Here is a 144,179-nt window from a genome sequence, read left to right as displayed (position 1 = left end):
GTGTGGGGCCATGCTACCCATGCCACAGCCCCTATTTTCAGGAAGGCGATCTAAAGAACTGAGCCACATTGAGATGACCGGAGATGAAATTCTAGATGTACTGGGGGGAATAAAAACTGATAAGTTTCCAGGTCCTGATGGCATACACTCGAGTCTTCTTAAGGAACTCAAATGTGAGATTGTTGATCTACTAACCTGTATATGTAACCTAGAACTAAATTTAGCTATTGTATCAGAAGACTAGACTGCAGCAATTGTGATGCCAATTTTCAAAAAAGGAATCCAGAGAGGAACCAGAAAATTACAGGCCAATCAACCTAACATCTCCCAGGTAAATTAATAGAAACTGTAATCAAAGATAGAATTGGCAGTTTGGCACATAGAGGAACAAAGCTTGCTGAGGGAAAATCAGCATGACTTCTGCAAAGGGAAGCCCTGCCTTATCAATCTTTTGGAGTTATTTGAGAAAATGAACAAGCATATAGACAATGGTGATCTAGTATCCATTATATTCCTGGACTTTCAAAAGACTTTTGACAAGGTACCTCACCAAAGGCTCCTAAATAAACTTAGCAGTCATGGGATAAGATAACAGGTTCTCTTATGAATTAAAAACGGGTCAAATGACAGAAAGCAAAGAATAGGAATCAATAGACAGTTCTCATAATGGAGGGAAGTAAGCAGTGGGTTCCCACAAGAATTGATATTGGGGCCAGTACTATTTAATTTATTAATCAGTGATCTGGAACTAGGAGCGAGTAGTGCCTTATCTGAAATAGATTCTCTGCCAGTGGACTTCTTCCCTCCATCCTCCTCCTCTGTCCACCCCAATGTGCACCTGACCACTGCCTTTAAGGCCTTCCTCAAAATCTGGACCTGCCCTTGAGCCCCCACCTTTCTAAACCTCAGCGTCTTCACAAGCCTAAGGGCATGCCATCTTCCTCAATAGCTGATGATGCTAATAACCAACTCTTACTGACTGAGTGGGTGTTGACACACCCTTACTACCAATGGAGTTACCGCCTGGCCCTCATACTCACATTCTGACACTGATTCTCCTCAGGCTCTGACCCACTGTTTTGGAGACCCTAGTACTGGCTTCTTTGTCTCTGGTTTTCACTGGAAGCGGGCCTTTCCTGGTCCTTCCCTGATACAAAGACATTAAAATGACATATGAAAAATAAGATTAAAAACAACTTCTGTTCCAACCAGCAAAGTATTCCTGCTTTGCTTAGGTTTGGGCTATCACAAAATCTCTCCAGAAATACTCTGTTTTTCATCTTTCCTGGAAAGCCAGGAGGAGAGCAGAAGTTCCCCTGACATTTTCTAGAAGCCTGTTCCAGAGGCATGAGGAGGCCACTGAAAAGGCTAGAGTCCAGGCTGTTCCTGAAGGTATCTTGACAAGGGGGTTACTGACAATAGAGCCAACTGAGAATGATGGAACTGCCATATGGTAACAAGCAGGGAAAAGTGGACCTTCAAGTATGCAGGACTCAGGCCATAAATGGCTTTAAAGATAAGTGCCAGCATCTTTGAACTGGACCCAGAAACTAATCAGCAGCAAGTAAAGAGCCAAAATTGAGGCAATCTTTGTTGGGAGTGGAGTATAATAACACTATAAGTTGTTACTACAAGCCTATAGTACCCTCTGGCTGTTCTAAATAGAGAAAAGCTGGGCTTGAGCCAAGAGACAGTACACATCTCTTCTCTACTGGTTGCCCTTGGGGATCTGTGGAACTGTGCTTGGCAGGATATTAAAATATACCACTGCCCCACTCCCCGCCTATTATCCTCCCCCGCTCTCCTACCTAGGAGCCTTGTGGCAGTTTCATTTGTTTATTGCATTTCCATTCTCCCTTTTTTCCATCAGAAAACTCAAAATGGCATACTGAGGGGGTCTGCATCTAAGCATTGACCAGCAAGATAGCTACATTGTGTGCCCTTAGACCATACCCAGTTTATCAACTTTTAAACTGGCTTTTTACTTGTATCTTAGCCATTTGAAATACAGGAGTTGGCAGGTGATAACAGTTTTCTCCATGGCATGAAAAACAACATGAGCAGTCAATTATTGAACCTCAAATTGCTGCTAGAGACAAGAGGAGACTAGATAAGGTTTTTTCCCCCTGGCCCACTGGCAACTTTATCTGTAGCATCTGTATAGAAGGCAAATGAAGGCTTTGCAGAATCCCTGTGCAATTTCTGGAAGCATCATGTGATGCCAAAATGCCATTCTGTGTCTGACTTTGGTTCCAAGCCTTTTTTCCCTGTGATACTGATGGCTTTTTATTAAATCCTGTGGGCTCAGGCACACACACTTGTGAGCAGTGGCCATCTCTGAGACCATCTCAGTGGCCATGTCAGAGAAGAATGTAAGTTATGTGCTTATGTTGTCACTGCGGTTTTAAGCCCCAAGGAACCACATACTGATTCCTCACTAGTAATCACTCTGCCCCCAGGTTTCTGCTTTCTTTGGAGCAAGTGACCAACTCCCCACTGGTCACTATGCAGCCACATTTGGACTTGTGGCTTCCTCCAATTTCCCTTGCAGCTTCCGGATCTCCAGAAAACAAGACCAAGTCCCAGCGGAGGGAATGTAAGGGAGCTGCAGGTCAAAACGTGACTGCACAGTGACTAGTGGGGAATTGGTCACTTGCTATAAGGAAAGTAGAAGCCTGGAGGCAGAGTGACTGCTAGTGAGGAATCAGTATCAGTCTTGTCAGGAAGCACAAACTATGGAAACTGTTGCTGCTCTGAGAGAATAAATGTGCACTGTCTAGTTTATAATACATGGTAATGGAGTAAATATTTCACAAAATGCCCAAGACTTTCAATGGTGTTGTCACCTTATGGCCTCCAGCATAAATAAAATGCATTTGATGTTGTTGCTGCAAGTCCCACTATGGGCACTCCCGTTTTGAAGCCATATTTGTGTTTCTAGTTCATGAAGTCTATTCACTGAGGAACAGGTCACCAAAGTGGTTTCTGCATGAAGAGACAGCATGCGCTCAGTCTGCACGTTTATAATGAATATTGCCAAGTCTAGTGGATTCTCTGATGGTTATTAAACTTGTTGACTTATATTGACCAGTCCTCTCAACTGGAAAAGAAATAGTCATCATCTTACTGCAGGTTTGTACATATGTAGTTTTGGGTCTGTGTGGGTAGGAGTTTGTCAGGCTTCTGCTAAAAACATTAATATTCCACAGGGACTCAATATATCTATCTTTGGAAGAACAGACAGATTTTAAGAAGGATTACATCAGATAATTACTTTACCCTTCTAATATGCTTTACAAGTTCTCATTTTTTTTTAAAAAAAACCCTTTTGTGGCTTTAGGTTCTCTTCCTTTGCATAAATCTGAATAGCTGTGATTAAATGCCAGTTCATGCAATCAGGAAAAACAGCCATGTAATTCTTTTGTGAATTCCCTCTTCCTAAATTTGTACGTGCAAGCTGTATATCAGAAGCTAGCAGAAGAAGGGTGATCCACAGATAATGACAACTATTTGTAATAATAAACGTAACAGTACCAATTACTCATAAATGGGAAAAACACAACAGTAGGGTACAAAAATAATTAAAATAGGAGTCAGTAGTAAAATGTCAATATTGTTTTTCATGCCTAATTTCTCCAAGTGATGGGATGTTTTAGGGCAACTTTATTACATCTGTGTTCTTGTTATAGACAATAGTGATGATCTGTGGTGTTTCTTGTAATGCCTGTTTAGCCTAAGAGGGAAAGGAATAAGTAGATACATATACAGGCTACACCACTCTAAAGCTTATGCCAAAATAAATTAATTAGTCTTTACAATGCCACAAGACACTTATTTTTGCCCTAAAGCAGGGCCTGTCCCTCAAATAACAGCTCTACATGTCAAGCATGCATATTTCTAAGTGCCATGATGGTTTCTTAGACAGAGAGCAGGCCACTAGTATCCACCGCCTCCCTCCTCTTTACAACGGTTGGGCAAGCAGTAAATCTATTTAGCCCAAGGATGTTTACGCTATAGCCTGGCTGGTAAAGCAGTGAGGTGCCTCTCCCCCAGATTCACACAGGCAGTTCTTATCAGGTCTCGGAAAAATGTGAGAAAGGGAGATGTTTTTAATAGCCTAAATTTCTTAGTAATAAAAGAGATACTGTGTAGTAATCTTTGAACCTGTGACTCAAATTGCATCTTTATACTATCCTTTGAAGTAATACTATATAGCAACTATGTACCCAAGTATACGTCATTACTTCCAAGGATTCTGTCCTTGGTAAAGCTTCTGAGTTTCTACAATAAAGCAATTTTTGATTTAACAACAAAAGACTGGTTATTGAGAAATATCGATGCTTAACACTATACTTGCATCTCTCAAGATCAGCTTCTTGCCAGCAATCTCTAAAACTGTTTCAGTTGCAGGTTTACTATTCCTAGTTGATTTGGTTGTCCATTAATTTGTGTTATTATGGGCCACTGGTAGTGACCAGGTCATGCTAAAGCTAAAAGGACACCTGGATTATGACTCCACAGCCTACAACAATACAAATTAAGTATAAGCAAAATAAAGTCCACTGTCAATGACCTGATGAGGTCATGCCTGAACAGGAGAGCTTAAACTGGAGCCAGAAGTGCAGAAAGCAGAACATGCTGTTGTATTGACCAATCAAAGACAAAATATGACTAGTTACCAGACCATTCATATTCTGTGCCCAATCATAAATGAATGGTCTCCCCTGTGGAGTCTTAAATGCCTCTGAAGGAGCAGGTTTGTAGCTTGTGGGGACTGGTTCACGGTCTATGATTGGAAACTCAGTCTCCTCTGTGGCATGTATCACCTTTTATCAGTTATGACTGGATGAAAACTGTTTGGAAACTTCAAGTAATCCAAAACTGTAATGGCCAGGCTACTGTCAGGAGCTGATAACAGCCCAGTACGGAAATATTTGTTTCTGGGCACTATTTAAAGTTCTGTTTCTGACCTTTAAGGCCATAAATGGTTTGGGGTCAGGTACCTAAAAGACTGTCTCATCCATAGTGTCCAGCCTGCCAGTTAAGATCTCCTCTCAACCCCTGAGTTCTGTGCCTTGCTTCACTTAGATGCCAGAGTTCCACCAAGTTGGAGCCAGAACCAAAAACGCCCTGACCCTTGTTGAGGACAGTCAGGCATCTTTGGAGCTGGGGATCACTAATAGATGGCTTTCTCGAGAGTGTAATACCTTTCTGGGAACATACCAGCAGAGACAGTCCCATAGACATGTTGGTCCCTGCCCACTTCTTATAGTCAATACCAGAACCTTGAACTTGACTCGGTTGTCTGCTGAGAGCTAGTGCAGCTGGCACAGCACAGGTCGTATATGTGCTGTTTGTGACATTCCTATCAAGACTTGCACCACTGCATTCTGAATCAGTTGAAGCTTCTGGGTCAGTCATAAGAATAGACCAGCATAGAGTGAGTTACAGTAGTCTAATATGGAGTGACTGTTGCATGGATATAAAGGGATCTCTCCAATTCTGTTATTTATAAGTAGTATGATTCTGTATTTTTAACGTTGAAATTTTTCTATGGTTGTGAATTTTTTTACTGTAACATATTGTTTTATATCTTTGTATATTTTATCTACCATTTTTGTACTATTCTTGCTGGTCTTGGACTATAGTAATAAAATTTTGAGTGGCAACTTGTCAGGGTATTAGGCAACCTTCTCTGAAATCACCAGTGCAATGAGCTATTGTGTGCGATTCAATTGGCCTTCTCATGGTATATTTTCATTTACCCATTGGGATTTATTACTTAAAGTTAGTTACAAAGACATTGTCAAGTGGCTGTTTAATCATAATTGAATTTATATTTGCATTTATTGAAGCCTATGCACATCCAGGAGGTCCTCAATATTATTATTATGGTTTGGGCCTCCACTGTGGCTGCGTCCACGGGAGGTTGCTGGTAGGCCTGTTCCAGATCCAGCTTCCCAAAAATTTTTGCTCCCACAAGGGAAGCCAACATGTGACTGATGACGGGAACTGAATATGTGTGGCCTCGCAGCACCTTATTAATTGTGCATTTGTAGTATGCACAAATGTGGACACTACCATTGGATTTGACCGGAGTTATGATGGGAGTCTCCCACTTAGCATTCACAACTGGCTCTAGAACCCCTTGGGCCATTAAGCAGTCCAGTTCCTCTTCAATTTTTGATCTCAGGGCCAAGGGCACTCATCTGGCCTTCAGTCTCATGGGCTGCACATTGGGATTCAGGTCTAAGGTTACCAGGGGTCTGGTGTTGGTCCCTAACATGCCATCGAATATGCCTAGGAACTCCCTGCACAAGCTCTGGAAGTTCCTCCTAGAAGAGGCTTGATGGATCCCCGTGACCCAGATCCCCAGGGCCCCAACCATGGCCAACCCAGTAGGCTACAAAGGTCTCCTTCCACCGCTCTTAAGGACAGTTTCCCTGAAAACCAGACCATTCCCACCCCCAGCATTGGAAACTTCCTCTTCTGGAAGTCGTGGACCGTAAAGGGAGCTGGCTTTAGCCTGGATTCCACTCCCCCAGGGTATAGCTGCCAGAAAATGCGAGCTGAGATGACCGTCCGGCCCACCCCAGAGACTACCTCTGTGAGGCAGGACTTGTCTTCAATGAGACCGTCATTTTGAATTTATCAGGGGTGTCCTGGGGCAGATGCAGTACCTGTAGTTGTTGAAGTGATGTGGTGTGGAGCTCCATCTTATGCATCAACTCTTGGTGCACGATGTTACCTGAATTGCCCTAAAATTAGGTTTGGGGAATTAGAGGGTGGGCAATTAGGCTTTAGCGAGATCTTTTGGATCTGTGTATAAAGAAGTTTCTTCTTTGGAAGTCACTCAATAATGAGAAGATGTCTAATAATCAAGGGTATTTATTATAAAATAAAGACAAGCATACAAGGGCATAAAATCATACAACACACATACAGACCTAAGAAAACAGATATGAAATTGATAGAGGGGTAACACAAGGGTAAAACATAGACAGGGTATACTACCTGATCCTGATGGGCTTATGGTCCAGTTACAACTAGAAGATATAGACATGCACTGCCATGTGCCACGCCTGATGCTCCTTACTTAGAGTGGGGAGAGGGGAACAATCTGGTTACATATTGCTCAGGCAGAGAGAGCGAGAGATGAAGTCTTCTCTCCTGTTATAGTCTCTTGGAAGGGAAAAGATCCTCCCAAAAAGGGGCTGGCTTGTAGTGGGCAGTGATTAGTCTATTCTGGGTACCTGATTGGATGCTCACCTCAAGCCAATGAGCAGAGCTGACTCTGGTCATATGGATGGATCTTCAGGTAAAACAATAGCAGGGCTGGTTTGGTAATGTCCGCACAATAGGTTACAAAAGGTCAGGATCTGTGTTAATTGTTTGGACGGTTTAGCAAAGATACCCTTGAGGAAAGGCAAGCATAGAGAACAAAGAATTTGTCTAGGTATCAGACACTGCCATAGCATTAAACAAAAGAGAAGCTGAGTTGCAGTAAGGAGGCAAGGAGATAGTCATTTAATCAGTGGCAGAGGATTAGGTCAGGAATAATACCTACCAGCAGTCCCCTTTGTCTTTATGCACTCTGTTTGGGTGGGGGAGAGGGCCATGTCCAGAGGGTGCCTTTAGGTGGGGACCAGAACAAGCTCTCTGTTGGGTCTACTCCATTTTGAATTGAATATTTTCTTGGCCTGTTTCTGATCAGACTCCATTTTGTTTCCAGGAATAGGAGCCCCACTTTCTCTCTCTAGTTACTGGGGTGCTCTGTATGAACAGGCAGCATCTCTCGGCTACAATGACTTGGCACCTTCAGGTCCCCTTGGAGTGGCAGACTCTGGCGATGGGACCGATCTTTTCACAGTTCCGGCATGGGGCATCGCGGAACCTGCAGGACCTTTGCTCATGAAGCTCTTCGCAGCTGGCGCAGGGAATCAAGATGGTGATGGTAGGGGGTGTGGTGGTTGGACATGTGACATGGCAAGTAGGTCAGGGCAGCTGCAGAACTTCTTCAGGCTCATTGGCTGATTCCACGTGGTGGGCGGTGTTGGCCGGCCTCTGGGAAACCGGTGGGCTTGGCGCCTGGCAGACCTCAATGGTGAACTGGTCTGCTGCTTCCGTGGCAAGGGCCCTCTCCACTGCAACCTGGAACATGGGGTCCTTCTTGGCAAGGAGCCTCTGTTGGATTCTTTTGTCCCTGAGGTCGCACACTAGCCGGCCTTGGAGGGCTTCCTCCAGGTTGCTGAAATTGCAATGACGGGCTGCCCTTTGGAGAGCCGTCACAAAATGATAATTGACTCACCGACTGCCTGGTTCCTTCCATAGAATGTGTGGCAGGCCACAATGATGGAGGGTTTGGGAGCAAAGTGCGCCTGAAGTCTGTTCATGATGTTTTGGTACAGTGTGTCTTTGAGGTTGGCTGGAGCCATCAGGGAATGAGCGATCTTGAACATCGAGCAACTGCAGACTTGGAAGAAGGTGGCTCGCTTCTTTGCATCCTCTGTAATGTCGGAGGATTCCAGGAAGAAGGCAAAACAGGAGGTGTAGGACTCCCAGTCCTTGGTGGTGGCGTTGAACTCATCGAAGTGTCCAGGAGCGGCAGCCATGTCCTCTGGCAGTAGCGATGTGATGCGTGGGGCTGGATGCAGAGTACAGCGATGCACAGTGTGGTGCCGATTACCAGGGCTTATCGCTTACCAGTATCCGACCTTCATTGCCACTATAATATAGTGGGTTCTATGCATGGATGAGGAGAGGTGGTAGCGATAACAAGCTCTTTAATAAGTACAGCATTGTAGATGGCTGCACCACGAGGCTGAAGAACGCGGCCCGCTGGGCCAACTATATACAACACTGGGTTCCTGTGCTAGCACATTATTGGGTCATTCAAACCAGCCGGGGGCCTGTGATTGGAGCATTGCCCATTGTTCCTAAGTCCCCAAGCTGTCCTTCAGACTTCAATGAGCCAGGCAGGAACACCATTGGTTGTTTACTCTCATACATAACACCTTCAAGAACCTGTGGAGTACTTGAGGGATTTCTTTGAAACCTTAGAAGGATCTTTAATTTCCATGTGACTGCTGTTCCAGGACTGGATGCACTAGTAGCCACCAAGTTAATGGATGGAGGGGAGAGACAGCATGTTAGGGAAACTGCTCTCAAAATAAAGTTGGGGAATTAGACTGAGAGACAGCTAGCCCAATAGGAATCTTTGTTATCAATTGTATACCAGGCTCAACCGTTCAGAGAGTCAATGCTCAATAAGAGACTCTAATTTAGTAAAAATCAATTGTAATTTATTTAGAATAATATTTCTTTCATACAAGGTAAAAATACAAAACACTCACACATTCACACAGGTCTAGGAAATATAGATAGATCAATAGGGGAACATATATGGATAAACAGACAGGGTAATATTTACCATCGTAGTCTTCCAGGAAGGTTTCCAATGGCGACTTAAGAGGACAGGGGAAATGGACCCAACACTGTGGCCAGAATTGGGGATGGATCTAGACAGCGGGTAATAGGGGTTGCTGAATAGAAAGCACACATGAGTGGAGTTGGGTCAGAGGTTAAATAGGCTTCCTCAGACCCTTAGGGACTGGGAGGTCCAAGGGAGGAGAGATGGGAGGTTCAAGAAGGCTGGACATTCCTTACTGACACCTAATTGGATGCCTGCTTTGGCCAATGAACTTCACCTTAGTCCAGTGAACCTGGAAATTTCCAAGCTGCAATGTTGCCTGGGTTGGCCCCAAGGTATTAGACTGGGGTAAGAATGGGAATGACTGGATACTTAAGTTTAAATGGGATTAACTAGGAGGGTGACAATAGGTAATCAAATGCTGGCCTAGGTACCACCCGGTGTAGACAAAAGACTTGATGGAGACAGGAGATGTCCTTCCTCTTATCTCATCTTCTGCTGGGCAAGATTTATTGTTCTGGTATTGCTGAGCAATTAGGATCAACAGTTGAGCTATTAATCCATTCTTAAAACAGATGGGTTGCTTGCAGGCTCAGGGTGTGTACGTGTGACTTTCCCACTAAGAAGGAATGAGTTCAGCCTGGCAGGGTAAGCTTGGGTCAGGAAAGCAAGCTGGATTCTGCTGTTGTTAGCTCTAGGTCCATGGAGCCAGGCTGGAAACATGGTGGCTTCTTCCACTGCAGTGGCCAAGACTGGGCACACAAGGAGCAGCTGGAGCATGTCTGTAGTGCTGGCTACCACTCTTCAGAGATGTAGAATGCAAAGCTGCCATATAAGCCTTAGAAAGTGTAAGCAAAGTCCACTTCTTAGAGCAGATGTGTGAGAGTCAAAACTCCAGGCACCCTGGCAACCATGCTGGTGATCATGATGTTCACATGTATGAAAAGTAGGGGGCTTTTCCTCACAAGCACTGCTGGTTCCAGTAGCTGGACATTTGCTGGTCATGCAATGTTTATTGTGACAGCCACCAACAGTGCACTGTCTGCTACTGTGCAGCCTCTACACCCACTGGATGTCAAATATCAATCCCACACTATCCCCAAACCTAAGGCTTGAAGTATATCACACAGGAATTAAGCCTGTGTGGTACCACTGAAGGAGGGAACTACAGGATAAATCCACATCAGCCAGATGCTCCAAGAAGCCTCTTGAATTGCAGTAGATCAGTGCATGTCATGGGATAGTACCTATACAAAAAACTTCCAAGACAGACAAATGTCTCTGTATTTGCTGTGGAAATGAATGGGTGCTTTCACATGGTGACTGTTTGCAAGTGCATTTTTTCTATTCTTACACAGTAAAAATCCAGTTGCAAAGCACATTATTTAGTGTGTGTGAATGCACCCAAAGAGGAATGGAGAATCGTTGCAGTCTGGGGTGAGCAACAATGGGTTTCAGACTGGGATTGTTTTCTCCAGAGTTTAAGATCAAATTTCTGACAGTGGCCCATATGTACTTGCTTCGTGGGTACCACTAAGTTTGCTTTCTTGTTTTAGCCAATTTTGATATCTGCATGTTCATGTGCAAGAACAATCACAATACTCACATGAAAATGAGAGAGGAGCTGTAAAAGGAAAGTAACAAGGGAGCTGGGAACAGATACAGCATATCTAAGGTTGAGTGAGAAGGCCTTTTTTCTAGACATTTCAGGTGTCCCCAAATATTCTTGCAGAGCAGCTCAAAGCTTGTTCAAGCCTCAATTCATATGGGATATGTACTTCTGAAAATAGGGCTGGAGGAAAAGGATATTCCAAACATCATTGGAAACCAACTTTTTTGTGAGAACTTGCAAAGTTCCAGTCATGAAAAAGGAGTGCAATATAATCCTATCTGTGGCATTTATGTGAAATTACAGTGCAGACATTGATTCCACAGGATTCATAGAACTAAGTGACTGATCAGAGGTAGTTATAAGAATCACCCTTCCCTAAAACTGAGATATATCTTGATGTCACAGGCTGCCTTCCTGGGTAAAGTTAAGCTGCATGGGTTTGTAGTAATGGCTTGTTCACAGCAAGTCTTACTTTAGAGTAGGGGGATGGAAAGAAGCAACAAGTGCCACCAATCTGAACTCTATAGCTATTATTATTTGATTCCATCACCAACTTATGCTAATTTATATTGACTAAAGTTCCTCGATAGAAAGTTTAGGGACAGCTTCTGCAGAATCCATTGTTTGTTCTGAGTAGAATGTTCTGGAGAGTCAATACTGTAATATTTGCAATATTGGTTTAATTACAAGTACAGAAGTTGAGCTTGGGAGGCAATCAAAATGATACTAACCTTTAGAGCACCCTTCTCAGCTAATAATATACCTTGGATACAGTGACCCATACCAACCAGCTTCAAAACCTAGGGCTACACGTTCTTTGTTGGCTGCATTCCAATCTCCCTAGCTGTTTCATTCCAGCTCTCATTGAAGCAATTGGGTGTGTTATAGTTAATACCCACCAGGCATCGGAAACCATTGCCCAAGCTAGTGTTCATTAAAGAAACACCATTAACTATTAAGAATGTAACATTTTCCCATATGCACATCAACACACACACATGAAGATGTGAGGGAAGGTGGTGTGATATAGCCTGATCTCATCAAATATCAGAAGCTAAGCAGGACTGGTATTTGGAAGGGAGACCACCAAGCAAGATCCTACAGAGGAAGGCAACAGGAAACCACCTCTATGTCTCGCTTGTCTTGAAAGCCCCTTGCTGAGGTTGCCAAAAGGCGGTTGAGTCTTGATAGCACTTTACACACACAGGTGCCATCTTTATAGTCCTCATATTAGAAAACAGGTCATCTTCATATCTGAAGAGAATGTGTGGTTTTAATTTAGCAGATATTGGTGTAATTCAACAGACAGACCATGCGGGAGTCCAATGCAAATATTAATCCAGTTTTTGAAGCATAGCTCATGTTTTTAACTTGTCACCTACTGGGTTGACACCCAGCTGTGATGCCCTTTACTGCCTTCTTTATGCTCCTGATACTTTCTTTCCAAGTTGAAATTATGCTAACGAATCTGACTCACTGCATGAGTGGACAATGTAACCTTGAATACAGAAGCCTGAATCTAAGGACCACCTGATGTCTAAATCTAGTTTTGGCTCTGACTCATCATGAGTCATTTCCCTGATGTAACCCTATCAGAATAATGCTTGTAGCATTTGTTTTACTCCACAGGGCAGTTGAGAAAAATAGCTAATTACTATATTTGTATTTAGTATGCTTCTGGGTTCAGTGTGTTTACAAGGGAAGTCTGCAGAATTGAACTAGGGAAGATGTGGAACTGACAGTGCAATTCTAAACAAAGTTACACCCTTCTAAATCAATTGGTGTGCAAGAGTGTAACTCTGCTTAATATTGTGCTATTAGTTTCTTGAGGCCCACAGAGTCCAGTGGGAGCATGACATTTCTTCTTCGTAAGTCTGGTCTGCTTGACAAAGCACACAAAGTCAGCTGATTCTCATCCCAGGATGCTGATTATTCTTACATAAAAATAATGCTTATGTAAGATAATTTTACAAGGGTCATCTGCCAGCATCTGTGGGCTACTGTGAATTCCACATTGAATACATAAGCCATGAAAATATATTAAGAATAAAAGGAGATTCAATTAAACCATGGTGTGTGCTTGAAATGAACATCACAAGAGAAAATAGTAACATGAACATCACAAGAGGTGGGAATCCAGTGGGCCCAGCCTGGGAGTCCATATCTGCCTCCCCCTACCCCTTACATGAACCTGGGCACTGCTTTGACAGTGCTGGGTCCTACACCTGAGACTAGTGGGGTGCATATGGGGAAACCTGAGCTAGGTCCATTTGGCACTATGCCCCATGGCCATGCAATGAATCATAATTCCAGAGAAGGGTACCAGGGAGTGCTGCCTATTATGATAATGAGGGATTCTGGCAGTCCTATACTGGGTTCTATGCACAGTCCTTTGCCAGGGTGCCTTACCCCCAGGCAGGGGACAGGGCACAACTGGGGATAGCTATGCTATCCAAGTGCCTTTCCACTGAGCCCTGCCTGTGTGTGCAATGGTCTCTGCTTGGCCCCATGTGGCTAATGGTGGTCTTAGGGCTGCAGTCAAGTGCCTACTACCTAGTGGCATGCCCCCCTTGAACCCACCCTCTTGGCCAAGTGGTCAGAATTCTGGTCTTGGGTGTGGGGGATGTGGGTTCCCACCTGGCCTGTCTTTTTTTGTGTGTTTTTACTTTTCCAAGGAAAGGGTGTGTTGTGGCTTGGAGCAGGGATGGCTATATGTGGGTAGCATTTTTGCTGGGAACAGGGTGGGCACCATTCCCCTATGATTGGGGGGTGCATGCTCAGGCCACAGTGTTGGGCTTAGACTGTTGCTGAGTCTTTCCTCCCTGTCCATTGGCTCTCTAGGAGGAGTGGTATCCAGGGTCAATGGCTGGGTCAGCAGGCAGTGATTGACTGAGCTCATGGGGATCATTGGCTGCTATTGTCTGATTGGTGGACATACTCCCTCTAAGCTGTGGAGTCTTATGAGCAAAAATTCTACTTTGTGAGCTACTGGCATTAAAGTTGTGAGCTACTACATAAATTAGCTTGTTCTGGGTCCATTTTTCCTGAGCTAAGACAAAAATGTGTGAGCTGGAGGCTAAAGAACTTTGAGCTAGCTCACACTAACTCAGTTTAGCGAGAACACTCTGGTGTGCTCACTATACAGTCTGTCCCTTGCAGAGGGGTGTGTGTTCTTATTTCCCCCAGCAGAAGGCACACAAGGAATGAAGTAGCACAGCTGCTTTTGTGTCACTGTCCCCACTGCAGCAGCCCTCAGAACTGCACTGCCCATTTATTAGTGCTGATCAGTTGCATTAAAATCTATCAGCAACTCTTTTACAATTTAAAAAACAATTCCTAGTTGGACAAATGCTGATAACTTTTGCAGTAGGCTAATCTGCATCTACCATTTACTTTTGCTTATACAAGATATTCACCTTTAGCTAGTTCAGGATCTAGTCTGTAAAATGTGCCGTAGAAGAACAGGCAGCAAGGCTCTCTGAATGAAGTCAGGAAGCTCTAAGTAAACAACTCCATGAATGTGGTAGATGCAAAGTATGAAAAAAACTTCTACCGTATGTGCCAACAAACCAGTCATGTCAGTCTACATGTTGGCAGTAAAATATGTCAACAAGAAGAGAGGCCTGTTATTTGAAGGTTATGCCAGGTTTCGGTTTAAGATTTGGAGTAAGCACTGATTGACATATTTTCATTGATTAAAACAGACCGGAGAGGAATTTCCATTTTTATTCCTTACTGCTATCAACAAGTATTTTAAAAGAAACATGCTGAAACAAATGTATGTGATAATTACCTAAGCAAACAGCACTGAGTGCTTTTAAGAGTTTCTGAAACTCATTTCAGAACAGCAATTATTCAAATACAGCTTATCAGTAAGATTTCTCCTCACTATTATATAGACTTCTACTCTTCCCTTCAAAGTGGCTCCTTACAGCCCAACTTTCCCTTTCAGACTATATGCTAGTGCCACAAATTCTGGGGGACGGAAGGTAGCTATGTCAGTTTGTTACAGCAATTCTTAAAAATAAAGAGTATTGTGGATTAAAATTAAGATTATGGCATGAACATTTGTAGATTAGAGTCCAATTAAACACATGAAATGTGTGTATATATCAGGGGTGGCCAAACTGCGGCTCAGGAGCCACACGTGGCTCTTTCACACATACTGTGTGACTCTCAAAGCCACCACCCCACACTGCTGGCTGATTTGGGAAAGGCATTTCTCTCTTTAAATCACTTCTCCAAGCCAAGCCAGCTGGCAGCTTGGAAAATTTGCCTTCCCTGCTTCCTGTCTTGCAGCTCTGACGTTTATTCTATGTGGTTCTTATGTTAAGCAAGTTTGGCCACCCCAAATGTGTATGTACACACACAAAAGTTGAGAATTTGTGAGGCTTTACTGGGGTTGGTAAATCCCATTTCCCCTTCCAACAGTAGCAGCTCTAGCTTTCTTCCTCACCTTCTCCCACTCTACATGAGTGTTCATGAGCTATTTTGGGTTATTATGACAATACAAAATGGCACATGAAATTTGGTATTTTTCATTGGGTGACATCTACATGTAACTGTGGCCCTCCCAATAAGAGTTTCCTACAACCTTGTATTCTTCATGGTTGGCCCCACTCTGTGGATCTAACCGTTTGTGGTTAAACTGATGGGTTTACAGCCTCTTCTGTAAACAGCAGAATAGCTGAAATACAGGAGGTGGATGGGCAAAACTTCTATACAAACCTCTATAGGATAGGAGGTGTAACCATTCACAGCAGCTGTAATGAGCGATTACACAATCTTTCTAGGCTAGTTAAGCTAATTTAACACTTCTCATGTAATAACTCCATTGTCTTGATTAAAGCCTCATGAGAGATTGTCAGGCTTGTCAATGAATTCTGGTTTAGCAGTTTCAGACTGGAGCCTCTCTTTGGCTAAACTGAGCCTTGTGAATTGCTGTTGTATTAATCCTGTCTACAGTTGAGTTTCGCACTAAAACATTTTTAAAATACTGTATCTACAGTGCTCTAACCACCAATTCATAACCACTGTTTAGGGTCTGGGAGTCTTTTGTTACCATTACTGAGATACCAAAGCTTTGCCCTGCTGAGTTTGCCATGGTCTGGTGAAACTCCACATTTGGCACACTTTAGCACATTCTTCAAAAAGAAAAAGCACCACCCACCCACCAGTCATTCTGCGTGTATGTGGGGAAGGGTTCCGACACACATCCTCTCCAATGCATGTATGAATTTTTGAACAAATGTGAGACGTGTGACTGAATGGCTATTAATTAAATCAACATTGTTTTTAAAATGTGGTTTTGAAATACATTGACTTTCTGGCTGAACCCTCCACCCTGGCATGGTTTATCACAATTTTTTAAAAAAAAAACCCTACAAAAGACACTCCCACAAAATTTGAAATTACTCTTTGAAACCACAACCAGCAGCTATATTTCAACATAAATCTATAAAACCTTTTTGAAACAATGTAGATTTTGTAGCCTTCTGTGGTTCTGAGACCATAACAGTGATTATATAATGGCATATAATCCTTGCAGAGTCTTAATCCAGGAGGGAGGTTTGTTTCAGGAGAAGTACTCCCTAAGGTATTTGTGACCTAGATCATTTAAAGGTTAACGTTAGAGCCTTAAAACAAGTGCAGGGCAGTTTATTTTAAAAAGGTCTTGCTACTTTGTGGCAGCTTGTGTCTTTGAAAAGTCAGACTGTGCTGTATTCTGCCACAGGTGCCATTTACAACTCCCTGCAAGAACCACCTGATTTAGGAGCCACTGCAGTAGCCAAACCCTTTGTCCTTAGACATGTGCAAGCAGTAGCAGCAGTAGTCCTCAATTATTTTATTGTTGTCTGGATTTAATTTCATCTTCTTAGACTGTTTTCGCACACAGCTTACCTCACAGTCACAATCCTGTTCCCTCTGCAGCATGTTGGATTTCCCACCATCTGCGCTGGAGTTACAGGAAGTGCTGTGGCTTTTGCGTAGCAAACGTAAACTGGGTTTTAGCGGTTTACGTTCGCTACACAAAAGCTGCGGCACTTCCTGTAACTTCGGCACAGATGGTGGGAAATCCGACCGGACACTGCAGAGGGAACAGGATTGTGCCTGCGAGGTGAGCTGTGTGCGAAAACGGTCTTAGTCTGCATCCAAATCTTCTGCTGCCAGCAGATACTGCTTTATAACTGACAATGTGGCTCCCAAATTAATTGAGAATGAGAAACAGAGTTGTGGAAATCTCTCCCAGCATCTTGGCACTTTATGTAACTATTACTGCAACAGCAAAAACAGAACAGAACTCTTTTAGAGCACCATTAGGTCCATTAAACAGAAAAGAAAAAAAGCAGGGAGTTAATATTTTTGGCAAAGATAGAGAGATATAAACAAGAGGCATAATTTCCACAGGTAATACTTCCACTGGCAGATCTTCCAAGCCACACCCAGTGATTTTTCTGCTAAAGAGCTGTTTTGTGTGTGCATGTGTGTGTATACACATACATATATTTAAAAATCCACCTAAAACAAAGGGTGTGCTGCTCCAGCAGATGAATAATCTCAGGAAGAGAGAACTGACCTTTATTCTTGGAAACTCAGCATCCCTGTGGGAAATAAAAGCTCACTGTTAACGTGTTTAAATAGGGTGGTACAAGTCCCATCTCTCCCTCCACCCCCTTTAGGCTTTGCTTGAGACTGGCTGGTTACAAAGAAATTTTAAAAATGCTTTTGCTTTCTTTTAACTCTGGCTGACACAGTTGATGAAAGAGAATCCTCCAAAGTTTTTGCTGATACTAGACTGCTTTAAGTTAGTGTAGCAGCAACATTAGCAGTTGGTGGTCAGGCAGAAACGAGGCCACAGGCGAAATCAGGAAGAAACAGCCGTTTATTTAATGTGTACACGGACCCCAGATCAGACTCATAGCTAAACGAATATGGGAGCCCCAATTTCATGAAAGTCCACAGTTTTATAGTCACAATCATTTCCAGTAAACAATCACACAATTACAGGAAAAGACCACCCCATATCCCATACATCATTACAAGTGTCATATTACTAAAGGAACAAGGAGGAGACAAGGAGGGTCTTTCCATACATGGCATTGATGTTGCTAACACTCTTGCAGCAATATCCTTCATCAAAAACACATCTGCATCTTTGACTTGCTCCCGAGACATTTTCCAAGGTACGTTTGCTCAATGCTTATTTTAGTGCTTATTCCAGCCAGTTTCTAGTTCCTCTTTTAGGCAGCTGCAGCAGAGCCGGTGGGTGAAGGATTAACTTCTTCTGCTGCTGCCTTATGCTTCTACAAATTGGACACACTGCTAACTCCCCTTTCTTCCCTTTTGCTATCTAGAAGGATTATTTCACAGAAGCATCTAGCAAGCATTTTAAAAATCTCTTTGACCTTTTGTTTTCTTGCCCTTATGTCTAATTGATGGCTTTCAATTTACCTTATTTAATATATTTTTATTTCAGCCCTGCTTCATTAGGAGCATATACTATCTCAGCAAATGAATAAAGGGTACTTCACAAGTGTACTTCTTAAAACAAATTATTCACCAATAAAAACAATCATAGGATTTAACTGAGGACAGGAAAACAGGCGAGGACATGCTAGATTCAGGTGTATATATTTGGATGGATACGCACACACAAAGTAGGGTCCCATGAGACTCTCCCCCTACTTTTTTGCTGGACCTGGTGTGGCCCCTGGGCTCTGCTGCTCTCTGCAGCTTACACAGAGCTGCTCTAAATGAGCTAGCTGTTGTTCCCTCCAGACTGCTCTTGGTAGCTTGCCCGGAGCTCTTCCAGGTGGACCTGCTGAGGCTTCCTTCTGCCGGTCTGCCCTGGGTGAATAAGCCAGCCACTTAGGCTTCCTCCCACCCCTGCTCTTGATGGTTCACCTGGAGCTGCTCCAGGTGGGCCAACCAAGGCTTCCCCCTGTTGCTTTTGGTGGTTTGCCTGAGGTGGCTCCAGGCGGGCTGGACCTGGTGATGGCTCCTGAGGTGCTAGGCCTGGCAGTGGCTCCCCAGTTCTGCCACCGCCACCAGGAGTGAGATAGGTGAGGTTTTATGTTGGGGTGACTGTGAAAGGTTTTATTTGAGGGGAATTTACCCCCCCCCATTTTTTAAAATATAATTTTTTTTCTGCAAACCCAGTCCCCCCGAGTTCAGTGTGAGTGTATCCCCAATGCAAGGGTACAAGTATCCACAGACAAGGGATGCACTTGGGCCCTGTTCACACAGCGTGTTGAGTCCGTGTTAAACTGACCCGGTTCTGTTCCGAATATCTTTGTTCTGGATATTATTGATCAGACTGCCATACTGCAATTCGAATCACTCCATGGTGAAACCATCTTCGCTGTCCACATGACGGCACCATGCAGTTCTTTTTTTTGTTTTCTTTACCATTAGGTGCATAAGAGCATTAAGTGCATATTGCTAAGTAGTAAAAAAAAAAATGGCAACCGTAAACCGGATACCTGAGGCTCCTTTTGCTCTGGGCCAGCCTTCAGACATCCGGAAGTTGGTTAATATCTCAGCAGAACTATCCAGATGGAGCAAACTATGAGGTGAAACCGGAGAACTAAAAAAACACCACAAAGGAGCAGGTAACAAAATAATCTGGTTTGGAGAAGGATTGGAGGGGGGCGACAATGATTGACTACCGGGAGGGAAATGCTGCTGTCTGATCAGCCACTTTTAATCCGGTAGGAAACAGCGACCACTGATTAAACTGTGTGTCTGAACAGGCCCTTGGTATACATACATAACTTTACACACACACACACTTCATTTTTATCCCACCTTTCTCCCCAATAGGGAACCAAAGCAACTTACATCGTTCCCTCCCTTCCATTTTATCCTCACAACAACCCAGAAGAAGAAGAAGAAGATATTGGATTTATATCCCGCCCTCCACTCCAAAGAGTCTCAGAGCGGCTCACAATCTCCTTTACCTTCCCCCCCCCACAACAAACACCCTGTGAGGTGGGTGGGGCTGAGAGGGCTCTCACAGCAGCTGCCCTTTCAAGGACAACCTCTGCCAGAGCTATGGCTGACCCAAGGCCATGCCAGCAGGTGCAAGTGGAGGAGTGGGGAATCAAACCCGGTTCTCCCAGATAAGAGTCCGCACACTTAACCACTACACCAAACTGGCTCCAGTGAGGTAGGTTAGACTGAACTTGTGTGACTGGTCCAAAGTCACCCAGCAAGCTTCCATGGCACATTGGGGATTCAAACCTGGATTTTCCAGATCCTACTCTGTAACAACTGGTCATATCATTTTTCTGTAGGGTTTTTTTTTAATAATTAGATGAATAACTGCCTCTTTGAGTAATTAAGGGAAAATCCCATGAGTTAGTAACATTTACAATGTACACTAAGGTCATTTTCGCACTCACCTCCAGCCGGCGCGACCCCCCTCTTCACCGCGCAGGATCTGCGCGGATTTCGCACTAAACTCCCGGAGCAAAAGCCGCTCAAACGTAAATCGCCAAAAAGCAGTTTGGCGTTTGCACGGCTTTTGTGACGGGAGTTTCCGGCGCAAAAGGCTGCTCCGCGGCATTTAGTGCGAAATCCGCGCAGATCCTGCGCGGTGAAGAGGGGGGTCGCGCCGGCTGGAGGTGAGTGCGAAAATGACCTAAGAGTTCATTTATGGGATCCTTCCTTACATAACTTTAGCAGCCTGGATGAGCAGGGACCCAGTGCACAAGTGATGGCCTTCACAGATCCCAAGATCCTGTGAATTACCATGGTAGCGGGGTCAAAATGGTAACAGATCGGATGACATGTTAGGCAATTCTTCTGCTTGATTTATGTTACATCTCGCATTGAAATAATAGCATATTTATTTTATTAGCAAAAAACTTTGCAAAGGTATCACTGCTAATTGTATGTTTCTGCGACAATAAAGGCTCAGATTTTGGAGTTTGCAGATGTTGAGATACCTTAAACTGTTAGGAGGGATATGAATTAGCTCATGCAATGATTGTAGAGAAATAACATTTGTCGCTATCAGTGCTGTCTCATAGGTCTTCCAGAGGACTCAATAGTGATTAATAATTTTTAATAACCAAACCTGCTGCAATGATATGCAGCCCCCCACAAGTTTACTCCTTGTCTTATACCTATGAGATGACCTCATTGCCCCTTCCTCCCCCACCCCTGCTCAGTATTTCTCTAGCAGTCCTTATAGCCCTCCCCCTCCCTCCTCTCCACCACCTTATCCCCAATCCCATCTCTTCCCCAGCAGTCTCTGTTTTCCCCCCATCTCTCCGATACACCCTTCCCTCCTCTACTTTTTTTTTTTTTGCCTTACCTGTTTCTCCCTCTTCAGTTTCACTCTCCTCATCCCATCCCATCCCATTTTATATCTTTCCGTTTATCTCCCCCTCCCTCATTATTGGTACTATCTGAGGCTGAGAATTCTCAGTAAAGTTGGAGAGTAATATCTGTGTTGTTTAAACTTTAAGCAAATATGCATTTACTCTACTTGTATGCATGTTTCAAGGAATATTAATATTTCCTTGTCTATTTTCACTGGTAGGCAATAATCAAACTAAGTAGGATGGTTTATTGGCTTAGGGAAGAAACAAAGATGTATTGACAGGATCATTTTTAGTCTATCCTTGATTTTATACTAAATTTAGATGTTTATAGTTCTAAATGGCATTTTCTTTTATAACAGAATTGTATTGCTTCCTACTTGTTATCTTATAGCTCGTTCCATCAGATTCAGTTTCTAAATGACTTCTGACCCTCTTTAGGTCACCCAGTTATACAGGAGTCTGGCTTCTGCCCCAAGGACAGGCGAGGTCTACAAGCATCAATCCTGTCAATAGCTTTGAGGACCTTCACAGCCCAAGCTCCTACTGCAGCCTCAACAGAGTATATGTTTCAAATCCTAAAACTCCCCAGTACATTTTGGAATCTATGAGGATCCATAAGCTTCTCTGTGTGGACCATTTTAACTTCTTTGCAGACTGTTGGAGTCATATTATATTAATGCTACAATGGCCCACTTGTGCACAATCCAGTTGCTGAGCTTCCTAAATAATTGTGGACTACTTCCAGCAATTTACTTTTTAGGAAATGACATTCAGATTTTTCTCTTTTTAAATTGTAACTTATTCAAACTGCACAAGACTTTGTGTGGCCAATGATGAATAACTGACTACCTAAGAGGCAAAGACTGCTCTCCCTTTAACAATTAGGTAGCTGTAAGAAGGGGGGAATTTATGATGATGATGATATTGGATTTATATCCCACCCTCCACTCCAAATCTCAGAGTGGCGCACAATCTCTTTTCTCTTCCTCTACCACAACAGACACCCTGTGAGGTAGGTGGAGCTGAGAGGACTCACAGCAGCTGCCCTTTCAAGGACAACCTTTGCCAGAGCTATGGCTGACCCAAGGCCATTCCAGCTGGTGCAAGTGGAGGAGTGGGGAATCCCAGACAAGAGTCCACAACGTGACCACTACACCAAACTGGTTGTTGAGGAAATCCTGGCAAAAGTCCTCCCACTATCTGTGGAACTATACTGAAACATGCCTGTTGATGCACAAATGGGTGTCAACTGCAGTTTTAGAAAAATCAATGTTTCAAGCTAGTGAATAAACTAAAGTGGTTAATCAAAATGGATGGTGTGACTTATAAATAGAAGATAATGTTATATACAAAGCAGGAAAACTACCCACATGCAAACAAATCACCTGCCTGAATCTGACAAAGAAATTAGGCATAATGAAGCATGTTACCTGGACTCTTGATTGCATCAGTCATGTTTAGATGGTATGGAAAAAAATAACTACCAGAATGCAAGGAAACTGGGTGAGGCCAGGATCATGTGTGGTCTCTTTGGAGCTGGTTGTTTTCACAGAGGGAGAGATCACCTTCTACTAAGAATAAAGGGGCGGAAATTAAAAGTATGGAAGTGAATGGATTACTGTTCTTTTATATGCATCAGCTTGAAATAAATATACCAAAATAAGTTTGAGAATTAAAAAAACCCACCCATATTACTATTCTATATAAAGGAGACAGCAGTGGAAAAATAAAGATGGGATAGCCATAGCCAAAATTCTAACCTCTTTACTATTGGAATTCAGCATTCAAATTAAGGTAATTAGCGGAGGAATGCTAAAGAGGAGAGGCATGAACTGGAACAGGGACTTGACTGATCCCTACACCAGCGTAACTTGGAATTATGCTGGCATAAAGACAGCTGACACTGGCATAGGACACAAGTAGTGCTGTGCCACTGAGTCCCATTGGCATAGTGGAGCTGCAGTTGCACACCAGCAGAGCAATGGCACAAATCCTGCTGTGGGTGTTTCGGGGGCATGGCACCAGTTGGGTGGCTTCCAAAGTGTTTTCAATGAGGGAACACCTCTCCCCCCTCCCAGAAGGCACAAAATTGTGCTGGCAGAAATGGCGTTGTAGCCCATCGACAGCCATGGTAACTTCAAATTCACCCCCCCCCCCTCACAGCTGTGGCCATTCCCATGGGACCCGAAGCAGCTCAGGATATCTACTAAATGCACACCCAATCAACACCCTCCCCCACTCTGGGCATGACCCTTTGGCTCAATCAAAGCCTCTCACCCTACAAATGGTTCCAGGAGGTCACCCCAGAATTCCAAAGGTAGGGCATGAGGTACAGAATGCTGTTTGATAGCTTCCTGCCATGCAGACATAGAGCATGTACAAATGTACTTTGGTGGTGGGCACAACATAAACAGGGCACCTAGCACCAATGGGCAAGTATCTAGGGGGAATATACCAGAGGGAGAGCAAAGTCCACACTTTGTGCGCTGACCTCTCCCAGATTTTGGCCTGCACAGGTACACAAAGCCCTCTGCTAGGATCCCAAGGGGCAGCTGCATGTGAACAGGTAAGCAATGCTCTCGGACCCTTACCGCCCCTCCCCCTTATCTCCCCTGGGCCCACAATGGTGGCACCAAGCTGAGTGGACATGGTGTCTCTCCATCCTGAACCTGGAAGTTGTTGGGGTGAGCAGCAGGACTCCAGATGCACATGGATGCCACATACCAGGTGGTTAGGTGCACTGGGGTGCACCCAAGGCACCTGTTGGGGGAGGGGGACCATGGGTGTGGACTAGGCTGCATGCCTAGTCAGCTGGCAACAACCCAGCAGCCTAAACCCTATAGCGGGCAGCAAGCATCACCAACCTATATGCCAGGCAGTGCTGCATGATGGCCACACCCTTTCCATCCAGGAGCAGTATGCTCTGAAGGTCCTAACATAATTCCTCTTCCATTACAGGCAGGTGCCAACAGGATGCCAGCACAGGTGAGGAGGGTGTGGAAACCACAACCTAGGGGGGCCCTTGTGGCATTGGAGTGCCAGATGGGGCACCCCTTTCACTGCACAGAGGGCTCTGCAAGACTGCTGATGTCTCTTTGTGTTGCCATGGCAGAGTGTTACTGGCTGCATTTATTTTGGCCCATATACAAATACTGATCCAATAGGGAAAGATGACACCCCAACCACACATCCCGAAACACCAGCAAGTCCTCATACCGCAGCAGAAGCTGCCTCTTGTAAGTGCCCAGACACATCCAGGATCCTGGTCATTCCTTTTCCTCTGCCATTGAGAAGGCACTCCTATGGCAAAAGACAAGGTGGCCTACCAGTTGGAGGGGCCGCAATCCCACCAGCACCATTCCATTGCCCCTAAATAAAGCTGAATCATGGCACATGCAACTGCCTTATATTGAATCAGACTCCTGGTCCATCAAGGTTAGTACTGTCTACTCAGACTGGTAGTGGCTCTCCAGGGCCTCTAGCAGAGGTCTTTCATATCACCTGCTACCTAATGATTTAAACTGGAGGTGCTGGGGATTGAACCCAGGACCTTTGGCATGATGAGCAGATGCTCTAACACTGAGCCGCAGCACCTCCTTTTGTGCCCGTTTGAGGTATCTGTAGGGCACCCTTGGGGGAGTGGCAGGATGGTGTCAAGGAAGCAACAAGCACCTGGTGGACACAACAGGGCCTCATCTTGACAAAACTGCAGCCAAAGAAATTGGCACAGATGGATGGGGAGGAAGTAAGGCAAGAGGACAGGTGGTCATTCCCTCAGCCACAGCCACATAGGCATGACTGGTAAGCTGCCCAACTCACCTCTTCTCCTGCTTCCTCAAGGTGAATTTTCTAATCTAGAACTCACATAGAATGGTTTTAAGTAGAGTTAGTTTTCGAGTTGTATGCATGCACTGAAGAAAGCCGACAGCTGGCCTGTTCTCTCCTCAGCGTAATTTGCTAAAAGCTCAAATAAATTGAGATAAGATTTCAGGTTTTCATGGCTGGTAACATCATTAGGGTTTGTAGAATCTTTCGGGCTCAAGTGCTGTGTTCTACTGAAGAAAGTTTTCCTTCCAGACGTTTCGTTCTCAGCTGCGGAGAACATCCTCAGTGGCGTTGCAGCCGGAGCAGGTGCTCTGACCTTCTTGGCTGCTGTGCATTGAGTGAAATAATATTTAAAGATGGGAAGAGGATGGTAGCTAGAAACCCCAAGGAGGCAGAAGAACTTTTCAGAAGATTGGGACTTGCCACACATGACTTGAGTGTACATAGAGAAGAGGAAACCATGGCGACACCTGACGATCCAGGAGAAGGAACATCAAGCAGGCTCGATAAAAGGCGAAGGACGGCTTCTCTTGAGGATATCTCATAAAGGGAAGTATACAAGAGTTTAATGAGCTAATTATATGGAATGATATGTAGGGGGAGATTAGGGATGCATACACTCTGGAAGGTGGGAGATGGGATGATGTCTTCGTCCACAATTTTGTCTCAACCACAGGGAAGGGGAGGGAAGGGAAGGCATCTTCTAATATACATAGATAAACACCCACAGCCAAGGAGGCCAATGAGGAAAAAAAATAAAGAAAATGGATAGGTCATTAAGAATACTTTCACTGAATGTAAATGGGTTAACATCAAATCCGAAGAGGTATAGGTTAACTAAATTAGCTAGAGAACAAAAGATAGATTTGATGTGTCTGCAAGAGACACATAAAAAAAAAAAAGATAGAACACCGTTAATAAAAGATCCATATTGGCAGGTCTTAGCAGAAGCTAGAGGGACTTCCAAGGCCAGGGGGGTGGCAACCTTGATCCATAAGAACTTAACAATAGAGGATATCGAAACATTAACGGATAAGGAAGGTGTCATGGGTGCTGGGGACCCTGCAGAGGAAGTTGAGCCTGCAGAAGAAACTGTGCCCCTGCCACCTGCACCAGTGCCCCTGCCTCCTGCTGGAGAAGATCCCAGCCCCCCTGCCTCGCCCTCTCGGGTGGCGCATGTGCGTGACCGCCTCCGTCAGGACCTCAGGGATCGGAGGAGGGCGGCACGCTCACAAGCAAGACGCTCCCTGAGCCCTGAGTTTTGAGAGGATTCTGGCCCTTCTAAGAACAAGGATGCTTGAGTTGTAACAGGATCCTGGCTGCCTCTCTGAGCCAGCAATTAGCCCAAATGGGCAACAGCCAGCAGAGGGCTATATAGCTGTAGGCTTTGGGAGGAGGCTTTGTGGAAGCAACTAGTCATCTCCCTGATGTTCTAGCATCCACTCCGGCTTGACTTTGGCTTGTGACTTCTGGACTCCCTGACCTCGGCTTCTGGACCTCGGACCTGTGATACTTGTACAGTGATTCGGATTTGGCGCCTCGGACCCTCCTGCTTACTGGCTTCAGACCTCGGACTGCCCCTGGACTTTGCCTGACCCGGCCCCAGCCGTGACAGAAGGTAGATACCTATTAGTTAAGTTTAAAATGGAAGGTAAACGAGTTACCCTAGTGAATTTTTACGCACCAAACAAAAAACAAAAGAATTTCCTAATTAAGGTCTTCAAAAAGATCCAACAATTCTCAGAGGGGGAATTAATAGTTGCAGGAGACTTTAACATGGACATAACAAAGAATAAAAATATTAAGTTGGAAGAATGGGGATTGAAAGAAGCACATGAATTTACAAGTTCTAGACCTAAACCCACACACATTTCTAGTAGGCATATAATGGCGTCATGCACAGATTATATAATTCTGGAAAAGAATAACAATATGTCTATAAAAGAAATTATAACCTTTCCAATTTGGATATCTGACCATGCTCCTATAAATATTGAGTTAGAGTTAAATTTACCAATAACAAATAGACCCTGGAGATATAATAATTTAATAATGGCAAGAGAAGATGATAGAAACTTTATGAAAACACAGATAAATTTATATTTTAAGGAAAATAGAGGAATGGTCCCCACTAATATATTATGGGATGCTGCCAAAGCGGTAATAAGGGGGCATTGTATAAAGAGTGAAAAGAGGATGAAAAGAGAATGGTACAACAAAAGACAGGCCAAATTTCAGGAATTGGAGAAGTTACAAAAGGAACAAATGATAAAATATTGCCCTGCAAAACAGAACAAAATAAAAGAGATCCAAAAACAGCTGGAGGCATTAGACATAGCTAAAATATGGAAAAAGGAAATTATGGTAAGGAATGATTTTCAGAGAAATAGTATTAATACGGCAAAATGATTGGCAAATTATTTGAAGATTAAAAAAGCAAAACAAAAGGTTAGAAGTATTAAAATTAACAAAAACTCAACACAAAGCTCCAAGGAAATTATTAAGGCCTTTGAGAATTTTTATAAAAATCTGTATAAGGGGAAGCCCATAAAGGAGTTCCAGGAATCAATTAGCCTTTCTTTGGAAAAAGAGAGGATTGAAGCATTAGAAGGCGATATTTCAGTCCAGGAAATAAAGGATGTAATTAAAGGTTTTTTTAAAAAGGCAAATCACCAGGACTAGACGGTTTTACAGGAGAATTCTATAAAGAAATGATTGAAATTATTGCACCTGAAATGCAAGCAGTTTTCAATGAAGTGTTGGGAGGAAAGAATGTCCCAGATACGTGAAGGGAAACAGAAATAATATTAATCCTAAAACCTCAAAAGGATCCGGAAGAGGTAGGTTCATACAGACCAATAAGTCTATTAAATCAAGACTATAAGATTTTTGCAAAAATATTGGCTAATAGACTTCAGAAGGTCATTTTGTCAATCATCAAAGAGGACCAATATGGGTTCATCATGGGTAGAAACATCACACACCCCATTAGAAATATACTTAATGTCCTATATCATGGTCAGAAGGAAAAAATAGGATTATTAAAACTAGACATTTACAAAGCTTTTGACACTCTAGCTCTTGAATTTCTATGGCAAATATTGAGGAAAATTGGGATAGGGAAAAAGTTTCTACAGGCACTTCAGGGGATCTATAAAGGAGGAAATGCGAAAGTAAGGGTGACAACAATCATACACAAGTATTTCCTATACAAGGAGGAGTAAAACAGGGTTGTCCTCTATCTCCTCTCTTATTCATAATAGCAATGGAACAACTAGCAGAAAGGATTAGAAATTTGGGTAGAACAGAGGGCTATAAAATAGGTAACAAAGAGATGAAGCTTAACCTTTTTGCAGATGATATTATTGTAATTATGTCTAATCCTAAAGAGGAGGTTAAAGAAATTAAGATTATCCTAGAAGACTTTGAAAAGTGTTCGGGGCTAGGAGTTAATTTGGCAAAATCAGAAATTATTTATTTCAATGTTAATAGAAAAGAAAGGCAAGAGATAAATAGATCTACAAAAATAGGACTGGGGGTTAAGAAATATAAATATTTAGGTATAGTTCTGCATAAAAATATCGATAAAATGACAAAGGATAACTATGATAAAATATGGAAAAAAATTGAGAGAGACATGAAAAGATGGAAAAATAAAACGTTAGAAATATCATCTAGAATAAGAAGCACTAAAACGTTTTGGGTACCAAAGTTAACATACCTATTTCAAACGCTGCCTCTGGGAACAAGGAAAAATAAAATTGAACAATGGAATAGAGCATTAAGAGAATGGATATTCAACAGTAAAAATTGCAGATTCCATAAGCGAATAATATATATAATCATAAATCAGAATTTGGATGGGGAATTCCGGACCTAAATATTTATTATGAAGCCTTTCAACTAAAATCATTATTGGAAATAGGTGAGGAAAAGACTCAGAAATGGGTCAACTTTGAGAATGAAATAAACAATAATATTGGGAGATCAGACATTTTTTCTAAAGTTACAAACAAAGACTTACAATTAACAATAGTCCCTAGAAAAGCTTCATTAGAAGTTTGGAAGAAATGGCAGCCACATTGGTTAGAAAGAATTTCTAGATGGGCACCCCTGGAAACTATCAATGAGGAAGTGCAAGAAACTAATTGGTGGGAAAGGTTAAATCTTAAAGGTTATTGCAGAGTGGAAGACATGTTTCAAAGTGGAATTCTTAAAACCTTACAGGAAATAACAGAAGAAATAGGAAAACAATACTGGTTAAAAGTAGCTGGGCTATACAAGACAGTAAAAAAGATTAGTGAAAATGAAGATTTTTGGATAGACACGCCAATGGAAGTATTATAGAAAGAAATGGCAAAGCAGAAAAAGGGTTTGGTAGGGAAGATATATAGAATGATAGTAAATATGGAAAAAATAGTAGAGTATTTACAGAGGAGATGGAGCCAGGAGGGCAGGATATCAGAGAGGTCGGTCGAAAAAATTAAGAAAGGAATAGAAGAAATCAAAGTAGCCAAATTTAAAGAACTTGAATATAAATTTCTTACAAAATGGTACAAGATCCCAGCACAATTAGCTAATATGATTCCAGGATTGAGTCCGCTATGCTGGCACCGTAAACTTTCTAAAGGGTGGTATGCTCATATGTGCTGGGAATGCCCGGAAGTAAAGATTTTTTGGAACAAAATTATCAAAATAATCAGAAAAGTATGCAATATAACATTAACTATAGAGTTTAATCTTATGTTGATAAGTACAATAGGTGGTCCAATAATAGACAGGAGTATGCAAAATTTAGTTAAGGCTATGGTATTGGCGGGTACAGCGGTCATTGCTTTGGGTTGGAAAGACAAAAGTAAATGGACAGTAGAAATCTGGCACAATTATTTGTTTGAATTTATAGTCAGACATCGTGGCGGTACTTAACAAGATGACAACATGGGATGAGAAAACCAAGGAAATTACGACCAGATGGAAGACCTACCTAGAATGGTCAGCGATAGATGGAAGGACGGACATTCAGTGGAAGATTAAGATTTTGTGCCCATGGCTGGGGGGAAGAGACTAGGAGTAAAGGCCGGGGGGGGGGGGGGAGAGGAAGGTTGCGTTGGAAATATAAAAAAATATTTGTTGTAATGGATTTAAAAGATTAACAAAGATTATTTATATAAAAAATAGAGTTAGTTTTCAAGCGTTTTGAAGAGAGCAATTTGCCAGCAAAATCCAGGTTTTTGCATCTGGTTAGAGAAGAGGTTCAGGACTGGCTTGCTCCTAATATAAATACTTAAGTGGTGCTGAGAGGTAAGTTCTTAATTTTTCTTTAAAAATTATTCACTTCCTTTTAGCTTTGTGTTGTATCTTGTTATAATTACCATGGTTTATTCCTGGATAATTGTAAAGAAAATAAAGAGGTTGCAGAAAGCATTTTGCCAGCCAAATTCAGAAGGCTTTTGCATCTGTTTAGAGAAGTGGTTGCTCCCAACAGACACACTGAATTGTGAAAAGAGGCTGATAATTTTGAAGTAAATAGGATAATAAATAGGGATATTCCTGAGGAAGACTTTGATATCACCCAATATCCAGATGCTCATTGGATGGACTTTTCTTTGCAATATTGTAAGGTTCTACTTCTTTATAATGTGACAAAAGATTTGTATGATTCCTGAAAAAATGTATCACACTGTATTTGTTTGTATTTTCTCTAATATGAACTGTGATCTCATGTTATCTCAGCACCAATACTGCCTGGGTTTGAATTACTGGGTTTTAGCTGCTTATAGTCTTTATATTTTGTTCCAAAACACAGCGCTTTTTTTTTTAGTAGGAACACAGTTCTGGCTGGCTTTGCATCAGGGGGTGTAGCCTACTATGCAAATGAATTCTTGCTGGGCTTTTTGTACAAAAAATCCGTGTGAAACAATGGCGATGTCAGGAGGTGTGGCCTAATATGCAAATGAGTTCTTTGCCAAAATGTATCACTTGTGCTCAGCGTAACAGTGAACTGTCTTGGGTAAATGGTAGTGTAAGGGCCAGATTAGACATTGCAGAATCCATGGGTCTGACCTCTGGACACTGACACCATTTTAGAGATGAATTTAGCCATTTAAAAATGCCACAAGGCTCTATAATCTCTAGTTTGGCCCTCTCTTGGGAATAAGCACACAGCAAGTCTGAGTTCTTAGTGAATATGCCTTGGGCTCTCTCCCCTCACAAAAGTTACTGACCGTAGAGAAGACTGCTCTAGAACGGGGATGTCAACCTCAATTGTTATGCGGGATGGATCTGACATAAATGAGGCCTTGTCAGGCTGGGCAATGCCAGGCCATATGTGTTCCTGTTTAAGATTATAAAGGACACAAACATAATTAAATATATTTTTAAAAACCTGTAAAACATGCTTAAAACATGCACTTGTTGGTCCTAAAGGGGCTTTCTTTGTATTTCTCCCATGAGATCTAGGGAACTGGGCAAAAGAAGCTCTGGCTCTTTGCTTCCTTCCCCAGGGGATGGGGGGGAGGAGCCTCAGCCAATAGAAGAATTGGCTCAGCAGCTCTGCTGTGTGCGTGAGAGTCTGGCAAAGCAAGCTCTGCCTTCCCCCTTCCTCCCCAAGGTAGGAGCCTCGGCCAATGGAGAAAATAGAGATTTTGCTCTAAAACTCCTGTGTGATTGAGCAAGCTTTGTAAAGCAAGCTGTGATGCAGAAGGAAGCAGATGACAGCCATTTGCTTGGGGTGGGGAGGCTGATTTGGCCCTCAGGCCATATGTTTGACACCCCTCCTCTAGAACATTTTCCTACCCAAGGATGCAGGGAGCCAAAAATTGCGCTGAAAAGTAGAGTTCTCTGTAATGATGTGTGGTGAACTGAGCAGTATTTCTCAGACTTCTTTCTGGTTTTTAGACTAACTTTCTTTCTCTAGCTGAATCCAGTGGTTGTGTCAATCACAATGGGGCAACCAACAGACAACACAGGAGTTCCTACATATTTGAACAGACTATCCAAGTATACATAAAAGTGACTTTGTATGTTAAAAGATCACCCACACTCTCACACACTGATTAGATCTGAATATGCTCCAAGAGGTATGGAATGCTGAGAGTGAAGAAAAACGGGGAGCAGAGGGTGAAGAAAAAGGGGGAGCAGAGGGTGACCAGCCTGCTTAAACCTGTAATAAGTGGATGAGATTCAGTTATTTCCAAATTGTTTCTCACTGGCTTGATTCCTCAGAGACCTTTCTTCAATTTGTTGAGCTATTAGTGAAGTAGATTCAGGTGGGTAGCCATGTTGGTCTGAAGCAATAAAACGAAGTCTGAATCCAGTGGCACCTTTAAGATCAACAAAGTTTAATTCTGAGTATAAGCTTTCATGTGCATGCACACAACAACTTATACCCAGACTTAAGCTTTATTGGTCTTAAAGGTGCCCCTGCACCCAGACTTTGTTCTATTAGTGGAGTAGTCAAGGATTTGCAGTTCCAGTCAGGATGCAGTTTAGGCATAATTCTCGGGCAAGGAAGCAGTCCTGCACCTAAATACTCCTTGGTACAAAACCAAAATTCCTTGTTTGCAGAACACTGACATACAATTATTTGGATGGCTTAACAAATAATTTCAGCTTCCACCTACAGTATGAGGTTGTACAGAATCTCTCCCCATAAAAATTCAACTGTTATAAATTCCCATTGCTTCTTCATAAAAGCATTTTTAAACCCTCCAGTTTTTATGCTGCCCTCAAGCGCCTCGCCCCCCCCCCAAAAAAAATTATTTTTACAGGCGGCCATCAATTCCAATAGTAAGTAACTGGGCCATAATCTGTGCTTCTGTTTGGATAGCGGGAGTGGACGAGGCTGAAATAACTCACTATTAAAAAACAAAACAAAACCCCTGTCCTGTTCCCCATCCCTCACCCAAACCGAACATTTCAAGAACTTTCGTGATTGCTAAAAAGAAAACAACCCCACTTCTGATCCCTGGATAGTTTGAAATTACACGGCTCCTCTCCACCCCCTTTCCAAAATCGGCAGATGTGCGCATTTGGCTACCACCCAACCCCAAGTCTGAAAAGAGCATTGGGGCTGGCGTGGGCGGCGGCGCCCGCCTGTTCAGGGCTGGGCTCTCTTGCCTTTCAGAAGTTCTGCTCCAGCAGCCGGAAGGCAGTGAAAAGCGAGCACCCTGAGCCCAGTTCCCGGCGCTTCTCTCTCCTGCAGGGGGCACCGCGGCTGCGAAATCTCGAGCAACCGAAAGATACCAGAGAGACGCGCCAAGAGAAAACCCAAAGGCGGCTAGGGCAGATTTCCCAGCAGGAGCTCCAAGCACGTGGAGGAGGAGCCACAGGCGGGCTCAGGCCAAGGAGGCGGAGCGGGGCTGCCGGGGAGGGTGGGAGCTTTGGTGTCTGCCTGCCACGATGGGAATCTGAAAGGGGGATAGTAGTCTCTGGGCAAAGAGACAAGAGCGAGCAGAAGCGGGGCTGGGTTGCCTTCTGGATTTGGGAGCTTCGGGGCGCAGAGTTCAGAGCCCTGGATCGAGGAGTATGGAGCCTGTTACCAAGTGGAGCCCTAAGCAAGTAGTGGAGTGGACTAAGGGTAAGAAATAGAACTCTGGCTCGCTCCTCTTTACTGGATCTGGGAGAGTTTCCTGCTCCAGCCCCCCCGCTCACGGTCTGCTCTTGATGTCTTCTCTTTCCAAACTTTCCCTTATAACTTCAGGGTTCAGTTCGGCTCTTCTCTCCCCCTGCTTTCATCTTGTCCCGTTTCCACTAAGGGCATGTTTAGCTGCCTCATCAAAAAGGATCATGTCTTCAATTAGCTATCGCTCTTAATCCGAAAAGTGTCCTGTGAGATCCAGTTCCTTGGCTATTAGCAACACGCACGTCTTTAACTAGAAAATCCAGCCACTCGAGTGTAAACAAACAAGTAAGCCAACAGCGGCCCTGGGCATGTTTTTGCAACTTGGTGTGAGAGCCCGGGCTGTGGAGTTCGTGTTAAGAGTTTCTCTCTTCTAGGATTTAGATTGGGTGTGGGTTTCACATAAAGGCAAACTTTGCTAAGTATTTTTGAACTGTTTGGGGTTATTTCAGACCAAGAACTGTGTTCGCACGTTCAGAAGTATATAAGCTACCATAGAGGAATAAGGGGTACGTTGTGGTCCCTAAAGGAAAAGGCAGTCTGTTTAATGCATCTTGTTTCATGGAAGAGGGGTTTAACAGTGCCGTCCTAAACGGGTCTTCTCCTGCGCTACTTAGCAGGGATTTTTGTTTTGTTTTGTTTAGGGTTGCATTGTTAGGGAGTTAAGGTCTTTTGCTCACAATAACTATTGTGTACATATACAGATTCAAAACTGTGATGTCCTTCTGAACACACTCTTCAGCTTTTGGCTAATTGTATTTATATATAGGTATGCCATTTTTTAAAAAGGCATTTTGATACCAAATATCATTTAATACTTTAAATGGTATGTATGCTTTTTTTGGGACTGGATCCCTTGGAACTCACTGGAGTGTAGTTATGAGAAAGCACATTCATTTTCATGAGAGGTGAGGGATACCTCGGAAGGGTGCCTTATATAGCTGGCAGTGTTCTGCCCAAACATTCCTGGCAGATGATCCAGTTGAACAGAGTGCAGTCTGTGATCATCTGTTTAGATTATAGTGTGCTAGAAGTTGAGGGCCAGCAGAACTGGGACCATACTGTGCCAGAATTCCTTCTCCTTTTGTGGTACCGTTTTCTTCTTGGCCATTTGGTTTCCAGTGTCTGTTGCAGGGTGCTTGGTTTCTTTCTATAAATTAGTTAGTGGGTGACATGAAGGTGTTGATTCAAAACAGATAAAGATCGTGTACTGAACTGTGGAGGATTTGGCCCCTCTTCTTTCCTTTAGGCCTCATCCTCAATATTAGTGTACATTTGGCATGCCAGCATACTGAGGTTATATTTTAATATGGATACATCATGAAAAATTATGGATTATTCATAGTATGCTTATGTCTGGGGTAGCAAGTATGAGCATTATTTATTTATTTATTGGATTTATATCCCGACCTCCCCAGGCTCAGGGCGGTTGAGATCCCAGTCAATCCATGATTATTGATTTGGACCAAAATAGTGCATCTTGGTGCATGCATCCTTGGAAAGTGTGTTTTGCTTTTGTTTTAATGTGGAAAAAGAGTTGGAAAGACTTGAATTCTTTGTATGAACCCAGGGAGCTACTTTAAATCTCTCTAATGAGGAAGTGGCAGTTTTCTGTATTATTTTAATGGATTTTCTCCTGGTTTTATTGGCCAGTCTTGGTTCAGGCATTTGCAAATCAGTGCAGTTTCAGAGAAAATATATTTTTGACTTGGTTAGCTCTTTATCTGATGAGTGTTGAACTGAACTTTATCCCCTGGCCTGCCATGTCTGTGTTGCTTGCTTAAGCTTTGGTACTAGAATATGTATATCATTGGACTTCATGAATAGACTGTTCCAATTCAAGTTAATCCTTTAATCAGTAATTAAAAAAACAAATTTGGCCCAATTCTTCCCCTCTGAATGGATAAGGTTGGTTATCAAAGACAATACAGTCTTTTTACACCAATGTTCTATATAAGAATTGTGAGGTTATATGGCATTTCCTAGTAATCAGAGGATTACTTTGATCATGAGAACATCCTTGTATGTTTTGAGAATTCATTAGATGATGTAACTCTGGAGGTTCCCCTTTATAGCTATTTTATTCTGTTTTTTTTTAAAAAAAACCCTTCAAAGCAGAACAGATTCTTATGGGGAGTTTGGGTGGTGAAACGGAGGACTGCATGATGGGGAAAAAATAAAACTTCAGCAATTCTATTCTTATTATTTAAAAGAATAGTTCAAAGTCACACTCCCCATTGAGAGTCTTGCTGCACTTTTACTCCCTTCTGCCCTCCAAATACAAGTGTGCAGGTAGCAGTATGTCAGCCTGGCATTCCAAAGAGCTGGAATATTGCATGGCCTGTTAGCTATGCTCCACCAACTGATAGAAATGGCTGGGAGAACTTCAGCTTTGGGCCTGGGCACTGTGTGCTTCTCATGTGTCTTACAACATATGGATTAGGGCAGTGAGTGGTCTTCCACCTGTGGACTGGGACCCCAGGAGGGTTGTAGAGCCTCATGTGCTGGGCGGTAAAGAACTATTTTTTTCCACTGCTGCACAAGCCCATAGCTATGGGGGGCCTCTGGGGGCCCCACCCCAACTTCTCATTGAGGTCCCCCAACTCCACCAGCCCTACCTCTCTTCCCTCCTGCTCAATTGAGCAGGAGGGGAGAGTGAGAAGCAGCAGGCCTCTGTGTTTCTGCATTTTGGAAGAATGTGCTGCATGTGCATAGAATGGAAGAAGACACCATGTGCCTGCTAGGAATTTGCAGCTTGAAAAAAAAAATCAGTATTTTTCAGATTTGGATATCAGAGGGCTGGACAATATTGGTATTCCTGGTTATCTGGGTTCCAAATACCGGTTTGATATTTGGATCTTTTCCCCCTTTTTCTTTCCAGAATTCTGATAGAATTCTGATATTATTCAGCTCCATTATTCCCTATGGGGAATCTTTCTAGAAGGCTGGAAGTACTGTTTTTTTTAACAAATGATGCCAAAATTGTGGAAGAGCTGCTGGTGCCTGTCCATTGATTAACCCACAAGTTTCAAATGAATTAATCCAATAGGTCCAGTTCTTTGGTCCCCGAAATCAGGTGCCCCCAGCCATCTTCCATTGTTTCCTATTGGGAAGAAAAATCTATGCTTTATTCAAGGCGAAGAATAGCCAAGGACACTGGAAAGACACAGACACAATCAAAGAAAAAGCCTTGGGAGCCCTAAAATGCTGGCTTCCCATATTACTGGTTGCTCCCAAATATTTCTGGGATTTCTTGGAGAATCTGGGATACCATCCAGATACACAAATATATCTGGAAAATACTGATTTTTTCAAATATGTATTTGGAATGGATATATTAGAACACACATCTCTGCTGCTTGCCTCTGTATCCATGTTGAAAGGACCAGAAGGGTGGTGAGATCCACAGTGAAGACGATTCCTTTTCAATATTTTCTTTCCTCACCACTCAGCTCTCCAATGCACCAGGTGCTGTTGGAGTCCTCCAGCAGAAGGCCATAACTTAAGTTCTCCTTTTCCTGTAATATGATTTTGGCATATTTTTTCAGTTTCTATGCTGCTGCCAGGTGAGTCCCAAGTCAGGACAATTAAACACCACTCTATTCAGATATGGAAGTTGCATATATGTATGGGATTACCAAGGCCTGGAGTATAGTCTAGGTTTGACAACATTTATTAGAGATGGGCACGAAGCAGCTCACAAACTAAAGTTTGTGATGAATTTTGGCTAGTTTGTGGTTCACGCACTGAAGTTCGTGGCTGGTCAGCCAGCATGAACTTTTAAGCAAATCTTGGAGGTTTATGGCAGTTCGTGAATGGACACATTTCCAGATGTACTGTCTCTGCTCTTACGAAATGTTCACCACACTGCAAAGCAAGATGGGGGAAGAATTCTCCATCCTTGGAAAAACATGTCAGTGTCAAACTCTTGTCCGTTTCAAGAGGGTCCACTCCCTTTGTCTGGGCTCCTTTGTGCTCCTTTCCAGTTTTCTTGCATAGAGGTTGCAAAATCCTCCCCCCTATATTGGATTTCTTTTGACTCTTTTAAAGCTTGCAATGCCACAATGGCACTGGAGTTTGCTGAGTGTTCTGTAAATTGAACTGGTTGTGCTTGGTTTAAAAGAATGTGCTGCAGGGATTCTCTGGTTTGACACTAGTGCTCTTCTACTTGCATTGCCACTGTGGCACTGGGTTCCACTGGGGATTCTGTGCACTGAACTGGTTATGCTGGGCTTTTAATCTCCCCCCCTTTTTTGGAGAGTGATTTGGAAGGGATGGTGGCTCAGTGGTAGAGTATCTGCTTGGTAAGCAGAAGGTCTCAGGTTCAATCTCCAACTAAAAAAGGTCCAGGCAAATAGGTGTGAAAAAACTCAGCTTGAGACCCTGGAGAGTCGCTGCCAGTCTGAGTAGACAATGCTGACTTTGATGGACTGAGGGTCTGATTCAGTAGAAGGCAGCTTCATATGTATTTCACATCAGTCCTGTTGAGCTGGCATTGCCCCCTTGGCACTAGGTTCTACTGAGCACTTGTACATTGCACTGATTCTGCGGGACTTGCAACCCCTCTTGCTTGGAGAGTGATTCTGTGCTACAGATCAGTCCTGTTGAGTTGGCATTGGCACAATGACACTGGATTTTGCTGGCACTCTTTAATTGCACTGATACTATTGGGCACTCTGTACATCACACAGGTTCTTCTAGGCTTGCAAAATCCCCCCACCATCACCTTCAGTTTCTGCTTCAGAGATTCTCTGGGACTTTGATTCTGTTCTGCTGTATTTTGTTCCCCTTACTTCCCCTCCCCCCTTCATTGCAAACAATGGAGGATGGGGTTGTAACTCGAACCCCCATAAACCCAATCCTCACCATATTAGAAGGGCAGGTAGAGGAGAGACAGCTGGAGATCCCTTGTGAGTTTGGTGTCTCTAGCTTGCCAGGGCTGTGTGTTCTACCATGTCATAAACTTCACAAACAAAACCAGTTTGTTTAACTCCTTAAAGTTTGTGTGAATGCAGCATGCCACAAATCATGAACTGAACTGAATTTTCCCAGTTCGTGCCCATCCCTAGCATTTTCCATTGCAGAAAAATTTAGTTAGAATGTTAGATAAACAATATGTAACAACTCAGAATATTAAAGTTTGAATCCAGTGACACCTTTAAGACAAACACAATTTAAGGTAGAAGTGTGCTAGGAGCACACACAAGCTTATACCTTGAATAAAACTTCGTTGGTCTTAATGCCACTGGACTCAAACTTTGTTCTGCTACTTCAGAGTAAGATGGCTATGTACCTGAATCTATCTACTGAAAGTTGTATTGCATCTTATTTGTATACTTGCTGAGCAGATATTCAGATAATTAAAAAAAATTTAGTAGTATCAAGCCAGCCTGAAGTAGCTAATTATAATCTTTTCAAGTGATTTCTCATTGACTGGAAGAATCCTTTGCATGTAGAGTTCTGTAGCTCTCTGCCAATATGAACACCTAGCTGCTGAGTTGCTTTTAAATGGCATCTGTGGCATTCACAATAGAAGAGATTAGCATGTACCCATAAAGAGGCAGGGTTTCCCCCCAGCTTGCAGCCTCATTATGAACTCATCAGGTGTGGTGTAGTATTAGAATACTTTCAGACTTTCAGCTGTGAGGTCAGATTCACTCTGCATGTTTCAAATAAAATAAATATGATCTATTCTCTCAGAAAGACTCCCTCATGTAAATTCCCTGCATTCAACAGAAAGGTTAAACTGCTGACTGTGACAAAGCCAAGCCTTAATTGATTAGCAGAGGGCAGGCTAGAATAAATAGTACAAGAAAACAAAGCAAGTGTTTCTCAGAACATACTTAAACAATATGACTTTTCCAAATTAAAAAGGCAGGTTTGCTCTTAATTAAAGGAGGCTATAAACTTATGAGAACATGATGAAGAAAGAAACCTGCAGAAAAGAGTAAGCAATCTTCTAGGGAAATACTTAAGCAAACACATTACTTGAGAACCTTCCCAAGTGAGTTTAAGCTAATGGTGTTTTCGTCTATGGTAGGTTACATGATTAAACTTTATTCATTCAGTCTGCACATTATGGCTGCAGTCCAGTGCATGTTTACATGGAAGTGTGCATAGCATTTCACCTTATGGCTTAATGCAAAAAGAGTCCCATGTGTGCACCAGCCCCTTACGCATGCTTAAAGTTTTTTTCTGAACCTGCCCAAGTTACTGATTCTCCTTCATAGTGATTAATCTGGAACATGTGTTGGTAGAACATCCGTTCTTTTTAAAGGCTTGCCAAACTTTTCTGTGAATTCAACCACCTGATCTGCCCTGTGGGAGCTTGGCTTCAATTCTGGATACATGCTTTCTTCACATTAAAAAAAAAAAACAATTGTCTCACTGACTTCTTTTGAAGGTCTCGGTAGAGCCCTGACTTGGATATCCCCGGCTAGCCTGATCTCGTCAGATCTTGAAAGCTAAGGAGGGTTGGCCTTGGCTAGTATTTGGATGGGCAGCTTTCAAGGAACGTCAGGGCATGATGCAGAGGTAGGCAATGGCAGACCATCTCTGAAACCTCTCTTGCCTTAAAAAGAGGTCTAGCTCGCCACCTAGTGATCCATAATGTTAAAAGAGCTAGAACTTCTGGCTGCCAGATTATCTTAGAATCTCCTGGCTATACTACACAAATTGCCATATGATGGTGGTGGTGATGATGATAATAATAATCTATTTCCATTTCTGATTGTTCATTTAATGTGTGTGTTGTGGGTGTGTGTGATTTTTGAAAAAAAGGTTTATACATGAGTTGAATATAAACTTTAAAAGGACTGGTTGAAACATATCCTGGATGCCACTGTGCCTTGTGTCTTTTATCTATTTCCATGTCTGATTGTTCATTTAATGTGCTTGTATATATGGGGAAGGGGGGGGGGCTGATAACATTCATGTACTATGGACAACTGCCCCAATCTTGCTTGTGGTTTGCATAAGGGCAAATAATGGCTTGAATTCATATCATCTTCCCTTGCCTATGGATCTACTATGCTGCACAACTGTGAATAAACATTATTTTTAACCATAGATGGATTAAATGTAGGGCCTTTAGTGAACAGATGAAATTGTCTTTGGAATAATGAGTCTAGCCTGGAGCTGCAGTTAGCTATCCCTATTCTATAACTAATTACATCTCTTCCTTTCAGACAAAAAAAAAATTGCTGTACAACTGATGTGGCCTAGCAAACTGCTGGTACTTAAAAACAACCACTAGTAACAAAAAGAAACAGAACAGCAGCCATTTGTTATGATTGTGCTAATAAGAATAAATCCAGTATAGTAGTCTAAAATAAATGGCCCTGGAAGTTTATTTATTTCTACTTATTCATATTCCACCTTTCACCCCAAGTTGGAGACCAAAGTAGTTTACATTGTTCTGTTATCTTCCATTTTATCTTCACAACAGTCCTTGTTTTTTTTTTTAGAAAAAGCCCAACAGGAACTCATTTACATATTAGGACACTCCCCCTGATGTCACCATTGTTTCACACAGGAATTCATTTGTATGTTATGCCAAAAGCTCACGCTGATGCTAAACGCCCCAAGGCTGAACATGACAGAAAAAGATGGCACTGCAAACAAAAAGAATGCTAAGCTGCAGTGTCTATGTGACCGTTGTCATGCCCCCCCCCCAACACCTCCATAATTATTCTTCTGACTGGTGTGATTTAACTAGGCTTGGCTGCTTGCTCCTGTTCAGCAGCAGCCCCCGTATGACAGCCTGTGTGACTTAGCAGTTGCCAACTCCAGGTTGGGAAATTCCTGGAGATTTCAGGGGTGGAGCCTGGAGAGGGTAGGATGTGAAGAAGAGTGGGACCTCAGATGGGTATAATGCCATAGATTCCACCCTCTAAATCAGCCATTTCCTCCTGGGGAACTACTGTTGCCAATCTCCAGGTGAGGGCTAGAGATCACTCAGAATTACAACTGTGCTCCAGATGGCCGAGATCAGCTCCCCTTGAGGTCCGGGTGTGTGTAGAGTGAATGCCTTCACTTGGATGGGTGGGAAGACAGCAAGGGTGGGGGGCAGTCACCCAGAGCCTTTTTCTAGAGCCCATTGTATTTTTCTTCACAACGGGCCTTATTCCTAGTTATAAATACATCATAATAGGTGTGCATATATTAACATGCAAACTGGATTTTTAGACGGCTAAACAAAACTTTCCATCTCAGTGGATAACACTGTTCTCCCAACTACCAGCTATTGCTTTTGGAAATCTCTGGGTATGCATTTAAATATTCTTGCTTAGTGTCCTTGCATGTGTACAATAGAATCCACAACAAAAGCTGTACTTTGCCAATTGCTTAACTGGCTGTAAATAGATATAACAAATGGGGGCCTGCAAGGACTTGTGGGGTGAAAATCCCTCTCTTCCATTCCCTTTCCTTTCCCTTTCTTGAAAGCCCCTGTAGCCTCTCCCTCTTTCCTACCTCCTTCTCGCCTTCCCATTCACCCACTGACCTGCCTTTATCTTCACTTTTTTGCCCTGCCCTCACCCTGGCACTCTCTACTCAGGGAAACTACAGCTAGTTCCATGATGCTGGTTGCCAGAGTAGACCCCATTGCTCAGTGGAGAACCTGTATGGACTTGCAAAGGGCATCTATTTTTCCCATCTTAGCTTTACCACACTGTTTTCTCTTTCCCTGCACCTGACAACCCGCATATCCTCAATCTTCTCTGCTTCCTTCTTTTATTCCCATTGACCCACCAGTCTTTTATTTGCCCCTCCATTTTCAGCTACACATATTATTTGTTTCTCCACGATGGGGTTCCAAAGCAGCTTACATAATTCTCCTCTCCTCCATTTTATCCTCAGAAAAACCCTGTGAGCAGTGTTCCTTCTAAACTGAGTTAGTGTGAGTTAGCTCACAGTTTTTTAGTCTCTGGCTCACCCATTTTTATCTTAGCTCAGGAAAAATGCCCCCATAGCAAATCTATGCAGTAGATCACAACTTTAATGCCATTAGCTCATGAAGTAGAATTTTTGTTCACAAGTCTCCACAGCTTTGAGGGAGTATTGTCTGTGAGTAGTTTGGCTATCCCAAACTGGGAGTGAAGAAGCCTGGGAAATGGTCCCTCCCCCAGCCCACCCTGACCCCATCCCCAAAGGAGGAGAAGGGGAAGAGGGAGTCAGTTGGAACCTGACTCTCCCTCCCAAAGTGGGGATGGAAGGGAGGAGGAGGAGGTGGAGGTACTTGCCTAACCAAATGGCTGTGTGCATGCTTTCCTCATTGAAACAATGAAGTGGAAGCTTGACTTTATTCATGGATTTAAACTGGGTTTAGTTATATAAATTATCATTTTGATTTAGATCAGTCCACCTAACTACATATTTGAAAAGTTATTGTACTGTACTAACATTGTTATCTTAAGCAGCATTAAACCCTTCTAAGCCTCCTGATTTCAACAAAAGGGTGTAACTCTGTGTAGGATTATACTGTCAATGTCCTACAAAACTAGACTTTGTGAATAAAGGAAGAAAAAGAAGGGTATTCTAAAGTCTAGGTTCTCAAGCCATGTTCCCACCTGCTTCAGACCTGGCCTATACAAAGAGCAGAATGTGTTGGTAGAATTCTGAGGTGCCACTTCAGGTGAATGTGTATCAGGGGGGATTGCTTTGCTAGTTTTCAGTTACAGGAAATTATTAATGTACGGGAACTTTAAAACATGTCATTCTCTTACCTGCAGGTGGAAGATCTACAATACATTCTACTCTTTCATTCTGTTGCATGTGTAGACTAGGCCTCAGTACACAGAGAAGGGCCTCAGTGGGAGGCCTTGGGTCACAAATTAATAGTTGCAGGGGAGTTCCTAAACTATATAGTTGCTCTGTTAAATTACTTAATTCACTTTTTAAATATTCCCCAGAAACCTCAAAGAAACAAATCTGAATTTCCCAGATATTGTCCCATACAGTCCAAGTGTAGAATAATACAGCTTTCAGGACTGAACAACAATGAAGCTAGTTCTTGTGTTACCTTTGCAGCATAGGAGGTGCTGTAACATGAGGGTCTGATTAGAAAATATGTTAAATGTGAGTTTGGTTGTGAAAAACCCAATCCAACCTGTGTTTAACATGTGACCTGACATCCACGTTAAAAATAGTGTGTTGGGACAAATTATCTCCTGAGCATGTGGTCATGAGCATGTCAGTTAATCAAAAGTAGGTTTGCAGCTACAAAAGTAGGTTTGCAGTCAGTTATCAGACTGTTAAATAAACAAAATATTGCAAGAGTGCTAATGTTTTAAAGCATGTTTTTATTTTAAGTTTTTTTAAAAACAATCTTTAATTGTGTTTGTGTCCTTTATAAAGTTAGGGTTGCCAAGTCCAATTCAAGAAATATCTGGGGACTTTGGGGGTGGAGCCAGGAAACATTGGGGGCAGAGCCAGGAGCAAGGGTGTGATAAGCATCATTGAACTCCAAGGCAGTTCTGGCCATCACATTTAAAGGGACAGCACACCTTTTTAAATGCCTTCTTTCCATAGGAAATAATGAAGGATAGGGGCACTTTCTTTTGGGGCTCATAGAATTGGACCCCCTGGTCCAATCGTTTTGAAACTTGGGGGGTATTTTGGGGAGAGGCACTAGATGCTATACTGAAAATTTGTTGCCTCTATCTCAAACAACAGTCCCCCCAGAGCCCCCGATACCTCCAGATCAATTTCCCATTATACCCTATGAGAATCGATCTCCACATAGGGAATAGTGAAGTGCCCAGAAGACATTTCCTCGCCCCCTCCCCCGTTTCTGGCTACTCTGAAGCGAGGGATTGGCATATCTACTCACAAGTTGCTGACAACTTATTCAAAGTAACACAGACACGCCATCCCAAGAGGAAGCCTTTCCAATCGGAGACTGAAGCCTCCAGAGGTGGAAAGTCATGTGGTGGCTGTGTGGGCAGGGCTTCCCGCCGCTGGCCAGCTTATTGGGGGTGGGAAGGAGCCTGGGAAAGCCTGGGAAAGCGGAAGAACCCCCCCTGGGACCTGGGGATTGGCAAGCCTATATAAAGTTCATATCTCTACTACCTGGCAGTACATTTTATGACACACATGGCCTATCCCAACAAGGTCTTATTTAGGTCAGATCTGGCCTTCATAGCAAATGAATTCAATACCTGGTGGCCTATGCTAGGGGTGGCCAACGGTAGCTTTCCAGATGTTTTTTGCCTACAACTCCCATCAGCCCCAGCAAGCATGGCCAATGGCTGGGGCTGATGGGAGTTGTAGGCAGAAAACATCTGGAGAGCTACCGTTGGCCACCCCTGGCCTATGCTGTAGTCCCTCATCACTTATGCCTCAGCTGCTGGGGGATGTAATGCTGGCAGGCTCCCTAAGCAATTGAGGTTTATTTCCCAGTATGTGCTGGTTAAGAATCTAGGTTAATTGGGGGGGGGGAACTCAGCTTGTTAAGGTACCCATATTTGATCTCACAACAAACCGAAGACAAAAGTCTTCAGTTAATTCCCATCTCAGTGTGTCATGCGGAGGGAGTACATGAGCAGAACCAGGATTATGCTTGTCGTGAACACACGTATTATCTTAACTGAGCCTATGAAAAGGTCAGAAGTTCACTAGTTCAGGTCTGGTATGCATGCATGATTACACATCAGATGCATTTCTGGTTTGCTTCTGGTGGTAGATAGTGAAGATTCTCTTTCATTTGATACCTTTTGTAAATAAATTGTGATAGCGCTATAGTGAAGGTGGCTCTAAAGTTGTTCTAGTGTGCCACTTTGGTATTTTATTGGAATGTATTTTGTACTGTCCATAATAAATTCTGTATCTATACCCATCTCAGACACCTTCATTCCATTATTGTCTGCCATTTCTGTACCACAAAACAAAGAGCCCTTGTAAAAAATGTGCTTCCCAAATAAACCCCCTTTCCTTTTCCCCCATGACCATTATTAGTAGTAACTGTGACAACCCTTTCCCCTTAGTGCATATTGCCATTTAGTCTCTCATGATATGGTTGCACCACAGCTGTTTACTCAGTAAAACTGCAAAACATAGATGGGACACAGAAATAACCATGAGTGCCACATGGGGCACTAGACTGTGTCTTCCTGTGTCTTGAGAGCACTTACCATATTTTTCGCACCATAAGGCGCTCTGGACGATAGGACGCACCTTCTTCCTGGGGGGCGATCCGCTGCTTCCACCTCCGCCTCCGATCCCGGCGCTTCTCCCGTGCCTGCCTGGCTCCAGCTTCTTCCAGCAAGCGCTGGGATCGCTCCACGTGGCCCCCACCGCAAACCCAGCACTTTGCGAGTGCCGGCTGTGGAGAGGGCAGTGTGCTTCCTCCTTGCCTGTCTGCCTGGCTCCAGCTCTGATGCTTAAAGCAAGTGCTGGGATCGGAGGGCGGAGGGCGCTTGCTGTAAGCGTCAGAGCTGGAGCCAGCAGGCAGGCAAGGAGGAAGCACGCTGCCCTCTCCACAGCCGGCGCTCGCGAAGCACTGGGTTTGCGGTGGGGCCACGTGGAGCGATCCCAGCGCTTGCTGGAAGAAGCTGGAGCCAGGCAGGCAGGCGCGGGGGAAGCGCCGGGATCGGAGGCGGAGGCAGCGGATCGCCCCCCCTTGGAGGAAGGTACGTACCTTCGCTCCATAAGACGCACACACTTCCCCCCCCCAATTTTTTTTTGGGGAAAGTGCATCTTATGGTCCAAAAAATACGGTAACTGGTATTGCTAGGTACTAAATAACGTAAGTCTAATTGTGTGGGTGTTGTTACATTTCTATTTGTGAGCACTTTGTTTTCCTCCTTTAACACTGAAAGAAGGCCTGTTAATTCTGCTGCAGAAGAATTTCCTTTGTTTCCTAGAGGTTAAAAATATATTGAAAGAGCTTTTGCGTAATAAGCCAGGAAATGCCTTTGAATGGATACTCTTTCACACTATCTATTGCAGTTCTCAACAGGGCCAACCAACCCTGTTGTCAAAGGCTGATTTTTAAAAAAAGTTCAAACTTATGGGTGGTCAGGGAAAGATGCATTTTCAATTTCTATTGTCATTTATACAGACACTATGGTTACTGAGCTGTGTGGGGAGGTGCTGAGGGGGGGCTTCTGTATTTTACCACTGCACTAGTTCATGGTATACTTGTCATTTCAGGGTTTAGAACTGCATGAGAATTCTGTTAATGTATATAGTCTACTCTGTTGATTTGTTCTTTAAAACCAAGGGTGAACATTCAATAAAGATGTGTATTTTTTTAAAACAAAAGCAGAATAAATTTAAGGTTTGGATTTGTAAATCCAAAGAAAGTTCATATGAACAGAAGCATGCAGGTGTGGAGGCTTAAAACCATGGGAATGGATTCCATGCCAAAGGAAAAGGAGTGGCAAGGAGGTCAGCGTCTGAATGAACTGCAGGAATAGCAGTCTGGCTGTGAAAGCAGATCCAAGACTTGAATAACTTCCCATTGAGTAATGAGCAAAAGCCTACTTAAGAATTAGGTCTTACTCATGAATAGGAAGGAGAAAGGTAAGGGGATGGGTTGAAGAGCTGCCTGTATGATAAATAGCATAAGGAAGGAGAGGCGGAGGAGGAAAAAGCTCCTGAACTGCTCTGGACAGGAACGGAAGAATATTTGTCAACCTCTTTTATTATTTGCGAATATTTGTCAACCTCTTTTATTTGTGAGGTCTGAAGAGGGCCTGAATTTTGTATATGTGTGCAGGAGGTCTCAGAGGAGGACATTGGGGTGAACTGTCCCAGAGGCATGTGCTTGACTGCAGGGTGCCTCGGGGCACTGCTCTCCCTGATGTTATTCAACATCTATATGCGCCCCGTTGTCCAGATTGCCCGGAGGTATGGGTTGGGTTGTCACCAGTATGCTGATGACACCCACCCCTATCTACTGATGGACGGCCATCCTGAGAGTGTCCCAGAAAATTTGGACCTGGTGCTACAAGCTGTGGCCAGATGGCTTAGGCTGAGTAGGTTGAAGCTCAATCCAACGAAGACAGAGGTCCTTTGCTTGAATCGTGGCGGTCTGGGAAGGGAAATTACCCTACCGGCATTTGACGGTGTGCCACTGACAACGGCGCACAAGGTCAAGAGCTTGGGGGTACTACTGGAGTCTGCCTTGACAATGGAGGCCCAGATAGCAGCCACTGCTAAATCCGCTTTTTTTCCATCTTAGGCGGGCAAGGCAGCTGGTCCCCTTCCTGGAGCGCGGTAACTTGGCAACAATGATCTATGCAACGGTCACCTCGAGGCTGGACTACTGTAATGCCCTCTACATGGGGCTGCCTTTGTGCCAGACTTGAAAGCTGCAGTTAGTTTAGAGTGTGGCCGCCAGGTTGTTACTGGGGCTCCCCAGGTGGGAGCACATTCAGCCAGGACTGCAGGAATTGCACTGGCTGCCAATAGTATATATGATTCGTTACAAGGTGCTGGTTATCACCTTTAAAGCCCTATATGGCATAGGACCTGCCTACCTTAGAGACTGTCTCTCCCCACATGTTCCCCAGAGGGTACTCAGATTGGAATCACAAAATCTATTAGTAATCCCCAGGCCGAAGGAAGCCAAATTAAAATCAACCAGAGACAGGGCCTTCTTGATTGCAGCCCCCTGCTGGTGGAATCAACTGCCAGACAAAGTGAGGGTCTTGCGGAACCTTGCGCAGTTCCGCAGGGCCTGCAAGACTGTCCTCTTCCGCCTGGCGTTTAACTGACACGGCGCCTGTATTTAAGGGAAATGGAAGAAGGCTGTCGCCACTGAAATAGCACCAAACTAATATTCTGTTCCTAACTGTTTTAACTGTTGAATATCTTGTTTTATTGTTGAATGTGTAATTTTAATACTTATTAATTTTAATTGTTGAGATTTTATGCTGCGAGCCGCCCTGAGGCTGCTTCACCGGGGAGGGCAGGATATAAATCAAATAAAATAAATAAACATAGTGGTAAAATATAATAGTGGAGAATCTGTTAACCTTCAACAGCACTCAAAATGTTTTTTTTACCTCTGTCAGGTTACCTTATTTTACCTAATGGTAAGTCCAGTCCTATGGGCCACTAGTTCTAGTTGAGTTAATTAATAAGATTATGTGTAAGTAAGTGTAAAATGATGTGAATTGGGACAAAATTTCAGTTTTGCATATATAGTGATGGATTCTGAACTGTTGATGTGTAATGGACAAAGGGATCTCGATGTCATGGTGGGTAGCTTATTAAAAAGTTAAGGCGAAGGTGATGAGAGAAAAAAAAAGGGAAATATCTCAAGGCCAATTAAGTTAATGGGAAATAGCTTGGGACAGACAAAATGAAGAACTTCAAGCAGTTCTTCAGTGATTTATGGAACTCACCACTGCATTGTAGTCATGGCTGCTAGTTTAAAGGGCTTTAAAAAGAGATGATACATGTTCATGTATGGTAGGCCTGTTATGATGTCTAAAAGAAGCACCTTTTTTTAGAAACCATGTATCTTTCACTACTAGCTGAAGAAAAATTTTAATGCCATGACTTATTTGTAGTTTTCTTGGAGGCATCGTGTTAGCTGCTGAGGGTGACAATGTTGGATTATATAGCCCCTTGGTCTGAGCTAACAATGTTCTTATATTATTTGTTCCGGTTCTCAGCCATTACCTGTCACTGTTTTACAAATTGGTTTTGCAGTTGCAAAACAAAATTGTGACATGGCTTTGCTTTTGGAGGGAAACATTGAGAGATGACAAATTCTTGGTACACCAAAACTTGAACATCTTAAAGCAGCTCTCAGGGTTCTGTCTATATACTAACTAAAGGATACTTCTAGCATAAGGCTTGTCATGTTTTCAGATAATCTTGCTTACTTGTATGCACACACTTATTTGCAGTTGTTGCATGAAAGCTGCTCCATTTTGAGCAACAGACAGATTTAAGTGTTACCTTGAGCTCTCTAAAATAACAAAAGTGTTGTTGATGTAATGGTACCTACCAACATGACATAACTGTGAATTTAAATTCTTTCAGATTAATGTTTTAATTCCAGTATTAATAGTAGGCTAGCCCTGACCTGGATAGCTGGTCTTGTCAGATCTTGGAAGCTAAGCAGAGTCAGCCCTGGTTAGTACTTGGATGAGAGACCACCAAGGAAGCCCAGGATTGCTAGGCAGCATCAGGCAGTGGCAAACCATCTCTGAACGACTCTTACCTTGAAAACTCTGTGGGTCTGGGGTCACCATAAATCAGCTGCGACTTGCTGACAAAAAAATAAAAAAGACATTTTGGGGCTGATCCTTATGTTGCAAGAACAGAGATAAGTAGTACGAGTGTCATGCTGTAATGGGGAAAAATGGTTTATATGTATTTATTGAATTTATACCTCCTTTTCCTCTGGAAACTTTAAGATGGCTCCTAGTTAAGTGGCTCCATCCAGTCAGCATACAGCACCAGACCTGCTTGAGCTTTAAAACTGTACAAGTGGGAACTCACAAGGACTTCTGGGAGGGATCTCATTTCACCCTATCCCACTACTTCATCTTTCCCTTTCCTGAAAGCTCTGATAACATCTTCCCATTCCTTGCTTCCTTCTCTCCTTCTAGGTTTGCCAATCTCCAGGTGGAGCCAAGAGACCTCCTGGGATCACAGCAGAGCTCCCAACAAAAGAGGTTAATTTCCCCCACTTAGGGTTGCCAGCTTCAGGTTGGGAAATGTTTGGAGATTTTGGGGATGGAAAAGGGTTGCCAGCTTCAGGTTGGAAAATACCTGGAGACTTTGGTGGTGGATAAGGGAGAGGGAGGGATTTGGGGAGGGGAGGGGCCTCAGCATGGTACAATGCCATAGAGTCCATCCTTCAAAGCAGCCCTTTTCTCCAGGGGAGCTGATCTCTGTCAGCTGGAGATCACTTGTAAAATCTCTAGAAATTTCCTAACCTGGAGTTGGCAAACTTAGCTTCTTCACACCCCAGAGCCAACTTCCTTTTCTCTGCTCCTCTGTTTTATGCTTTCCTTTTCTCCCTCATCAGCCTCTACCTAGAAAAACTGTGGCCCAGTTGTGTGGTGCCAGCCACTGTGCAAGGCCAACTTGCATGGCAGGGGACTGACCCTCAAGGACTTGTGGGGTGTCACCACAGTTTCCCTTTATCACCCTCCTCACACGAATTCCTCTTTCCTTCCTCCAGGCAACCCCTATATCCTTCCTCATTCTCCTGCCTCATTCTCTCCTCAGCCATTCATCAATTTACCTTTTATCTACTTCTTGGTTTGCCAAATCTTACCTGGCTGCCAGCAGGGGACTGTCCTTGCACACGCAAAGTGTGCGTAGCACAATGACATCACCTGGAAGTGACATTGTGCTGGGCATGTTATGCAGGAGCGCCCTAGTATTTTGGTTCAAAACTGTATGGTGTAAATGGAATAAATAATAAAAATAGCTGAAGATGGAAAGTAGATAGCGTTCCTAGCCTCTTGCTGGTGGTGAGATTTCCCTCAATTTTGGGCCTCCAACCTGCTGGCATAGGATTGGCTGGGAGGGAGAGCCCCATCCCCAAAGAGCTCCTTTGGTGTCTGATATGCCCATCACAATTACATCATCCAGAAGTGACATAATCATGCCAGGACACTCTAGCATTTGGGTAAAAAACTTTATGGTACCATAGTTTTTTACCCAAATGCTAGACTGTCCCTGCATGATGTGCCCAATGTGATTACGGTACTTTCGGGTGGCATCGTTGTGCTAGGCACGTCGGGCTCTGATGGAGCTCTTTGGGGGTGGGGCTTCCCCACCAGCCAATCCTGTGCTGGCAGGTTGGAGGCCCCAAAATCAGAGGAACCCCCACCCCCAGTGGGAGGCTGGGAACCAATCTACTTCCCATCTACAGCTATTTTATTATTTGTTTCATTTACACCCAATCTTTCTTCACAATGGGCACCAGAGCAGCTTACATTGTTTTCCTCTCCTCCTTTGTATTCATACAACAGCCCTGTGAAGTAGGTTAGGCTGAAAGTATGTTACTGGTCCAAAATCACCCATTGAACTTCTATGGCAAGATGGTTATTCAAACCTGGGTTTCCCAGAACCTGCTGTGAAGCACTTAACAACTGTGCCACACTGGCTTTCATAGAGTGGATACTATTGAACAGCAGTAAGCAGTCAGGCCTAATTGAAAGAGAGGCTGCTGCCAAGCCTAAGGCTGCCAACCTTTAGAATTACAAGTGAATTCCAGATGACAGAGATCTATCCCTTGGAGAAAATGGCTGCTTTCGAGTGTGTGGCATTATATCTGGCTGAGGCTTATCCCCAAACCCTACCCTCCTTAGACTCCACCACAAAATCGCTAGGAATTTCCCAGTCTGGAGCTGGCAACCCTAGTTATGATCTTGGGCATAGTGTGGCCTAGAGGGCCTGGAGAAGCCTACCTTGGAATTGCTAGTGTGCCTGCATCTCCCAGGATCCCTTCTGTTCTTCTGACTGGGTGAAAGCAGTTTTGGAGGGAAAACTTGCCCAGAGGGGTGGGACCTGGAATGAAAGCATAAAAAGGCTAAACTAAAGACAGGTTTGTTCCCTGTGGAGAGGCTGCAGTCAGAGAGGATGGTTCTTTCTGGAAAAGCCTGGGCTGGAGGCATGTTGCAACCAGAGAGGGATCCTTCATCCAAGGAGGGTGAGTTGGTTTGAAATTAGAAGAAGGGAACATTTAGGTAGTCGCATCAGGTTTTTTTGAGCACTTTTAATTGTTTTGAGCACTTATAATAAACCAGTTATTATACCGCATGGGTCCTCATGTCCCTTTGGTCACAGATACAAGGAGTTTGCTAAAAAGGAAGAAAGGGGTGGTTGTGTGCTCTGGGCTCTCCCAAACGGACCCTTACCCAAGTGGTGGCAGCCAGAAGGCCATTCCTGGTCCTCTGCTGATATGACACCTAGTTAGGCCTGGCCCCAATGCATCCTCCCTCAAAGGCCTAAATAGGCCTTGAAAAGGCCTTGCCCCCTCCCCCTGCCTTTTTCTGATACAACCAAATTTGGCTGCCTAGCAATAGCCACTGAGAGAATGTTTCATAAAACTACAGATGCTGCTTTTATTATTTTAGGGGTTTTTTTAAAAGCCCTGTAATGTGTTGTGGTTTTAGGTTTTTTCTTTTTTTTTCTTTTATATTTTTTTGCAAACCTGGGGTGTTCAGGTTTGGAGAAAAATCTGTCTTGCCCATTCACAGCTCTAGTGACCAAAGATTTGGCTGACTTGGCTATTAGAACAGAAGATTCTGTGTCTTCAGAAAATTCTTTGGGGTGCTGTTTCTGGCATTGTGGAATATACATTTCTGAGGACTTTCTGGAGCTCATGCATCTCATTGAAGTTTGATTTGCATGGCCCATTTTCCACAGGACAGTGTAAGAAAGAACCTGGACTTTCTTCGTTTACTTTTCCCTCCCTTATTTCTAGGTAGTTGATGAGCTGGCTCAAGGTATAAAAGCTGTTGCCAGCACTTCTGTGGATAGTTCATTTATGTATGTAGACTCTGTGCATTTTTGGACTGAACCGTGCAGCCAGTAGATCTGGGTGTGCCATTAGTTCTCTAGCTGCTGCCAAATATAAGTGTCAGAGCCTGACAACTGCAGCTGTACAACCCCTCCCCTCCTGGGTTCTTTCTCTTACTCAGTTTGCTGTTGATTGTTTCAGGTTTTTACTGATACTTTGAACAGTGACCCTTCCCTTTTGTTTAAGATATTTATGTGCCCTCCTTTTTCCTGATGATCTCAGGACACAAGGTGGGAACAACAATGTAGAAATAGTGTTATGAAACAAAATTTTTTTTAAAAATGGGGGGGGGGGGGCGGCTCAGAAAAGGCCCTGCCTCCAACCTCAGGGGTGCAGTCTGCTCTTTTTCTTTTTGCCATGGCTCAGCCGGTGAAGTGTCATTAATGGCAGCCAGAGCCGAGAGAGCTGAGCAGGGCACAGCACACTGCAGCAGCAAAAGCAGCAGGCAGAGAGGAGGGAGGTGGAGGAAGGTGCTTGGAATGGACTGGGGAGGGGAGTACAGATGGATCTGCGGACTGCAACAAGCTGGTGTGGGGGAGAGGGAGGTGGAAGGAACACCCCCTGCTTGCACACAAGGTGCAGTCCCTTCTTGACTCCAAAGCTTTAGGGTTGGCTGCCTTAACTTGGCCACTTTCAGAGCCCCCAGCTTTTGCCACTATCCCAGAAAGCATCTGAGAAGCAGCAAGCCCTGCAGGCGATGGGAAAGGGTGCCCTCCCAACTTTTTAAAAAGCTCCTCGACTTTTAAAATCCTGACTACTCTCCTGTCAGTGGGGTGGGAGTGTGTGTCAGAGGACCTACTCTGGAGACCACTGTTTAAAGAGATGCAACACTCAAACAGTTAAAGATAGTATACTCAAACTCAGACGTTTCAGGAATTTCCATCTCTCCTAACTTTTGGTGGGTTTATTTCATAAATTTATAATCTATGAACTGCTATGGTGGTAAATAATGTCTAACGTTTGGCACCAGTAACTTCAGTGTAAAGTCATGTGATTTTGGCTAGCTGCAGCATTGGCCAGCATAATTTCTGCAGATCAGTAACCACTTTCTACAAATGTCGCATGGTAGTGCTGTTTCGCAATTGAGGTATGACATAGTAGAAGCTAAATATGATTCAAAATGCTTAGCTATAAAAGAGCCATCTGAATATGTTCTTGAGATCTAGTTTCACATCTTGCTATTTTGCATGCTCCTGGCCTAGGATCCTATGGTAATGTCAGCATTGTCCTATGTCCCATATTGATAGGTTTTATGGTGCCTAGGTGTTAATATGGCTCCTTGTGAACTACAAACCATCTTCCAGTGCTAACAATATCATGTAACTTGTATTGGGTTAGTTTTGCAAAGCATTACATTCATTGACTTTAGTAAGTTAGATAACTGGAAATCATGTAAATCGGGTCGTCAGTGGTATCTAAAAATCAATGTCAGGTAACTGTTTCTGCATTGTTCTGCTTTCTGTGCCAGGCAGCTTCTCTTAAATCTGGAAGCACCTGATACTGTGGGATAGCAGAGCAGGGCAAACTGTAATGCCTCTCACTCCTGCAGGCAAAGGTATGCTTAAGAGGGTCTTATATGTCGGGGTAATCAGCCCATGATTGTCATGTTTTGTTGCTAGCAGTGGGTTTGACTTAATTGAAGGTCTCCTCTCCCTGTCCCTACCAACTGCCTAAGGGAGACTTCTAATTAACTATTGAAACATTTGTTCCTGTCTGACAGTTCGTTGATCACAGGCAAAACAGAATTTTTTTGTCTAGTGAAGTCAACCTTGAATTTTCATGCTCTGGGTGAGTAAGGGAACAGATGGACTCTGAGGCAGTAATTACCCTATAGCTTTGGTTACTGTACTAACCTTTGCTTAAATCAATGAGACTGACAGTTTAACAAATATTGAAATTGGTTGGCATGCAGTAGAAATTCAAAGATTGTAAAATGCATAGAGATGTTTGTGTAGTTCCTGTATGGCTGTGATGAACCCAGAAAGAAACCTGCTTTCCTTAAAGATCCGTAAGCTCATTTGTTTGTAGTTATTGGCATCCCATTGTAAAAAGTCTTTCACCAAAAGAGGGCAGTTCAAAGGAACTAGTTGAGACATGCCTAAAGAATGTAGATTGGAAAACAATGCTCTGGCACCCAGTGACTGAGATACCAGTGGGAGACAGCAAGATTTTAGGCAAAACACTGATGTTCTAATCTGAGACTAGACTTCCCAGAAAAGTTTGAGAGCGAAATACTTCCTTCAGAACAGATGGTTTGCTATAGCAGTCCTGCATCCCAGTATATCAGTTGTGCTTGCTCCAAGCTAATAATTCACTTTGTAAAATCTTTTTGGGGAAGTAAATATTGTTAATTAATAACATTTTGGTTATGGTAATCCTTAAAAAAATAAATTTTTGATGTTTCATTTGAAAGTTGTGACTGTTTAGACTGTGACCTGGGTTTGGATCCTCACTTTGCCATGAAACTCACTGGGTGATCTTTGGGCTAGTCACACACAGTTTCTCAGCCTAGCCTACATCTCAGGACAGTTGTACAGATAAAAACAGAGCAGGTGGGGGACAAAGAGCTCTCTGGATAAAAATGAAATTGGTAGTCTTTAGCTCTTCTCTAATGCCTGTAAAGATTTCTTACACTGCTGTGATTGTGAGAAACTTGATAAACGGTAAAAACTGCTTTTCTATTATAATATGTAAGCCTGAAGGTCTTGTCTTCTTCACTTAGATGTCTCCTGCTGCTGTTGAGGGACAATAAATAGTGTGTGCTACATTTCCTACAAATGGTTTTTCTCCCTAGAAGGTTTAACAGTCTACATTAAGTGAACAATACTGGGACAAGTGATTAGTCAGAGAGTCAGTGGGTTCACGTGGTGGTCGAGGGTAAGGTAGAGTTCAGTTTATTCATTAAAGGCTTTTCTGGAAAAGGAGGTTCTGAGCAAGACTTGAAGAAGCTGGAGATATATGTTGATATCCAAGAAACTTCTTCTGTAGAATGGCTTCTGAGCCTCATGCAAGAAATAGCCATAGCTGTACTGAAGATGATTAAGGCAAAACAAGGGAGTGGGCTAAGGGTGTGTGATCTTTCTGCTTCAGTGCAAATGAACCAACACAACCAAAATGGGGACTGTGAGTGCACATTTTATCTGGCATTCCCATCTCTTCATATTCCAAACTTTTTCTGGGGCCAAAGTGTCGTGATAACCTAATATCCTCTCTTTCTCGGGTAAGTACCAATATTCAGGATCTGCCACTTAAAAATTTCATAACATTTTCATAGTCCCTTGTAGTGGTTGGTAGAAGGTACAAGGAAACGGCATGTTTTATTGAAAAAGACCAAACCACTCCTATAGAGTGGCTCAACCAGTGTTTGCAGTTAATCAATGAAGGTTTTATTAGGGAACACCAGTGCTTGATGAGGTTTCCTGCAAGACTGAGGAGCTGTGTTTTGTTTTGGAAGTAGAGCAAACAAGTGAGTCTTCTAGGACCCGGCTATGCTAAGATCAGTAGCCTACATTGCATTATAAAAACAATTGTATACTCTAAATGCTTAGCTTTTAGGAACTGCTGCTGCTCAGCTGATGAGGTAACTCAGTAGGATGGCATCTGGAATCAGTCAAGGATGATGAACCACCCAGAAATGCAGTGGAACATCAATCCTGCTTTATTTCTTGAACAGACTGAATTATTTTTACTTTTCTAAGGTGTTTTATAATCCTATATCATACTTTTGTTGTTAACTGCCCTGAGCCCTGTGAACTCAGAGAAGGATGGTATATAAATAGAAATAATAAATAAATAATTGTATCTCAGAATCAGATCTGCCTGTCCTCACTGTGATCAGTGAGCAAACTGCAACACAACTGTCCAACCTCCTCCGCCCTCCCCTATTATATCAAGTGGCTGGAATGCATGATGGGTATTCCATCTTGCTACAGTTCTGCACCCATGAAAGTTGCTTCCACTGTTATTCTACAACTTTTTCTTGACTCAGTGTTTCCAGAGTGATGCAGATCTTCTATTGCTAAGCTGCTTATCAACTTGGTATCTAAGCAGCCACATTGGGAACATTGTGGTGCTAACTTTATCCCCCCCTCCCCCCACTCACCCTCACACACACATTGGAGGTTTAGCTAGGTAGGGCTTGTACTTGCACAAATTCCAAGTATAATTGGTGAAGAATTTTAACTCTCTGTAGACACAGGTCACATGCCTGGCATGCCAGGGCCTTTTATTCAGTACACATTCACAGAAGTATTCACTTCCCAGGTCGTGAACTCTCCTGAGAGTGTGATGGTTCATCCTTACTTTAATGGCAATTGGGCTATCGCAGTAAAACTACAGTGACAAATTAATAGGCCACACTTGCAAATTAGAGGTGAAATTTAACCAGGTGGCAGTCCAGTTACAAAGGAATGAGGTTCTGTCAAGAAGTTCTGCTCTTGAGTTCTGCTTCTTCCAATCAACTACAGAGCTCAGAAACTTTCCCCCAAGCATATAGTCATGGCTCTTCTGCTTTTCTGGCACTTTTACTCCAGTGCTGTTTTTCCCTTGTGTGACAGCCTTTTCCAGCTTTGCAGCTGTTTTTGCTCTGAATTAACATGAAATCAGACTTTGCTTAGAAATAAAAATCATATGAGAGAAAAGGGGAACCTTAAACAAATGTACTTCACAGTCATGTGATAAAGGAGGCTGCAATGCTTTGTTGATTGATTGGATTAAGTGACTTAAAATACCTTTTGATTTTTAACAAAGCTCCCATTTAATTGGATAGCAGATTTTTTTTCTAAAATCTCTTTTTAAAAGTGCAAGTGTTGACTGTTTCTGGTAGTACACACTCTCTTAAAAGAAATACTTTTTTGTTTCTCATAGATGGTAATGCCACTTCTTAGATGGTGCCCACTGTGATTTGTGTGTGCATCACCTTACTTACTTACTTACTTACCTACCAAGAGAGTTCTTTTTCCCCTTAGGACTGTTTCATTCTTTGTACTCGGCTCACTGAATGAAGATGTGTTTCCTGAGATGCTGAAGGATGTGATAATTCTTTTCTTGTTGAAGAAAAGCTGCTTAGATAAAGTAGTAAGGCTATAGCTGTGTTTCCAGTTTGCCTGGATGGAGAGTGCCTGAGAGACGAGTGGCACAACAATCCCAAAGTTTTCTGGTTGATAAATCTGCCTTGTTGGCCCTTTTCAATCAAGTTTTAGGCCTCACTGCTATACACAACATTTGTTGCCCTTACTGAGAAGTAGGTTTGAGAGAAGTGTTAAGAGTCATTTAAATCATTTCTTGATGACCAGATACAGAACATTGTAGTTGAAGGCATGAAATTGACGAGATAGGATAATTCCAATAAACATAATTTCTACATAAAGCTTTGAATTTGGTTAATTAATATAACATTTAAATCACACTCTCCCATCTTATTGAATATTTATGTTTAAGTATTTGACTCTTGGAACATAAATTAACATGGGGGTCCTCTAAATGCCGTTTACTAAATATGTTGGACAGGTCAGACCAGAGCATGTTCCATTTAGGGCACTGGAAAACTTTCTGGAATTTCTGCTTCAAGTTTTTCCAGGAAGCCCACATCACTGCTCACCTACTCTGCCTTTGGGGGTTAGGTGGGTTAAAAATGTCTTAATTACATTTTCAAGTTTCTTATGAAATATATAAAGATTTAATTAATGAATTAGTCCTTTTCTTTAACTGGAGTATGTTCCTAAGAATATAAAGATTAAAATGGAAACTATATTGCATCTGCTAAGGTTGCACTTGCTGCCTCGATAGAAGGGTTCACTGGATAAATCTTTAAGTGCTGAAAGTCTACTTCCCAGTCCCTGGCATTTCCAGTTTAAAGGTGTCTTGGGTTGCAGGGCTGGGATGTTGGGCTATTTTTGGTTACCACTGACAGTAAATGCAATGGGATGGACTGAAGTATTCTATAAAAGTAAGCAAGAGCACCCTAGAATCCCTGTTGCAGCTCGTGCTTGATCACTGTTGGATCTCTCTCTCTCTTTCTGTCTCTCTCTCTCTCTCTCTGTGTTAACATCTTGGGGACAATGATGCATTTGATCAGACATTTTTAGTTTGTTGTGGTTTTTGTTCTGTGTTTAATTGCAGATCTCCTAACCAGGCTTTTAATGTTGGTTTCGTTTAGCTGTAATTATCTTGCCATAAAGCCAAACCTTTGTGTGTGGGGGTAGTGACATTGTCTTTTCTCAGGCAGAATGTTCCCAAGCTAGACGATGGCTGCTAGATTGTAGGTGAAGCAATGAATGTTTCATGGCACACTGTAGTCATTTGCTAGATAGCTATCACTTTAAGCTTGGGCTGCTTGCCAACAGCATGGAAATGCTGTCTTACTACATGGTATCTTCTGACTACTTTATGGGTGTAACAGACGTCCCTGTGGATCCTAGCAAAGATGTGTATTATTAATCTAGGAGCACATATAAATTGGGGGGGGGGGGGGAGGAAATGATTATGACGTTTGTTGCAATCCTCCAAAACAACGGCATATGGTGTCAGGAAGCATTCTAGTCCGGCCTCGGTGTGTTGCCCCATATTTTCTTGGGAGCCAAGAGCTCACATTGCAACACAACTTCCTGTTTCCACTGTGGGAATAAGCCTTAAAATATTAATTATTTGGGTTCAAGTAAAGGCACTGTTGTGACTCACAAGTCTTGTAACCATGAAAATCCAAAAAAAAGTTTGAATAATGCACTCTCTCAGCCGAAAGCTGCATGTGAAGTTTTTTGAATACAAGTGTTCCTTTACACTGTAAAGCAGAGCAAGCAGTTATACACACAAGCTCTCATGCATAAGAAATACACACAGTTTGTGGTGTGTATACTATTGCTTTCTCTTTAAAAAGTAAAATAAACTGGGGCTTGACTAGCTGAAACCTGGGGCCTTTGTTGACCTCCTAAAATAAATATTATCTTACCTACTCAAGTGTATAAATAGTACTCTTCCTGGAAAGGTGTTATCCTGGTTTCCTTGGGTGGCATAAGTGAAACTTAAATTATTAGTGAGCTGCCAAGGAAAGAAAATCCCACAGAAATGTGTTTAGATGTCTCTCTTGAAATTTCCATGTAAAATATCACTCCATGTTGTAAATGATATGTTCAGAATTTCTCTCTCTTGCTTGCATATTTTGACTGAGTTTCTTTTCTGAATGTTGTATTTCACACTGAAGAAAGTCAGCTTTAAAAGGAATTTGCAAATTTGGATAACATTTTCATAAACATGCTTGCAGTATTTGCATCTAAATGGAATGCATTGCAAATATAGTTTAAACATATGTGAGACGCATTATTCTTTTTGCTGTGAAGCTGTCTGGGTGAACTGGGGTCAGTCACTAGGGATGGGTACGATCCATTTTGGCCAGTTCATGTTTTGCAAAGTCAAGTTCGTGGCAGGTTACCCAGCACAAACTTTCCATGAACTTTTAAGCTATTATTTGGTTGGTGAGCAGAGACATTCCCAGACAGACTGTTTCTGCTCATTCGAAATGTTTAAAGGTAAAGGTAGTCATTCAAGCAGTCGTTTCTGACTCTGGGGTGATGTTGCTTTCACAATGTTTTCATGGCAGACTTTTTACGGGATGGTTTGCTATTGCCTTCCCCAGTCATCTACATTTCCCACCCCCCCCCCAGCAAGCTGGGTACTCATTTTACCGACCTCGGAAGGATGGAAGGCTAAGTCAACCTCGAGTCAGCTACCTGAACCCAGCTTCTGCTGGGATTGAAGTCAGGTTGTGAGCAGAGTTTAGGACTGCAGTACTGCAGCTTTATCACACTGTACCACGGGGCTCTTTTTCAAAATGTTTACAGAACTTCAAAATTACACCTTGGAGGGCATGTAGAGGATCATGCAGGGGAAGTCCCCTGTGACTCTGATGTTCCTAACTTGCACAGGTTCTGTTCTATACAGTCCTGAACTTTGGTCATTTTGACAAGTGCAAGTACAGGAGGTTCAGTGGTGTATAGAACAGATTCTGAGCAAGGCAGAGACACCAAACTTGCAGTGGATTTCCCCTGAATACTCCTCTACATGCTGTCCAAATCTGATGTCTCTTGTTTGTGCAGACTCCATTTTATACACTAGTAGTATTTAGTACATTGCTTTTGTCAAAATCAAGATTTGATGAGGGGATAAGTCCCGCCTTCCTGGCTCCCTTCTGGTTCCCCCCTCCCTCCTGGCTCCCCCCTCCCACCCACCAAGGACTGTCAGGGGTGGATGGAGCCATCCCCCTTGGGCCTGGACTTCTGGGAAGAAGGAGGAGGCAAAATGGCAACTATTGTTGGTGCAAGCTTTGTTTTTTGGGGGAGCTGTGCTTTTGTACGCGAGGGGTTTTGGAAAGTGTGCTTTTGTACAATGTGGGGAAAATGTTTAGTGTTTTTTGCAGCAGTGTTTTTTTCTCCAACTGAAAAGGGTCCAGGCAAATAGGTGTGAAAATCCTCAGCTTGAGACCCTGGAGAGCCACTGCCAGTCTGAGTAGACAATACTGACTTTGATGGACCAAGGGTCTGATTCAGTATAAGGCAGCTTCGTATGTTCATATGTACATTTCTTATGGCCACAAATCTAATTTTTTTCGGATAGAGTGAAAAACGTTGGACTCTGTAAAGAGGTCTTTGCTACTCTCACTTTTTAAATTAATGTCTACTTATGACTTTAGCACATTATAAATACTGGCATGGAAACTCAAATAAGAAACTGAAGTAACTGCAGAGCCTGGATGGTACAGTTGGTGACAGTGCAAGGTTTCCTAATGTTGGTCCACGTGGCTGAGAAAATATTGGTCCCAGCCTAAGCAAACATGTTACCTCCCTGCAAAGAAAACTGGAGATAGCAAAGTAAAGAAGATGTGTGGAGAGCAGGCAAGCCAGTGGAAAGAAGCGCTGAGTAAAATTCAGTGCTGCCCTAAACAAGTGTCACATCCTCCTAAGCCCATTGAATTCAGTGCATTTAGAAGGATGCATCTCTTTTTAGGATTGTGCTGTTGGAATTCAGCTCTTCATGCTTCTGAGTGGACAGATCTCTGCTGAGCCTTGAAAGTGAAGATTCAGAGTTTCTATCTGCTGCATTCCAAAGGCCTGGACCAACACTTAACCTGAACCAGAGTTTAGACACTTTTGTGAATTGGACTGTGGCTGATTTATATATTTTTACTTAAGTATTGTTATTTAGCAAGCACTTTTTCTGAGCATATGCAGAGTGCATTTCTTTCATCATTGAGTTCTCTTTGCTTCTCCTTGCCATCCCAGAATAAGAAAGGTTTACAGAAATGCTGAGTATAGGATAGATTTTCAGTGCATTTTCCCGACATATGTATATATGCTTTAAAGCAGGGTGCTGAACTCATTTGTTATGAGGTGCGGATCTGACAAAAATGAGACCTTGTCGGACAAGGCCATGTGTGTCATAAAATGTAATACCAGGTAGCGGAGATATAAATTTTACAAAGGACACTATCAAACACAAAGATTTTTTAAAAACTTAAAATAAACCATGCTTAAAACATTAGCACTTGTTGCTTTCTTTGTATCTCTCCCATGTGATCCAGGGAACTGGGCAAAGGAAGCTCTGGCTCTTTCCTTCTTTCCCCATGGGACTAGGAGGGGGAGGAGCCTCAGCCAATAGAAGGAAGAGAGGCTTGGCTCAGTAGCTCTGCTGTGCTATTGAGAGATCCTGGCAAAGCAAGTTGTCTCTTCCCCCCTTCCTTTCCAAGGGAGGAGCCTCAGTCAATGGAGAAATTTTTTGCTCTGTAGCTCCTGTGTGACTGAGCAAGCCTGGCAAAGCAAGTTGTGATGCAGAAGGAAGCATAAGAACATAAGAACATAAGCGAAGCCATGTTAGATCAGGCCAATGGCCCATCCAGTCCAACATTCTGTGTCACACAGCGGCCAAATATATATATATATATATATATATATATATATATATATATATATATATATACACACACACACACACACACACACACACACACTGTGGCTAATAGCCACTGATGGACCTCTGCTCCATATTTTTATCTAACCCCTTCTTGAAGGTGGCTATGCTTGTGGACGCCACCACCTCCTGTGGCAGTGAATTCCACATGTTAATCACCCTTTGGGTGAAGAAGTACTTCCTTTTATCCGTTTCAACCTGTCTGCTCAGCAATTTCATCGAATGCCCACGAGTTCTTGTATTGTGAGAAAGGGAGAAAAGTACTTCTTTCTCTACTTTCTCCATCCCATGCATTATCTTGTAAACTTCTATCATGTCACCCCTCAGTCGACATTTCTCCAAGCTAAAGAGCCCTAAGCGTTTCAACCTTTCTTCATAGGGAAGGTGTTCCAGCCCTTTAATCATTTTAGTTGCCCTTTTCTGAACTTTCTCCAATGCTATAATATCCTTTTTGAGGTGCGGCGACCAGAACTGCACACAGTACTCCAAATGAGACCGCACCATCGATTTATACAGAGGCATAGAGAAGCTAGGTTGAAGGCTACCAGGGAGCAGGCCTTCTCGGTGATAGCCCCTCGTTGGTGGAACGACCTTCCTGAGATGGTGCGAGCCCTGCGGGACCTGAACCAGTTCCGCAGGGCTTGCAAAACATTTCTTTTCCAGCTGGCTTTTGAGATAGAACTTGATTAATCCAACGAATGGACATCTAGCCATCTTGCGTACATTATGATACAGTATTTTAGCACCATTTTATATATTTTAACTATTTTAAATAATTTATTTGTGACTGATATATTTAAAACTGTTTATGTTGTTTTATGTGAATCATGGGATCCCCATGTCTGTTAGCCGCCCTGAGCCCGCCTGGCGGGGAGGGCGGGATATAAAAATAAAATATTATTATTATTATTATTATTATTATTATTATTATTATTATTATTATTATGATACTGGCTGATCTGTTTTCAATTCCCTTCCTAATAATTCCCAGCATGGCGTTGGCCTTTTTTATTGCAAACGCACACTGTCTTGACATTTTCAGTGAATTATCTACCATGACCCCAAGATCTCTCTCTTGGTCTGTCTCTGCCAGTTCACACCCCATCAACTTGTATTTGTAGCTGCGATTCTTGGCCCCAATGTGCATTACTTTGCACTTGGCCACATTGAACCGCATCTGCCACGTTGACGCCCACTCACCCAGCCTCAACAGATCCCTTTGGAGTTCCTCACAATCCTCTCTGGTTCTCACCACCCTGAACAATTTAGTGTCATCCGCAAATTTGGCCACTTCACTGCTCACTCCCAACTCTAAATCATTTATGAACAAGTTAAAGAGGATGGGACCCAGTACCGAGCCCTGCGGCACCCCACTGCTTACCGTCCTCCACTGCGAAGACTGCCCATTTATACTCACTCTCTGCTTCCTATTACTCAGCCAGTTTTTGATCCACAAGAGGACCTGTCCTTTTACTCCATGACTCTCAAGCTTTCTAAGGAGCCTTTGATGAGGAACTTTATCAAAAGCTTTCTGGAAGTCAAGGTAAACAACATCTATCGGGTCTCCTTTGTCCACATGTTTGTTCACCCCCTCAAAGAAATGTAACAGGTTAGTGAGGCAAGATCTTCCCTTGCAGAACCCATGCTGAGTCTTCCTCAATAACCCGTGTTCATCAATGTGCCTACTCATTCTGTCCTTGATAATGGTTTCTACCAACTTTCCCGGTATTGAAGTCAGACTGACTGGCCTATAATTTCCCGGATCTCCTCTGGAACCCTTTTTAAAGATGGGGGTGACATTTGCTACCTTCCAGTCCTCAGGAACGGAGGCAGATTTCAATGAAAGATTACAGATTTTTGTTAGAAGATCCACAAGTTCAACTTTGAGTTCTTTCAGAACTCTCGGATGTATGCCATCCGGACCCGGTGACTTATTAGTTTTTAATTTGTCTATTAGTTGTAGGACCTCCTCTTTTGTCACCTCAATCTGACTCAGGTCTTTCAACACCCCTTCCAATATTAGTGGTTCTGGGGCGGGCAAACACTTCTCATCTTCCACGGTGAAGACGGAGGCAAAAAATGCATTCAGCTTCTCAGCCATTTCCCCATCCTCCTTCAGTAATCCTTTTACCCCATGGTCATCCAAGGGCCCCACTGCTTCCCTGGCTGGTTTCCTACTTCTAATATATTTGAAGAAATTTTTATTGTTGGTCTTTATGTTTTTTGCAATATGCTCCTCATAGTCCCTTTTTGCCTGCCTGATCACAGTCTTGCATTTGATTTGCCACTGCCTGTGTTCCCTTTTATTAATCTCACTTGGACTGGTTTTCCACCGCCTAAAGGAGTCCTTCTTACCTTTTACAGCTTCCATTACTTTGTTTGTTAACCATGCTGGCCTCTTCTTATACCTGCTTGTGCCTTTCCTAACTTGTGGTATGTATTTTATCTGAGCTTCTAGGATTATAGTTTTAAATAGTCTCCAAGCTTCCCCAAGGGTTTTGACCATATTTACCTTTCCTTTCAGTTTCCTCCTCACATGCCTCCTCATCTCAGAGAATTTACCCCTTTTAAAGTTAAATGTGGTTGTGGCGGTCTTTTTGGGCAACTCCCTATTTATACAAATGGTGAAATCAATAACATTATGGTCACTGTTCCCAAGGGGCGCAATCACTTTTACGTCTCTCACCAAGTCTTGGGCATTACTTAGGACCAGATCCAGGATCGCCCCACCCCTGGTAGGTTCTGAGACCATCTGCTCCATAGCACAGTCATTGAGAGCATCAAGAAACTCAATCTCTTTCTCTCGACCAGAACACATATTGACCCAATCAATCTGCGGGTAGTTAAAATCACCTATTACGACACAGTTTTTACGTTTAGCCGCTATCTTTAATCCCTCCATCATATTATAATCGTCCTCTCTCTTTTGATTTGGTGGGCGATAACAAACTCCCATAGTTAAATTTCCTTTTGGGCCCTTTATTTCAACCCAAAGCATTTCTAAAAGGGAATCTAATTCTCTGACCTCAGTCTTACTGGACCGTATATCCTCTCTGACATACAGAGCCACCCCACCTCCAACCCTTCCCTCCCTATCCTTCCGATATAACTTATATCCAGGAATCACTGTGTCCCACTGATTCTCCTCATTCCACCAAGTTTCTGAAATTCCCACAATGTCTATGTTTTCTCCCAACACTAAACATTCCAATTCACCAATTTTACTTCGGACACTTCTAGCATTTGCATACAAACATTTATAATTTCCCAAGCAAGCTAGGCCCGCCACCTCTCTCCTGCCGCCTCGAGACTCTAGCAGACAGTCCATACTGTCCATACAGTCCATACAGCAAGAGAGAGGGAGAAGAAAGCAGATGACAGCCAGTTGCTCCGGCCTGATAGGAGCTCTCTGGAGGCCTGATTTGGCTCCCAGGCCACATGTTTGACACTCCTGCTTTAAAGGGTCAGGTTTCCTTATATTAAGCCTAACGATGTAATAAATAGGTGGCCTAAGTTCAGACCTCTCAAATTTTTCTTTAAAAAGTTATTGGGGGAAGAGGATGATATTTGTGTTTTAGAAATATACAGAAGAGTTAAGCTAGCTCAGGGGTGTCAAACAACTGGCCTGGGGGCTAAAATCAGGCCCTCAGAGGGCTCCTATCAGGCCCCTAAGGAACTGGCTGTCATCTGTTTCCTTCTCCCTCCCTCTTGCTTTCTTCTGCATCACAGCTTGCTGTGCCAGGCTTCCTCAATCATACAGGAGCTACAGAGCAAAGCCTCTATTTTCTCCATTGGCTGAGGCCCCTCCCTTGGGGAGGAGGGGGGGAGAGCTTGCATTGCCAGGTTATCACAATTCCTTCTATTGGCTGAGGCTCCTCCCCCTCCTAGTCCCCTGGGGAAGGAAGGAAAGAGCCTGAGCTTCCTTTGCCCAGTTCCCTGGATCCCATGGGAGAAATACAAAGAAAGCACCTTTAAGAGCAGTGAGTGCTAATATTTTAAGCATGGTTTAAGTTTTTTAAATTTTTTAAATTGTGTTTGTGTCCTTTATAAAGTTTATAACCTTACTATCCAATCTTAAATAGATACACATATGGCCTGGTCCACCAAGGTCTTATTTATATCAGATCTGGCCTTTATAAGAAATGAGTTCAACACCCCTGAGTTAGCTGTCCCCCCTCCAGAGCCATATGCCCCCACCTATGCAACTGTAAATAATCTGTTGATCCTTGGAAGGTATTACTATGACATTTTTCTGTTACTTAAATTTCTAGCCATCAATTACAATAGAAATAAATTGAATAAAAAGCTAATGGTTGTACAGCCTTGACTCCTGAGACTTGCAAAAGGGTTTTTAAAAAAAAAGTAAAGGTACAGATTTGAGCTCCTAAAGAAGCAGAAGATCTGAACTACCAGTTTGGCTCTAGGTATTGTGAAGATTTCTAGCAGGGTAAAAGCTCTTTCATTTTAAATGGATGTTGTCCTTCAAGGCAGCTTTGTGGTGGCACTAGAGCTGTCTGGGCTTGCCCCAGTAGGGCAGGCGTTTCTTTAGTTCCACTGATAGTGCGTCCAATTGTAGAAAGGAGCCAGTCTTTGTAACAGATTTTGTTGAAACATGAAATACCTACTGTCTGCAGCAAATCTATGAAAGCACTTTGTTTTAAGTTGATTTATTTAACTCTGGATAATAGAGACCTGGCATGTGTGTAGAAATGTAGTTAGGTTGCTGACATGCTCTTGAAAAGCAGTCTTACTTATTGAACTTCTTGAGCCCATCACATCAGGTGACACATGGATATACTTATTGATGGGATGTTGTGGAAACTTCCTTTTGGTGTGGGAAATCCCTTTTTTTCACTCTAACGCTCATGTTTTTACTTCTCACTCATGTTTTCACTCTAACACTCATGTTGTGGGCCTGATACACAGTTCATACTAGCTAAGAAATGGCATCGGCCTTATGCCAATTCTGCAACCAAATTCCCTGAAATGTGCCGGTCAACTGCATAGCAGGCAGAACACAGTAAAATTTGAAAAATACTTGTGCACACCAGTGGATATTGATGATATGCACAGGTTATTACTACAAAAGAAGCATTTTTTTATCCATTGGTTCAATACTGTAACACCGCATGGATGAAATGTCTGTATGGATTTGAGTTCCTTTTTATAAGTAAAGTATGTGATCGCTGTATAATGATTTTTCTACACCTTATGGAATGTTCTAACTGTTTATTGACTGATTAGAATTGATTGATTACATAGATTGAGTGGTTTCTTGAATGCAATATGATTCTTTACATATGAAAAAATTATGCTACATGTGATATGTATAAATGTGTATTGTACCTTTAAGAAGTGGTCATGAGCAGGTGTTTTGAATAGAATTGTGTGTATAATTGTAGCATGATTATGGAAGGCAGTACACAAGAACCTATATTGCCAGGTAGAAGAGATTGTGCCTGTTTGAGCCAAGAGAATTTTTGATGAACAGTGGGTAAATGAATGTGAGGGGTGCTTTCAATTGTATTGGAATTGGTTGATTGTGTATGATAGCTGCATGGTGGTTGCATATAATGATTTATGAATAGTTTATTATTCTAGTTCCAATAGAATGAAGGCAACCAGACAAAGATATTCATTGAAACATGCAAATTGAGACTAACCTTGGGTGCATGTAGTCATCAAGCTGGCTTCACTTATTTATCTGTGAAGAAGAATCGGCAAACTGAAAGTCTATCTCCGGTCAGCTTACAACAGTCAAGTTTGGAACATATTAGAACTGCGCCTTCAGAGGCTGTTGAAAGCTATTGCGTTAAACATATATCAATTTGTGAGTGTGGAATAGTGCTGTGTGAAGTATATATAGTGTCTGTGTATTATAAACAGTGAAATCAGCACCTCAATTGTAGCACAATATACGTGTATTGGATTGATCACACGGTATGTTTTCTTGTGTTTCAGGAACCTGATACTGTGTGTTTCCTGTGATTGCTTAATCCCCTGGAGACTGGCAACCGTACATAGTACTGGGTTGTGACCCCTGCCCTGGTTTGTGTACAGTGCTGTGTCAGTATGAAAATACTGGCACTGTTAAAAATCTGGGTCTTGGTGTGATGGCTTTTCATCCATTTGCAAACAGTAATGCTCAGTATCTTCTATAAGATCTTGGCTGATAATTTGGTCCATTTATTAGTATGTCAACCAGCAGTTCTTTTTCATGAAATGAACTGTCGTCATTCGTGGGAAGGCTGTGAGCCTATACCACAGCCATTGAGGAGAGTCTTTGACTCCAGTTTTTGGCTCTTTTGCACTAAATCCTGCTACTGATTGCCCTGGACTGAAGTGTCATAGTGTCTGACTCCCTCCCTAGCTGTTATCTCCTGACTCCTTTCTAATTCTTGGATTATTTTTTTTTTAAATCTGCTCTTTCTGTCTCTTATTGGAAATGTCTTTTTAAGTCAATTTTAGCTGAAACCATTATTCTGCTACTTCACAAACCTATAGTTTTTGTGTATCTGAGAAACATACAAAGATTCATTCTAAGACAATGAGAAATGGAAGTGAAGACAGAAGTTAGATGAACTATGGGAAGAATATTGGGGCAGATTGAGGGCCTACATATGTATTATATTTCCCCTGGAGATCTTTTAGTTGGGTGAAGAGGCAAACCCTTCATTTCATATTTTCCAACAATGCATATAGGCCCAGTTCAGATCAAGATTGCAGTGTGCAAAGAAAGGGAGGCCCTTGGGATTGAGGGGCTGTCTGTGCACAAGAAAAGGTTTGCTCCCCCTAGTACTTGTGAAAGAGAACTGTCATTATGACAGTATATCTCAAACAACTCACCCATAATAATATAACATCTAATTTGAACATGCACACTGGTACCAGAACTTGCAATAAACCTAGATGCCAATTTTGCTGCCCCATACACCTAGATAACACAGTCACTGGACCTAACAACATCAGCTACACCATCTCAGGCTTATTCACATGCTTATCTTCTAACATTGTATATGTCGTTAAATGCCAGCAATGCCTGTTAGTTCTTTACATAGGGCAAGCAGGTCAAACTGTGTGCCAAAGGATAAATGGACACAGATCTGACATCAAGAATCACAAGACTGCGCAACCTGTAGGACAAGGTGGCCAAACTGTGGCATGGGAGCCACATTTGGCTCTTTTACACATTTTGTGTGGTTATCGAAGTCCCTACCCCCCTGTCGGCTGGCTTGAAGAAGTCATTTCTCTCTTTAAATCACTTCTCCAAGCCAAGCCAGTCAGTCAGTGGCTTGGAGAATGCATTTAAATTTAAAGTTGCTTTCTTTCCATCTCTCCCCCATCTATTTGCTTGCATGCCTTCATGTCTTGCAGCTCTCAAACATCTGATGTTCATGTCTAGTGACTTTCAAACATTTGATGTTTATGCTCTGTGTGTAGCTCTTACGCTAGCATGTTTGGCCACCCTTGCTCTAGGAAAACAAGCTTCTAGCATGTTCAATGGGTGACCTCAAAGTAGCTGTTTTATTGCAAAAGAACTTCAAGAACAGACTAGAAAGGGAAATTGCTGAGTTGCAAGTTATTACAGCACAGAACAATGGAATCCTCAGGTCTTAACAGGGATATTGGTTTCTTACCTCACTACATATGCTAATCTCATTCAGCCTTTAAATCTGTATTTTATTTTGTCTCTTATTTAGAATAATAGATTAGAATAGTAGAATATAATGTAATGAATAGTAAAAATTGGAATTTTTTTTTCTGGTCTGGGGACAGAGGAGATAAATCTGCACAGCCCATAGCCCTGTTTCAAAGAAGAAGGTGATGTAAAGTGGCCTCCATGCTTGAGAGGAGACGGATGGCAGGGTCTCAATTACTTTCGGCATTCTACAGTTAAGGATACATCAATTTCCAATTTTGACATATTTATTTCCTTCACTGTTTTTGCCCCAGTATTGAACCCAAACAAATGGTTACCATATAAATTAAGCATAATCTGTTTGATCCTTGGATGCTCATTATGCTAGCTATACGATCATTTACTGCTCACCCTCTACCTGTATGTATGAGCTGGTAATTTCCAATTTTGTTTCTATCTCTTCTTGACTCTAATTAGCCCTTCCTGGCAACTATCCCCCCCCTTTCTGTATGTAATGGTTGAGAAAATTCTGTTTCACTGTATCTGAAGAAGTGTGCTTACATATGAAAGCTTATGCCTTGAGTAAAACTTTGTTGGTTGTAAAGGTGCCACTGGACTCAAACTTTGTTCTGCTACTTCAGACCAACCCAGCTACCCACCTGAATCTATTAGAATGTATTAGAGTGGCTTTTGTATCAACAATTGTTTCTTCAAAGCTGCATTTCAGGTTTTTCTGGATTATATTTGGAAGAAATAATGTTATTGCTTATGCTGAGCATTTTCATATGAGGAAAAATGCACAATTGGTTCTTATTCTACATAATCACACTGGATAATTCCTGGTTGATGACTGCACAGCAGTGTACAGTGCACTAGCTTTTGTGTATGGAGTTACTTTGGATTTATGTTTCTTCAACAGAAGCAACGCCATGCTGGGAATTATTAGGAAGGGAATTGAAAACAAATCAGCCAGTATCATAATGCCTCTGTATAAATCGATGGTGCGGTCTCATTTGGAGTACTGTGTGCAGTTCTGGTCGCCGCACCTCAAAAAGGATATTATAGCATTGGAGAAAGTTCAGAAAAGGGCAACTAAAATGATTAAAGGGCTGGAACACCTTCCCTATGAAGAAAGGTTGAAACGCTTAGGGCTCTTTAGCTTGGAGAAACGTCGACTGAGGGGTGACATGATAGAAGTTTACAAGATAATGCATGGGATGGAGAAAGTAGAGAAAGAAGTACTTTTCTCCCTTTCTCACAATACAAGAACTCGTGGGCATTCGATGAAATTGCTGAGCAGACAGGTTAAAACGGATAAAAGGAAGTACTTTTTCACCCAAAGGGTGATTAACATGTGGAATTCACTGCCACAGGAGGTGGTGGCGTCCACAAGCATAGCCACCTTCAAGAAGGGGTTAGATAAAAATATGGAGCAGAGGTCCATCAGTGGCTATTAGCCACAGTGTGTGTGTGTGTGTGTGTGTGTGTGTGTGTGTGTATATATATATATATATATATATATATATATATATATATATTTGGCCACTGTGTGACACAGAATGTTGGACTGGATGGGCCATTGGCCTGATCTAACATGGCTTCTCTTATGTTCTTATGTTCTTAAGCACTTTCCTGTCCTCTCACTGATCACTGAACAGCTAACCTCTAAAATTCAGTCATGTTTGAAAAGTAATTTTTGTGCAGTACAGGGGACTGCTTTTCCAAGAAAACTCTATTGAGCATTGACTGCCTTTAGTACAACATTGCAATATCTGGAATAGGGTGAGCTCAGAAGGTGTAGCCTGCAACCTCAGCTAGGTTGTGGGCTGTACATAAAGAGTGTGACTCATCCCATTGTTTGCTGGTGTTAATTAGTTAGTACTGGACTTTAAAATCTGTTTGGTATTCTTGGAAGGTCTTCTATAGCCTTGGGGGGGGGGGGGGGCAGACCAGTCATCCTTGTAGGTGGAATCAAGGTTGAGATTGTTAAAGCTGTGGGCTGCTAGTGGCATTTTAAAAAAGCAGTTTCTTTCTCTGCCCACTATCTTAAAAATCTGTCTGTTTTTGATGGCAGGTCTGCTCAGCTCTTCTACCTTTCCTGAAGCCCAGTATCATTTCTGGTCTGGATGGAAGTCCTGTGGCAGCAATGTGGGTTCCTTCCATATAGCTGCTGTTTGCATAATGGCCAGCATCATTCAAATCTATGACACTCCAGCTACTTGAAGGCAAAAGCAACAAGACTTGCTGCAGAGAGTAATGGAAAACAGGGTATTGACTGACTGAGGATAACACAAAGAAAACCTCATGGTTTCTCTTAACATTATGCTGTTAGTATCTCTGTTTTAGACAGATGACACAAACTCCTCTTAGTTGTGCTATTTGAAAGCCTCTTGTAAAGTTTTGCTTAGATAAATCATTTGTTGACTGCAGCTCAAATCCAGGGGGAGCAAATCTTCCTGGAGCTGGCTTCCCACAAAACTTGTCTCCCCCCCCCAAAAAAAAACTCCCTCTGAAAATACAAGTCTAGGAGTTATCAACTTGTTTTTTCCCTACCACTGTTGCTATTTAGTACAGGAGTGGTCTTAGCCAATGTGAAGTGGGGCAACTGAGAGCCAGTGCGCGGACTCTAATCTGGGAGAACTGGGTTTGATTCCCCACTCCTCCACTTGCAGCTGCTGGAATGGTCTTGGGTCAGCCATAGCTTTCACAGGAGTTGTCCTTGAAAGGGCAGCTGGTGTAAAAAGCTCAGCCCCACCTACCTCACAGGGTGTCTGTTGTGTGTGTGTGGGGGGCAGGGGTAGAGGAGATTGTGACCACTCCGAGACTCTGAGATTCAGAGTATAGGGCGGGATATAAATCCAATATCATCATCTTCTTCTGGTGGTGGTGGTGGTGGTGGGGCTGACTGCTCACAGCCCTGCCTCCTCCAAGGAAGGGAGGGGAAGAATAGCAGGCTCCTGCCACAAGTTGTGCCTGCTCTGTTTGGGTCTCAGACAGCTGGCTTCCAAATAAACAAATAATATGCTGCTACAAAAAGTATGTCCACAAACCATAGCTTCCGTTGTTCTGTGGGTGTTTGTCTCTTAAAGGACCAACAGTCCCACTTTGAATTCCAGGCCACAGCTTCTGTAGATAAGAAAGTTCATCTTGTTTTGAGTCATAAAAGCTATAATAGCATTGAAAAGAGACACAATGCTCATGGCAAAATAAATCCAAAAGAGAAGGAGAGAACTCGCCACATCTAGAACTTGCTGGCAGTTTTGAAGCCTTCCTCTGCCCTCTCTCTCTTATGTTATATTTCCACAGATATCCAGTGTAAACATCAGCGGAATGAATAAAGCATCATATCTTTTCTTCACTGCAACAGGCTCCTGACTTTTCATAGAGCTGGCCTAGCCTGGCCCTATATTTTCTCATTTCCTCTATTCCCATTTTAGTTATTTTCTTCCAGATCCCAGTCCAGGGCTCATTTGCTGAAGAAATGTGCTTTTAAATGTGTAGTTCACCCAGTGTACACATCTCCTATGGAGTAATTCACATAACCCTTATTTTAGCTCAAAAAAATTATAAATTCAGTTTTGAGTTGCCATTTGGCAGACATATGCATATATGCTGCTTCTTTACCCAGGTACCAACATGTCATTTGTAAATTTCCGGCTCAACATTAGGAAGAACTTCAGTGGAACAGACTTCCTTGGGAGGTGGTGGGCTCTCCTTCCTTGGAGGTTTTTAACAGAGGCTAGATGGCCATCTGACATCAATGAAAATCCTGTGAATTTAGGGGGAGGTATTTGTGAGTTTAATAATAATAATAATAATAATAATAATAATAATAATAAATTTTATTTCTACCCCGCCCTCCCCGCAAAGCGGCTCAGGGCGGCTAACAGTAAGTAATATATTAACATAAATAGTAAAACATTAGATTAGCAATTAAAATTACACATATAAAAACCCGTTAATTCAGTTAAAATACTTAATTTACAATTACATTATATATATATCTGGCAGTAATAGCTGTTCTGGCGCTGATTCTGCCAGTTTAAATGGTGTTAAAGATGGCGGTTCTTCGTTCATTGCAACTCAGCAGTCCGTATCTTTATAGGCGTGTCTAAAAAGGGCAGTCTTGCAGGCCCTGCGGAACTGGTCGAGGTTCCGCAGGGCCCGCACCTCCTCCGGGAGCTGGTTCCACAGTGCAGGTGCCGCAACTGAAAAGGCTCGCACCCTGGTGCTTTGGAGCCTGGCCTCTCTCGGCCCAGGGATGGTCATTTTGTTTTTACTTGCTGACCTCAGTGCCCTCTGGGGTTCATACGGGGAGAGACGGTCCCTTAGGTAGGCAGGTCCTCGGCCATATAGGGCTTTAAAGGTAATAACCAACACTTTGTACTGGACTCGGTAGATAACCGGCAGCCAGTGCAGTCCGCGCAGCCCCGGCTGTATGTGCTCCCATTTCGGGAGCCCCAGTAACAGCCTGGCCGCCGCATTCTGCACTAGCTGCAGCTTCCGAGTCCGGCACAGAGGTAGCCCCAAGTAGAGGGCATTACAGTAGTCCAATCTTGAGGTGACCGTTGCATGGATCACTGTTGCGAGGTCGCGGCGTTCCAGGAAGGGGGCCAACTGCCTTGCCCGCTTCAGATGAAAGAATGCTGACTTGGCAGTGGCTGCTATCTGGGCCTCCATTGATAATGAAGGCTCCAGTAAAACACCCAAACTCTTTACCTGGCGCACTGGTTCCAATAGTGCGCCGTCGAAGGTTGGGAGAGCTATTTCCCCTCCCTGGGCGCCGCGACCCACGCAAAGGACCTCTGTCTTCGCTGGGTTCAACTTCAACCCACTCAATCTAAGCCACGCCGCTACAGCCTGCAAGGCCCGATCCAGGTTCCCTGGGGCGGAGCCAGGCCGGCCGTCCATTAGTAGATAGAGCTGGGTGTCATCTGCATATTGATGGCAACCCAGCCCAAACCTCCGGACAATCTGGGCAAGGGGGCGCATATAAATGTTAAACAGCATTGGGGAGAGAACTGCTCCCTGAGGCACCCCACAATCAAGTGTGTGCCTCTGGGATCGCTCGCCCCCAATGGCCACCCTTTGTCCCCGATCGGAGAGGAAGGAGGAAAGCCACTGTAAGGCCAGCCCCCTAACCCCTATGTCGGCAAGGCGGCGCTTTAGTAGCTGATGGTCGACTGTATCAAATGCCGCCGACAGGTCTAATAACATCAGTACCGCAGAGCCGCCCCGATCCAGATGCCGCTGGAGTTTCCTGCATTGTTCAGGGGGTTGGACTAGATGACCCTGGAGGTCCCTTCCGATTCTATGATTCTATGAAATGTTGATGGGTTATGCTGGAGTCCGTAGATAGATGGGGCTTATCACATACATAGATAGGAACAAATGAAGCTGAAAGTAGAGTGACTAAATGTACTTAAGACATTGGAATCAAGATAACTTAATGCAAGTTACTGCATTCCGATGAGCATATGGATCTTTCATAGAAGTTCTAGTTTATTTAAATGGTGGGGGGGGGGGCTCTAGTTAGTATGTTCAAAGGAATGTGTCCATGGGTTCCTTCCCTCTGAAAGGAAGAATATTTTTGAGATATTTGAGATGTGCAGTGGTGCTCCTCATGCCTAAAACTTGTGATTAGTCTCAAGTTACTCAGCTTGCAACTTGAGTTCAGTTAACTGCTTTAACTTCCCTGCATAAGACTAAGCCTCAGTTATGAATGGTCAAAGTGTCCACAATTAAATTGTGAAAAGGGTATAAGTATAAAGAACCTAATATTAATTGCAGCACTGCCTTCTACTTGGTTGTTAGACAAACTCTCTTAGTTCCTTTGTTACAGTGAAGGGACTAATAATGGAGAAAGGATGGATACAAGTTTCTGTGAAATCAGTCCTTTTTGTTTTTGTTGTGTGCCCTAGTTTGATTATCTGATTGCTGTTCTGCAGAGGAATTCAGCCAAACAAAGAGGCTTTTGCAAGTTGAACTGGTGGTTTAATAACACTTGCATTGTTTTCATTAGCATTCCAATGACTCAATGTATTCCTCCTTCTGTGGTATCTGTTTACTGGTGTACGATATTACTTTTAAAAAGCAAAAAGTTGACACTTATTCAAATGTAGAAGTGATAGCTGGGGTTTTGACCAAAATTGATGATGTCCTTTGGACAGGTCTCTGGGTTTCTTGTTGAAAATCTCCTACTTAATGGCTGATATTGGAAACTAGCCATTGTGTCCTACCAGGGAGAATCAGTAAACTTAACTATTTCCTAGGTTTCCAGGATGGCTTTTGTCAGTTTGCTTCTGTTCTGTTTTAGGGATCTTTTGCTGTTCACACACACCAAAACAAACAAATTAAAAAAACCAAAACCTTTTTATGCAGTTAGAGATCTTGTGTTATTTTGGAGAACTTTCAGGATGTTTTATAACCTAAATGATGCTGGAGTTACAATATCATTGCCACCTATCATCCTCAGTGGGAAGAAGGAAGACAAGCTATAAATATATCATAGAACTCAAGGCAACGCTTAGAGCAGGGGTGGCCAACAGTAGCTCTCCAGATGTTTTTTGCCTACAACTCCCATCAGTCCCAGCCATTGGCCATGCTGGCTGGGGCTGATGGGAGTTGTAGGCAGAAAACATCTGGAGAGCTACCGTTGGCCACCCCTGGTTTAGAGAGATGGGAGTTCCAGGCACTGACCAGAAATGTATCCTTAGGAAGGGTTCTGTATCATATGTTTGCAAATCATACCCTGGGATCTTTTATGGGAAGAGATGCCACAAAATAACCTTTTCTTTTAACTGTGTGTGTGTATAGTGCTGTGAAGTTGTTTCTAACTTATGGTGACCTTATGACTTAATGACCTCCAAAATGTCCTATCATTAACAGCCTTGCTCAGGTCTTACAAACAAAGGGCCATGGCATCCTTGATTGAGTCAATCCATCTCATGTTGGTTCTACCGCTTTTCCTGCTGCCTTCAACCTTTCCTAGCGTTATCTTTTGCATTGTCTTGTCTTCTCATGTGACCAAAACATTACCCTGTAAATTTTTGTAACTACAAAACCATATTAATAACAATTAGGGTGGCCATAATATCTGCAGGCCAGCCAGGGACACCTTGAGGGGGGGATGAATGTGTGTGTGCGCGTGCAAAGCGCGCGCCCGCCGGAAACAGGAAGTGATGTCATGCCACTGCCGGAAACAGGAAGTGACATCACTTCCCGTGACATCGTTTTCCCTGCACCACCTGCCGGAAGCAGGAAGTGACATCACTTCCTGTGACATCATTTCCCCCAAATGCCACTGCCGGAAACAGGAAGTAAAATGAGTACCCAGCTTGCTGGGGGGAAAGTGTAGATGACCGGGGAAGACAATGACAAACCACCACCTAAAAAGGTCTGCCGTGAAAACGTGAAAGCAGCGTCACCCCAGGGTCAAAAACGACTGGTGCTTGCACAGGGGACCTTTCCTTTCCATTGGTAATAACGGCTAGGAGCACCTTCATTGGAGGCTCATAGAATAAGACCCCCTGGTCCAATCTTTTTGAAACTTGAAGGGTGTTTTGAGGAGAGACACCAGATGGTATGCTGAAAATGTGGTGCCTCTATCTCAAAAAACAGCCCCCCAGAGCCCCAGACACCCGACAATTCCCCATTATACCCTATATCAATTCTCCATTACACCCTATGGGAATCAGTCTCCATAGGGAATCATGGAGAGCCCAGCAGACATTTCCCTCTTCCCCTCTGCTTTCTGATGACCCTGAAGTGGGGAGGGGGCCTCCAAACTGGGGGATCCCTTGCCCCCAACCTGGGGATTGGCAACCCTATCCCTCAGGCTGCTTTCACGGCCAGCGGCTGGCCAATCTCGACTCTCGTCCGGCTTTCCTCCCTGCCGCGCTCCCCCCACAGGCGCTCCTCCGATCCTGAGGAAAGAGCAAAAGCAGCCCTCCCTCCCAGCAGAGAGACATGCTTTGCAATCCATTAAGAGAATACTGGCACATTCAGAGTTTCTGTAGTAATTCATTCTGCCCGCATTCTATTACATCCTATGAATGCAACAACTCCTAGTCATTGATCCCAGTACTAATATTATTGGTCATTTCAGGAACGTTATTTGTGGGCAGTGTAAAACTTTTACTCACTTTATCTTCCACCCTCAAATAACTATTACAAAAACAACCTAGATTCTCCTTTCCTAAAACTAAGAAGTATTTCCTGATGCCACCCTGCCACCCCAGATCTGAGGACTCTCACATGCCTCTATTAAAAGATGCTCAGAAGTACTTTCCACAACTTCCAATGGCAAACAGAAAAGGATTTCACACACACACACACAAAAGATTGCCTTTAAAACACTATAACTCTTTCTTGGGTTTTGCTGTAAGTTCTATGGAACTAGATCCTCTTTTTTGTAAGCTCTTGGAGGATTGGCTACATCAGGGGGTGAGGCCTAATATGCAAAGGAGCTCCGACTAGAATTCCACCTCTGAATAATACCCATCTTGATAGACCAAAGGTCAGTATAAGACAGCTAGAAAGCAGTATAAGCAGCTAGAAAGCGGCTTTGGCTTGGCATGCAGAAGGTCCCAGGTTCAACCCTGGCATCTCTAGTTAAAAGGATCATGTCATGTGAAGACCTCCACTTGAAACCCTGGAGAGCCAATGCTAGCTTGAGCAGACAATACCCATCTCGCTAGACAAAAGGTCAGTCTACAGCAGACTGGAAGAGTCTGTGGCTCAGTGGCAGAGCACCTGCTTAGCATCAAAGAATCACAGAGTTGGAAGGGACCTCCAGGGATCAGAAAGAAAGAAAGAAAGAAAGAAAGAGAGAGAGAAAGAGAGAAAGAGAGAAAGAGAGAGAAAGAAAGAGAAAGAAAGAGAAAGAAGGAGGGGGAAAAAAGACAACAGGGGGTTGGTCTTTTCCACAACAAGCCTCTTGTCGGAGACAGATATTATTTCTCTTTTAAAAAAAAATATACACCACCACCAGCATAACAACATCCAGAGAGCCAACAAGCAACCTTTACACCAAGCAGCCTAAGCACCCTGTGATAGACAATTTTACACGGCAAAGTGGGAGAGGAAACCCCAATTTTAAAAAGCAAGCTGGCCTAAGGATAGGGTTGCCAAGTCCAATTCAAGAAATATCTGGGGACTTTGGGGGTGGAGCCAGGAGACTTTGGGGGTGAAGCCAGGAGACATTGGGGCGCAGCCAGGAACAAGGGTGTGACAAGCTAGTCGGCTCTGAAGAGGGGATTGGCCTCCCTACTCACGAGTTGCTGCCAAGGGAGGTGCAAAAGCACATGGTCCTGGGGCTTTCCTCCTCCCCGTTCCTGGCTAGTTGGCTCTGAAGGGGGGGGATTGGCCTGTCTACTCACGAGTTGCTGCTACAGGAGGTGCAAAAGCACATGGCCCTGGGGCTTCCCTCCTCCCCGTTCCTGGCTAGTTGGCTCTGAAGGGGGGATTGGCCTGTCTACTCACGAGTTGCTGCTACAGGAGGTGCAAAAGCACATGGCCCTTGGGCTTCCCTCCTCCCCGTTCCTGGCTAGTTGGCTCTGAAGGGGGGATTGGCTTGTCTACTCACGAGTTGCTGCTACAGGAGGTGCAAAAGCACATGGCCCTGGGGCTTCCCTCCTCCCCGTTCCTGGCTAGTTGGCTCTGAAGGGGGGATTGGCCTGTTTACTCACGAGTTGCTGCTACAGGAGGTGCAAAAGCACATGGCCCTGGGGCTTCCCTCCTCCCCGTTCCTGGCTAGTTGGCTCTGAAGGGGGGATTGGCCTGTCTACTCACGAGTTGCTGCTACAGGAGGTGCAAAAGCACATGGCCCTGGGGCTTCCCTCCTCCCCCAAACACCCCAGTTTTCCCTCCCCTCCCCATCATACCTTCTTCTCTCTCCGCTCTTCCATCTCTAGTTAACTGCAGTCGGGCGGGAAGCCTGGAGGCGGAGCCTCCAGGGCAGGCAGCAGGGCCCAATCTGGTGAGAGCCCTGGTGCCTGGCATGCCCCCCTCGCCTTCCAGGTGCCCCTGTGATTGGCTGGGGGAGGCAGGCTGCCTTGTAATTGGCTTCATCATTAAAAAAATAATGGAGAAAAAATGACGGATAGGGGCACTGGCCAACCCGGGACTCTGAATGAGTCCCGAGCTTGGCCAATCGGGACACGGGATTCAGGAGGCGGGGGCGGGACTTTCCCGGGAGGGCGGGACGTTCTGGCCACCCTAATAACAATATAAGTTTTCAGCGACTAACACAAGTATAGCTTCTCAGATTGAATTTAGTTTTCGGTATCTAGGAGTGGAAAAGGAGCAAGGCTCTAGAACAGTGGTCTTCAGCCTACCTGCTAGGTTGTAAGTTCATATCAAGCACCCATTTCTTTATTTGCTCCAGTTGGAACTATAGTGCCTGGCAGGGCTTTTTTGGCAGAAAAAGCACAGCAGAAACTCATTTGCATATTAGGCCACACACCCTGACATAAACGTTTCACACAGGACTTTTTTGTAGAAAAAACCCAGCAGGAACTCATTGGCATATTAGGCTACACCCCTTGACCCCAAGCCAGCTGGAACTGTGTTCCTGTGCGTTCCTGCTCAAAAAAAAGCCCTGGTGCCTGTTATGTAGAGAGCAAGGTGCCATGCTTCCTGTCTCTTTGGCCTTCTCACCATGCATGCAACAAAGCAGCGATGTCACACAGTGATGAAGAGAATTCCTGCATAGTTCTGGTCCTGGGCTTGTTGCTACAGTATACCATAAGTATGTGGCTTGTGTTCCCTTCCATCTACTCGTTGTGCCCATTCATAGTCCTGGTCTTGACACCAACAAGGAATTTACTGTTTCTCTGTCTTCCTGTCACATGACGAACTTGCAGCTAGCTGAGCCTTTTCTACCAAAAAAAGCCCTGGGGAAGGGTAACAAATACAACAGCAGCAGAAGATATTGGATTTATACCCTGCCATTTACTACCCAAAGAAGTCTCAGGGTGGTTTCCTTTCCCTTCCCCACGACAGACACCCTGTGAGGTGGGTGACAGAAACTGTTCTCGAGCAGAACAGCTCTGAGAGAGTTATGACTGTCCTAAGGTCACTCTAGTAGTTGTGGAGGAGTGGGGAATCAGACCTGGTTCTCCCAGATGAGAATCCATGCACTTAACCACTACACCAAGCTGGCTCTGACTGAATGATCTTGACAGGCTAAAAGGCTAAATACTGGGCTAAAAGGACAGATCCTCTTGTGGGCTAAAAGGACAGGTCCTCTCGTGGATTAATTAGCCTCTTGTGGCTAATTAACAGGAAGCAGAGAGTGAGTGTAAATGGAGGATGGTAAGCAGTGGGGTGCCGCAGAGCTCAGTACTGGGTCCCATGCTCTTTAACTTGTTCATAAATGATTTGGAGTTGAGAGTAAGCAGTGAAATGGCCAAGTTTGCAGATGACACTAAATTGTTCAGGGTGGTGAGAACCAGAGAGGATTGTGAGGCACTCCAAAGGGATCTGTTGAGGCTGGGTGAGTGGGCATCAACGTGGCAGATGAGGTTCAATGTGGCCAAGTGCAAAGTAATGCACATTGGGGCCAAGAATCCCAGCTACAAATACAAGTTGATGGGGTGTGAACTGGCAGAGACTGACCAAGAGAAAGATCTTGGAGTCGTGGTAGATAACTCACTGAAAATGTCAAGACAGTGTGCGATTGCAATAAAAAAGGCCAACGCCATGCTGGGAATTATTAGGAAGGGAATTGAAAACAAATCAGCCAGTATCATAATGCTCCTGTATAAATCGATGGTGCGGTCTCATTTGGAATACTGTGTGCAATTCTGGTCACTGCACCTCAAAAAGGATATTATAGCATTGGAAAAAGTGCAGAAAAGTGCAACTAGAATGATTAAAGGTTTGGAACACTTTCCCTATGAAGAAAGGTTAAAACAGCTTGGAGAAACGTTGACTGCGGGGTGACATGATAGAGGTTTACAAGATTATGCATGGGATGGAGAAAGTAGAGAAAGAAGTACTTTTCTCCCTTTCTCACAATACAAGAACTTGAGGGCATTCAATGAAATTGCTGAGCAGTCAGGTTAGAAGAACGGATAAAAGGAGGTACTTCACCCAAAGGGTGATTAACATGTGGAATTCACTGCCACAGGAGGTGGTAGCAGCTACAAGCATAGCCAGCTTCAAGAGGGGGTTAGATAAAAATATGGAGCAGAGGTCCATCACTGGCTATTAGCCACAGTGTGTGTGTGTATGTATATAAAAAGGTTTTTTGGCCACTGTGTGACACACAGTGTTGTACTGGATGGGCCATTGGCCTGATGCAACATGATTTCTCTTATGTTCTTATGTTAAAACTAACGAAATTTCAACAGAGATAAATGTAAAGTTCTTGATTTAGGAGTGAAAAATCAAAAGCATAAATATGTGATGAGAAAGACTTGGCAATAGTACTTGAGAAAGGGATCTAGGGTTCTTAGTAGATCATTCACTAGACATGAGTCAGCAGTGTGATGCATTAGCTAAAAAAGGCAAATGTGATTTGAGGCTCCATCAACAGTAGTGTCCAGATCATGCAAAACAGTAGTGTCCAGATCATGCGTTGGTTAGCATATTGTGTTTTTGAGCACCACAGTTTAAGAAGATTATTGACAAGCTTGAATGTGCGAGAGGAGGACAATGAGGATGGTGAGGGGATGAAAGACAAAGTCCCATGAGGAAAGGTTTAAGGAGCTGGGTGTGTTTAGCTTGGAGAGGAGACAACTGAGAGGTGATATGGTAGCCATCTTCAAGTATTTGAAGGGCTGTCATATCGAGGATGGAGAGCAGTTTTTTTCTGTTGCCCCAGAAGATCAGACCAGAACCAATGGATTTAAATTAAATCAAAAGATCTTTTGGGTAAACATTAGGAAGAACTTCCTGACAGAGCAGTTACTCAGTGGAACAGGCTTCCTCATTAGGTGGTGGGCTCTCTTTCTTTGGAGGTTTTTAAACAGAGGCTAGATGTTCACCTGATAGCAATGCAGATTGGGTAAACTTAGATCATGGGAAGGCAGGAAGGAAGAGTCTGTGTCTGGATTTCATTGCTCTTTCTTACATGCTTAGGGTAATGCTAATCACCACTTTGGGGTCAAGAAAGAATATTTCCAACCCAGATTGGCCTGGGATCCTGAAAGTTTTTTGCCTTTCTCTGGGCATAGAGCAGAAGTCACTGAGGGAGTGTGTGGGTGTAGTTGTGAATTTCCTGGGTTATGCAGGGGGTTGGACTAGATTACCCTTCAGGACTCTTTCAGCTGAATGTTTCTATGATATGTTGGATTTATATTTTTTAAAATGAAAGAAATAGAAATACATAACTTTTTCTTCTTCTTTAGGACTGGATGATTGTCTTCAGCAGTATATTCAAAAATTTGAACAAGAGAAGATAAGTGGGGCTCAGCTGCTGCAGATTTCACATCAGGATCTTGAAGAATTGGGTATCACCCGGATTGGACATCAGGAGCTTGTGTTGGAGGCTGTGGATCTCCTCTGTGCATTGGTCAGTTAACAGAGTGAATGTAAAGGTGTGATTCTGAAATGTTCTCTCTTTCCTGTCTCTGCTGGAATAATTTGTCAACATAGGACTCAATACTGTGGCCCATGGGCTTATTCAGCAGAATGTTTCAAGGGTGAACTAGGAAGAAGTTGTGCAAACTTGTGTCCTATCTGTAGAAAGGAAGAGGATGCAGAAACAGTTTGCTGTGAAGCAGGTGTTCCACTCATGTGAAGTCATGCTGTTTTTGTTGTTGCTGCTGAGCATATTTACAGTGCATTCTCTGAGTGATTGCTTGAATGCTGCTGGATGATAGCGAACAATGGAAGGGTGGGAATTGTGATAGTGAGTCTACTGAGAGTTGGTGGATTGTGATTTTGTCGCAGCAGGAATCCCTTGTGTGCCGGTGACTTTTGCTGATGAGGAGGCTGCTTCCTGTTCTCTCATCAGGATTTGCTATGGTATGGGAACTTCCTGGTTAACCTACTATAAAGAGCACAGCGACGACTACTTGTGGAGTTGGTTTGGAAATAAAGTTCACCCAGAATTCTGGGGAGCATTTTTCACAAGAACAAGTCATGGAATGTTCCATTGTGATCTTAGCTACTTTTCTCTTGGTTACTGGTATGTTTCTGAACTTGTTAAAACAGCTGTTTAGGGCAATATGTATCTTAGAGAGCACATCCAGTTATATGTTCTTTCCCCCAGATCTGTGGTTATTCCCTCTTCATGTGTTGTTCACTTAAAAGGGCAGGTTTCCCCCAAGTTATGGAATATTCTCATTCTTAGGTTGCACCAGGCTCCTCACTGGTGATTTAAAAAAAAAAAAAACTGAACTCTTTTCAGGAAGCTCTTCTTGTATGCTAATATGTATTTTTGATGGTTGTGCTATGCTTGAATACTGTTTGTATTTAGGCTTGTTTCTAATTTACTCTCAGTTCTTTTTGAACCCCACAGAATACAGCATACTCAAATGACTAAGAACCTGCTGGGATTATTACTGTTACTAATCTTTTGCACTCTAATTAAGTTTAAAACAGTCACATTTGTGGTTCATGAAGGGATAGCCTTATGATCAAAAGTGATTAAAGAATTAAGTTCTACACCATAGAAACCCAACATCTGGACAAAGAAAAGCAGAATTTCTATGGCTTCTCTCTAAATTACAGAAATCAACTGTTTTGACTATTTTGCATGTACTTTGTTTATATGAATGATCAAAGAAATGGGATGAACTTGAAGTTGCAACTCCAGCAAGCCTCTTGGCCTCTTCTCTGGATTCTGATATAAGCCTTTAAAATATGTGAGCTGTCATGCTTGATTTTTAAAAATGAAATTCTCAGGACTCAGTGTTCTGTAGTTTTATAGTACCTATCATATTGTGGAGTACACCATGAGTGACATTATTTCAGTATATCTATTATAAGTTGCAGCTTTACTGATTTCTTTGGTGTAGCTTCCTCTGTTACTCCTCTTATTAGCTCCCCATCTCCTTAACTTAGGGGTTGGCATTATAAACTGCTTTGCATACAGGTTCAGTTCCTGGATCTTCACTTAAAAGGCTTCGATAGTAGGTGATATGAAAGTCCTGGAGAGCCCCTGCCAGTCACATAGGCAATATTGATTCTGTAAAAAGGCAGCTTCATGTGTTCACTCAGGTCTCACTCCCCTCTCCCATACATTATTCTTGGGATGAGGGGAGGGGAATGGATGGGCATAAGATTTAAAATTGCTTGTACCTCCCTGGTGCATATGAAGCAATCATTTAGCTACTGTGAAACTATCATACTTTGCCTTTGATATTGCTGCTGGGCTTCTTTTGTTGATGGATATCTGTGATCTATCTTCCTCATTTTGTTTAATAGTAAGGTATTAGAAGTGGGACTATGATGGCCTCATCCACTTCCCTCCCTCAGAGGCAAGAGTGTCTCTCAGTTTTCTTTTCCCTTGACTGACTGAGCCACCCCAGTAATGGGTTTTCTTCTTGGCTGAAGAACTCTGGTTGTCCCACTCTGTCACAGTACAATATTTTGGCTGTTGGCTTAGCCTGGGAACCTGCTTTAATTTAAGCAACTTAAATGATACTCAAGGCATTTTGCAATTTAAGAATAACAATTTTTTTTTTTAACATAGAGGCGAAAGGTGATGTGAAATTGGGTTGAAATTTCTGAGGTAAAACCAGTACATGCTCAGATTTTAGTTCTTTTGTTTCAGGCTAATCAGAGTTTCTTAGGTTTTTCACATTGACTTAAATATTTATGTTGAGAGGCTTTTGTTTCAATGTTTTCTCCAGGATAGAGTATTCTCTGACTTTTTTGGTTTCCAGAAGGCTGGTACATGCTTTCCACTACCCAAACGCTTTCTCTTGAAACACCAGTATTCCTCTTTAGTTGTTAACTGACTCTTATGGTCTCTAAAGACAGTTTCTAATCACACCAGACCAGAGATTCACTCTTCAGAGCTAACTCCCTATTTGATTGGGTAGGGAATTTTCTTCTCTCTCTAGAAGATCTGTGCCTTTTCAAATGGAAATATTTGCCTACTTCCCAAACTTCCTTGCCAACTCCCCCCATCCCTGTTTTCCTGTCTGTGTTAAGCTGCTCCCAGCTAAGGATGAACTCCAAAACTGTTGGTGCTTGATTCTTCTCCACTAGGGCTGAATTCAGACTCTTGGTACTTAACTCTATCATGGTAGAAATCTGATTTTCTCCTCAGCATGTAGTTCTCTTAAGACCTTTTCTGCTCAGCTGATGATAACCAATCAGATTGTTTAGAGCAACGTGTCACTCGAGGTCCTCTGTTTCTGTGAAGAATTAACCCTTCACAGTTCTTTACCTGTTTGTACAGCAGTTCTAAGCGTTTAAAAAGTGCAGTCTGTCAAAAAGGTTCACTTCTAACCATACTGTACTTTTGGGACCCAGTTAAAAAGTAACTTCCTGTTGCTTCCCTTTCTTCCCCCCCATTGCTTTAAAAAGGAACACAATTGTATAGTGAACAAGTTTATATTGTGTTGATTGGCATTTCTAAACATAGTATTACTGAGCAACAAGTGGTTTTTCATGGACATTTTCATGTTATGCAGAGTCAAACCTGATTTTGCTATTGCTCTTGTTAGTGCTTCCTCCTCCCTCCTGACATCATTTCTCACCCAAGAGAAAATCACAACCCACTTTTGGGTCCCAACCCAATTGTTTGAGAACTACTGTGGGATGATAGTTTATGTCTAACATTAGCTATAATCAATAGTTCAAAAAAGCTTCAAGAGCCATCTCCATTTAAAAGCTTGCTCAGTAATGTTTCTTGAAACTGCATGTGTTGAGCAAATGAAGAAGTGAGGTATAAATCCCTTCCTGGCCTTTTCTTGTGTTTTGTGAGAATGTCTTGCCAGTCAGCATAAAAATAGGTCACTTACTTGGATCTGAATTCATTTAGGGTTGCCAGGTCCTATCTTCTCCCTGGCAGGTGGATCTGGGGCGCATTCTGGGAGGGGGTGAGGCCATCTCTGATGCAGTGATGTCACATAGAGAGATGTCATTGCATTGGGGACAGCACCATGTGCACACACTTTCCCCCAGTCATTTAAAGGGAACATGCTTGCCCCCAAGAGCTGTGAATTTGCAGCTTGTGGGGCAGGCACACACAGTTCCTATTCTTTACAAGCGTGGGCCACAGACGACTGCTGGAGGCCAGGGTTCCCCCCACCCCTGTAGCCAGCCAGCTAGCCAGTATCTGGGGAAGCCTCAGAAACCCCCTGCCCCCTCCTAGATACCTGTATCTCTAAATTTACCTGGGTCACTTAATTGCTTCCCTGCCTTAGCAATGTGATCAGCCGGACTAGGGCTTTTATTACTGATGTTCAGGAGGAGAATATTTGAGAAGATTCTTAACCCCCCCCCCCCAAAAAAAAAAAATGTATTTAGGTGGCTCAACATGGCAAGGTTAATGAACCTGTGGCTTTAAAATATAATTTCCTTTGTGAGTAGCCTGACTGTGACAGGTTTTTGGCACAGGGATAAGAGCTTGAAGATCCATAGGCATGAAATTAGGTCCATGCACCTGTTGATACCTTTAATGCTGAGCAGATGTTTGCTTACTAGGCTAGAGGTTGTGGTAACTGCAGGGGTTCCATTGTAAGGCACCTTACAGTACATGTATTTTGAATTTGAGGTGCTGCTGCCACAGAAGCAGGGACCCCTGGAGGGGTATGTATCAGTCACAGAGTCCCTACCTCATCCTTTTCTGCTTCTTTCCTGCCCACCATGCTCAAGCATTCTGTGAGTGTGGTAGGCCATTGTCACTAACCTGGATGTAGAGGTTTTGTATACTGAAGGGGTGCAAAGTTACCTCTTCCTTTGATTCCCTTGGCACAGACCATTTTTATTACAAGGGGAAATAATTTTATTACAAGGGGAAATAGGGAAAAAGTTTTGGAACACTTTCCCTATGAAGAAAGGTTAAACCGCTTGGGGCTCTTCAGCTTGGAGAAACGTTGACTATGGGGTGACATGATAGAGGTTTACAAGATTATGCATGGGATAGAGAAGGTAGAGAATGAAGTACTTTTCTCCCTTTCTCACAATACAAGAACTTGTGGGCATCTGATGAAACTGCTGAGCAGTCAGGTTAAAACGGATAAAAGGAAGTACTTCTTCACCCAAAGAGTGATTAACATGTGGAATTCACTGCCACAGGAGGTGGTGGCAGCTACAAGCATAGACAGCTTCAAGAGGGGATTGGATAAAAATATGGAGCAGAGGTCTATCAGTGGCTATTAGCTACAGTGTGTGTGTGTGTGTGTGTGTGTGTGTGTATATTGGGCCACTGTGTGACACAGAGTGTTGGACTGGATGGGCCATTGACCTGATCCAACATGGCTTCTCTTATGTTCTTAGTCAGGCTCAGTCACCAAGCCTGTGACATACAGAACCCCCCCCCCCCCCCCCGTAAGGTCTGAAAAACTTCTATTAGCAGGTTACATTTCAAATAGAAAAATCAAAGTACAAAAGAAATTAGCACAATAATAGAGTTATGGTTACCAAGCACAGACAAATAAATAGAAGTTCCTTGATGCATCTGAACTTAACTGTCTTTGGCTAAAACAAGCTGGCCTGGCCCATGCCTCCCCAACATGGGGGCACACCTCTCAATGGCAGTAGCCCCTGTTGCTTACCAGTCCCAGGAAAGTGTGCACAGAGCCTTGGAGAGGGAAGGTTTTGTCTGTCACACTCACATCCTTGTCCCTGATTCAGGATTGGTTGCTATTTCCCTCATAATGGCAACAGCCAATCCTGCATCCTTCAGAAGTCCTTTCTCCCAAGGAAAAAAATCTCTATTAAGCTAATAAAACCATCACGTTAAGGCCGCAGAAGCAGAAACTTAATGAACTCACAGCCTGCAGTTTATTTACAAGCTAACATTCCTTCAGGTCTAGTAAAAAATCAATATTTTTTAAATAAACACATTTGTCTTTAAGACTGATACTTTTGGGTGAAGCAGTACTTAAGCGGAGAATGTTAATTGAGCATTTAAAAAAGCAACTTTCCCTCTCTCTCCCCTGACAGCCTTATAAATCCTGTGATCTTGATAACATAGCAAAACTGAGAAGTGAGGGATTCATGAGACAGGTGAATGTAGAATGGTCTGTACAGGTAATTCGTAAGTATGTTAAGATATTCTTTTTCTCTTGGTGCCTTTTTAAAAACTCCCACTGTAGTAGTGGTATTGTGTTAGATACAGTTTACTTTATGATAGGGACACACTCTGTGTGCTTGTTCACATTCTATGAATCATTGCCAAGAGTATATACAGTTTCATCAATGAGACTGGTGGGAAAGAATGCTCTGTCACCCTTTTGCCTTACTGGGGTACATTCCGTTCATTATGTAGCTCGTCTATTTGTATTTGAGTTGTATTCTTCTTGAAATGGGCAGAGCTTTTGACTCCTGCTATAAAACATGCTCTTGTTTCAGAAGGATGGAACAGAAATGGTTTCTGTTTGATAAACTGGAGTTGGAAGTGAGTGAAACCTATGATAAACTTTCTGTTTGTAAGCTGGCCTAAATATTTCCCACCTAAGCAGTTTCACAACTGCAAAATCATAACACTTAAACAAAAGTGGTGCCAAGAAAGTATGTTTTAATTTAAGGAGCTTGAAATGTAATCTACCATTCTGGGATTGGATTGGTTATATCATATGAGCAAGAAGCATCTGGTAAAATAGTATAATTACTTTATGTACTGCTGTCTGGAATAATGGACATGGTAGGCACCCGAGAGTATTCTCCCTTTCTGTCTCATTTAATTGAGAGAGCTGAATATCTGCCAGAACTCAAGGCTTTGTCCTATCTCCTACAATTTCCTCCTGATTTCTTTCATAGATGCACATTTTGGCCTTCATCCTAGATCATTCTTCTGTGTGGTGCAGCTCAAGTTAATGCATCATACTGTGGGTTAGTTGAAATGTCTTCTCTTTCTGTTGGGTGTAGAGAACTGGAAAGGATATGGATGTGCTGTATCCTTTCCTACTTCTTAACATCCTTTGTGGATGTTCAAATATGGTATGGTATCCTGTAGAGGTGTATTTGTATAAGCATAGTTCTTCATGCTTTATTTGAAGCTGCTGGATATAATGAACAAAATACTGGAACATTATAAGATTTCAGCTTTTAAATCAGTAGCTATTTGTGTGGAACACTTTTAATTGACCCTTTTCTCCTGCAGGGACCTCAGCTGAGACTTCACGTATTTAGTGCATTCAGTATTTTTAGGTAAACTTTTAAAAAACATGGATTTGTGTTCTGGAATCAGAAGTAGGGAGCTCTAGAACAGTTTAAGGACACTTTTTGCTTTATGTTACATTCAACAATGATGTTTTATATTTGGATAATGCATTTACTTATCCATTACACTTACACATATAAATAAGCTTGTGTGTGCAAGTGCATTCCGTAAGAAAGCAGTCTGTTATTGAGATGGCTGAAAGGAAGCAAATGTGGTTCAGTAACCAAACAGAGATGTAGCAATTATGGAATGGCTCAATCTCCCACTCACCCCCAAGTTTTCAAATTAGAGTAAAAAAAGAGAGCGTAGCACAAGTGCTGTAGTATCAGGACATGCAGGAGGGCACTGGGATGTGGGTGAATTAGAAAGCAGTGATTCTTCACCTCTGACACCACCTTCAAAGTATCCTTCTTAGTAACTGAATTGCTGAGCAGGGGACTAAAAGCCTTAGCATTATGCCTGGGAGACTCCAGGTCAGATCTCTGCCGTGAACTTGCTGGATGTCTCTAGGGGCAAATCAAGCTCCACTTCCTCCTGTAATATGAAGAACTGAAGGACTGTTGTAAAGATGCCAAAGATAGATTGCTGCTCTTGTTTGAAGTGCCATGTACATAGTAAATCATACTTAGACTGTTGGTATGTTGTTGTTGTTGTTTGTTTTATTGTTTTAGATCATCAGTGATGCCATATCTTAAGACACAGGTGCATATTATTCTCGTTTCTTTGTTCTGATGTGTAGACATAGTTTGCACTGTTGTGTCTGTATAAACTGGAGGAAGCTTTAGGAACTTTGTAGAAAGCAATTTGATTCACAGCTAGTCAGGTTAATGATTAACAAGAAAGGAATGTTTGACCTTGGTGTGTTTGCAATGGTGTGTTTCCTCTGTTGTTGAGATGGTGTAGAAAAATGGATCCAGTATGGAGTGTGAGATGAAAGTCACTGTGCTGAATGCCAAAGGATGCTGTGTACAAAACTGTCCTCGCAAAAAATTCTTGACTTTGTGTGAAAGCTGAACATCTTACAGAAAGGTATACTTTTTTTTTTGAACAACAGAAAAAAAAGGTTTATTTAAAAGATCAAGTCAGTGCAGTACAACAAACAAGGTGCATTAAACAGTAAAAGGGGTGAAGGAAAAATGAACAAATGCCTTAACGTATCTGGACTTACTGTCCCTAGACTGTCTCAGTTAGACCAGGGCCTACTCACCCTTCCTCTTCCTTGCAGCAGCTCTTCCTCAGCTCTGCCTCCTAGGAAAAGAACCAAAGGTATACTTTTTTTTTAAAAAAATCAATTTGTTTTATATCAATTACTTGCTATAGTTGCTCAGAAATTCATCCGAATGAACATTGTCCTATATAATGTTAGTGGAAGAAGGCTGGAGAAAGTGTCAGACTTCAGGGTTCTAAGGCTTGCCTGATGCTTAGCTCAGGTGAGTGGCTGTCAGTGAATCATGCATCCTATTATATTCCTACTTTTCTCTGGCCTCATTTCTTTACTTGTGAATTGGAAGCAGTAATGTTCAGGTCAAAGGGGTAGAAATATGAAAGCACATCCTTGTAAAGATGATTCAGGACATTTAATTACAAAAATCTAGAAATATATTTCTAAGGTTGATTGGCACTGTCCAAATCCTTTCATTAAAATCAGCAGCCCTTGATCTGTTTGAGTTTTTTATGAGTTTATATTTGTTGGAGCTTTGCATACTTGGTGAAGATTTTCCATCTTTGCAATTTTTAATTCTTGAAAGTAATCTTTCATGGTTGGGAGATCCTCATGGGGCAAAAAGGAATTGCTGGAAATTGGGATCCCCCTCACACAAGTGGAGGTGTCTTCCATTTGTGCATAACACTATTTGAATTCTAGCCATGGCTGATGATATGTGCAGTGTTTGCAATCTGGCCAAAGTATTTTTCAGAGGGAAGCTTTATTGTCAAGTCCAATAGCATTTTAGAGACCAACAACATGATCAGGGTATGAACTTCCAAGAGTCAAAGCTTCCTTTATCACATATAAGTAGGAATGGAGATCTCTGAGTCCTTATATCCTAGTCTGAAGATGGGAGGGGTGTTGCAAAGAAAGGAGTCAGCATGTACGGTACAATGCAGAATGCAAAAGCTTGATTTGGGCAGGGGAGAAATGCTTAAGGACAGAAGTGAGCATCTATAGTGAGATAAGACTCCTGTGTCCCTGGTTCAGCCCTAGGGGGAAATCCATTGTTCTGAATTTTTGAATAAATTCACTTTCAGCAATTTCACATTGTAATCTCCCCTTGAAGCTTCTCTGTTTGAGAACAGCCACTTTTAAATCAGCAATAGAATGTACTGGAAGATTAAACTGTTTTTCCCCTGGTTTTTGAGTACTGTGATTTTAATGTCATATTTGTCCATTTATTCTTTTGTGTAGGGACTGACCTCTTAGAGAGTGAAAGAGAATTGTTACTACTTGATAGCATATATATTGTAGGAGGATAAACAAGAGAATGAACCTGAGATAGTATGGCTGTTGGGTCTGGTGATTATGTTGTCAGAGTGAATATGGGGACAGAGTTGCCATCTTGGTTTATTGTAGACCTTGGTCTCAGAGTCTGTATTAGGACGTGCATTATTGTGAGTAAGAAGTTGTTTAAGATTAGGAGGTTCTCTTTGGGCAAGAAAAAGTTTGTCTCCAATGCCTGTGTGAGAGAAGTATCATTCACCAGCATAGGTCATTAATCATGTATTGAACTAGTTTGAGCTGAATATGACCACCAGTGATGTTTAGTTCTTGTTCATTTGTGCATGTCTTGTAGCTGGTTATCCTTTGGTATTAGTCTGGTTTTGCTGATCTATTTCCTTATTACATCAGGTGAGTATTGTAATTTTAAAAATGCCTGTTGTAGATCTTGCAGGTAAGAATCTCTTTGTGATGGATTGGAACAGATGCAGTTGTACACAGTGGATTTTGGTGTGTTTATGTTAGTAAATGGAGATGTATAGATATGTCTGGAAATCAGCAGGTTTCCCATATAAGGTGGTTTATATGCTTCTATTATGTATTTGTATAGTGCTGTCTAGATAATATACTTCTTGTGTGGACTGATTCATGGTCAAGTCGTTTGGGTGGAAGTTGCTGAAGGCCTGGTGAAATTTCTCCAGTGCTTCTTTCAATGTGTCCAGATGATAAAAATGTCATCACTAAATCTCAAGTACAACAGATTGGAGATGAGGAAGTGCTGCTCCAGGTTAGCCATGAAAATGTTGGCATATTGTGGTGCCATGTGGGTGCCCATAGCTGTGCCATTGATCTGAAGGAATAAATCACCACCAAATCTAAAGTAGTGGTGAGTAAGGGTAAACTGGATTAATGGGTTATACTCAGTTGGAATAAATTCACTCACAAAATAGAACACATAATTTCCTGACCATAATAGCATGTTTAATTATTTGGGACTCAGACCCTGAGAATTTTGCAACTAGAATTTGTCTGAAACTCATCTGCCATACCATGTGTTTGCTTTAACTAGCTTGACCAACTGTACTTCATGTAAAGGTTGAGCTGTATAATTCACTCTCTGTTGGAGAGGATGTTCTGAGCTCCCTGATCCATTAGCAACAGAATTACATTTTTAAAAGATCATACATGGATGATGGTGTGTGAAGCTGCAAGAAGTCGGTCAACAACTTGGAGAGGATGATGGGGGAAGTGGTATAAGAATGTTTTCACAGTTTCTGTGGAATGGAATGGAAAAACTCAGATATAAGATCCTCATTGCAATTATGACCCTTGCTCGTGTGTATGCTGGAAAGGTAGTAGGTTTATTTTCCTGCTGCATTTAAATTATTGTTTTTGTTTATTGAATAGCATGACAGATGCTTTAATGCTCAGCTGTTAGGAATCTGTGTTAAAGCTGCCAGATCCTACCAGGCTGCCAGCAGGGAGACTTTGTATGTACAGTGCAATGATGTCACTCAGGAATGATATGATCACTCAGGCCGTTTTCCCACTTAGCGTTTGCTCCCCTTATTCCGCGGCGCAATTATGTCCGGATCATTTTTCTCGTTTTCCCACTAGTGACTCTTTGCGGAGTCGCCTTCCCTGAAGCCCCGGCTCAAATCGTTTTCCCACTGGCATCGACTTGAGTTCGATGCCCTGTCAATCATTTTTTTTTTTAAGCGCAAGTCTGGTTGCGTAATGACGTACTAACGTACTAACGTACTAAGGTAACATCGAGCTGTTCCCTCCCCTTCTTTTCGTGGACAAACCGCATCACGTGTGCTGCTGCTGCTTATGGATTGGCTGCAGCTGTAGAATCCTCCACAGCCCTTTATGTATTAACAGAAGCATTCACAGTAGAGAATCCTAGCACTATATTCCCCCCCCAAATTCTGAAGTTGCGAAATATCGCAATAACGAAGAGAGAGAAATCGAGGGGTTTGTGTGTGTGTGTGTGTGTGGCAGCTTCTTCCCTTCGCTCCCTCCCGGGTGGCGAAGCTGGGATTTCCTCCGCTCTCTTTCCCCTCTCCGGCTGGCGCTTGCAACGGAGGACCTGACTGATTCCTGCTGCCAGAGCTCCCCCCCCGCCCCATTCTCTCCTTCCCCTTCTGTGGCGGGTGTAAAGAGCGAGCTCCGTCTGTTTTCTAACCGAGCGGAATGTAGCCAGGGAGAAGAATGCAGGACTCCAACTTCCCATTTTATACATGGCGATTTTGTGCAGGTCCAGAAATCCTGGTGGCACAGCTGAGGGAGGCATTCCCTTTTTAAAACACACACACATGAACGCTTTGGCCCGCACCGGCACTAGATTCCCCCCCAACAATGGTCGTTTTCGCATTATCGAGATAACGCAACAGCGAAATTACGCAACTAAAGTCAATAATAATAATAAAAAAAAATTCTAGCGAAACCAATTGAAGTGGCAATTGAGACTATTCCAGGAGGGTTTTTTTTTTCCTTTGTTAATTTCGAAATATCACTATTACACAAAACTGTTTAAAAAAAAAAATGGCCGCGCCGGCACTTCGGGGAAGCGCCGCGAAAGGCTGATGATTGGCCAAGGGGGTGGATGGGGTGGGAGGACGGAAAGGGAGAGGGTGCCGCCCACACAGCAGTCGATCCGGCGTGGATGGATTTCCCACTGCAAAGTCCGCGGAGTGGATCCGGCGTGGATCCGGAGGTTTTCAAAAACTCCGGCAGCATGCTGAAAAACATACTCCGGTGTAAAACCCCTGAAGCGCCAGAGCAAAGCGCGGCGCCGGAGCAAGAGGTGCGAAATCCAGGAAAAGATCCGGAGGTAAATGGGGCGCTACGCTGGAGCAAAGGCTAGTGCGAAAACAGCCTCAGGGACACTCTAGCATTTTGGTATAAAATTCTATAATGCCACAGAGTGTCCCAACCAATGTGCCTGGCGTGATTACATCACTTCTGGGTACCATCATTGCTCTGGGTACTGTCTGAGCTCTTTGGGGGCAGGGCTTCCCCACTGGCCAATCCTGTGCCTTTGGGTTGGAGGCCCTGAGATCGGCGGAACCTCTGCCCCCAGCAGGAGCTTGGGAACCCTAAGGTGTGTACAGATTATGATTTTAAAGACTTGCAGGCAGAATTGTAGCTATCACTGCCTTGATGTATATGTGTCCATTTCTCTGTGGCAGGGGGGCTCTCTTCTCAGCTCAAATTAAATTTGCAAGTTTTCACTGATCTTGACATAGGCACTTGGAAAAGCCAAAACTAGCTCCCAAGAGTACTACGGTAGTACCTTAACTCTCTCTGTTTGTCATGTTCTTTGTGGAGGCCTGTTTTGTACTTTGGAACACTAGTATTTTTAGAATGATTTCCCTTTCTTAGTGCTGTGTAAGAGAGTTGTCCAATTAATGCTCTGGAATTTAGGCTAAGCAGGGGAAGAATTTACATAGTAAAGGTTTTTTGTTTGTTTTGTTTTTTTTAATGTAAGAGTGCTTCTATCATATCATGGGATTATCCCTTTCATTTCACTTGTTCCCTGGCTTCCTCTGTAAGATACATAATAACTAGAATCTTTTAATTTCCATCTGAATTACAAATAAGGATTATGATGAATATTTTGATTAAAAATCCAATTATGTTAACCTTTTTTGATTCATTTAAAAATATATCATAATTTTAACTCACAAAAAACACTTGATTTAGTATTAAGAACTGGATCCCACCATCATTCCTGTTGACACAAGAGGGAAGAGGGCTGATTTTGCTCAGTTGTCCTCTCCATCTTCTGTAGCCTTTTGCCCATGTGGGTCTCACAATTCCTTTTCAAGAGTGAAAGATGGCCCCTTATCCCTCTTGTCCCAGCAGGAATGCTAGTGGGATTCAATAGTAAGTCTAAATGTAATGCTAACCAGCTAAGCCCTATAGCCCTTTCAGACTCTGCCCATGAGTTTGGACTAAGTTCAGCTCTATCAGACACACTGAGTTGAAGCCATTTTATTTGAAGCAAGTGTTAAAAATATGATTCCTTGTGTGTTTATTGTTGTGGGAAAGTCAATTTGTATAACAACCAGCCAGTTCGATATTTGGTGTGGCGGGTATCATATAAAGAAGAATGCATTCCCCATTAAGTACTACTTTGTCTATCAGACACACTGAGTTGAAGCCATTTTATTTGAAGCAAGTGTTAAAAATATGATTCCTTGTGTGTTTATTGTTGTGGGAAAGTCAATTTGTATAACAACCAGCTAGTTCGATATTTGGTGTGGCGGGTATCATATAAAGAAGAATGTATTCCCCATTAAGTACTACTTTTGCTTCTTAAAAGTTTTTCATTTGGTGTACAGTCTCCCTCTGGATTGTACCTTTCCCTTCAAGTAAGTTGTGTAGTAGCATGTGAACACAAAGTCTGACCCTGGCTGTGATGACACACACTAAATAATGCACTTGCAGTCCACTTTCAGTGCTCTTTCCAACTGAGTTTTACAGTGTGATCTGAAAGTGGATTGAAAGTGCTTTATTTATTATGTGTGATCGCAGCCAGAATTTTACCGTTGTATCCCTTGTCTCCATGTGGCATGCAGATAAGTATAAAAGATTTTCTTAGTTCTAAATCAATATGTTTTGTTTATAGCAACGTTACTATGCATGAATTGCAAACTGAAAATTTGATTTAAACCAATGATTGAAGCTGTTCTTTTCCCTTGGTTATTTAGTTTATAAAATTTCTTCTGTCTTTCTGCCCTCACAAGAGCTGCCCAGATCAATTTAAATTGATCTTCCCTGATTATAAATGAAATTGAACAGGAGTTTACAAAATACATGTTAAATTTTTAGTACCACTACTAGGGTTTGATTCTAGGCATTTGCCATTTGGCAAAAACCAAGTCCACATCTAAGAATTCATTGGGGATATCTGAGTGAATTTGCCTTCTTGTGTGATCATTTTACATAAGGCATACTCTATGGACCTTTCACAATGCGATTAAGTCAGAACCAAAGTAGCATCTTCTTCGTGGTCTCTGTGCTTCACACTCAAGCGATAGAGCACCTGCACCGATCCCTAAAAAGCCCGGGATTTTTTCGCGCTTGGCACCAATGGGCATGCACAGGCGTCCCAGTGCGAATGCTCGCCAGCGCCAGCGTGAGGATCCTGCCAGTTCCTTTCTGACCGCTGTGCTGAGAGAATCTCCTTTCGTGTCCCCGGTCGGTAATCTTCGGATTATTCTTCTTGTTGTATATAGCCCGTTTGTTGTTTTTCTTAGTGCAGTTAGTTAGTTAGTTGTTAGATAGTTGTTTGGAGAAACTCAGGCAGTGCTGAGAGAATCTCCTTTCGTGTCCCCGGTCGGTAATCTTCGGATTATTCTTCTTGTTGTATATAGCCCGTTTGTTGTTTTTCTTAGTGCAGTTAGTTAGTTAGTTGTTAGATAGTTAGTGTTGTTTAAAAAAAAATTGTTGGACTTTGCTCTTCGGGGCCCCATTTTCCCCCCGTTTCCCCCCTCAGAGTTATTCCTGTGTGGGTTTTTCCTTGGCGTCTATGGAATGGCGTTGTGTTTTTTTTAAGAGGTGCTGTTCCTGTGGAAAGAAAATTGCCCCTCCTGACGGCCACTCCCTCTGTCTCCTCTGTTTGGGCGAGGGACATCGTGTCGAGTCTTGCTCGCACTGCCTGAGTTTCTCCAAACAAACGCGCCAGAATTGTGCGGCAAGACTTTTGGCCGTGTTGGTGGAATCGGCACTTTGTTCTCAGAAGATGGCATTGGGCCCATTGGTACCGATGGGAGAGGCCACGGCCCCGATGGTCACATCGGCCAATACATCGCTGATCAGGACTGAGATGCCGGTCGAGCGTGGGCATTCCACAAAATGACCATCTGAAGGGTCAGTGGTCACCCTAGCTAAGAAGCGTCGGGATGACTTGAGGACCCGATCATCTGCACCGAAGAAGGTGAAGTCCAAGGAGAAGCGGAAGAAGAGATCATCCCTCACTCCTTCCCCTTCTCAGGATGCTTCAACATCGATGTCGGCCGCTCCACCCAGGAAGATCTTGGCGTCCCCACATCGTAGCCCTTCAGTGTCGAGAGGCAGTGCTTCGCAGCAGTTGCGTCTGTCGGCATCGGAGCAAGAGATCGACCTTACTCAGCGATCCCACTCTTCTGGGTTGAGGCATCGGAGTGAGAGTGACTCCATCTTGGAGGTAGAGGTGTCGGCGCTGATGGAGCCGTAGGCACCGCTGGATCAGGTGAGGGGTCAAAGAGAGCTGGAGCCATCTACCATAGCTTGCCGCTTCCCACCGCTGCCATCGTGGGATCAGCGCCAGTGGCCCTCTCCCTACGCTTACTCTTACCCGCCGTAACAATGGTACCCCCCTCATGATTTTGCAGACTGGGACCAGCAATCTGAGGCATCCCATATGTCGAGGCTCTCACAGCATTCTAGGCGGTGTCCCTTGGCATCGATGTCCGTCCTGCCTGAAAGACGCAGCGTCATGGTGGAGGAAGTCCAGCCAAGGTCGTCGTGTCGACCTTGGTCACCTGTCAGAGCAGCCACGCCGGTGCTCTTGAGGAGAGAATCTTCATCATCTGACTTCGAGGTCGGTACCGATGATCCAGACGGGGCTTTGGAACCTTCGCCAGTGTCACATACCGCTGAGGATCTTCCCATTTCACCATTGGAGGATCTGAAGTCGTATGGGGACCTGGTGAAGAGGATGGCACTCTCCCTCTCTCTCCCGGTGACACAACTGCAACCTGTTGTAGACGATACCGTATTCGACATCATGCAGTGGGATACGTCTACAGCGATTGCTCTGCCTGTTACGAGGGTCATCTTACAGGCGGTAAGGGAGCCCTGGGTGAAGCCTGCTTCTATACCTGTGTCATCAAGAAGGTTGGGCCACATGTACCGCATCCAAGAGGCTGGTGCCGAATTCTTTTTCACGCACCCGAAGCCAAATTCGGTGGTCGTATCCTCCTCATCAAAGGCCCACAAGACTCACTCTTCCCCACCAGACAAGGAGGGAAAGAAGTTGGACAACGTGGGGAAGAAGTTTTACTCTGCCGGAGTGCTGGGGGTAAAGGTATCTAACTATGCTGCTTGCATGGCTAAATGCCAATACTCAGTGTGGGAACAACTCACCCCCCTCCTGTCTTCCCTGAGCGAGGAGAAGAGGTCTGCTGCGAAGAAGCTGCAGAAGGAAGGCTTTGCTGTACCCAAGCAACAACTGGCTGCAGCAAAGCACATGGTAGATGTGTCAGCAAAGACGATCACAACGTCCGTCTGCCTCCGCCGCCACTCCTGGCTTAGGTCCCTCCAACAAGATACCAGGGCTTTCGTGGAAGATCTGCCCTTCGAGGGCGAAGGCCTCTTTAGCTCGACCACTGACAATGCTCTCCAGGAAATGGATAAGAGCATAAAAACCTCCAGGAACCTAGGTGTCCCGGCGTCTTCCAGAGCTGTGAAACCAAAACAGTGGCACAAACCTTGGTCCAAGAAACCATATCAAAAGTTCTCCCCGGAACAGCAGTGGAGACCTCGCTCTGCCCAACCTGAGAGTAGGTCCCCATATAGGGGGAACAATAGAAACCGATACACTTCAGCACAGACCACTGGCAAGTCCAAGGGCGCTCGCCCCCACAAGCAGGGCCTTTGACTTTCTAGTAGTATGTGTCACTATCCCCACTTCTTTGTCTATCTGCCTCCGCCCATTCCTGTTGGCCTGGGAGTCCATCTCTACGGACAGGTGGGCACTTTCTATAATCGTGGAAGGCTACAAAATAGACTTTGCTCAGATTCCGAACCAATCTGTGGTAATCACCACATCCCCTTCCCCACCTCTGCTGGCGGAGGTGAGCAACCTCCTACAGAAACAAGCCATAGAACAAGTCCCGGTGGAGGCCAGGATGGGAGGCTTCTACTCTCATTACTTCCTGGTTCCCAAGCGGGATGGGGGTGTGAGACCAATCATGGACCTTTGGAATCTGAACAAGTTTATTCTGTACCAGAAGTTCAGAATGTCCACTCTGCAAACAATTCTGCCCCCATCAACCAATGAACTGGATGGCAACGCTGGACCTCAAGGATGCCTACTTCCATGTCAGCATCCATCCTGCATTCAGAAGTTTCCTTCTGTTTGCAGTAGGTTCTCAACACTTCCAGTTCAAAGCCCTTCCGTTTGGTCTGTCCACTGCACCTCGGGTGTTCACAGATGATGAGCATTGTGGCTGCTCACCTCCGGCTTCAAGGGATAGTCGTCTTTCCATACATTGACGATTGGCTCCTTGTGGTGGAGTCGAAGGAGAGTTTGTCAGATCATATTGCCATCACTCTTCATCTTCTTCACACCTTAGGTCTGCAGGTCAATTTGGAGAAATCACATCTTACCCCATCACGGACAATTCAGTTCATAGGGGCTTTGCTGGATATGAACCTTCATCGCGCTTTTCTGCCTCAGCAGAGAGTGATGGACATTATCAACCTTGTCAAACTTCTACAGAGTCGAAAGTGGGGCACAGCGCAGCAGCTGCAGGGGATGCTGGGGCTGATGGCAGCGACTACAAGCATGCTGCTATTTGCGAAGTTGAGGATGAGAGGCCTACAACTTTGGTTTCTTCATCAGTTTCAGCCATTAAGAGACTCACCTCAAAAGAGGTTTGTAATTCCACCTGTGACACTTCAAACACTGCAGTGGTGGAAATCAAAGGACAACATTTGTCAGGAAGCTCCCTTCCACCTACCTGCACCAACAGTGATGATCACAACAGATGCGTCTTTGTAGGGTTGGGGGGCTCACATGGACGCTCTGTGTGTGAGGGGCTCTTGGCCCTTGCAATTGACTCACTGTCATATAAATTACCTGGAACTGCTGGCAGTTCACTTTGCTCTTCGATCCTTTCGCCCCATGGTGGCAGGGAAGGTTGTTTCTCTGCTACCAGGCAATACTATTGCCCTGTGTTACATCAACAGGCAGGGAGGGACAGTCTCTCGACGGCTCTGTGTGCTGGCACTCGAACTGTAGTCGGAGTGCCGGGACCACGACATCTTTGTGAAGGCTGTGCACCTCCCAGGGGTGCTCAATCTGCAAGCAGACTCGCTGAGCAGGGGAGCAGCTTCCCCGCACGAGTGGGAGATACAGTGGCACTTTCTCCAACCCGTGTTTCAGCTCTGGGGGTATCCTCAGGTGGACATGTTTGCCACAGCCGAGAACCGGAAGTGTCCTCTGTTTTGTTCCAGAGGGGGCACGGATCCAGAGTCATTGGGAAACGGTCTACTGTTCCTGTGGGGAGGTCGGTTCCTATATCTGTTCCCACCTCTGCCACTGTTGACAAGAGTTGTCAACAAGATAGCAAGAGAGAGACCATGCTGCATCCTGGTGACTCCCTGGTGGCCTCGGCAGAACTAGTTCCCGATCTTGCTCCAACTGGCGAAGGGGGTTTTCTACCAGTTTCCGGCGGAACCGGACCTTCTGTCAGCTCAGGATGGTCATGTATTCCATCACAATGTGCCCCACCTGAAGCTGACAGCGTGGTTCATCGACCCTGTGAGTTCTCCAGCAGAGTCCAACACGTTTTCCTGAATAGCAGGAAGCTGTCTACGCGCGCTTCCTATGATAGGAAGTGGCGGAAGTTTCTTCAGGTTTTAGTTGATCCTACAGTTTCACCCCAAAGGGTGGGACTATCGGTGATTTTTGAATTTTTGTTATCTCTGGTGGATGCTGGCCTTGTTTTTTTTTTTCATTAAAGTTTATCTGGCTGCAATATCTGCGTTCCATGAACCAGTTGAGGGGCATTCAGTTTTTGCACACCCTCATTCTAAGAGATTTTTGAAGGGTTTGCTTAGGCTTCATCCTCCATCGAGATCACCCCCACAGTTGTGGGATTTGACTTTAGTGTTGGACAGGCTGACTCAGTGTCCTTTTGAGCCAATGGCCACATGCTTGTTACAGCTTCTATCTTGGAAGACTGCTTTTTTGGTAACCATCACATCAGCATGCCGTGCAGGGGAGCTCATGGCTATGTGTTGTGACTACCCATATCTAGCTTTTCAGGAGTCTGGAGAGTCCTTAGCTCCTGATAGTTCCTTTCTCCCCAAGGTGGTTTTTCAGTTCCACCTTAACTTAGAAGTTTGGTTCCCACCTCGAGGTATGTCTTGCTTGCTAATCTCCCATGAGTGTGAAGCACAGAGACCACGAAGAAGATAGACAGGTTGCTTACCTGTAACTGTGGATCTTCGAGTGGTCATCTGTGCATTCACACTACCCGCCCTCCTTCCCCACTGCTGACGGTCTCCCTCCAGTAGGGGCTTCCATCGGTCAGGAAGGAACTGGTGGGATCCTTGCGCTGGTGCTGGCAAGCATGCGCACTGGGACGCCTGCACATGCCCGTTGGTGCAGAGCGCGAAAAAATCCCGGGCTTTTTAGGTACCGATTTGGGGATCGGCACAGGCGCTCTATCCCATGAGTGTGAATGCACAGATGACCACTCGAAGATCCACAGTAACAGGTAAGCAACCTGTCTTTTTAGCTAAAAGATGAGAAAAGATCAGAGTAATGACTTACGTTTTTGGTGTAATGCCACAAATTGAAATTTTTCCCTTTAATTTCAAGCATTCACTGAATGCATGTGTAGAAGTGTAGGAGCTATGATATGAAGAATTCATGTGGCCAGTGAAAACTATGACTACATTCATACAGTGGCTTGACTCATGCTTTGAGGGACCACTTTGAAAAGTTACCATGCTTATTTTTGCTCTCTTAATTTTTTTTTAATATAGAATTATGGCCTCGAAACAGACAATATGAAGAACCTGGTTCTTAAGTTACGAGCTTCTTCCAACAATCTGCAAAACTACATCAGCATCCGGAGGAACAGTTCAAATTATGATGGAAATACCTTGCGCAAACCCCCTAATGAATTCCTCACCTCAGTGGTGGAGCTTATTGGCTCTGCTAAGGCTTTGTTGACATGGCTGGACAGGTAATGATCCTTCTGTATATGCTTTTAAAAATGAACAGGAAAGCCCTGGAAAAATGATGAGTATGTTTTAGGATTCATAGTTGGCCTGAATTATCTTTTTCCCTGCACCTTGCCAAGGCAGATTTCAGAGAGAAGCCAGTGTCTCCTTACTTGGCTCCCTGGGATGTGTTAACATTACCTTGTGCTTTTAAGTACTATGCTATCTTTAGGATTACATGGAAGTATTCCCGTTCATATAGTCATTTTGACCCAAATTACTTAAACAACGTAAATATAGCTTCAGGTGGGTAGCCATATTGGTTTGAAGCAGCAGAACAAAGTTTGAGTCCAGTGGCACCTTTAAGACTAACAAAAGTTTTATTCTAGGTATAAGCTTTCATGTGCAGATCACATGTGTATTTGAAGATGTGCGCATGAAATTTTATACCCAGAATAAAACAAATGTAGTCAGTCACAATTTGGATTGAATTTTCTGTTTCCCATCTGTATGATAAAAAAGGAGTTGGGAGAAGGAGACAAGAGATGAGAAATGTGCTTTCATAGTCTGACTTAAATTAGTCGTGCACTCTGTTGACAGCTGTAGTGGAAGCTGACAACTACTGGATCAGATAATGCCACAGTTGGGGCCTGGTTTGGGGATGGAGATAAAACAAAATATTTCACATCCTGCTATCCATACGTAAAAACCAAGTGTGTGTGTGACAGGAAGCACATAAACTATGAGAGTATAAACCAAATAATGTAGTTGTCCACCCTACATAAGTGTTGTTTCTAGCAAGTAACTGGATCTGTTCTGTGGCTGTTTGCTGCTTCCTGTTCTGCTTCAACCACAGCCTTCCTTACTGTTTGCAGTTAGTAACCATTCAATCAGTTACAAATGTTCAATGGCAATATGAGTTATGGCCCATCCTAGTTGTTCGCCCTTGGTTGGCTCTCTAAAATTAGTGGGTTTTGTCAGTAGCTCCCCAAAGCTGTGTTTAAAGAAAGGCATAATTATCCTTGTAAGTTCTGAAGTAAGCATCCAAACTGAGTTAAAAGGTTAGCTGCTAATTACCAGGCATCCCTGAGTTAGAGAAGAGTGCAGAATTATAGAGTGTTACTAGAGGATTTCATATGGGAATAAGAAGCACATTTTTATTTCTGAGAGATGATTGGTGTGGCCAGAATGTCCATTAGGCAACTTTAGGTGGCTGCCTGGAGCACAGCCTGAGGAGGAAGGAGCCGGTTTTGGCCTTCCCTCCCACCTTTGCCCCTGGCGAAGGAAATTTACAAGCTTGGCAGCTCTGGCTCAGTTCACACAGTGCGCCCTGCCACCAACTGCTGTAGCTCTGCCTCCTGCACTGTCTGTGCTTGAAGCTTGAAGCACAGATGCAGCACAGGAGGTGGAGCTATGGTAGTTGGCAGTGGAATGCACTGTGCGAACCGCACCACCACCAGCCAAGCTCGCCCTCACTGGGAGCAAGAGTGGGGGAAGGAGGAGTGCGCCGGGCAGGGGTGGGGAGGGGCACTGTGCCTGGGGCACCGGCACTGATGATTGGCTAATTTAACTCAGTAAGTGTCATTTTAATGTGAAGGGATTTTATGATGCTATTTTATGATGCATAGTATAGTGATTAAGATGTCAGACTGAGTTCTGAGAGGCCCAGGCTCAAATCCCACTCTGCCATGGAAACTTGCTGAGTGACCTTAAGCTACCGCTCAGGATTGTTGTGAGGGTATAATGGAGGAGAGGAGAAAAATGCAAGCTGCTTTGGGGTCTTGATTGGAGTGAAGATTGGAATGAAGTTAAATATATAAATATACTAGGATTTTACCAGTGTAGCTCTGGGCTGATCAGTATTCTGGTAGATTTTTTGTCACTTGGCTGGTCCTTATAAATAACTATTGGAAGTAACTTGTCCACTAAACACTGCAGCGTTTTGCATACCTTTCTGTTTTATCCCTTGATTCCTGTGCCAAAATGAAAGTGTTAGGTTTATCTGTAGTCTAGCAAAGTGCTCCTGTGTGTTTACTTTTCTCCCGCAAGTCAATGAATTCCATTTGCTTCTCTGTGAGAATGCAAAGGGAACTGTAGTTAGAGGAGTGGGCAAAACTTTTTCCCTGTCCACTGACAATATTGAGGCCAGTAATGTCTGAGACCAGCTTGGTTTAGATCTTCCTTTTCTGTCTCATGTTTTCCTTTTCTTCTCCAGAGCCCTACACAGATAGAGGCCTTGTTCCTCCTAAGCCTTTTCTAAGATCCAAAGGGCTTGGAAGAGTGTAGCTGAGGCTTCTTTAACTCACATATATGCCTGTTGCAGAAGATTTTGTCTCTTGGCATAGAACAGTTATGAAGTGAAGGGAATTTTATGATGTACTAAAATCTTACTTGTGCAGTTATCCCCTGAGCTTTGGCAAGAAAGGAGTGCTTGGTGGCAACCCCAAATAATGGTTGGCTGATAAACCAAACCAATATGTGTATTGCAGGTCAGCACCTTGGTGGTGGTGAGAAAGACTTATCCACCGCAGCACATATGGAAGGCCAGCATGTGTTTATGTTAAACTTATGGGTTACAGCAACTTTTGAATGGCCTCTTCTTTTGTAAAGGTATTTTTGTTGTACCACAGGACTCCATTTACTGGGATAACTGATTTTTCTGCAACAAAGAACAAAATCATTCAACTCTGCTTGGATCTCACCACCACTGTCCAGAAGGTCAGTTATAGTTTTGTATGTCATTCTCTTGCTTTCCTCAAAGGAAGGCAAAAGTGGCTGTGGAGAAGTAGATGTTTATTAATCTGTGTGCAGCTTGGTAACAGAAATAAATTAGTGTCTTGGGGATTTTTAAATCATTTGGGAAAGCAGGTGCATGAAAACTGTTGACAGGTTTTGCTGCTCTTCTCTCCCACAGCTGATACCTTTTTGTTTTATTTCCACTGAATAGTTTCTAGAATTATTTACTCAACCATTCTTTTTAGTTTTAAAAAGAAGCATTAATCTTCTCTGTATTACAGGATCTCAAGCCCGTTAGTCACACAATTATTCTATATCCTTGTGTGGCATAGCTTTTAGCCAGATTCGATTAAGGATTTATTCATGTACAAGTGCAATTAATAGTCCCTGACTAGCAATGTGTAGTGAATTTGTGCCTGGAACCATCCCCTCAGTCCAGTGTGTATAAAGGCTGCTGAAACTTTATTACCAGAAACTACATGTATTGGTATGTTTGTGGGTATTGTCTGTCTAACCATTGTCTTGCAGATGACCACAACTCTTACAGGATTTGTTTGATGTTGTGGTTTCATCTTGTGTTTTAAACGTGTATAAAGTTCTGCATACAATTAAACTAGATAGCATGCTTTGAAAACTTTGTTTAGGCACTCCTTCAAAATTCCAGGCAACAATGTAATCTTCTAAATGAGCCTGCTGTAATTCAGTGGTTTATACTTTGACTGAGTCAATAATGCTTTGTTTACTTTTAGATTTTTCTGGATTTAACACTTTTAATAGTGCACTTTGGAGAACATCAGATGTTTAATATGGCTAAGATTGTCAAATCTTTAAAGAAAATTAGAATCAGTGTTGTTTTTAGAATTCATGCTAAAAAAGGAGTGTGATGGTTTGTTCAGGAAACCTCTATTCTTTTTGTCAATAATGCTGTGATCAGACGAATATGCATGCAACATAGGAGACCGCATGCTTTTCCATTGCACAAGCAGCAAGAAGTGGTCTGAGATATCGCAGAACTGTGAACAGCTTTGTGCATGCAAAACCAGTTCTTTGGCTGCAGCTTGAAGTTCCTCATGAAAGGCACAAGCAGATTATCTGCAGTGTGTGAGCCAGTCTGTTTCTGTATGTGCCATCAGGTATTTTAACTTTCATGTCAAAGAAATCTGATGGAAGGTTGTATCCAGGTATTATGGTCTCTCAGTATTGCTTTTACTGAGGTGTCAGTCTGTTGTTGCCAAGCACAGTTCTTGAAGTAAATTACTTTCTTTTTTCCTAGGATTGTCATGTAGCTGAAATGGAAGATAAAGTTCTTAACGTAGTAAGTATACATTTGTTACAAATACTTTCTTGAATTTCTTTGGCGCAGTTCTCAGAAAAGTTTTTTGATTGAAAGAAGCTTTGCGTATTCCAAGCTTAGGCTAGCAATGCCTGGTGTGTTGCCTGCTCCTCCATGCTTTGCTGTCTGCCACAGTAGAACTTCCACGCTTACTCTAGAAGTTGCTTTTGGATGGTGTAGAAATTCAGGAAACATGAAGGACAAGGTATTGAAAGCCCCACTCATTGAGTGCAATGCAAAGCAAGTAGGATGGAGCTTTTCTTGACATGATTTCTGTTCTGTGTAACATAGGCACAACCTTGAAGGTTGAAGATTGCTTGCTTAAGGAATTGCTGGTTATTTTATAGAATTTATAGTATAAAGCAAAGGTGGCCAACTACTGCTTACATCGGATCTGGCCCTCATATCAACTCCCGGAAGGCCTGAGATGAGCCAAGCCTCCACTGTGCATTTGAAGAGACCCCCCGCCCCCCCTGGCAGAGAACAGGAGTGTGAGGGAAGTCTGTGCAGTTGCTTTCCAGATGTACCTCAGCTGATCTTTATTCAAATGCTAACAGATCTAGCTGGAGAGATAATGAGGGGGCCAAGATCGCCCCCTTCCACCTAGCAGAGAACAGAGAGCTGGAGGAATAGAATCCTAGATAGTGTCCAGGAAGAAGTGGCTGGTCAGGGGATAGAGAAACAGATATGATAAAACCTCCTTGCAACAGGAAGGGGGGCCTCTTTTCCTTGGGTGCTGAGTAAGGGTATGCAAAAAAAAAAATTGGAATTAATCGGATTCGGAAATATTCGGGGCCAAAATATTCGGAATACCGTATATTTCCAAATACCAATACTCGGAATAGCTGTATATACAGGAGATATATGGCTATTTCTAAATATACGGCCCCATTATACTTTATGGGAACCTGCAGGGAACTCTCCCCTACAAACCCCCCAAGTCCCAAAAAGATTGGGCCAGGGGGTCCCTGCCTTTGGGCTCCCCAAAAGGTCCATTGCCACCAGTGCTGGAGAAAGCCCAATTAGTCACTTCCTCCACAATAATTGCTGTGGGGAAAGTAGATCTGGCCAGAGGGGGGCTTGAGGGAGAGGCCCCAAAACTGCAGGGCAGCTTCAGGGGACTCCCCCACATGCAGCCCCCCTGGCCCAAAAAGACTTCACCCATCTGTGGGCACCCCAAAAGGAACACTGTTCTCAATGGTGAGAAAAAACCCATTAGAGCCACTTCCCGCACTGTAATAATCGTGAGGAAAATGGCTCTGGGGAGCAGGGGGTTTTGAGGAGAGCCCCCCAAACTGCTGTGCAGCTTCAGGGCATTGTCCCACACAAAGCCCGCAAGGCCAAAAAAAAATTGGACCACGGGGTCCAATTTCTGGGGCACCCAAAGCCAAACCTAACTTCACATCAGAGAATCTCTATGGGACCCAAATGCACTACATCCATCTATCTACTCTATGAATCCTGCTGGCCTGGAACCAATATAAACTCAGTTGCCGATGTTACTGCCACACAAAACACAATCTGCTGAAAGTCTGCTCTGCAGACCTGGCTGCAGCAAACCCAGATGCCAGCTTTCCAACCCACCCCCAAACAACGCTGGGAGAGCTGGCCAAGCACAAGCATGCTGGTTCTGGGTCTCTCACCCAGATGCCAGCTTCCCTGCCACAGAACACGCAATCTACAGATGCCAGCTCTCCAGCCATGCCCCAAACAACACAACTCTCAAATAAGAGAAGCGGTGGGCCACACTTAGCTCCACATCATTCTGTATCTGACACAAAGCAAGAAGCATTTAGACTTACCTTGAATGATGGATGGTTGGCTGGTCCAGGCTCTTTTGCGTTACCCAGGGTGCACCATGAGGAGGCGAGCCAGAGTTGCACCCCAAATGAGGAAGATCACTGGGAGGGCCTCAGATTGTGTGAGAGGAAGGGAAAGACAGGTTGCTTACCTGTAACTGTAGATCTTCGAGTGGTCATCTGTGCATTCACACTCATGGGATAGAGCGCTTGCACCGATCCCCGAATCAGTACCTAAAAAGCCCGGGATTTTTTTGCGCTCGGCACCAACGGGCATGCACAGGCGTCCCAGTGCGCTTGCTCGCCGGCGCCAGCGCAAGGATCCCACCAGTTCCAGAGGTAATTTAAAAAAACCCAAAACGTGACAGAAAGAAACTTAACTTTTAACCCCCACCCCAAAACCAGAACCAGGAAAAGGGACAACAGGACAGGATGCAAAAACAACAACAGATCCAAACAAATCACTGAGAAAAGGCGAAGAAACTCAACTGTTAAAAAACTGATGTTTTAACAATAAAAAACCTCAGGCCAAATCTGTCAACAACACCCCCCCCCCCCAAAAAAAAAAAACAGAACCAGGAAAAGGGACAACAGAACAGGATGCAAAGCCAACAACAGATCCAAACAAATCACTGAGAAAAGACCAAGAAACTCAACTGTTAAAAAACTGATGTTTTAACAATGAAAATTATGGTATTCCAAAAAACCCTTCACCCTAACTCCAAGAAATCCAAGCCACCCAAATCAGGAAAAGTAAAAGGAACTGCACTTTTAAAAGTTCTCTCACTAAAGTAAGATATAGGCAAATTGGCAACCCCCCACCCCAGGCCCCCACCCCCAGCAGAACCCCCTAACCCTAACCCCAAATAAGCTACCCAGTACCCACCCACCCAAATCTGGATAAGTAAAGGGACTCTGCGTCTTAAAAAGTCCTTTTACTTTTTTTCCTAACTAAAATAAAAACAAGAACTCCAAAACTGTCTTAGCTTAGATGCCTTCTCTTCTCCAGGCAGGTCTGGCAAGGCTGAGAGAGAGCAGCAGCAGCTGAGGCCAAGGGCCAGTGCAGCACAATCTCTCTCTCACACCAACACACACCAACACAGCAGCAATAGAATGGAGTCCAACCAGACAGACTCCTTAAAAAAGTTCTCTGGTTCTACACAGAAAAAATACCACTGCTCTATGACTGGCCAGAGTACAGCAGTAAGTACCCAAGTAAACAAAAGAACAACAATGTTGTGGATGGCTGAGGGATTAGCCTAACCATCAGCTACACAACAGCCTTGCAAAAAATGCATTTGCAGTCCATTTTGCAAATGCATGCTTTGGATTGACTGCTGTGGCTCCTCTTCCCCTCCCTCCCTGATCCTAGGGAGGCTATGGGAGAGGTGGGAAAGGGCTTCAAAAGGTGGGAAAGGAAGCAAGCAGCTCCCCTGAGGCTGCAGAAGCTCCTTTCCCGCCTTTTCTATGGACTTCTGTATACCGAATATTGATTTGGAAGTATACGGAGAGCTGTATATGGCTCCCGTATAATGCCTGCAAATTGGATTCGGAAATATACGATGCCATATACTTCTGAATCAGGGGGTATTTGGAGATTTATTCTATTTGGCCGAACCGAATGCATACCCCTAGGGCTGAGGCCATGAATGCACTCAGACTTCTCCATTAACCAAGTGCAGCCATTAACCATGTGGTTCATCTGGACAGCTGAAGGAAGCTTCAAGGTAATGGAGTTCTGTAGAAATCTAAAATCCCTAACATAAAGAGCCTGTCCTGTATTTTAAAATCTGATATGACATGTACAGAGAGAGGGACAGAGAATTTGCACTTTACCAATTTCTTTTGTAACCATTGCTCAGTTGGGTGCTGTGTTAAAAGTATGCCTGTAAACATTTACATTTTAATAAATGGTTTACTTTGTTGATGCTGGTGGCAGTTCTCTGTACCACATAGACCTCCAGCATCTCAAACACACTATTTTAAAAGGAGCACCAGGGGGAAGGCAAGCAGTTGGCAAGTTGCCATTCCTTCAAGGGTGCACAAGGCAGTAGAGTGTTCCATTGGTGACCAGAGGCTGGTCCATGAAAGACATGGAGAGATGGCCTCAGAATGTAGCAGGGAAGCTGGGAATCCTGACCCTCCCAGTGGGCAACTCTGTGCAATGGTCAGGTGGTGGTGGCAAGTAATACTCCCTCTAAGCTGTGGAATCTTGTGAGCAAAAATTCTACTCTGTGAGCTACTGGCATTAAAGTTGTGAGCTACTGCATAAATTAGCTTGCTCTGGAGACATTTTTCTTGAGCTAAGACAAAAATGTGTGAGCCAGAGGCTCAAAAAGTGTGAGCTAGCTCACACTAATTCAGCTTAGAGGGGACACTGGTGGCAAGCTACCCAAGAATGAAACAAAAGCCCCCCCCCCCCCAGGTGGTGAGAAAAACCTAGAAGGGCAGGATGGAATAGGGGAGCAGGCTGGTTCCAGCACAGCAACTAATTCAATTGAGCTGTGTGCTATAAATTATCAACATGCAAAAAGTTTTTTTTTATTTTTTTTAATATGAATTAGTATTAATATTATTAGTAGTAATAATTTGATTAGTATTTAACAGTTTTAAAACGCCTGCTCTAATTAGCTGTAAATTAACATGTTTCTTGCTAATTCCCAACACCGTTGGGCTTTATGCTTGCCAGATTGAATATTTTCCTGTCATCTGTTCTTTCTGGCAGATATCATAATATCCCTTTTGAGAACAGATCATGTAAATATTGTCTACTGGAACCAGATTCACTTACCCATATTCTTCTTCTTTGCTCCATGTTCTGTAAGATTCGCCAGCAACTTCTTGATCCTGTTATTTCTAACCTCTCTGGCCTCCCAGAAAGAATTACCCAGTATTTACTTGCTGATAAATCTGCCAGTTTTTCATTAGTGGCTAAATATTTGGCTATTGTACTGTATAAGGGTTATTCTATATCTAGGAAAAGGCAATGAGTATTTGATTAATTCTGTTTTTAGTATTTTTTTTTCTCAGTGACATTGTCTTAATTGCTTCTTTCATTTTAGATCCTGTTTGTATTTTTTATTTATTATTTTATTATGCCATTAAAGGTCTCGAACTCAAACATGTTTTAAGCTTAATTTAAATATTTAGTATAGATAATTGCTTGATATACATGAAAAAGTACTAGTGCATAATATTAGTAAATCAGTGCTTTAAATTGATCTTTTATCTTGGACTTTTTCACACTTCTCCTGCTAACTGGGGAACTTGGTTTGACACTGGTGGGGGTGGGGGAGAAAGGGAAGCAAAGGTAAAACTCCATGCTTGGCTGAGAGGGCTGTTGTTCTTTTGTGGTGCATAATTCCTGCAGTGAACACAGCTGTGGTATGTATGGTGGGTCAACAGTTATACAGAGAACTATAAAATTGGAAAATGTGAGATCATGGCACTGAAACATTATGTATTTTATGTCTATTTTACTCTATGTTTTATGGTTTTAATGCTGTACTATTACGTTGAATCATGCACATGCATGTCTGTGTGAGCCGCCCTGAGTGCGCCTTGGCGAGGAGGGCGGGATATAAGTGGAATAAAATAAATAAATAAATAAATAAATAATATTGTACCTGTTACCCACAGGAGAGAGTTTGGGGCACTCTCTCCCCTCCTTTGGGCTTGAAAGGGGAGGATGGTTCAAGTACCTTCTTCTCCTTCTATCTCCTGGCTCACTTTTGGTACCCTGTGATTCCCTAGAGGAAACAATCAGAGTTGGCCAGTGAATCTTCCTTAGCCTAGACTAGCCACGAAGCCCTTGCAGGCCTTACAGTTCTGCCTCTTGTCTTCCCCCCAAAGTATACAGAGCTGCCTCCATGTATCTTTTCTTATTCCTAGCAATTGTGCAGCTGTATTTTTGTCTCCTTCAGCACAGCAGGTCCCAGGTTGTTGCCAGGGGCTCTAGTGCTGTCACTGAGTTAGTGCTGTCACTTCCTTGCCATCCAGCTGTTTGTTGGCTGTATTGTTGGGATCAATAGCTCCTCTGGCTGACTGTGCACTCTGCCTGCCTTGTATCCATTGGCCACATTGGAGTGTGAGTCTGGGACCTATAACAGGTTGCCTCATAGGCTGTGGCACATGGGCTATGTGTCTGATTCTGATTCAAAATAGTAAAGAAGAGTTCTACACACACACAAAAAAACATTAAGTCCATACAGTTGTCTAATAAAACTATTTACATTATTAGAATAACTATGACTTGTTGTTCTAAAAGGCTTGCACCAGTTATGGAGATAATAAAATTCTGTTTCTAATTGTAGTTGGTTTGAAAAAAGTGCTCCAAAAGTGTTCCAAATACATGTGCAGCAATCTTCCAGCCTTGAAAGGCACACAGTGACAGGCTTTTAAATATTTTGTAACAGTTAATCACTGCTTCCTGCTTTTGACATGGATCAGGCTGTGGTGTTTGATAAGGTCTTCCGCCTGCTAAGAGATGCTTAGGAATTCATTAGACAGTAGTTAAAAATAACCCTGCCTCTTAAAACATGGAACTATTATAAATGTTTCAGTTTTATTTTTGCAGGCTCAATTCTACATACATTTTGTGCTGTTTAATATATTTATTTTCAATTCAGTTTATAGTGTGTGTGTGTTGGGGGGGGGGGCGGTGCGGATGTTAGTCATTTTTCTAAATTTTATGCCTACTGCCTACTAGGCCATACAGCCCAGCATTGTCCACTGGTTTTAGCTTCAGCTTTTTAAGATTGTGGACTCAGGCAATGGTCTTTCATGAACCTGTTCTTTGAGATCTTTTAAAGCAAAAGAGCTAGGTGTAGAACATAGAATCAGTACTCCAAGAGTGTGCTTATCTGCTGAGCTACACAAAATATACACACACTATTTCCCCCTTTTTGGTATCCACCTATGATTTAGACTTGTCCTTAAGAGTTTGAATATAAAAGATTTATCAAGTTATTCTAAGCATGTTTATTCAGCAAGCTCAACTAATTTCAATAAACTTATTCCTAAGTAAGTGTATCTCGAATTGCAGTCTTGGAATTGTTCTCAGGCTGCAACTTTCCCTGTGAGACAGTTTGGTGAAACAGGACCGGATCTGTGGGGGGGGGGCAGAGGGGGCACCCACCCTGGGCACAGTTGGGGGGTGCCAAATTGTCCACTTCACCACCACTTTTCTCCTCCCTGGGTCTGTGAGGAGATAGGTAGGGTGTCGCTGTGGTGTCTACGCCGTCCTTGGAGCTGAGGACAGCACAAATGCCGCCCCCACCCCTTTCTCCTCCCCAGTCTGCATACACAGACCTGGGGAGGAGAAAGCCAGGGTGCCCTGGTGGCATTTGTGCCTTCCTCAGAGCTGAGGATGGTGCAAATGCCATGGTGCCCTCCTGTGGGCACCTGTGAGGGACTGAAGACTAGGGCTGCTTTGTGGGGGTGGGGAGTGCCTTGCCTGCGGCAGCAAGTACACACCCCACACACCATTTTTTTTTAGTGGGGGCACCATTTTTTAGATTTGCCCCCATTCAAAAAATGGGTAGATCTGGCCCTGTGGTGAAATACACCCTGATTCAAACTTTCAGCCTCTGGTCATGTCCTTAACATAGTGGAGGCTCAGGCCACCCTGTAAATAAAGTCTTATTTGATCCTTCCCAGGGGATCCTGCATACTGGGTGAATTTCATGCATGGTCATGCACAAGATCACTTGTACGTGGTGTCAGACACAAAGCCCTAGCTCTCACAATGCAGAAAATTACCTCAGATCCAGGGACAAGCTAGCAGAACTGTTTTAAGTTTTTTTTTGAAAGCTATGGAACTCTTTCTGTTTAGATCAACCATATTCAAAACATGCTAACCTTGTTTACCAAGATGGGTAACCATATTAGTCTGCCTGTAGTAGTAGAAAAGAGCAAAAGTCAGTAGCACTGTAAAACTTTTTAATGGATGTGTCCTTGCTTTGACTGAAGGCAGCTTGCAAAATGACTAAAGTGAAGTACAGTTTAAAAAGCATATGACCAAAAAAAAAATGATAAATGACAAACAAAATAAAAACCTTTATATATAACTCTTCTAGGCAAGCTTAACCTAGATGCACAAAGTCAATCCATATTAAAGGTATTTATGACAGCTGTTCCAATGGCCTTTGTCAGGTTTCCATGGAACAGAGATTTCAACAGCTGAGGAGCAACAGCCAGGAATGTCTTTCTATGCCCTTGTTTTTATGAATTGGTGTGCACAAAATAAACTTTAAATGGATACTCTTGGCGAGTTGTAGTGTTGGAAGAAGTCTCTTAGGAATTGAGCTGTTTAGCGATTTACACACCATAACAGAATTGGACCTAGAGTCAGTATATATGTTCCCTGGGATCCTTTCCATTTAGGAAGGTGACCATTGTATTCTTTGCTATACAAAGTTTCCAAATTGCAAGCAAATCTTGATTACAGTGTCCTGGCTTCAAGGTATATAGGTTTATATTATGGCTTCAGGATTTAAAATATGAAACAAAGGACTACACCCTTCTTAACAGGTGGGGCCGATGAAAGGTAACTCCTAGCATCTGCTGCAACCTACAAATTTGGGCACAACCAGGAGTAGTTATTAAAGCTTCCCCCTGTTCTTTGGAGATGGCATGAGGATTGTGGAACAGACACTGCAAGTATGAAAAAAATAATACCACTGTCTTCTGTTCTTCTTTTGTTGTAGGCCAAAATTTTAAATGGAATTTGTGATAAGACAATCCGATCAACAACTGATCCACTAATGAGCCAGGGTGCTTGTCTTGAAGAGGTTCATTTAACTAATATCAAACCTGGCGAAGGCCTGGTAAGAATACTTTAAGTATAACACACATGGGTTTCACCTTCCCTGGTCAGTTTTGGAAGTGGCTTTAGTGTATGCCCTTCCCCCCATGAAAGACAAATTAGTACTTAACCTACACAATCAATCCCCCCAAAACCCTATCATACAAGCCATCCAGAGCATTTGCTTTCTTTCTCCCCCCACCCCAGGTTCTCCCTGAAGTGCAGTCACATCTGAAGGCTTACATAATGAAATATATCTGTATCAATAGATATAGAGACCTTGGTGCCCATGACTGAGGAGTCCAGACTAACTCAGTCTCATCACATCTCAAGCTCAGCAGGTTTGGACTTGGCCAGTATTTGGATGGGAGGCCACCAAGGAATGCCAGGGTCACTACTCAGAGGCAGGCAGTAGCAAAGCACCTCTGAATGCCTGTTGGCTTGAAAATTCTATGGGGTCACTATAAGTCAGATATGACTTGATGGCAAAAAAAATTGATATAGATATTTGTTGATGACACCCAATTCCAAAGCTCTGAAGATTATATATATCGATTCCACTTGTTTGAGGTAAAGTTTCTGATAAGACACACTGAAGGGCTGTGCTGTTAACTTCAACTCTGTACATTCAGCGGCTGATGAAACGAAGGCTCAGACGGCTAGTGAGGCAGTGGTGGTGTACTCAGGACAAAGCTGTTAGAACATCCTATAGAGAGTTTATGAGATCCTATGAGATAGCAGTCAAAGCTGCAAAGAAAGCTTTGTGGCTAAGATTGCGTCTGTGAATTCATGCCTGGCACAATTGTTTAGCTTGATTCGGTCTCTTACAACCCAACCACAAGGCAGACCAAATGTTGTGAAATTGGATATTGGCTGTGAGACTTTTGCAACTTTTTTCACGGATAAGATCTCATCACTCCATCATGATCTCCCTGCCACACTTGAAACAATATGTGAACTCAAGACTCCGTGCCTGTCTTCCAGTTCAGTTCTGGATCATTTTACAACACTCAGCTTGGAGGAAGTTGACAGAATCCTCCCCACTGTATGTCTGATGACATGTGATCTGGACCCTTGCCCATCCTGGCTGATTAAAGCTTGCCAGATGGAGCTACGACATCCTTTATGGAATATCGTAAATAGATCCCTCTCTGAAGGGCTTTTTCCATCGCCTTTTAAAGAGGCAATGGTCCTTCCTCTCTTGAAAAAACCAACACTGAACCCGGCTGAATTGGCAAATTACCGGCCAGTATTGAATTTACCCTTTTTGGGTTAGATTATCGAGAGGGCAGTAGCACTACATTTCAGAGCTTTCTGGAGGATGCGACCATCCTAGATCCCCATAAGTCTGGCTTCCGCCCTGGTCATGGGACGGAGACAGTACTGGTCGCCCTTGTAGATGATCTCCAATGGCATCTGGACTGGCACGGTTCAGCAGTGCTGATGTTGTTAGATCTGTCGGCTGCATTCAATACAGTTGACCATCAGCTACTGACCCACCACCTCGCCGATGCAGGGATTCAGGGGTTAGCTCTACAATGGTTTTCCTCTTTCCTTCAAGGTCAAGGACAAAGGGTGGCAATTGGGGGACAGTCATCCCAGAGACACCTGTTTAATTACTGTGTGCCTCAGGGAGCAGTGCTTTCCCTGATGTTGTTTAACATCTACATGCACCCCCTTGCCCAGATTCTGGAGTTATGGGCTGGGTTGTCATCTGTATGTGGATGACATCCAGCTCCAGGCCTCAAATTCAGTGGGAGCTCACAGGAGCACAGCTCCTGAACCTTTCTGAGTTCCATCTCCTCCTTCTGAGAGTTCCACCTCCTTGTCCATTGACTAGTACTGCAGCTGCATAACAATCCCTGGATGAGCTCCACCACCTATTTTTCTACAAAATGACCCCTGCCCAGCTCTATCTACTGATGGACGGCCAGTCTGACTGTGCCCCAGAAATTCTGGACCTGGTGTTGCAAGCCATGGCGGGATGACTCAGGCTGAGTCAACTGAATCTGATGAAAATGGGAGATCCTTCGTGGTGGTCCTGGCAGGGAAATCCCCCTGCCAGCTTTTGATGGAGCACCACTTACAACAGCACCCAGGGTTAGAAGCCTGGGAGTGCTACTGGAACTTTCCCTGACAATGGAGGCCCAGATAGCAGCCACTGCCAAATCCACCTTTTACCATCTTAGGCGGGTAAGGCAGTTGGTTCCCTTTCTCGAGCGCAGTGACTTGGCAACTGTGATCCATGCTATGGTCACCTCAAGATTGGACTACTGTAATGCCCTCTACATGGGGCTGCCCTCGTCCCAATCCAGAAACTGCAGCTGGTGCAGAATGTGGCAGCCAGGCTGTTATTGGGGCTCTCCATGCGGGAGCACATACAGCCTGGGCTCGCTACAGGGTGCCGGTTATTACCTTTAAAGCCCTATATGGCCATGGACTTGCCTATCTTAGGGACTGTCTCTCCCCACATGTTCCTCAGAGGGTACTTCGATCAGGAACACAAAACTTACTATTGATCCCTGGGCCAAGGGAGGCAAGACTGAAAACAACTTGAGTTGCTGCCCCTTACTGGTGGAATCAGCTGCCTGAGGAGATCAGAGTCTTGTGGGACCTTGTCCAGTTCCACAAGGCCTGCAAGACGATACTATTTCAGTTAGCTTTAAACTGAGATGCTGACCACCACCAAGATATTACATCTAATGGATGCTTAAGATCACTGAATGCCATCTTTAAAATTTAAACTGCATCAAAATTAGCACCAAATTATTTTAAATTGTTTAATTTTAATGTTCTTAATGTAAATGTTTTTATTGTATTTTACTATGTATTGTGAGCTGCTCTGAGCCTGCTTTGGCAGGGAGGGCGGGATATAAATCCAATAAGTCAAATCAAATTATACATAACACCTAGAAAATATCAACCCATTAAACCTCTGTTCCTCCTGGCAGCAGCACTTGATTGTCTGGGCTAGAAGCTGCTTGTGAGCTGGTGCAGTCAATTTTACCACTCACTTGATTTGTATAAGGCTAACTTCTGCAGCTGTGATTTAGGAAACAGAATAGAAAACTTTGTTCTTTTCCTTCAGCACAGTGAGAATTCTCCCCATTTGAACTCCCAGAGCTGGATTGGGCTTGGTGCTGCGGTATTTATGAAAAGGAAAGTTGGTCTTTAGAAATACCCATCTGTATACAACCTTGGCATAATTGTGGGTAAGCTGTAATTACAGTGTGCTTTTCTCATCTTTTCAACTTTTCTACCTTAGGGAATGTACATAAAATCTACGTACGATGGATTACATGTTGTTACTGGAACAACAGAAAATGTAAGTTTCTTTTTAATGTCATCTTCAAAACAGAATTGACACAAGCTGTTTTATGTAAAAGAGAACTCAAGGCACTAACTAGAGTAAAAACAGATTCTGAAACCATATTGTATTTATTTTCAGTTTTGCAATACTATTAGCTTATCCTTGACTGCAGTAATTAAGAGTGTTCTTGTCTGTCTACGTCTGCCTGCTTATTATCAATCTGCTAGTTCATTTTGCTCCATGCAAATAGATGAAACTGTTTCAAAATCCAACCAAGATTTGGAATGACCTGAATTACCAGAAGTATTGTCGACCAAAGAGCTTATGGATTTGTCTAGTAAATGCTGCCTAAGCAAATATGTGCTGTCATAATGTGCTCTGTCCTTATAAAAACAGCAGCAGGATGTTTAGTCTAAAGATTCTATATACTTCCTGGGATAAAGGAATTTTGCAAGATAACAGAAACCAGTCCTTTAATTGCAAAGCTTCATGAGAACTGAGAAGGGCAAGCCCTGGGGTATCCTGAGCTGTGGAAAATGATCAAAAGAACTGATGCTTCAGGTGCAGCTAACAATCCTGTTGCACCCTTCAAGGCTAACACTTTCATTGTAGCCTAAGGTTTTAGGATCTAGAGCAGTGGTTTCCAACCTTTTCAAGTATGAGGACTCCTTTTAACGTAAACAACATGTATATACCCTCATGCATGACAGTAATTGTACTATTATCTGCTAATTGAGAAAATGCATAGTGACCAAAGCCTACTGTGAATTAACATTTTTAAATGGATTAGTATTCTATTAATCACATCTGCACATACATACATTGAAAATAGTAATGAGTATGTGTGAAAGACATATTATTTATTAAGTCTACAGGAGGTATGTATGCTTATTTATTATACTGAGTCATTTAATAAGATGGCTGGTGCTGTTTTGCAGCTTTCAGATACCGGAAGTCTGACTGAAGAGCAGAGTGTACAGAGCAATGACTTGACACAGTATATGAAAAATTCATGTTTCTATAGCTTGGAGTTAATGGTGCAGCTGCCTAGAATGATTCCTTTGCTAACATTATTAGTAGGATGGGTACAACCCACCCACCCCCTGCCCCCCCCCAAAAGTAGTTTGGGGCAGCTTCCAAACCCACCCCCAAGCCAAATTGACCAAAAAGTGTTGCACTTGAACCAAGCCGGTCTGGCGAGTTCAGTTCCCCTTTCTCCTGGCTTCAGGAGAAAGGGGGTGGGGACCACCCTGGAAGGGACTTCCCTTCTACCTTTCTCCCATCCACAGCTTGCCAGAACCAGGAGAAAGGGGAAGGAAATGCCTGTTGGTTTTGCTTTTCCCTGCTTTGGAAGGGGGAGGGGAAGCAAAGGCTATTTAAACCTAACAGCTGATGGGATCTGCCAGTCAGCTGTTAGGTTTAATGCCTGGCAGTCATTTAGCTGGTCAGTTTAGTTTCCCCCCACTTCAGAGAGGGGGGAGCAAACTGAGAGGTTTATTGGCTCACAGCCATTTAAATGTAACAACAGAATGGGTCCACTGATCAACTGTTAGGTTGAAGTTGCTGGCAGCCATTTAACCTTATAGTTTCGCTTCCCACTCCCCTTTAAGGGGGGAAAGCAAAAGCAAAGGTTAAATGACAGACAGCCATTTAAACCTAATAAATGACTGATGAACCTTGCACCACATCATGTTTAATTGGCTGGTCCTGAACAGCTGAACCAGCCACAAGTCTGGTAAATGTTTGGGGAAGGTGCCTTCCTTGAACATCCATTTGTGAACTCTGAACCAACCCAAGTTCAAGCCAAATTTCAGTTTGTGAACTGGTTTGTGCCCATCCGTAATAATTAGCAGTTAATCAGTATTCATGGGAATTTGCTTGGATGTCCAATGAACTTTCAGCTCTTGACAGAATAATTGGTGGATTCTTATATATTTGATTTTAGCTCTGCTTTTGAGTGGTCACTTGGCTCCCAAAGGAGCACCCTGGTATTGGAATCTAGAACAAATAATTATTAAAATGCAATAAATAATATTCCTTGTGGAGAGGATTCTAAATTGTGCTGGATACAGGCATAATAAAAGGATGCCTAGCTGCTTCTGCCTCTACCATGACCTTAGTAATAGCACTTGGCTTGAAAGAAGGGAGATCTCCTCTCTAGAGTATGTGGTAAGATCTCTGGGCACATGTGTTGAGTTGCAGGTCTTTTCCACAGCTGATGATGTAGTGATTACTATTTGCAGTGGCAAAATAAATGAGAAGTCTAGTGGAATCTGTTACACAGTTTTATTTTAGCATAAGCTTTCTTGAGTCAGAGCAGCTGGCCTGATTTAGATGGGGAGGCCAGCCTGGGGGAAGGTGGAAACCTACCTAAAGTGGGATGGATTTATAACCTCTTGCACAGCCCCCTAGGACCTTGGTCCACAGGTTGGGAACCACTAATCCATTTTACTTCATCAGATATTCCATCAAATGCTATAATCAGTTGGCAGAATACAGATAAAAAGAAAGGCAGCAGGGAGGAAGCATTCCAAAGCAAGCCAGAAGATCTAGCGTTCTAAAACATAGATATCTTGCATAACTTTATTTATTTATTAAAACATTTGCACACTGCATTTTTGCTGTACAGCAGCAACTTGAGGCAGCGTATGTTCCTTCCATTATTTTGTAGTGCACAGCTGAACACAAGCTTTATACAAAGATGTGAATGATTAGCCCTGACCTAGATACTCCAGACAAGTCTAGTCTTATCAGATCTCAGAAGCTAAGCAGGGCTGACCCTGGCAAGTACTTGGAAGGGAGACCTCCAAAGGAATACCAGGGTTGGGATGCAGAGGTCAGCATATCAAGCCACCTCTCTGAAAGCATCCAAGCCCCAGAGGGAGTCATCAGAAGTCATGATGAGTTCCAGGCACTGAAGCACATGCGCGCAAACACACACACACAAATACTTTTTTAAAAGTATAAATGATTCTGTATCCAGCACTATCAGAGTAAGATGAGTAGCATACATAAATCTGTGAGCAAGGAATATTGCTCTATATAGAAATCCACTCCCTTTCCCTGATGAGTCAAATTCAGCTTTGAAAATGCATTTAAATTCTGACTCAGCTGCTCCTCCTAAGAGTCACCTTACTTTGCTGATTCATCACGTTTCTTATTCATTTGATTGGATCTGCTTGACCCAAGTGTCAGAGTTCCCTAACTATGTTAAATGGCTTGGTATTGGATCTGTGGGTATTTTTTAAGGAGAGGGCAAGGCCTCTTCAGTTTTATAATGCGTGCATAGGGGAGGGACGGTGGCTCAGTGGTAGAGCATCTGCTTGGGAAGCAGAAGGTCCCAGGTTCAATCCCTGGCATCTCCAAAAAAGGGTCCAGGCAAATAGGTGTGAAAAACCTCATCTTGAGACCCTGGAGAGCCGCTGCCAGTCTGAGAAGACAATACTGACTTTGATGGACCAAGGGTCTGATTCAGTATAAGGCAGCTTCATATGTTCATCTAAAACTCTGAATCTTCTTTTTCTCTGTTTGATTGAACTTAAACCTGAAGAAGACAGCTTCCATTCTGAGGGAACCAGCAGCTCTGCAAACGAGCTTGTGGATGAATGTGCCTGCTCTGACCTGGAAGCCATGTTCTGCCCTGCCTTCCTAGGGGATTCCCAGCTCCCTGGAGGGACTTTTCTTTCACTCTGAGTATAGCCCACCACTGCCGCTACCACCTGATCATTGTAGGGATTCCCCACTGGGAGAATCAGGACGCCTAGCTTCCCTTTCAAATTCTGAAGCCTTGCCTTTGTGTCTCCCACTCCCAGTGCCTGGCTGCCATGGGGCCTTGGGTGCCCTTGGAGGAACAGCCGCTTACCAACCCACTGGCTCCCTTCTTCAGATAGCAAATTTGAGGCAGTAGGGGTCTAAATGGTACACTCCCAACATCAAAAGTTTAATATTGAAAAGAAAATATTTATAAGTATACCTTTAGCACAGCACTAGATTTAAGCCAAGAAAACAAAAGAAATTGGTCAAAATCATATCTCTTCTGTCTCTCTCACTGTACATTCCCTATCTAATGTTAAGATAGGACATGCACTTTGAGCTTAGCTGGTTACAAGTCTCTACACAGTTTCAGTTACCCTGAAACTTGTTCCCAGGCAAGCACATGGTCAATATGGCTGCCTCAAGGGTCAAGAGTCCTGTGTTCTCTCATTGTCTGAGCATCCCAATGGAAAATAAAAGCTATTTTCTGTTGCAAGAAGATTTTACCAGATCCTTGTTTCTTCCCACTGACCAGGTCAGATGGGGCCAGAGCTCTTCCTGATGGTCTTTGTGGCATTCTCAGTCCTCCAAATCTATTACCTTCCAGGGGGGGGCCGGTGTGAACTGGCCCATCCCATTGTCCGTAGCTAGATTAAGTAGCATGTGTGTATAAGTAAGCTGGAAAACTATTGCTCACACTCCCCCCTCCCCACACACACACCTGTTCCCAGCCCAGAGCAAATAAAAAAGCCTTTTAAAATGCCAAGTAGAGGTTTGTGACCTGCAAACCTCCTAGGAAGTCAATGCATTTCTCCACAGAGCTACTGGTTGCTGTTGTCTGCATTCTTATTGGCAATGTAGAGAACAGATATTGTGTTCTTTATGATTGCTCTTCCTTTGCTGTTTGTCCATTAGTAAAAGTAAATCATGGCTTCTAGCTGGCAGTTGTTACAGTTATTCAAGAGGAACGGTACGTGTCTGATGCTCAGTCAAGTGACAGGATTTCCAGGTTGATTTTAACGACTTGTAATTTCCTGCTTTTTGTGGGAAACCTGAACACAACTTTCCAGTCTTTTCCCTCCCCAAGTGCTTGTGATGTAAACTTAAAAAAAAATAAAATTAGGGGTGTATATGTGACGGAGTGAGCTTTTAGAAGCAGATTCTCAATCCTGAAAGAGATTCATTGGTATGTGTAAAATATATTTATATCTTCACATACGTAACTGCAGAGCCCAAGAGATGATCAACTGGGCTATTTGATGAACGGGTATTTCCATGCTGAGGAAATGTGTTGCGCATTGTGCCTGGAGATTCCCTATCTTCTTCAGGATCTTCCCTTCCTTCCCCAACAACTCCAGTTTATGAAGATTCTATATGTGTAGTTCTTGTTTCACTATTCTGACTCAGTGTGAGGAGAATGTGTTAGACTCGTCAGCTGATGATCAGTAAGAGTATCTTCCTAAGCAAATTTCCAGTTCACAGGTAGCTCAAGGGGATTATCCTGCCTTCCATTGCTCCAAATAAGGCAACAGGGGAAATGAGGCACTTGGTTCAGTAATGTGAGTCACATGGAATAGCTTAGTATGCATGTTTTCCCCCTTCTTTGGCATGTATTGCTGGTGTGTTACTGGATTTCTTTGCAGAGATCTTTTATACAATCGCTGTCCTAGTGTGTTCTATGCTGGATAGATCATAGAATAAAGTAAATATTTAGCTGTCTTTAGCTGCAGTTTGCTAATATGTACTCAAGTGTATCATCTATCTAGTTGCAAAATGTATGCTATAAAGTTTTTAACACTTTTAATCTTTCAGTACACAAGTGAACAGGTGGTATGTTCTTCTGGCTTCAAAACAGGAAGATGGTTTAAACAAATATATTTCACATGTACAGTTAAATCTGTAGCTTTTAATAGATGAATGAGCAATAAAGAGCATGTGAACTTCAGGATTTGTGAATTCTTAGAAAAATTTGACATAAGCTTACTGCACTGAAACAAAACAAAACAGTGTTAGTGTGAATGGCAGCAGAAATATTAAATGTTTTTATGTGGACAGCAGCAGAAATATTAAATGTTAATATCTTAAATATCAAATCTGTAACCATTTAACCATACTGCTTTCCTTCTCCTGTTCTTTCTTCCTGTGTAAAGGCAAGAGTTTTGTTAGTTATTTAAACAATAGCTGTGTTGTCCAGCCATGGCAGCTGTAACTCACACAGATGGCATGTTTATGTTTACATAGTCTTTTTGTCAAGGTTAGCATTGTATTGGTGGGGGGCATTTTTTAAAAAAGTGGGAAAGTGTGTGAAAAATGACTGCTTCTGTTTTGTCTTCCATAGTCTCCAGCTGATAAGTCTCAGAAAATTCATGCTGGTGACGAAGTGATTCAGGTGAATCGCCAGACTGTGGTAAGTAAAGGCGGCTTTTACTGATCCTTGTTTTGGGGTTAAGTAGATTTCAAAGTGCCAGTAGTTCACAAGACAGATCTGTTGTTTTCACCAGTGATTGGCCTCTAAGTAGAAAAACAAGGAATGTCACTTAAAGCTCTGGGAGCCTTTCGTATGTTCTTCACTACAATAGCTGTAAAGTCAGTAGTATCATTGGCGAAAAAATTGGTCATCAAACATGTATTTTTCTTGATGAAAATGTTTCAGCTGTTTGTTAATATCAGAACTGTAGGTCCAACTTTTTTTTAAAGAGAGAATATTACTGGTAAAAAGAAATGTTTGTGGGAAATATGGCTGATTTTTTAGAACAGGACAAATTTATGCTGGTGTTGCAGGTTGTGGTACTGGAAGAAAAGACTCTTCTTCCCTCCTTTTCCACTGCCCCAAAGCTTGATTCTGCCACTTGCTTCCATAAAGACAGGTCTTAGAAGAATCTATCAGCTATGGTACCAACAGGACCTAAGCAGACATGATGCTTGCAGATGTATGCAGAAGTGTCCTGTCTGTCCGGTTAAATCTAGGTCCACTGCTACCATGTATACACCATTGTCTCCACAAAGTGCATCTTCTGTCTCCCTCCCCAGTGAGCAACCAATCCCTGCCATACCAGACTTGTCTGGGCTTGGGGAAAGAAGGAAAAGCAAGGAATAGAAAGGGAGGAAAGGAAGGACAGTGTGTGGGCTGTTTCCTTCCTGCAGCTGCCTCATAGCATGGCAGGGGGAAAATGAGGTTAGTACTGAGCATCAGAGGAGAATATGCCTCTGAATTGACAGTGGCATTTCACTCCCTTGGCAAGCGTGTAATCTTCCACTGGTATCCACCACTCATTCCTTCCCCCTGCAGTGCTGTGAGCTGGCTGTAGAAGCAACCTCTGTGCCACCTGTCTTTTCATCCTTTCTTTCCTCATTCAGTCCAGGAAAACCTTGGTTTAGCAGCATCACCTATGCCGCTTGCCAGGATAAGAGTGGCTGGGGAAAGACCTGGACAAGATCAGCAAAATAAGGAAGATGTTTACATTTGCCTGCAGGGGTCTGTTATTTCCACAGAGATGGGGTATGGGAAAAGAACCAACTAACTTGAATCTGACAGTGTTCCACACATCCTTTTCTTGCTCATTTGAAGGTGGGATGGCAGCTGAAGAACCTTGTGAGGAAACTGCGGGAGAACCCTTCTGGAGTTACTTTACTAGTAAAGAAACGTCATACAGGCTCTTTTAATTTTACTCCTGCTCCCCTTAAAAACCTAAGATGGAAACCACCACTTGTACAGGTAAGATACAATTACACAGAACGGGTTTTTTTTCTCTTTGCCTGGCACTAATTATACTTCTTTCTTTCTTTCTTTCTTTCTTTCTTTCTTTCTTTCTTTCTTTCTTTCTTTCTTTCTTTCTTTCTTTCTTTCTTTCTTTCTTTCTTTCTATCTTTCTATCTATCGAGGTATGAGGTAGTCTTTCTATCTGAGGTATGAGGTAGTCTTTCTAAATTAGGTGGGCCAGGTACCAATATGTTTTAAATTTCTCTCTCTTATACTCATTTTAAAATGACCCATTAAGTACACGCTGACTTATAAACTTACTATTCAATGTCTCTGAGCTGACTGAACATGCAAAGGGAAGTACATAGTGCACAGTCTCTTTAAATTACAGATAATGTTGCATCAACAATAGATTTTAAATTAAAAAATACTTGTTGCAGTTACCATGCAACTTCAAAAGGTGCAATTGCTTAGAGAATCTGTGATTTCTTTTTTTATAAAATAATCTCCACTTTTGATATATCAAAAGAATGAGAAGGACTAAAATACAGGTTTTCTTTAATCCCTGTACTGCTTTGTTGCTCTAGACAGATATCCTAGAGTGAGGCCGTTTGAGCTGAATTGCTGATAGTCTTGTGGAGTGATGAATTTTGGAAGTAAACAGTAAACAGTACTTCCTGGGTTGTGAAACTAACAATAAGAGAGTATATTTGTGAAACAGAGCAGCATTATCGAGGGTGGTGTTTGCAGTGTAGCTGACTGGATTCTGCTTGCCAATTTTTAGCACCCTGCCAACTTTTAACACCAGCAGAACTGGGTATATTGCAAAGTGCAGAGGATGTAGGAGGATGAAAATAAATGAGATAATTTCAAACTGGAGAAAGTAATGGCAAGGATGTGCAGATTAACACCTTCAACTAATTTAATTGTATATAATTGCAACTATAAAATTTCTCCCTTCTCCCTTTGTATTGTTCAGGTGCTACTCTGCAACTAGATGCAAACAGGTGTTAGTGTAGTTTTTTTCTTTGCATGATGTATGTTTGATTGGGTGGGAATGCCTGTACTTTTATTAGCTGGAAGTGTTATTTATTTATCTATCTATTTATTTATTTATTTAGGCTACCCTCCCCTGCAAGCAGGGCTCAGGGTGGCTTACAGCAGAAGAACCATATAATAACGAAAAGTTAAAATTGTACAATACAATACACAACACATACATCAATAACTGAGTCCATTCTAAGATGGCGAGAAAAGGTCAGGTTTCACAACTCTCCAGGGGGTGGGGGGGAGCTTGCAGAGAATATCTCTGCCTTACATACCCTGCCAAAAGGTAACAAATCCTACATGGCACAGATGTTCTCTGGCAGAGAATTCCACCAGGTAGGGGCTGGGGCCAAAGAAGCCCTGGGCCTGGTTGAGGACAGCCAGATCTCGCTCACGTCAAGGGCCACAAGAAGGTTCTTATTTCCTAAGCATAATGCTGTTCTGGGAGCATACTGAGAGAGGCAGTCCCAAAGGTATGTGGGTCCCTGACTACTAAAGGCATTAAAGGTCAAAACCAGCACCTTGAATCTGATTCAGTGCTCTGATGGAAGTTTACAGAATAGCAATATGTTTACATCTAAAAGAGGTTTAGGGGATAGGCACATACCCCAGAGTAGGGATAGGCACATACCCAAATGAACCCAAGCCAAAGTTCTCTCCGAACTTTGGCCAGTTCGCAAATCTTGAACTGAGGTCTGGGGAAAGTATCTTGCCCACTTACTGAGATTCTGTGTCACTTACAGGTGATGTGGGCATGTTGGGGTGGGGTCTGATGCCATTGGACATGATGCAAGTGGAAGTGAAATACACATGCAGCAGGAGGGCCATACTGGTTCAGTTTGGGCACATTTTACTTAGCAGTTCTATTTAGGGGTTGCTTGGTTTGGGCTGCCTGGTTTGCGAACCCCAAACTGGGCTATCCCAGTCTGTGCCCATCCCTAGTCCAGTGAAGTCACTTCATTAAAAAAAAATCAGTGGCTGATGCGCCATGGATGAGCTTAGACCCAGTGAGCTCGATCTTGCCTAAAACGCCCATAGATAGATGGACCTGTCTGCAGAAGAAGAGCTTCTTCGTATTCCCAATCCTGCTCCAGCCCAAAGTGCCCCCTGAAATTCTGCTTCTCAGGCCCCAGGTCATAGCTTAATGGCAGAATATCTGCTTTGCATGCAGAAAGTACTCAGATCAACCCCTAGCACCCCCAGTTAACAGAATCTGGTTAGGCATTGTGAAAGTCATCTTTCTGAGCACCTGGAATGCTGCTGCCAGTCAGCATGCCATAGACAGTACTGACCTTGATAGGCAAACATTCTGATTCAGTATAAGCCACTTATGTGTGTTCATGTGAACCCTCAGAAATAGCCTGGGGGAGGGAGGAGTTGGAGATCTTCTGCAGTACCCCATCCTGTGCACAGAAATATTAGATGTGATCCAACATGGTCCTGTATAATTCTAAGCCAGTGAGAGACTTGGTTGCAGAATAGAGCTGAAGGTACCCTTCAGATGTATACATGCACTGTAATGTTGGTGTATTTTCTGTGGTATGATTCCACATTTGAAAGAAAAATCTGTGCAATCAGATTTGCCCAGATAGTTAGAATGTGCTTTCACACATTGTCCTGAGGTGTGGGACTACATTCTGGGGAAGCGGTGACACACATTTTATGTGCTGGGAGTGAGGGAGAGATCTGAACTGTCCAGAAGCTCCATCTGTCCTTAGACATCTGATATAATCAGTTTAAAGCTGTTCTTTGGTTCTAGTTTTGTGGCTGAGACTCAAATGCCCGATGCTGTTAACCTCAACTTTTGCTTAGGAAATATTTTTAAACTGCTGAAAATAACAATTTGTATAGCTGCTACTATGCTTCTGCATGTTCTGAAGGCCATGGCCAGCCCATATTCAAGTATGGGGAACTCAAAAAAAAGTGAAGGTGAACTCTACCTATCGACTTCCAAATTTTACAACTAAGATATAATAAAATCCTGGAGATACAATGAATAATGAATATTTCTGCCTAGGAGGTTAGGAGAGAGATGTGTTCAGGTAGAAGGTAAATGATTTCTAAGAGAATGATTTATTTATTGTACTTGCAGACCAGCCCTCCCCCAACTACAACCCAGTCACCTGAAAGCACTATGGAAACTTCCTTGAAGAAGGAGAAGCCAGCCATTTTGGACCTTTACATACCTCCACCACCAGCTGTTCCATATGCTCCTCGGTATGCCAACTTCTCAGCACTGGCTGGATTGCAAAACTCTACAAATTAGCCTGAGATCGCACAGATTTTTCTTTTAGCTAAATAAATGTTTGAGCCACTAAGTATTTAACAGTGCTAAGGCTTGTTGGGGAAAATAGTTGCACATGGGCCATGGTCAAAGTAGCAACACTTGCAATTCTTTGTTTTTTACTAGCATAGAACTTGCTGTGTGGCAGAAAAAATAGCCTTGCTTTTAAAATACTGAGAATGCAGTTATAATTCCATGTGGGTACATATGGTCAACATGTTAAAAAGCAAGCAGGGAAGGCCAGAGTAGCATTTTGAGACACTAAGTTCTGTATTCAGGACATAATGATTGACAGCATCTTGTGTCATGTTCTCCAGTCCTCTGCCCCCAAGTTCCTTGCAGTCAGCATAGCCAACAGACCAGGATGCTGGAAGACCTTGAATCATGGGAGGTTTACATGTGCCTTTTCTGCCAAGATAATGTGTTTAAGTTAAAATCTCTAGGATATTGTTTCCATACTTTGAAATTGTGTCAAAACTTTATCCTTTATCTCAATCATAGCCACTTTTTCATTTTTGGTCCCTATTTCCCTAGCATCTCCCCCCGCACACATACACTGTTGTGTTATGCCATTTGTTAATAGGAGAAGAGTACAGATTATAATTCTGGTTGTTTTTTCTACTTCACTCGTCAACTAGGGTAGAGTATAAGTAAAAATCACCATGGGATCCTCATTCATTTGCTGATCAATATATTTAATTCTCAACATGGCTGCATTGGCAGACACTTAAATTCGTGGACTTGGGCCATGTAGAGACAAGTGAAATCTTTCTAGTTACTGGGGGGCGGGGATAATCAAGTTTGCAGAAAAATCCTTAACGTTAGAACAAATGGAAGGGGAGTGTTGTCTCCACAAGCATAGACAATGTGTCTCTGTCAGCCCCACTGTAGGAACTGGCAGAGGAGTTGGTGCTACTATCATCACATGAGACAAATAGGTGGAGAAGTGGCAGCTGCACTGCATGTAAGCAGGAAAGTGGAGGAGTAGGGAGCCATTGCCCCTGCTGTTGCTTCCTTCTGAGCGGTGTGGAAGGGAGCAGTGGCAAAAACATGTGTGGCAGGGGAATAGCAAGAGAGCAGAGAGAAGGGCAAGCAGAGCAGTGCTAGGGGATGGGTGGGCAGAGCAGCAAGAGAGCATATAGGAGAGTGGCCAGAGTGATGTGGAAGGGGGATGGGTTGGAAGCCACTGTGTGAGGAGGAGGGTGGTTGGGCAGAACTACAGAGAGAGGAACAGGAAGGCAGAATGGGGGGAGGGGGGAAATGCACAATATTTCCTTTCCTCCACAAGTTCTCAGAAGTTTCAGCAGGGGTAGGGGAGGAGTGGGAACCCAAAGGGAGAAGGGCACGTGAGCTAAGCAGGAGGAGAGGAGATTCCCCACCATGAGTCTTATGGGTCTCCACTTGTCCTTGCAACAATGGGGTAAAGCAGGCCATGTCTTGTACCTTTAAGCCTGCTTCTCTCCTTCTACTATTGCTCAGTCAGCCTTACACCATTCATAGAATCATAGAGTTGGAAGGGACCTCCAGGGTCATCTAGTCCAACCCCCTGCACAGTGCAGGAAACTCACAAACACCTCCCCCTAAATTCACAGGATCTTCATTGCTGTCAGATGGCCATCTAGCCTCTGTTTAAAAACCTCCAAGGAAGGAGAGCCCACCAGCTCCCGAGGAAGCCTGTTCTACTGAGGAATCGCTCTGTCAGGAAGTTCTTTCTAATGTTGAGCCAGAAACTCTTTTGATTTAATTTCAACCCATTGATTCTGGTCCTTCCTTTCGGGGCCACAGAAAACAATTCCACACCATCCTCTATATGACAGCCCTTCAAGTACTTGAAGATGGTGATCATATCACCTCTCAGCCGCCTCCTCTCCAGGCTAAACATTCCCAGCTCCTTCAGCCTTTCCTTATAGGCTTGGTCTCCAGACCCCTCACCATCTTCGTCACCTTCCTCTGGTCCTGTTCCAGCTTGTCTATATCCTTCTTAAAATGTGGTGCCCAAAACTGAACACATACTCTAGGTGAGGTCTTACCAGAGCAGAGTAAAGCGATACCATCACATCACGTGATCTGGACACTATACTTCTGTTGATACAGCCAAAATTGCATTTGCCTTTTTAGCCACCACATCACACTGTTGACTCATGTTCAGTGTATGATCCACTAAGACCCCTAGATCCTTTTCACGCATACTACTGCTAAGACAAGTCTAATTTGGTGGTTACCAAACTCTCATCCCAGCCTCACATTTCTTTATGGTAGTTTTCAGCAACTTAATGGCTTAGGTTGACAATAGGCAGATTTGTAAGAAAAAGTGAAGGGGTGGAATAAGTGTGCTTACTGTGCATCTATGTATTTAATGAAAGCCATGTACTTAACCCTCCCCCCACTCCATTATGTGCCACTGCAATCTGGCACCAAGAAAAGCCATGTTTGAAAGAATGTTTGCATTATGCAAATAGAACAGAAATGCAGAATTATCTTCCATGATCAGTTTTGCATGCTTTATTGGATTGCTTCTAATCACAGGGAGGAGAAAGGGTGCAATGCAGAGCATGCAAGTATATCACCTCCTGATCATCAAAAACTTACTCAGCCACCCCCTCAGGTGTCTGAGGTTGCACTTTTTTTATGAAGCATGTTGTTGCAGCCCTAATGGTTAGAATATCTTTCTAAAAGAAAGCTGGTTCTCAGCTAACTTCTACAGCTAGTACACATTTTGTGCTTTTTCTGTATTTGTGTGGAATTGCAGCCTACATACAATGCTGACAAATGCCTTTCACCTTAATACATATTTTGCTTCCTGCTACAACTTGGTTGTAGTTGTAGCTACAACTACAACAGGTCCCAAATACAAGAAATGTTATGAGAGTGAAGCATTTTAGTATCTTTATACTTACAATGCTATTCTAATCAAATATCCTTCCAGGGATAAGGGAAGCTTTGTTTATGGAGGAGGCAATAAACCAAAGCTGCCTCTACCTGGTTCCAAAGGGGCAGAATCTCCAAATTCTTTCCTGGATCAGGAATGCAGGAGGCGAAGGTTTACCCATACAGTTTCTGATCCTTTGACTCGTCCCATAGCAGCAAATATTCTACCTGCAAAGATGCGAGAAAAAACTCCATCTTATGGTGAGTAAATCTCAACCACTTTCTCTGTTCTTGTTCTTCAAAGCTTTAACCCCCCCCCCCTTTTTAAGTTGAATTTTTCAGTCTAAGAAGTGGAGTTTGAAACCACCTATTAGAATTTGTCTCAAAGTAAAAGCTTGTTGAGTCAACGCTTTTTAATTATTTGTAGCTTTAAAAAAGAACAAAAACAGTTGGCCAAGTTTAGATGTCAGAAGCAGTACATGATGAAACATTCAGTGAAAACTACTAAAAATAGAAAGCTGTCTGTAATTTTTGTAATGTTCATTAGGATTTATGTTGAAAATTAATGTAGTTCATGTGTCCTCATTCTCTCTTAAGTAGTACTAGAACAATTTGGGTTTATCCTTTGAAGTTTACTGGGAGTGCTCCTTGGGACCCATGAAAAGAAGCACTTCCTTCCTCAGAATACAGTTAACTTATGGGATTCTCTATCATAAGACATACTGGAGTCTAATGGCACCTTAAATCCTAATCAAGTTCATTCCAGCTAAGCCCATTTCTTCAGCTACTTCTGTTGAAATGGGATCTTACCCATGAAAGCTTGTGCTGCAATAAAATTTGGTTAGTCTTAAGGTATCACTGCATTTCTTGTTGCTACAGCAGACCAACAAGGCTCCCCATAAGCAGTTGATGTGTTAATGGACTCTACATTAGATGTTTTTTTTGAAAAAAAGATCAGACAAATAGATACTAGTAGGCATGGGCACAAACCAATGAATTGGGCTAGGCTTGCCAATCCCCAGGTCCCAGCGGGGATTCTCCCGCTTTTCCAGGCTCCTTCCCGCCCCCAGTCAGCTGGCCGGCAGGGGGAAGCCACGCCCCCACAGCCACCATGTGACTTTCTACCTCCGGAGGCTTCAGTCTCCGATTGAAAGGCTTCCTCTTGGGATGGTGTGTCTGTGTTACTTTGAAGAAGTTGGCAGCAACTCATGAGTAGAGATGCCAATCCCTCACTTCAGAGTGGCCAGAAAGGGGGGAGGAGGGAAATGTCTGCTTGTTTTCCCAAACAAATAGTGCCAAACCAAATTACTGTAATAGCGCCAAAATAATTCAAAAACTATGGAAGTACAATTCTCATATGATAATTAGAAATTAATAATGTACGAAGTACACAGGAATAAGTATCTTCCACAAATACATAAATCCAGGTGTACTACATAGAATTACCATTCAACAAAATTCTTCTGATAGTCATATAACTGACACAATTCACAAAGTCTCTGAATTCTTGCCAAGGTTCAAAAAAGTCCAGAGTTCATTCCAGCGTTTACAAAATTCATTCCAAAGTTCAATGAGAGATCCCAGGTACAGGTCTCATTCTGATCACCTTCATTAGTGAACCCACTTGGATGTGGTAGGCAATTAATGACCACTAATATAATGCTGAATTCTGTGTAATTATTCCACAGGAACTATCAATTACTTTCTTATAGGCACCATCACAATTTTTAGAGCATAACTGAAGCAACTAGGCATGGGCACAGGCCCCATTGTAGTTACTAGTCTGGGCCCATGCCTAGTTAGTAGTGTAATATCTAAATGGAACATCCATGTTCAGAGACAGTATACAGTATAATATAGGGTCTTGTGGCAAGCAGAAATGTACTTGGTATCTTGCTTTTGAGCATATGGAGACATTTGTTTATCAGCTGTTGGAAAAATCTGGGCTAGGCAGGTCCTTGTTCTTCTGTGGTTTACTCTTCCCTTCTACTGTAGTAAGCAATGCATCTTGGAATAATTAGGTGCTTTCTACTTTAATGGTTGGCTTTAACTGTTTTCATAATTCTGCTGTTGTGAAACTGTGATAATTAACGTTCACTCAGTGTTCAACCCTCAGTAGCAGTACTGCATTCTTGTTGAATAATTTTCTGTTTTCCGCAGGAAAGCCTCGCCCGCTGTCTATGCCTGCTGATGGAAACTGGCTGGGAGTTGTAGAACCCTTCTCTAAGCCCCGAGCAATGGGGAGAAAAGGTAAGGCATGGAAGCAAGCTGTGTTGAAGGACAACAAACTACTTGATGTGGATTCCTGTTCATGCTGAGAGAGCTAAAACCATGTGATTGACTCCAGCAAGAGGTTTGCAATGAGAGTGCAGTTAGTCTTTACTCCACCCTCTCCAGGCTCCCCCTTAAATCTCCAGAAATTTTCTAACCTGGAGTTGGCAACCTTATTTCCTTCCCTTTCTGTGCCTCTCTGACTTCAGTTTTTCATCACCTCCCCTCCTCCCAGCAGCCTCTGTGTAGGAAAAAAACAGTGTTTCTCCACAGTGCGGGGGGGGGGGGGAAGCATCTTACATCATTCTTCTTCCTCCCCATTGATCTACACAACAACCCTGTGAGGTAGGTTAGGCTGAAAATTTGTGCCTGGTCCAAAATCACCCAGTCAGCTTCCACAGCAAGAACCTGGGTCTTGCAGCCCCTGCTCTGAAGCCCTAACTCCTATGCCCTCTTCAGACTCCACCACAGGATCTCCAGGAATTTCCCACCAACCTGGAACTGACAGCCATAGTCAGGACTGGCCCCAATGAGTTATCACGCAGAGGCCTTTAGTGATACCTTTATTTTTAAATTAGATTTCTATCCCACTCTCCCCATTACGGGCTTTCAAACCATCAATGTATCTCTGATAACGTTGTTGGTCTTAAGCACAGGACTCATTTTCTCTCTGTCTTGCTTCCCCTCCCTCTTTCCCTCTGTGCATCTGGTCTGCTTCCAGGGGATGCCATTTCCCCCCCTGTCTCTGGCTGTTTCCTTTCCAAAGGAGGAGCCCTCAGCCAATCAAGGGAAGGCTTTCTCCGGCTCTTTCTCTCCTCTTCCCTCAGCCAGTTGAGGGAAGGCTTTCTTTGGCTCTTTCCCTCCTTCTCCCTCCCTCAGGCAATTGAGGGAAGGGTTTCTTTCCTCTGTGAAGCAGTGCAACAGGTGCTCCAGCCAATGGGAGCGTAGGGAGATAAGAAACTGCCATAACCAAGGTTGGTTGCCTTTTACTGACAGAATCAGCTTGGCTGGCTAGCAACAGCCACTTGGGCAGGAGAGAGGAGTGGACACAACCATTTGATGGTTCAGTGGGCCAAAGGTTGACAGAGTGCACCCCCAGCAATGGGAGAGCTCCATTTTACCAGGACAAAAGGACTTATATATCTAAAGTATATAATCTGCTCCCATAGAACAGAATGGAGTTCTCATGGTTGGCTCCCAGAATTGCCAATCAAGCAATGGATAACTGCCTTGGGTGTTTCTAGGGCTCTCCACATGTCCACCCTCTCCATTGCCTAGGAATTGATTGAATCAGCATTAGACTGTCTGAAAACGAACTGCAAAAATGAACCAAATGAACCACAATGGAAAAAATGTGGTTCATTTTTTGATTCAGGAATGATGCAACCAAATGACATGGTTCGAAGCAAACCACAAATTGGCCGGGTTTATGCTCGAACCACGGTTTGTTTTTTGGTTTGTGCCCAAAAAGCTCATATGTAGAACTCATACATGTTTTTGTTTGGGATTGATAAATGGTTCCAGGCCAAAGCCTGTTTCCCAGAGCCTAATGTACAATTCCAAGATATTATTGTGTTTTTCTCCCATTTTCTTCTGACCAACACTGTCACTATCACACTTTTAAAACTGTCTTGTCTGTCTTGTTTTCTGTTTAAGGTCATAATTATATTAGGAGCCAGGTTTTATTTTATACAGGAGCTGAGTGGAAACTTTGAGATGCTTGCTTGAAACGTAGTCTTGTAAGAGGAGCAATTTGATTGAGGTGCTGCTGCAGCATAGAAGCTCTGAGTCCTTGCTACCTGTTCTGAAGCACATGGGATAAAATCTGACTGTGCAAAAACTTATGAATAGCTTGTATTGCTTGGTGCATGTCTTGGCAGACAAGTAATTGATTTCCAAAAGATGCACTGCTCTTTTGCAATGTAACAAGCAATGCCACCTTGAGATGGAGATTAATTTTATAGCCTTTATGAAACACTAACTAAACACGTCCCTCCTATGCACACTGATCCTTATTCATTTGCTGGATGCTGCCAGACTGTCCCATTCCCTGTACTACAGCAGCAGCAATTATCAGAATTTGTGCTGCACGAGCAGCCATGAAAAACACCAAGAGGGCACAGGAGTACAGCATAAATTGGTGGAAGAAGATGACAAATTTATTAGTCATGGCTCCTAATTCTGGGGTTTGAGGGGCCTTGTGCTGGTGAATAACTAACGCTTACTGTGATATTTCAAAAATAACGTAGGCTTAACGCTCACATGTATAATGTAGTTTAACTGCCCAGTGGTTGCTACTTCTAGAACGGGAGTGTCAAACTCATTTGTTATGAAGGCCGGATTTGACATAAATGAGAACTTGTTGGGCTGGGCCTTGTTGGGTTGGGCTGAGGCATGTCAGGCCAGGCTGTGTGTGTGCCTATTTAAGATTAAGTAGCAGAGATATAAACTTTATAAAGTATACATACATACATACATACATACATACATATATATATATATATATATATATATATATATATATATATATATATATATATATATATATATATATAGAAATAGAACATGCTTAAAACATTAGCACTCGTTGGGTCTTAAAGGTGCTTTCTTTGTATTACTCCCATGGGATCCAGGGAATGGAGCAAAGGAAGCTCTGGCTCTTTCCTTCCTTCCGCAGTGGACTGGGTGGGGAGAGCCTCAGCCAATAGAAGGAAGAGAGGGTTGGCTCAGTAGCTTTGCTATGTGATTGAGAGAGCCTGGAAAAACAAGCTCTGCCTCTACCCTCCTTCCTCCCCAAGGGAGCAGCCTCAGCCAATGGAGAAAACAGAGATTTTGCTCTGTAGCTCCTCTGCAATAGAGCAAGTCTTGCAAAGCAAACTGTTATGTAGAAGGAAGCAAGAGAAAGTGAGAAGGAAGCAGATGACAGCCGGTTGCCCGGGGCCTGATAGAAGCCCTCCGGGGGCCTGATTCGGCCCCCGGATTGCATTTTGACACCCCTGTTTTAGAGGAAAGAAGTTAGAGTGCTTAATCTTTGCGTGCTATTTCTCTGCTGCAGCCCCTCCCCCCAAAAAACTCCATAGCTCCCCCTACAAGAATTTCAGATATATGTTTGTGACCATGTTTAAAACCACATGAGAAAAGCTTATGGAGTGGAAAATTAAGCATCCTCTCCATTAAATGGCCACTAGCGTAGATTGTTTTAAAGATTTATAGCACCATTTTTAAGTTTTAAATAACCAAGTTCATTGTCTGTGTTCAAAAACAAATAAGTGGGTTATAACATTTTAGTGCAAAGTGGACGAGGAAAACAGTAAAGGTGGTGTTAAAAGAAGCCCTAATGCAATTAACTAGATGTTCTCTTCTAATTTCAAACCAACTCACTCACCTGCTACAGCCTTTATCCAGCTCAGCATTCTCAGATAGAACACTTCCGTCTGTAGCTAGCCTTTTATGCTTTCCTCCCAGGTCCCACTCTAGCCTTCACTGGCGAGTTTTCCCTCCTAAATGTCTGCCTACCCAATCAGAGGGACATAAGGCATCCTGGGAAATGTAGGCTCTGTAGCTACTCTAACACAGGCTTCCCTGGAACCTGTAGGCCTCACTAGGCCTAGAATCATGACAGGGGATTTAACACATTTATAGAGGCAGCTTGGTGCTTAAAGTATTCGGCTAAGATCTGGGAGAGTCTGGTTAAAATCCAAATCCCTAGTCTACCATGACTCTAGTTGTGTGACCTTGGGCCAGTTACTCTCCTTTTAGCCTAACCAATCTCACAGGGTTGTTGGGAAAGCAGCAGAAGGAACTCAGATCTGGGGATTGCTTTTAATATATGTGCTGGTAAGTAACATATAGTTTGGCCGTGATGGCAGAGCAGTCTCAGTAGTAAAAACAGAGGGCAAAATGAGGCTGTATTTTATTTATGATGGATATAAGAAGTATTTGAAGACCTCTGTAGTGTTACCTACCCCAAGTTAAAGCCAAAAGGAAAGCTGATGTTATCTATGAGGAGTCTTACTTTTAGAAGCTGCTTACCACATGTCTTGTTTCAGCCGCCACAGGAATACATAACAGTGAAGTTTGATGGATGTTGTTTTGTTGTAGGTGAAAATGTCCTGTGCCGGTACTTCAGCAATGAAAGGATCCCTCCCATTATTGAGGAAAGTTCCCCATCGCAACATCGTTTCTCCAGGCCTGTGGCTGAAAGGCAACTAGTGAGAGGTGCAGACTACATCAGAGGGAGCAGGTACTTTGTCAACGTAGATCTTCATAACAGTGCAACTATCCCTTTCCAGGAGGAAGGGGCCAAAAGGCCACCTGTAAGCGCCCCCACAAAATCTTCCTCCACAGAACCTTCATTACTGGTCAGCTGGCTCCAAAGGCTGAAGCTGTTGACTCACTGAATCACTGCTTGGATTATAACTTTCAGGATATGCTATCAAGTGCCTTTTTTCTTCTGACCCCACTCAGTCAGACAGCATTGTTATTCAATGGTCTCTCCCCTGGAGGATCCCTTTCTTCTGAGATCACTGTCTCAATTTCACTGGAGTTGGTGTGAGATCAAAAGATGTCGCCTTTCTTGCCTACCTGAGATCAGATGGTCATTCAGTCCTTCAGAGAAACTGATCCGGCTTGACTGATCTTGCAGGTTACTGCAGACCTGAAATCTGCACAACCTGTGCAGGGCAAAGCAACCTCTGCATTGTAATGAAACCTGGTAGCACTTCATTTGCTACAATGCTATGTGATCTACTGGTTGTGAAGACTGTGTAGTGCTCAGCAGAAAATAAATTCCCATGCTGCTCTTCTGACCAAGAAGGAAAAAAAAAGAGAGAGGGAGATTACTCCCCCCTCTTCCTTTGAACAACATTGTGGTACTGCATGTGGCTGCGGATGACTGAAATCCATAAGGAATAAAAGGCAGTTTCTTCGTTTCATTCTGATTAGTCAGAAATGGGAACCTATCCTAGTTGATACCGTAGTTATTAAAATATCAATACAGGTAAAAACTCTTCCCTGAATTGCTGCAGCGTGCATTCAGTTAAGACATGGATTGCTACAACATGCCAAGGAAATGCGTCTCTAGGGATGATGGTAAAAAAAGATCGATCTTCTTTTATAATGTTAAAATTGAATAGCTGTTAACCAAAGTATTTTTCTGAAAACAAATCCCTGCAGATTTCTGGATCAGCCACAGAAATTCAAGGTTGGTCTGTTTTGATGTTGTTTGTGCTTTAAGACGCTTTACTGTTTTAAAGCAATGCCTGAAAACCTGTTTGGCCTCCATTAATTTAGTAGCATTGAATGGGAGGTGGGCTGGTTTGTGGAGGAAGAAACTTGAAAGAGTGTTAGGATGCTGAGAAATTGTTGATTTACAAAACAAATGTATGGAAGAGTTTTGTTAGAAATCCACCAAGCACATTCTGTTTCAGCATAATTTAAAAGTATTAAATAGAGCTGTATATATATATTTTTTATTCTTAACCCTAGGAAATCTGTACATTCTCTCTACAGTACTGTGCACTAATTAGCCATTGCAAAAAGTTGTTGTTTCCTATTAAATTAACAGCCAGATATTTCACTTGGACAATCTCAGTTTGGTTAATGGACTTTTGTGAATTGTCTACACTAAAGAAAGAAATTTAATTAATCATATATTACTGTCTAATGTTTTCATTTTGACTTCAGCAAGCTGCACTGAGCAGTTTATAATAAGGATGAGATGTTGTGATGTTTTTGTGTGCTTGCTTTTAGTTTGAAAGGTAAACGTTCATATAACTATATAAGAAACAGACACAACTTTATTAAGCTCTGTGGATTTGTAGTAATTTTTACTATTAAAAGACTGATATGTTATAAACCAGTTTGATGCAATCTTCAAAGACAAGAGCCAATGATAATATAACATTCAATATTTCTCTTTTTTCTCCTTCCAAAATAGACTGACTTTCAGCACCAGCTGGATAAATGTCATTAATACTGATGCAACCCAGCTGTATCTTGATATTTTCTCAGAGTATCAAAAATGTTGGCTTTGATTTAAAAGGCAGGGGAAATGGGCATGCCAGGTCTGTTTCTTGTTGCCCATTGTGGATTGTATGATAGAGAATGTGAAAGGTGTCTCATGCGTCTAAGCTGAGTCCTTCACAGTGCAGTCCTAAACAGAGTTACATCCTTCTAAGTCCATAAAACTGGTTGCCATTGATGGATGCAGTGTTTAGGATTGCACTGTCAGTCTCTTGAATGATTGAGGAAGGTACAGCATTAAGTAAGGGGAGCCCAATTCTTGGACAGTAAAGGGTATAAACCTTGCTTTGAGCTTCCCACATTTATATGTCTAGGCAGTGATCACCTAATTTTTTTAAACTTGGCTTTCATTGCTTTGTTAATTAATCTGGAAAACACCATGATAAATGCCTGATTGTGTTTTACATGAGAAGTGGTGCTGTATTAGTGGCTGAGGTTATGAGACTGAACAGGTTCAAATTATACCTCAGCCCATATATGCAATATGTAGCCCTTTGGTAAACTTTTGCTTTCACAATTTTATCCCATGCTTCTGCCTTAAGAAGATCAAGTCTCCCCTCTTCCCAACTGTTCCTTACAACAACCCTGCAAGATAGGTCAGGCTGAAAGGTTGCAACTGGCCTAAAATGACTGAGTAAGCTTTGTGACAGATAAGTCCTGGGTTGAAATCCCTGCTTAAAGTCCAACGTGACAGCTGTTACATCACACTGGTGCTCAACCTTGCTTCCTCGGAACAACGCTGATGAGGCCCTGTTCACACAGTGTGTTGAGTCCGTGTTAAACTGACCCGGTTCTGTTCCGAATATCTTTGTTCCAGATGTTATCGATCAGACTGCCATACTGCAATTCGAATCACTCCATGGTGAAACTGTCTTCTGCTGTCCACACGACAGCACCATTCAGTTCCTTTTTTCTCCACTTTTATGCTCATTATGCGCATAGGTGAAAACATTATGTGGTTATACGGTTATTTGCATATCGCTAAGTAGTCAAAAAAAATGGCGACCTTAAACTGGATGTCTGAGGCTCCTTTTGCTCCAGGACAACTCCTTTGCTCCAGGTTATTTGCATATCGCTAAGTAGTAAAAAAAAATGGTGACCTTAAACTGGATGTCTGAGGCTCCTTTTGCTCCAGGACAGCCTTCAGATATCCAGAAGTTGGTCGAGAACTATCCAGACGGGAAAACTACGAGGTGAAACCGGAGAACTAAAAAAAACACTACAAAGGAGCAGGTAACAAAATACTACAGTTCCAAGAAGAATGGGGGGGGGCTACTACGAGTTAATACCAGGAGGCAGATGTTGCTGTCTGATCAGCCACTTTTAATCCGGTATGAAACAGCAGTGACAACTGATTATACTATGGGTCTGAACAGCCCCTGAATATAGCCACTGCAGTAAGGCCTAAGACCTAGAAAAGGTTCCAATCTTGATATTGCTGTGTTTTAGACAGACTAAGAGTCTTCCTGATGCATTTTTCTCTTTCTTTCCCTTTTACAGTTTCTGTAATCATTTTGCTTCCCTGGGATCTCTTCCAAGGCCCATGGGAAACCAGACACTTTCACTCTTGTAATTAGAAAGAGTAAACTGAGTACCTTCACCCTCTAATACAGCATTTGGTCCTAGTCCTTTTGAGATCACCAAATGCAGGAAAGTC

The 144,179-nt window shown here is 43.1% G+C and overlaps 1 protein-coding gene across 1 annotated transcript; it reads left to right on the top strand.

Moving 5' to 3' along the window:
- Positions 1-33,586: 33,586 nt before the first annotated feature.
- On the top strand, positions 33,587-142,150 carry CNKSR3 (CNKSR family member 3). Its single transcript, XM_060241080.1, has 13 exons — positions 33,587-33,776; positions 84,271-84,434; positions 104,413-104,615; positions 107,223-107,310; positions 108,602-108,643; positions 117,168-117,287; positions 120,531-120,590; positions 126,667-126,735; positions 127,897-128,043; positions 131,168-131,292; positions 134,286-134,488; positions 136,388-136,477; positions 140,600-142,150. The coding sequence occupies exons 1-13, from the start codon at positions 33,725-33,727 to the stop codon at positions 140,896-140,898; spliced, it is 1,662 nt and encodes a 553-aa protein (XP_060097063.1). The 5' UTR covers positions 33,587-33,724; the 3' UTR covers positions 140,899-142,150.
- Positions 142,151-144,179: the final 2,029 nt, after the last annotated feature.

Source organism: Heteronotia binoei, chromosome 1 (genome assembly GCF_032191835.1).
Source record: "Heteronotia binoei isolate CCM8104 ecotype False Entrance Well chromosome 1, APGP_CSIRO_Hbin_v1, whole genome shotgun sequence".
NCBI lineage: Eukaryota > Metazoa > Chordata > Lepidosauria > Squamata > Gekkonidae > Heteronotia > Heteronotia binoei.
The sequence above is the reverse complement of the archived record's forward strand: the minus strand, read 5'-3'. Positions and strand labels throughout refer to the sequence as shown.

Bases quoted from the DNA above. Each gene is read 5' to 3' on its own strand.
- CNKSR3 (XM_060241080.1), top strand. From the start codon at position 33,725: ATGGAGCCTGTTACCAAGTGGAGCCCTAAGCAAGTAGTGGAGTGGACT. The intron at 134,489-136,387 runs GTGAGTAAATCT...TGTTTTCCGCAG, and splicing joins AGAAAAAACTCCATCTTATG to GAAAGCCTCGCCCGCTGTCT. The intron at 136,478-140,599 runs GTAAGGCATGGA...GTTTTGTTGTAG, and splicing joins CCGAGCAATGGGGAGAAAAG to GTGAAAATGTCCTGTGCCGG.